Source organism: Thunnus albacares, chromosome 3 (assembly GCF_914725855.1).
Source record: "Thunnus albacares chromosome 3, fThuAlb1.1, whole genome shotgun sequence".
Taxonomy (NCBI): Eukaryota; Metazoa; Chordata; class Actinopteri; order Scombriformes; family Scombridae; genus Thunnus; species Thunnus albacares.
The window spans coordinates 10,747,252-10,891,430 of record NC_058108.1 but is presented as its reverse complement, the minus strand read 5'-3'; the positions used below and the strand labels follow the sequence as shown (position 1 = coordinate 10,891,430).

At 39.2% G+C, this 144,179-nt stretch overlaps 1 long non-coding RNA gene across 1 annotated transcript; it reads left to right on the top strand.

Moving 5' to 3' along the window:
* The first annotated feature begins 10,055 nt into the window (after nt 1-10,055).
* LOC122979190 lies at nt 10,056-11,894 on the top strand. Its single transcript, XR_006402810.1, has 3 exons — nt 10,056-10,234; nt 10,345-11,035; nt 11,184-11,894. It is a non-coding gene; the product is annotated as an uncharacterized LOC122979190 (long non-coding RNA).
* Nucleotides 11,895-144,179: the final 132,285 nt, after the last annotated feature.

Sequence of the window (144,179 nt, the reverse complement as noted above, 5' to 3'; positions counted from 1 at the left end):
TCATTATGAAACTGTGGCGGGACAAATTAGGTAGGTACTAAACTAGTGAGAGAGAATGAAAAACTAATGAGAAACACTGCACAGTGAACAGAAAGTAGTCGGCTGGAAATGTTTTAATGTCAGGCCATCTGGCTGACAGCCGGCTCTTATGGGAAAGTCTGTAACTGTCCAAATACTTACTGTCTGGACTGTAGTTATTGTAGCCCAAACAAGATACTTTCCCTAATTCTACTAAGTCTTTTTGTGCTGAAACATAACTAAATATTTTATTTTTGCATCAGTGACTTTTTTTGTAAGGTACTGATGATGATGTCCTGCCAATAGGGGCATCATATCAAATCAGTTCTGGAGGATGATCATAGGATGTATTTTGCAGTTTAATGTGAAGGTCTTTTTGTCATTTCATATTTATACAGAATATATCCATTAAGTGTAGGGCCACAGCTAATAGTTATTTTAATAATCAAATAATCTGTCAAGTAATTGTAGCACTGAAAATATTGAAAATTGTCAGTAATCGGCAACAATAAATGATCAAATTTGTAAGTGATTCATCAGGTAAAAATGTCAAATATTCTCAAGGTAAACCTTCTCAGATGTGATCATTTGCTGCTTTTCTGTTTTCATATCACTGTAAATTGAATGTCTTCTGACTGTTTGAATATGTTCTGTGTGTTTGACTGGAAATAATCATTAGTTGCAACTTAATTAATGAAAAAAAAAGAGTGGCCTAAAGCGATTAGTCGATTGTTGTTTGCAAATATTTTGATTATTGATTTATTGTTTAAGTCATTGTTAAAGTAGATGTGCCAAAAACTTGATAGTTTTATAGTAGGTTCTCACATGTGATAGTTGCTGCTTTTCTTGGTCTTACTTTATAGTAAGCTGAATATTTTTGGGTTTTGTATTGTTGGTTTGACAAAATGAAACTAATCAACATAAAATCCCCTTGGGTTGTAGGGTATTGTGATGGATATTTCTCACTGTTTTCTGATGTTTTATAGACCAATGATTAACTGATTAGTCAAGAGCACTAGTATAATTGGCAGATTAATTGATGGCAAAAATAATCAAAATAATAAGTTGGAGCCCTAAAAGTAAAAAATGTTAACATGTTCCAAGAGCCCAAGTGAAGTCTTCAAATAAATTGACCAACCGTCCAAAATTGAAATACAATGACATTTAAAATTACATAAAACAGAGAAATGCAGCAAATCTTCACATTTGACTTTATACATCATAAATTTGAAGTATCACAACAGTATCAACTTATCACAACTCTTAGCCATTACTTTTCTTTCAACAGATGTTTGTTTCACCATTAACTAATTGCAAATAAGTTATGACACCAGATTGTGTCATTACAGATTGTGTTGTGTATCATCTTTTTGTCCCTTTTCCCACTCTGTTGGTTTTGATTTCACCACACTTTCCCCCTGCTTCACCCTCTGCTCCCCTTTTACCCCTCTACCCCACTTTGCTCCTTCATGCCCTCTCTTTAGCTGATGCGATCCGCAGGGTAATGGTGCTTGTCGTCTGGAGTCTGTTCCATCAGTATGTGGCCCCTCTGTCTGGACCGGGTGGCCTAGGTTTATACTCCCAGCCTACTCACCCGTCCACTCAGCTTCACCCTCTCATCAAAAGTCTTTGTCTTGCCTCCTTTCAGCCAGTTTTAATCATCATCATGCTGGCGTCTTAATCTCATACAAACAATACTGTGCACCAGAGCAAAACTTGGCAGTAAATGTAGCACTAAAACCATGATGCTCCATTTGTGAGCACCTTCCTTATGCCCTTTTCTTTCTAATGGAAATATCAAAATCCCCCAAGATATCACATCAAACAAAGAATCCTGCAGTATGTCTTCAAACTGCAGAACCCACAATGAGACCTTTACTGCCTTGAAGTAATCACCTGCAAGTCACACAGGGACCGGAATAAAGCATGCCAGGCACAAAAGGAGAACTCATAACCATTAAAGTCGGTACAGTAATTGAATGAAAGGTGGGTTGCTGCTTTAGTGGCTTGGGCACAGGTATGTGTCCTAACAACATGGCAGGATGCAGTGCTTTTTGGTTGTTACTGTAGGGGTTGCATCATTAGATTTTAAGGGCTGATTCAGTGTTCGGATTGGGCTTAGTCAGATGTGAAATGGCAAAGGAGAGAATACTGTCATTATGGCAAGTAATTTCACACAATGATGGATTGACATAAAGTTCCTCATCACATCCTCTCAAGTGTGTGGCACCTCGGTGTGTGAATACCTGGCTGTTTGTGTCTTCTGTATTTGACTTTGGGTATGTGTGCACTGATGTGGCTCAGTGTATAGGTGAAGACGCTCCGCCAGGCATTTCTATCAGCTGGTAAATTCTTATCTTCACAGCCCACATAAACACAATCGCACATCAGTATGCAAGAGAGCATCTTTGCGGTGGGAAAGTGGAACAGTTATAAAAAAGGAAAGATTTGTGTGCATGCATGAGCATATGTGTTTGTGTGCATTTCTCAGCAAGGGCCTAGAGAGCAGGTTGTCAGCCATCGTGGCATATGGTGTGCACCCAGGTGATGAGCCAGTCTCCAGTAAGGGCTTTTTTGTGTGTGCATATGTGTGGGTGCATGGGTGTAGGTGTGTGTGTGTGCCTCTCTTTCACCCTGATGACCATCTGTGTCCCGCTCTTCAAAGGAGCCCTTTCTGCCCAGCCCCATAGATAAATGAATTATTAAACTGCTTTTCTAGGTGACACCCTAACCATTTGTTACCTCCTCTCTGCCGGGGCAGACACGGACTTGAGGAACCAATCACTCAGAGTCCTCGCTCACACCCTCCCACCTGATCCCCCATCATCTCTGCTAGCCCCTCTCTGGTCCACTTTCCTGATCCCGTACACTCATCTTTGACATCCTCTTGTAACTGTAGCACTCCTTTACAACCATTGTCCGCTCATTTGATGTCTTTCTGTCCTTATTACCCAATTGCTTTGCCTCTCAAATGACTCCATGCTTAATTTGGTCTCTCCCCTTCTCTCACTCTCTGTCCTCTTCCCCACTCTCTCTCTCTCATTCTCTTTCTGTCCAAAAAAGTCAATCTTTCTCCCAGCTCCAGCCTCAGGGACTGCGACCGCTTGAGGAATCCAATAAGGTTGATTAAGTGATGACAGTATAATTACAGCGATGGCACAGGAACAATCAATCTCTTGCTTCCTGAATAGGATAAATGAGCCGACCTGGGTCATCAGAGTACGGGAGATAACTTCACTCTGCGCACACTCAGATGGAGACTTGGAGACTGAGTGAAATAATCAAATGTGAAGAAGGACACAGTCTTTTTACATGTTCTTAACTATTTTCATTAACTATTCAATTATAACCATTTCAAAAAATAATTTCAAAAAAGTTGATCTGTCAACTGTTGACCTGGATTGATCCCACTGACAAAAGTGAACCAGAAGCTCCATTATTAAAACCAAGAATATCTTAGTACATCAGTTTATAATCCCTACTAGACAGCCATTTTAAAAGGTTGTGAATATGAACACCTGTGTGAAAATAAGCAAGAGCTGACCTGTAAAGCTGTTTTTCTGTGCATGTGTTCTTCAGGAGTGTGATCTCTCTAACCTGCTGTTCACACATGGACTCAAACACTGGAGATGCAGCAGGATGACTCATTGTGATTGAACCTTGAAACCATACCGGTGGTGCTAACCACTACTAATGGGAATGCTGACACATACTTCTCTTTGCCAAACAGACAATTGCCTGTGAAGTTCACTGCTCATGTTATTAATGTGGCCTTCCCGCATTTTGCTTGAGCTTTTTCTGTTTTCTGTCTGTGTGCTCCAAGTTGGAATACACTCTATTGAACTGGTGGATTTTGGATTAACTAAAGTGAAATATCTTCTTTACTGGGATTTACAGATTTTGGATTATTCAACGTAAAGTGCTTCCTGCTTGCTCTACTGAGATCTCTTTTCTCTGGAGGACATTAGTTGTCTCCTCCTCCAACCTGCCGGCTCAGGTGTGCTATAAAGCCCCATCCGACTCCCCTGCACTCTCTATCAGCGTGGAAATCACCCGGAGCTGCACTGTCACTGACAGACTCTAGTGACTGGGGTTTTTCTTCAACTGGAGCTCCCCTCATGTTTGCTATAATGATTTCCACTGTGTGACTATAACTGTGGCTGTTACCAACACTGACATTCTGCCCAAACAATGTAACTGCTTTAATTATGATGTCCTACACAGCCACACAGCTACAGAGTTTACACAGCTTCCTAATTGCACCTGACGAGGGTTTTTTAACCTGCTGCCAAGAGATTGGGATTTTAAGGAACACACCTCATTGCATACATGGAGCATGCAAATACTTTTTCAGAACTGGAAAAACATTGACCCAGCCATCATGACTGTGGACCTTAAGCGGATTAACCTGCCCAGTTTCTGCATCAGTGGATGAACTAGTGGCACTTTACAATACATCTCTGAGCAGTGTCTTTGATCTTCATGCCCCTTTCAAGATGCGTGATGCTCTCAAGGTTGCACTCATCTGCCCCTCCTCAAGAAGCCTACCCTGGACCCAGAGGTTCTTGCCAGCTACAGACCTATCTCCAACCTCCCTTTCCTTTTCAAGATGTTGGAGAAGGTGGTTGTTTCAGAGCTTCAGGACCACTTCAAACACAACAACCCATATGAAAAAAATCAGTAAGGTTTTTGTTCAGCACACAGCACTGAAACAGCTCTGCTCAAGGCTGTGAATGACCTGCTGATGGCAGCTGATGCAGGGTCCCCTTCTGTCCTGATTCTCCTTGAGCTGAGTACCGCATTTGGCACTGTGGATTACACTATCCTCTTTGAGCACCTCCTCACTACCACTGGACTGTCAGACTCTGCACTTAAGTGGTTTCAGTCCTTTCCAGTGATACTGAGTATGTCTCAAGGGGATGAAGCTGATCTAAATCACTCCCTGTCACCTGTGGTGTTCCACAAGGATCGGTTCTCAGCCCCATCCTGTTTACCCTCTACATGCTCACCCTTGGATATGTCATCAGCAGACATGGGATGTCTTTTCATTACTATGCTGATGATACCCAGCTGTACATCAAAACTGCCCCAAGCCCTTCTGCAGCCATGTCACACCTCAGCCCCTGTCTTGAGGAGATAAAGTCCTAGATGAGCACAAATTTCCTCCTGGTAAACAGCAGCAAAACTGAGGCTCTTCAAATTGGCATTCCACACCAGATTCAGCTATGCCTCATCTCACCTTTGATGGCCAGGACATCCCCCTTTCCTCCTCAGTCACTAATATGGGTGTTAGGTTTGACCCTCAGCTGACTTTTGATGACCATACAAGACATCTTTGCAAAACCTCTTTCTACCATCTCAAAAACATCTCTAAACTCTGCCACTCTCTAACTCTGTCAGATGCCAGGACTCCGATGAGAATGCAAAAACACAGACATATAACACCAACTCTGTTTTCATTGCACTGGCTCCCTGTCTCCTTCAAGATTGACTACAAAGTCCTGCTACTCACATACACATCCATCAACAGACATGCGCCTCCCTACCTACAGTAACTGATCATTCCACAAGCCTCCGCCAGCACCCTCAGATCTGCCTGCAGCTTGCTCATTTGGGACCCCAGTACTAAGCTCTGGACCATAGGGGATTGAGCCTACTGCTCTGCTGCACCACGCTTGGGGAACAACCTTTCTAACCATCTGAGGGCAGCACAGACCTTAGTCTCTTTTTAAAAAAGGCCTAAAAACCTTTCTATTCAGGAAGGCTTTTTCATCTTAACTCTTATTACTATTTTCGTCATGTTGTGTGTTCTATGTTATTAATATTGTAGCACTTTGAGTTTCATTATGAATAAAAAGTATGGTACATATTAAATGTATCATTATCATTATTATTATTACTATTATTGTTATTATTATTGTTACTCAAAGACGTCCAGCAATGTAATGTGGGGTGCTGAGTTTGTGGCAGGAATTCCCACAGAAATTTTAGATGTACGGTGTTTGCACTTACCTGTCTTTTGTATCTGAAGTGACTTTCATCAATAACTACAGACTCCCTCTGCCCCCCCAGCCTCTGTCCTCTCCTTCTTTTCCTTCTCTCCATTGCCTCAGCACAGACATCTTGCAGCTTTTAATTTGGCCATCTTTGACAGTGTAGTTGTGCTCACAGCAAAGTCATTTGTCATCATGTCGATTTGTGTAAATCGTAGTCCTTGTGCAAACCTGAAAATACATAACATTAATAGTGAAAATGTTGTGGCCTTATGCAGAAAATTACCCTTGGGCAGCATTAAATGGGCATGACAGTGATTCAAGGTACAGCCCAGCACTGTTGGTATCATAAATGTGCCTGCCCACATTAAGACAAAGTTTCATGATGATGGAACAAACTGTCATGGAGTTATGAACAATTTTACCCCCCTCAGTAAAACAAATAAAATATTAATAAATTTAATGATAATGGGTTTTACCTAGTCATTGTATGGATTTAGCAGTCTTAAATGTTATTTGGGTGCAAGGGAAAAAAAAGCAGAGGACCAGATACGGCTGATTTGAGAGATTAAAATGTTGAAAGAATTTTGACAAGCAGAGTGCAACAAATCTTGGGCATCCAGAGTGCTCAAAAAATTGGAATTATATCCAGATAACTACTATTTCTGTATTGTATGTGCTTCACTTTGTAAATGGGTGGGGGTTTACCTGCAGCAAAGACTAATGGAGTTATTATTATGACAAAGGTTCAGGAAAAGACCCTCTCTTTCACTGAATTCAATCACCTGTGCCTCACTAATTCAATCATCAGTGCATACCTATATAAGCGTGTCTAACCCCTTTCTCTCCCGTATGTCTCAGTTCTCACGTGACCTACGACATATTTGTATCGCAAACACTTACCTCCCGCCCGTGCTCCGTGATCCACGTTCCTCGGCAACATACCGCCCATGACTAGATCCAGCAGTACCAACGTGATATCTCCTTCACCACCACATCCACATGGAACCCTTCTCCTCCAGACACTGCGTTTCTGATCAGCTGGGATCCAGACGCTCCACATGGATCCACACAATGGCCCACTCGGACACAGCTCTTTTCCAAGCGATTAACATCTTCTATCGGATGTTTGCTCACCTCCGGCGAGTTCTCGAGGAGACAGTCGTCCCACTCCTACAAAACGATAATAAAGACAAACTTTCCAACTCTATGCAGACTCTACTTCCATCAACTCTTTCGCCGGCAGCTCAAATCCTCCCGTTCTTCTGTGTTAATTGTCCGCCGCCGGGCCGACGCACACCGATGTCGTCACATCGCCGACTACTACATCAGAGCCCAGATGTCTTCAGCCCTGGCTGAGGGCCAGGCCGAACTCCAGATAGAAATCCCGTTTCGCTGAACCAACAACAAAGCTAGGTTCTTCCTGCTCCTCTCTGCTTCCACCTCCACCACCACTCATGACGGCCGTTCACTTCCAGATACCCCGCCCAGCACCACCCGTACGCCACACGTCGATGACGTCACGACGCAGCCAACCGCTTCAGCCCTCTCGCAGGGCCAGGTCATATCTTCCCCTGTGTTTGCTCCCTCCCTGTCTGATCTGTCTCGTATTTTTCGTCTTTTCTCTCATCCCCGTGTCCGCAGGCTGCACAATCAACCCCAGGACATGCATCCCCTCATCCTTTCTTTTTCCCTTCCTTCAGCTGCAGCTGCCTCTACGCTTTCGGCTCCACCCGATCCAGCAGCTCGTTTCTTCCCTCAGCCACCTCCAGTCCAGCCGGTACCACAGCAACAGTTGCACTGAGCCACGATGCTCCCTCTGATGGACCACCTCAATTTCCTACTATTCTATCCCTGTTCCCCTCCCTTCCCCAACACCCATTTTTTTCTGTGTCTACAGCAACCCCCCATCGCCGATCCCCTCGCTCCAGCTGTCATTAACACTGTGCCCACAAGCACTTTCACTCTCACCTCCGCCACTCTGCCCCTTCATGGCCTACAAAGCCAGGCTTTCCAGTTCTGCACAGCCTCCCAATCTTCCCAAGATTCCATACCTACCTCAGCGACATTCAAAGAGCCCGTTCTCACTTAGTCCAATGAAGTTAATTTTGGGGGATGACGAAGCAGAAAGCTCATCGAGACACGTCTTCCACCCTCCATTTGGTCCCCTGTCGTCCCAATGCCATCGACCCCCTTCATCCCTCTCTTCAACCCCATCATCCCACCGTACACGACGCGGACCAACCTTCAGCTCCCATTCATCGTCCGGCAATCGACCCCTTCATCCCTCTCCTCGATCCGCATCCAGCCCACCATACACTATCGTCATCAATCAGGTGAACAGACATGTAGCCTACTGACACAAGACTGAGAGGATGATGTTATAACCAAATGAGAGGCTGGAGGCCACAGTCACTTCACCTGCAAGGAACTGTTTCACCAGGGGTGGCTCCTGGCTTTAAAACAGCAGAAGCCTGTGGTAATGACCAGCGTTAATGGCTGCCACAAACATTCTAAGTGTGGTGGCAGCGTGACCAGCCTCATGAAGCTCTATGAGGAAGGCCAACACCATGTCCAAGGAATACAACCTGGGTAAAGCCCTGTTGGACCTGCACACCTCCTCCCACTTGCATCAGCACTGATGACTGGTCCAGAATCAGCCTCAGTCCACAGAGATAAAAGCCTTCTTAAAAAAAGAATGTTTTAAGAAGGGATTTAAAAGCAGTGACGGACTTAGCAAACCTAATTTTAATAGGTTAGTTATTCCAGAGTGTGGGGGTCCAGACTACAAAAGCCCAATAACCCTTAGTCAACAGCCAGGCTCTGGGAAGGACCAGAGGGCCACTATCCACAGATCTAACTCCCAGGCTCACAGGGGATTTGCAGAAAGGACAGAGGGAGAGGATGGGCTGGAAATAGTGGCCCACTGAACTAAAATGGCTTTATCGCTTTACCCACCTAGGCTAGGAAGAGAAGAAATGTGAGAGGTGGTGAGATCTGGTTCTGAGCATTCCATCATGAGGAGGGAATGGTACTGTGAGATGGCACAGAGTGATAGAGATTTCTTCAGCAGGGTCCAGTGTATCTCTGAGGCAAACAGAGCCAATGGAGGGCGCTCATTATTATTATGCAGCTAACAGAGGTGAACAGTGTAAAACGTGTGATAAAGAGTTTTGAGTTATTGTACTAGACTCTAAATATAATATTGTGCTGTTACTGTCAGTTTACTTGCATACATATAGTATGTTTGCACATGTATTGCAACATTAAAAGAGCTATGTTGCTGCACTGGAGTTTCACCAAGATGGTTAGCTAATGTCATCATGAAGAGCCAGGACCAGCAGAAGGGCACACTGCAAAGATGAGCCTCCAGTACTGGAAGCAGTGGGTAAAAGGGAATATTAGGTCTGGATACAGAGAGCTCAAGGGAGTAAAAAGTGCACATAACATTTAGTGCTTTACTGTTCCCCTCTCACTCATTTGTACAGTAAAGTGGTGCATTGTGTTAGTGTGAATGAGCGTTCCAGTCTGTACGGCAGGAGCACCACAAAGAGGCCATGTATATATATATATATATATATATATATATATATATATATATAATTTTTTATTTTTTTTTCAACTTCCCTTATCTTCCAGAGTTGAAACTGATTAAAATGCATGTTTTGTTGAATGTTCAGCTGGTTTGATGTCACACTTAAGCTATATGACAGTTCAATGTGATAAACCCAAATTTGACTTTTAAAATGTAGTATTTTTTTCTTATGTAAGAAGATATTGTATTTAGAATCATTATTATGATAAACCGCCATGGGTATCATAGTAGAATATTTTCTATATCACTCTACTGACAAAATCATACATCATAATTTTTTTGAGTTAATATCACAACAATGATGTGACTGTATGTTGGGGATGACTATTTGTGCTTTCAAGGGTAATTCACAAATCAGAAAATATCAAAGTCAAATTAGATTTTCAGAACAGGTCATAAAATATCTTAAAAAGTGTTATTTTTATTTATGATAGGTCTTAAATTTTGAGGTGATGCCTAGTTGCATGAGAAATATCTCTTCACAGGATTCACTAACCCTACTGGACTAACTGTGGCTGTGTCACACACAGGGAGAGTTTGGAAAGATGGCCCCAGTGGTGAGTGCAGACCTCCTGGACCCATGTGACCCCCTGGACTGGCTGGAGCCCCTTGAGAGGCTATATGTGAGGTATGAAGACACAATTGTACCTGTACACCATCTATCTCCCTCTTCAATACTGGTGAACACTGCAGGTGTTTGTTAATCAGTTAACCTGCTATATTTTTGTGTTTCCCCAGTAATGAGGGAGCAGCTGGTCACGATGGAGCTGCTGGACCCAAGGTGACTCCAGATGACATCATTGCTAACTGACCAGCACCAGACAGCTAGCTTGGTCATGGTGTGGAGTTTGCTCAGTTGCTTCCAAATGGAGGTTACAGTGAACTTTGTCTTTAGCTCCAACCTCTACTCCAAAACTGAGTTTGAGAGGAGTCAACTGTACCAACCAATAGCTAAATAAGCAACTAGCAAGATCACTTAGAAAGCAACATTCTAACACTTCAGTAGTTTCTGCTAAATACAGTGATGTTTGGCAGAGAATCTCCTGTAATTATCTAGCTGCAATTATCACACAAAATCAGTCATGATAAAAGTCCCCAGTCAGGCATGGAACCTTGTCTGTTAAATTTGGTGAAATGGACAGAAACACCATCATTAGCTGTTGTAAGAGCTGATGATCTCCAATACAGCCACCAGAATGTGTAAGTATTGTTTTGTTTCTATAAACAAGAAAATGAGATCCTGAAGGACACATATTTGGTAATATGTGAGCATTTTTATTCGATGAAGAATGAACACTACAGCTGGTGAAATAAAATGATTTTGCGGTTGCAATTAAGGGAGATCATGGAGAATCTGGCCCCTCTGGAGCCCCTGGTGCCCCCAGAACCACTGGTGCCCCCTGACCTGTCGGACCCACTGGAAAGAATGGTGACAATGGAGAGACTGTGCATCGCCTAAAACAGAAATAAACATACCCCTGTTTATGCTGTGTGCTACTTTTGACTAGTTGTCAAATGACTTACCAGTTCATCTTTATTTAACTTTTCTCTTACTGTTGCAACCTGTGGTCCCATAGAGATCATCACCGTGTGCACATGCTGGTGTGACAGAGCTGACAGTGAGGTCTGAAGCGTTCCCACATAAGTTCAAAGAACTACTGGCAGGATACCATAAGAGAGGTAAGACAGCTGATGTTCTCAACAGATGTGAAGACATCATTCAAAACAATGCACAAGTCAGGGCCAATATAGCTAAAGCGGTGGGTAAGCTCATACCATACAACAAGAGGGAGTAATTAGCTGGGCAGCCAACTGGCATGATGTTGAAGTTGTATTGTAATGCAAAAAGGACTGTGCAATGTATAGGGGTGAATTATATGACCATTAGGGATGGGATGAGCCAATATATGCTATCAATACAGTAGTATAGTATTGTGATATTTTTTTCAGTATTGTCATTTTTCAGTATTGTTCCCACACATTCATTTATTGTTCATGCTCGGCCATTTTTCTTTTAAATTTTAGACTGACCATACAGTGAAACTGGAGGTGCACCAATGCCACTTTTTCCAAGTACAAGCATGAGTTCTTCTGATAGAACTTTACTTGATATTGAAAATGTTTAACAGTTTCATAATTCTGTGTGAAATTGTAGGGGGGATATTTTTAACTCATTAAGATACTTAACCCCAAATCACTCTGGTTAACATTTTTAAGTTTTAATCAAACAAAATACCAACCTCCAGTTTTAGGTTCTAATTTAATTAATACATAATCCTTTCATTATTATTAGATCACATTATGCTACTTCTCAGTTCTTGGTATCTGTGATATTTATCAATCGCTTTGTATGCTTTGTTTTGCTTTGTTTTGCTTTTTTTTTTCTTTTAATCAAGATAGTCCTATTTTTTGCTGGTGCATGTACTCGGTGCACCTTTTTGTTAAATAATGTTCTTTGAAATTATGTTATTGTAGGTTTGTAATAAAGGTTTCATTAATAATCTGTTGTGTTGTTTTTTTTATCCTTTCTTTCTCATATCCCATCCTGTTTATTTGTGGTTCAGTGCTGCAAGTCAACATTGAGGTTCAAGGTTTGTTCATAAATGTGTTTGAACTTTATTATAAAAATCAACAGCAATTCTGTTATTGGTGCACACATAATAATTAATGGGGGGCAAAAAAAGTGTATTAATGCTTTGCAAAGCACTTAAAAAACAATAACTAACTCTACTCAACTCAACCGTAAACATCAGTTGCAACTTTATAACAGTCACTCAAATAATGTTTATATATGCTTTAAAAACCATTTACAAAGTATTATAAATATCAGTTGCAACTTTAAAATAACCATCCAGATAATATTTATAGATGGTTTACAAACCAGTCATTAACCACTGACTAAGTATTAACTATCTTTCTAAATAATGTTTGTAGATGCTTTACAAAGTATTTATTAACTATATAAAAAGGTATTTTAATCATCAGTTGCAACTTTATAACAGCCATCCAAATACTGTTTACAGGCAGTTTATAAACCAATTATTAACCAGTAACAAACAGTTAAATAGCTATTAGCTAAAGCTTAATTAACTATCAATTTACTATTTATTAATTATTTTATTAAGGATGATTATTATGAAGTGTTTCCAAAAAAATTGTGGTGAAAATGGTGTGTGTGGCAGGCAGAGTTAAATATGAATAAAAACATACAGAAGAGCAACTTTTGTTAAATCCTATATTATTGAGGCCAATTAAAACACTTACTGTGAAAGCAAAATGTAATCATTTCTAAAGCCATCCAATCTGAAATATTTAAGGCAGTGCATACCTTTATTAGCCTAGTTAGCAGATATATATACAAAATCAGCCTATGGATGCCTTCACCATCAAAGGTTTGGACACACCTTCGCTGGAATGACAAAGTGTGTCCAAACTTTTGACTAGTACTGTATATCCATCATGGGACCCTCGCCATACATATCGTAGTGGTCCCTCGAGAGTACTCTGCATTGCTTCCTTTGACCTGGAACGTGCCATGTTTGTTGACAACTCTGACAATTCTGTTTCACTGATTTGCATGTTAAAGTCCCATCACAATACAGGAAGAATGGAGATGACAGGAACGCCTATTAATACCAGGTATGAATGCAAAAGCCTATGATCAGATGTCTTTATCCAGATAACAGATCACATGTCATTACCAGGTGTAAATGGGGTCATGGTCACATATACAGAGATGATGAAAAGATCATTCATGTCACTGACATCTGGAGTCATTTGCTAGTCCTGCTTGATGAAGGCTCCCCATCACCTAAAACAGGCGGGGGTCGTCTTAATTAATGGTTGCAGTGCTACAGCAAGTTCTCCTGAAATAAAATGCAAGCGGTTAGAAAAGAGAGAATTTTCTAAAACAGTTTGATTCTTGGTGAATGTGCTGTAGCCTTTTGATCTAAATTCAACAAGACCAGACTGAGGAATCCTTTCCCTCCTGTTTATTGCTGCTGCAGCGTGCACCATCTTGTTTTCTTGCTGAACTCTCGTAGCAGGTGGCTTAGCATCTGGTCAACATGCTCATAACCCCTAACAAAGCTCATCTCATCACTTCATCTTTCCAGCCCTATGATCATCATTAGCAAGTGTTTGCAGATATGGTAATTTTGCTTGTGAAATTCAAAATAACCCATCATGAAATTTCTTTATGATTCCTACAGGTGGGAAATCAGGAGCTCTGAATCAAACCTCTAATACATACCTGAAAGAGCACGCTAAATGTAGCCAAAATTATTTGAGGATTTAAAACAAAAAACATGAAATCAGCTGTGTTTCAAAACATTTCTGCGATGATCAAATGAATTTGTGTGGCTTTGCTTTGGTTTTACATTTGAATATCTTCAAAACCTGATCATTGGCAAGAACAATTTAATTTAATATTAAAAACCCTTTTCTGCACTTTAAAAGGGTCAGGTGTGCTGGGTGTTTGACATGGGAGCAGAGGGTGCCTTTCATCTTAAAAGACTTAGGAAAAGAGCCATATTCATGGTCATAACTCATTGAGACTCACCCTCTCCTTTGAAGGGAAATTAACCAGAGTTAAAAGGCCTTTGTCAAGCCAGACAATCAAAGAATTAATGGCAGCTTGATGAATATTTTAATATCTACAAGGAAACTGGATCTGCCATCTGTTTCACTTTACAAGATAGCCAATAATGGCCGTGAAAAATCCATATTTCAACAAGATGATTTTGGTTCCAACGGATGATTTTCACAGCAGATAATATGACCGATTGTGTCAAAAGATTTACAAAAGTAACTTGAAAAAGATTCGGGAAAATAACACAAAAAAAGAAAAAAAATAAGACACATCTTGTGATGTTGGGCTGATATCAAAGCGGCGCCAGACATGAAACATATCACACGATTTGCTCCTCATCCCTCCACAGTTCAACACACACACACACACACATGCTGAAATACACATTTACTCGCTCATCAGATTTCATGTTTGCCCCACTCCTCATTCATTCACTGTCTCTTGCTCAGCCTCCTCTGTGTGTGTGTATGTCTCTCTCTCTCTCTCTCTCTCTCTCACCGCTACACCACGCCTTTGAAACGTCTGTCAATATTGACTTTATTTATTTAATTGACATCGCTCGTGCTGACACTGGGACCTTGCATAAACAATGACGCAACGGTTTGGAAACTCCTTGTGATGAACGGAAGAGGGGAGGGGAATAAAAGAGAGGAGCACTCATTCCTCGCTCCTACCCTCCTCCTTGTCAGTCCATTGGGAGGAGAAGCTTAAGTACTTTGGAGCTGGAGTGTCTGTCTTTCACACATCAAACGATTTGTTTTATCCGGTTCATATTCTCCCCTTCAGACCCTGCGCAGCCTGATAGGGCTTTGATGATGAAACGTAGAGGACATCCGTGCATTATATCTGAATTGGCATGCACGAAGGTGTGTGTGTGTGTGTTTGTTTTTCACTGCTACAACAATGTAATTTTAGGCGAGCTCCTGCTCAGACAGCGACGCCAACAGCCGACCTCATTCTCACCACCTGTGCCGCCTCGAGAACTGGTGTCATCCTTCACTTCTCTCTTTTTCTCAGTCGCCCTTTATTTCCCACACCCCTTCTGTCTATCTGTCCTTCTCTCAATGTTGTTAGAATAAACGCGATGAAATGAAAAGGGTAATTAACACACCTATAACAAGCTGTTACAGAACACAAAGTACCGAAAGGAAGCCAGAGATGATTCGGTGGGAGGACAAGAGGTCTTTCTCTGTGAAGTTTGCTGCCACAAATGCCTACAATACTGAATGCTGCTTACATGGGACGCAGTATTAGTTGAAATAGTTTGCATTAGTCCGTTCAAGGTAACACCATTCATAAAATACAATGAAGCCCATCAAACTTACAGGGAAGCTATTTTCAGAATGTAAAAGGATAGAACATGGTTGAATTCTTGAAAATATGACGCTAACAAACTGTCAGGTATTTTGTGTTTATATTTCTATCTATTGGATTGGTTTGCAAATGGGCTGATTTTGTTCTATTGCATGACGCCAAGACTAAATTATTGCCCTGTTGTAGAAGTAAGAGTTTAAGAGTAAAGCATGTTGGTTGGGTTAACAGATTAAATCTCAACCTTTTTTTCATCTCTGTTACTTCTAAGAAACTTTGATGTATAGCCTTTGGTCAGTGCTTAAAACACTGGACTTCTGTGTATGTGTGTTTTTAAAAAAGTTGTTATTAATGGTGCACTCCGGTGATGTAGCACTGCATTTTCCTTAAATTCTGGAACTTGTGAGAGACAGATTAAAAAAAGAACAGTCAAAATCGAGACAGCAGCAGAGGCCGAGATATCCTGATTCAGCCCGTATTATGAGTCAAGCTCCAAAAATACTAATCCACTTCCCAAAATGCAACTTGATAGCATTGCACTACACTCTCTCTGCCTCATAAAAGCCATAGTCTTGCAAACTTCATGGCCACTTCATTTTGTAACGCAGTCTCTGAGCCTGATGACTTCATCGGGGTTATTTTTTGAGATCTGAAAAAGCTCTTGCAGAGCCGCAGAAGACCTTTTCACTGATATTGGTATGGATGTAAAGTATGAAGAATGCATGCTCTGTAAATCTGACATTTAACCATCCATAACAGAGGAAGATGCCTTTTGTGTATAAGCAATGCTTGACTCTGCTTTCCAACCTCACTCTAATATTGAAGGTGTTATGGAATCCACTCACCTATCACACTCTCATTAAATGTAGCTATCTTAATGTGTAGTCTCTGAATGACAGGTGACCTACAAGAAGCACCTAGTTAGTGGTTTTTCTAAAGGCAATTATGGCTTAAATGTTTGTTTGCAGTTAGTTGGTTCTGTGTGGTTCATGTTTGCCTTGCACGCAATCAGTAGGCTAAGAGAGCTGTGATTTGATGAGCTAATGTCCAAACGTCTATGTCATTAAGAGTGTGTGAGTCATACCACCTTACGTCTGTGTGGTTCATGTTTGCCTTGCATGCAACCAATAGGCTAAGAGATCTGTGACTTGAAGAGCTAATGTCCAAACATCTACATCATTAAGAGTGTGTTAGTCATACCACCTTATGTAAAAAAATACAGTTTAATTAGGACTCGATAAACCTTTTTCACATGACATGCTTGATAGAAAAGTTATTAAGTATGTGTGGCAGCTTTTAGATTGATAATAAATAGCAATGCAAAAGGAAAATGGATGGATTTGATCTGTGTTAATTGATTGTAGCTTTGAATTTACTCTTCAGTTTTATGGTATTGGTTGTAATGTACCATGGTTAAGCAGTTTACATGACAAAACATTGCCTTACACTGATTAAAATTACTACAGTGTATGTCAGTGCATGGTTTTAAATGAGGCACTCCAGCGACTTAAAACTGCATTTTCATTAACTTAGAGGACTAACAAAAGAATGAAAGGTCAAAATCGAGCATTATTAGCAGCAGAGGCTGGCATATTCTCCTAAAAACTCCTAACACACTGGATCCCTCAATTACCATAATACAACTCAGTAGCATATTTTATTAAACCCCTGATGGTAAAAGCCCATATCTCTCAATTTGACACCTAACAGCCAAAATACACTGGGCAGAGACATGGCATGACACATCTGTCGCAGCATGGCCACAGCAGAGCACATCCATTGTAATCAACTGAAGCTGCTACACTACCCACAAGCGGGCGTCATGTGGCTCATCTCTATTTTTGCGCGACTGGTCCATTTTTTTTTCTCCATGTGCGGCTATGCAACCCTCCAACAGGTAAAAACTACATAGAGTTCTGTAAAAAAAACAAGTACAAACTGTTTAAAAATTATTAAAATAAATACCTCATTGTACCAGATGCAATGTAACCCAGCAGTGCAAACTTGTGGGGTTTTTTTTGCATTGCACATTAAAATAAATCAATCAAATTGATTGATCAATCCATGATCCTGTAGTTAAAACGATCTAGTTAATCAATTCATTACTAGTTAATATAGCCTATGCTTCCAAACCCTGCATAACCAACTGCATTATCACTTGGCAAAACTCAATATGCATGCAGTGATGGAGACGGAGTCTGTGTAGCAGGTAGAAAACCCCACTCTGCCCTTCCTACATGATGCACTTGCATGGTGTGTCTAACCCTGGCTCTCTGACATCACCATCAGGGTTTTTTTCTCAAACTCTAACTCTCCCTCCAGAGCGATAGAAGACATTATACAAATGTTTCCACAGGCTGAGCAGTATTCTTTTTGACAAATAAATTTATCCTTGATTGTAAAATGGGTGGAGTGCCTCTATGTACAGTATTTAAAAATGTATAAAAAATTGTCAAAAAACTTCTTTGGTCAAAGACAATATTAACTCAACACACTCAAAGTTGGCTTCATTTACAGTACCAGTCAAAAGTTTGGAGACACTTTCTCATTCAAGTGAATGGGAAGGTGTGTCCAAACATTTAACTGGTACTGTACACGTTTGAACAACTGATATTTAGGTCATTTATATAGCTCTATCTTACTGTTGTTATGATGTGATTTGGTTGTGTGACCCTGACTGTTTATTGAAAAGCAACTCAGGCCAGAGCTTCCTCAATGAATCTAATGAGAGCACTTCATTTTTATGTTCTCCTACTCGGAGTCTTTGTCACACTACATGTTAGGAATTGGTGTGACAGCATCAGTTTAGAACTGCTCCTAAACCTAAGAACATAATCAATCCCAGAGTTCTCCTTTGGGAATGGTTTTTAATCCAGTTGAGGAAATGGCGGCCCGTGTCTGGCACTGGAAATACCAGCTCATATGTCTCAAAGCTATCACTGTATGAGACACTACATCATGACCATGAGTCAGACTCTAACTAAACCTGCATGGCCCGAAGCCACTACATGTGTCACCGTAGCAGGCTGGAAATATCACAGCGCTATACCCTTGCCACCGCTGTACTTTGGCATGACAAAGAGCCAGTGTTCTGGACGTGCACAAAATCACAAAACGTCTGTGGCTAGTCACATCATAGTATTACACTTCCTCACCTCCGCATCCCCTCCCTCAACCACATTCTTCCATCCCTGTTTCTGTCAAAAGCCTGTGATCAAATGCACTCGCTTAGATTTATATAGTTCCATTGTGCCTCGGCGACGTTTCCATTTCACCCCTCCTCCGCCATCCCTCCTCTCGCGCTCTCTATCCCTTCCTCCATTTCTTTGTCATCATGCATCTCTCTCTCACTACGGGTCGTCAGGTGAACATATGCATTTCTCTGCAAGACGCAGTGATATTCAGAGTTCTCAGCTGTTTGAAAATGGCATTTGGCAGGAGAGTACGGCCACGTAGCAAGCACACTGCTTCTCTCGCAATCATCTTTTTGACTGATTTACGCTGTGTGTCAGAGATTGTGTGATAGATGGTCAAGCTGAACAGCCTCAGCATCTCCCCTGTCACTTTAACAGCATAAAAAATAATTTCATTTGTCAGGCTCGGCTCTGAAAAAAATCTCCAATTTGTCAATGGGCTGCACATGAGCAAAATCTTAAGTTTTATTAAGATTTCTGATAGTGAAAATCATTTTTAGAGAACTGATACAAAATGTTTTTCTTCTTCTTGTTTAGGAGGATTGTTATGCAGACAACATTAGCATGAAAAATGAAAATTAGATGAAGGGAGTTCATGTTCAGTGGAGGGTGTTCTCAATCTGCACTACAGTCTGCATTCTGTAAGTGCAAGCCTGTTTTCAAAAAAGTCACTCTGATCAGAGCGATACTAAAAGGCATATACTTCACTTAAATTTAAATTTGCTGTGGTTAAGAGAAGCATTTGTCTCTTGTTTTTTTTTTCTTTTTGATTCCTCTAATTTTCCTCTTACTTTGAAATCCCAAGTGAATCTGTTGTAATGTGAATTTACAACATGTGCTTCTCAAAACGTCCAATTTGCTTTCAACTTGTCTGCCGAACAACATCAAAAAACACCCTGAAAACATTTGATCCTTATCAAAGAAGCGAGTTAAGACACCGCACATTGCCCACATATTTATGCAGTTTGTGTGTAAGTCCAGTTAGGAAAGACTACAGTTCACATCTACCAGTAGACACATCTGAGACACATCATAATGCATCTCAAATGTGTCCCAATTAAGGTTGGAGTTCAAAATGTATTGCATTTGATTGTAGTATCAAATCTGCTTACTGAATCTGAATCCTTCCTGATGCAGAAGTTGGTGAACTCAATATAAAGTATTTTCTATGATGAGCATAAAAATTGAAGCAACCTTTCTAAAGAAGAGTCACCATTTTTTCTTTTAATTACACATTCACTTACATAGGTTTTAGAGAGGTGTTACAGAGTGACTTTCATTTTTCATCACAAACTATCCTTGGCTGAAAACAGACACTGGCTTGCAGAAAGGACTTTAACATTATTTCCCTAAGTTTTGGCTGTTCCCTGGTTAATTAGCTACAGCTCATAGAATCTGCCGCTGGAGATGTTTGTCATTTTTACCAGCAGTAGCCAATGTTTAGAGCCAGTTCTAATGTTTTCTACATTTCTCTTTGCTGGTAAAAAATGTTGCCAATTAAAGTGCCAGAACTAAAATGGAACTAACTATTGGAACAAAATTAGAGCCTCAAGTGACCATTGTTGATTAGGGAGGGGCAGCTTTTGAAGCGTCCATACCCAGAGGCCTTATCTTATGATCAGTCCATGAGTTTGAGGTTTAAATCTTGATATGTTTGACATGAAGTCTGGGAACTGAGAGATGCACTTGCTTGAACAGGGCTTAACACTGTCAGTCTCTCACATATACACACATACACACACTCTCACACACTATCAAAAGCTACCTGAACAGCTGCTAATAAATTGTGGTTGGACGCATTAATCAACCTTTTGATTCTCAGGGGCTCGCCCCAGAAGACTTGGTGAAAGCAGATGCAAATTGCCTCCATTACACAATGACGGCGAGAGCTAGCTTTGTGCTCCCAGACACAGATTTCAGTCGAGTAATTATCAGTGCAATTTACACATGAATATGGAACAAAATAATGATTTGTACCCAAATCCTTTAAAAAAAAAAAAAGAATTTGAAATAAGAATTTGAAATGTGGAAAGACGTTCAAGGAGTTAGCTGGATTTCCTTTTTTGTCTTTGAGTGTCTTCTGAACAAAAAGGCCAGCATCAAAGTAAAGCTGTGATTGAGGGCAAAATGACAACACACTCTGTGACTTCAAGTGCAATAGCGTTTAAGTGATTCTACTTGAGTGGAGAGATCTCATGCTTTGGCTGATGCAATTTCTTTCATTTACAGAGGGCTTTTGAACAGAATGCCCAGAAGCAATGAAATACTGTCACTGAAAAACAAAATTGAAATAACATTTTAGTGACTCCATGCCAAATGAAAGATCTCAAAACTTGGCCACATGAAATCTAAACACTCGTGATTTTTCTCTCCTTTCTGCAGTTTAAAAAAGCTGTGTGAGACCAATCACTGATTCAAGCCTAATATGCGAAGAAGGAGGAAGCTGTCTGAATGTTGATCAAACACAACTGTACTGTATGACTTGTGAGGCTGAAAAGAAATATATTTCCACCAGCCTCAATCGGTGCCAAGAAAGGGGCTCTTCTCATTACTGCTCCCTGTGATGGGTGTGAGCTTCCCCTCCATGGCAGTGAGCTGCCATCTTAAGCTGTCATAGCCCAAAAGATATAGGACAAAACTTACCCTTTAATCAGGAACCATCACATACCCTTTAATCAACTCAACTGTCCACGCCATGTCGCTCTCTTTGCTGTCTGTACACCATGTACACATGAGGATTACCTCTTCCGCACTGTATGTATCAAACTCCTCCTCATTAAAAATAGCATCCTGGATTCTGAACACAGTTGGGTTTTAAAAAACAGACAGATTTCAAGAGGTTTTGGAGCATGATAAGTTCATTAAAGTTTGGACAAAATACACAATGCCAATGCTGGACTAAGTAAAATTACAACATTGTCTTCTAAATGTCGTGATGCAATAGCACAGAAGTACAAAAAATTTTTACCACCACTTTGATTGTAAACTAATCAAATTTGAAAGAAAGAGCTTCAGGAAAAAAAAAGACAAATTACTCACTATGAATAGCCTCTGAAGTACATTTTGTCCCTTCAAAATGTCATTGAAAATCTTGTTCACCATGGCAACACCCTGCAGTGCATTAGGATGTGTTTGTCGGGGTGTGTTCGAGAGGCTTCCTACACAGAGATCTTTGTTTTTTGTGAGGGCTTCTATTAATCACCTATATCAAAAAGTGTAATTTTCCATTGTTCTAATTGCTCTTATTTTAGAGTCTTTGTATGATGAGCAAAGGGTTGACTTTTTCTACTTTCCCTATTTTTCAGTTGTATTTGATGTCTACTTTTTTAAATTTTTTGTGTGCAGGGGGAAGCTACATGGTCACAATAAATAATTATTACAGTGATGTTCTGCTTGACCACCATTTCATGCTGCTCTCCATGGCCATGTGTGTAGCGACAGGTAGACAAAGAGGGTAACTCATGGTAAAATCAGCTATTTGTGGAGACCCAGCAGCTGCTGCAGATGATTAAATCTCACCAGTTGCTGACCTCTTGCCAAAGATCAGGCTAAATCTCCATAACCACAGCAAGACCCTAATCTGCACTCCCACCTTCAAAAAGACCCTCTCCATTCCTACAAGCATTTAAATGATAATTAATACTTAAGCCGCCAATTGTAACGGTAACCCACAAAGAGGAGAACCTGCTCTGTGCCTGATGATTTTACTCCAAAGACGAAATAACCGTCCACCCTAAGGCTGACAGACAGGCTACTTTCAGGCCCCATGAATAACAACTAGCCATGGAAAACGCTGTGGCCCCACTCAAGTAGGTGTCAGGAAGTCAAGTGGGTTTTGTGTTATCTCTTCGTACTTTCAGCTGCCTATTAGCATAGCTATTCAGACGGCACGGCCCATGGCCCACAATGGGAATAGAAAGGGGAAGCCAATCTCTCTCTCTTACTTCCCTCTTTATGTCTTTCACTCTTCAGTCTTTCTCTCTTCTCACTCCCTCACTCCCAACTAATCCGCTAAGTCCCATGGGGGGCTAGAAGTCGTTGAGTTCTGAAGTGGCTTTTTGTCTTATAGTTTTGTGTTGGGAAGTGGGAAGTCCACCTGCTCCGAAGAATTTCAAAAAGGTAGTGCGAGTGGACTGTGTGTGTGTGTGTGTGTGCGTGTGGTTGAATGGGCGAGTGTACATGCCTGCATCTCAGGGATCGCTGCGAAATTTGAGTCGCTGAAATATTTGGTGAAGTGGCAAACTTATTTTCAAGGGTAACATGTTATTTCTTCTACATGTCCTTAAATCCAATATACAATGTTTATACTAGCCCTGAACTTTTGCAAGGTCTTCATCTTACATGGAGAATACTTATTTGCCATTCATGATGTGTCAAATGAAGACAGAATTTTTTTTTCTCTATTCAATTTTATGTATACAGCACCAAATCACAACAGAAGTTATTTTAGGGCACTTTTCACATACATCAGGTGTAGACTGTACTCTTTCATTTTCAGAGACCCAGCATTCCCCCATTAGCAAGCACTTGGCAACAGCAGCAAGGAAAAACTCCTCTTTAATGGGAAGAAACCTCAAGCATCTGCCTTGACCAGTTGGGTCAAGGCAGATGCTTCGGGAAATGGATGGAGGAAATTAATTATTTCTTTAGGACCTTTGAATAAGTTTTTTCTTTGTGCAGACAGATTAAGTTATTGTCGAAGGACGTGTTCTTTAATTTAAAATAACACATCTGTAAATTTAGTTTTATTCCAGGTATGAATAGGAAATTATACTCATCTTTATAAAGCAGGTGTCCTTTTCAGTAATATAATATTAACAGCAATGTATTTCAGGCACCTACTCCAACTCATTGAAATGCAAACAAGCACTTTATGTTTAGCCTTTTGTCAATTATTATGTTGTTTTTGATCACAGAAAAATTAAGGCGACACACCCTTCATAGCTTTTTATTATTATAACAGAGGAGGCCAAACATATGGAGTTTGAAGGTTATAAATATAAAGAGCATTTATATTTAGGAGAAATAAATAGTTGTACTAACTTTATCAAACTAAGGAATTTTTCAACATTTCAATTCCACCAGTTAAGTGATTTACATGTGAAGAAGATCATTTACAGTCAGCTAATGACTTTTCTTTAATGTTGTTGGATGGCATGTGAAGGAGCTTTGAATGTGCGTATCTGACGCTGATCCCCATCGTTTGACCGGGGCACTCCTTTTTTATTCTAAACCATTTAAGTTTGACTTTGTTTTGTCAAAACACACAGAGTTAACATTAGTGAGTTTATTCCAGAGTCTGGATCATCTCTCTTCAGTTACACAATCTCTACAACAGCCTGCATAAAGCCAGCTTTGCAATGAACTCCAGACAATGTCCAGAGAATTATGTCCAGATATCGTCCTGAGTAGCCCCACACATGTAGCACACAATAGGAGATTGTCCGTGTCAGAGTCATCCTCCCCTGCAGGAAATATTACTTTTAGTTTAGGCTAGGGGTGGCACCTGGGTAGAGCATGCAGGAGGCAGGACATGACGCAGGTCCATAATTTGGTCATAAACAACTAAGTCTCTTGATGTTCCTTGAATTTGTGTGATGATTTCGGCGGCGTCCTTTACCAACAGAAGTTCCCGAATCTCACTGTGTCTCCAGTTAGCCTTTTCATTGGTATCTTCCTGTAAAGGACCCTTCTTTGCACCAGTTGCATGAAACATCATCAACATTCCCATTTACTCGCTGTGAATTCTCTGGAAAATGACCTGCTGTATTCACACATGGGCTCATTCAGACATTACACGGATTTTGCACTAGGGAGCTGGCAGGGTAAAGACTGTTTAATGTCCAATCTGACTGATTCGGACATTTGCGTTCTCACATACAGCTCCTCCGGGTAATGTCCGGATAACTTCAGGGTTGCAGTGCATGTGTGACATTGGCTTCAACATTGTTTTTTTTTGTTTTTTTAATATTAAAGGTACACATATTGAGAATATAGCTGCTTAAAAAATAGCTAATGATATAGCTAATTTTCTCTACTTTTATTTCCTAAAATTTTGTATATATACAGTATATGAATATGTTGATGTCAAATACATGCAGATTAGCAACACTGATTGAGCCTGTTAGCTAGTTCTGTTGAAGCTGGTAGTTTGCAGTGGTGGAGGAAGTACTTAGATCCTTTACTTAATTAAAAGTATCAATGCCACAATGTATAAGTACTTCATTACAAGTAAAACTCCTGCATTTAAAATCCTGCTCAAGTAAAAGTACTTGTTTTGCAGAAAATCAGGGTGTGATTGATATATTATATAAATTTATCAAAGTACATTGTTATTACTGATCAATCCATGCACAAGCATCATTTTATTGTTGTAACTGATTGAGGTGGAGCTAGTTTGAACTGTTTTGTAAGGGTCACAGGATAAATCTGAGGAGTTTTGAGATGATAGATTGGTTAAGAAAGAAGAAAAAGTTATGCCACATAAATTTTGGTTAATTTTTCATAACATTTCTTTAATCTTTGCATTTCTGTGAAATATTCGAAAGTTTTACCTCTCTGAGCCTCAAACAGTTTATTTGAAGTTTATTTGGTTTATTTATTTGAAACCATGCAAGGGGAAATATCTCTCTGGTGGACGTGCAAACAACTTATAGACATCTGAAACAAAGAGACTCAAATACACAATGATTTTTGTAAGGGCCCACAAACTAAAACATTTGAGAACCACTGGTTTAATTTTTTTAATAACGCAGTGTAATTTATAAGCTTATCTTCGTTATCTTATTTTATGTAAAATTTTAATCTGAAAAATAACAAGTAACTAAAGCTTTCAAGTAAATTAGTGGAGTAAAAAGTACAATATTTCCCTCTGAAATGTAGTAGAGTATGAGTATCAAGTAGCATAAAATTAAAATACTCAAGTAAAGTACTAGTACTTTAAAATTGCTAAAGTACAGTACTTGAGTAAATGTACTTAGATACATTCCACTACTGGTAGTTTGACATTAGCGTGAGCGTCTTCTTAGCTCACTAAACCAGACAGCCACCAGACAACAACTGGTTGGAGCTGTTAGTGTTACTTTATCTAGAAAGAGTCTTTTACCAACTGGTTACTCAGTCTGGAGAGTTAGCTAGCTCTCAGAACTGCCACACTGAGGCATGATTACTCATTTTTTATCTATAGAGGGTAGTGGAAGAGGGTTGCTTGTTTATTCCATGTGTGTGGATGTTCATTAAACTGACAGAGGCTCCACCTGTGGTACAATCTGGTACTACACTAAAACCAAAGTAAATTTTCATACAGTTTACATTGCACATCCCTCTTCCTCTACATTGTCAATGAATATATTTTCAGTTGATTAAATGATTAGCGCTGATTAACCAATTAGAAAGTAGTCATTAGTTTCCTTAAAAAAAACAAACTCACTATACCTTCACATCATTGCCAAAGGTACATAACTGCTAAGGCAGGCAAGCAATCAAACTACACACACTCAGACATTTTACTTTGGAGGTGATATTGACTGAACCTGTTGCCATAGTAAATACCCATCTCATCATTAGCTATACTACTGTTCCTCTCCAGCTCCGGCCATCTCACTGACCTACCCAACAGCCCTCTGCCATCTTCCCATACAATGTGTGTTTCACTGTTGCTATTTCATATTGATCCTCTCCCCTCAGTTTCCTCTCTGCCTCTGATGGCTTCTCAATAAGTGCATAGATCTATGATTGATTTTACCATTGGATGTCTCCTTACAGTCATTATGAGAGAATTTGCAGGGGCCATAATAGGATCTGATGGCTGTGAGTGTTCACAAATCACTTTCCCATTGAACCGAAGCTTGATTCAGGAGACTTCAGCTGAGATCTTGTACCAAAGAGTACCACTCAGTAACACATTCTGTTATCTTTTGCACTATTATACTCAGATTTTCTACAGTCATAATGTGCAATTTTAGAATCTGTAACTTTACACAGGAAAATACAGTACATGGCTAATATAAAGTAAATTGACTCAAGCTATACCCATTCCCCCTCCCTTTCTATCTATCCTCGTGGCCTCCTACTCTTACCTCTAAATCCTCTATTCCACACCATTCCTTCTCCCTCCCTCTGTCCCTTGCTAGCCGATGCCATGACCTTTTTAGCGGCTGCTTAAACAGATTAGCTGTTATTAAGAGCTATGCACTGCTGATGACTCTTTCATGAGGTAGGGCCCCAGTCCCACGGGGGAAAGAGATTGGCGGGAAAAGAGGGGAGGGGTTGGATGTAGAGAGGAGGGGAAGAAAAGGGGAGGCTACGGGCAAACAGGTAGGCATATCAGAGGAGAGCGAGAGATTGTGAGGAAGGAGTAGTAGAAGGAGTGGAGAAAGGGCAATTATTAAGAGAGAGAACTCAAAACCCAAGATAAGTGTCAGACAGAGAAATGGAAAGAAACTGAGAAATAGAGGTCAAACAAAATAGATAAGTAGATGAGAAGGGTCATGTGTTAGTGTAACTGATATTGGAGATATTATGTAACAGACAGTAAAAGAGTAAAGGAGAATGGAAAGGAAAAGAAGACAAATAGGAATACTGATACAGAATGTGAAAAAAATAACTGTACGCAGAAAATGAAACTGGAAGGCCTTTAACAAGAATCTTACCTTCTGAGATTGTTTCATTTAAATGGTTTTACAAGACCCAAAGGTGTAAAACTATCCAATGTATCACATTTCAAAAAAAAAGCAAATATGGGAGAAAGGTAAAAACAAGTATGTCACAACCCCTCAGATCCATTTTGGGCCCCTTGGGGTCTTGTCCTTCTAGGTTGGGAACTGCTGATGTGAAGGACCCCTAGTAGGGTTTGACAGTTATGATGAAAGGTACCACAAAACAACAGAGGTTTGCCAACCAGCAGACTTTTTGCTGTAACATTTCTGTCAATGCAACAATGCCTTCAGGATCTCTGTTTGTACTATTGCCAGTATGAACAATATTGAAAATCAATCAGTGGGACTGATTTATGTAATATTTTATATTGTAATAGGATTTTTGCATCAATGTGATGATGCACCTTGATTTGTCAAGCATTTCAAGTGGACATTTTATGCATATTTACAGGTCTATACTTTTAATCTGGGGTTTACTGGAATATCTTTGCATGATTTACAGTTCAAAAAACTTCTCACTTATCTTGTACTAGCCCTTTACATAGCCCCTCAGTTAAGGCTCTATCTGAAACAGGCCATTTTAGCTCCTGTCTCTTTAAGGCCCCCCTCCCAATGAGCCCACTTTACTCTGATTGGTTAGCCCCGGGTTGGCCGACGTCCAGCGGCTGCATAAACAAACAGTAGTAGTAGGATTTCACTTCTTTTTCTCATTCTTTACTTGAAATGTCAGCTTCTCAAATACATCAGTGCGTGTTCAAGCCAAAATCCAATCTGAATATGAGAGTGGACAATGCAAACAACACATGGAAAGACCTTAGCAACAGCCATAGCAACAAACGCTACAGAATGGACATCCCTTTTATGGGCATGCTCATCTGCAAGATAGAAAAAAGTTGCAAATGAAGTTTAGAGCAGGTTGAAGTCCTGGCTTTTGATTTGCAGAGAGCATTTCTTCATATGTTAACCTCAGGTTTTGGAACTTGGAAACATGTTTAGCATAGATATCCAACATCATAGCAGTATATACAGAAAATCACAAAAGCATAATATGTTCCCCTTAATTCACTGGAATTGCCAAAAACAGGCCTGGTTTTATCCATATCACCCACCCTACCTCTGGGGTACAGCTGTTCTGGCAGTCTGATCTGATAACATGTCAACGTTTTCAACATTACTTCTTCATCACAGTTAAACTGTGCACACAATTACAGCATTATTACGTAAGATGGTTTTACACCAAGTGTGTGAACCAATCACAAGAGCCTTGACCACAGAGATCATTTTGAAAATTCAGATGTGACTGATCGGAGCCTTTGTGAGCTAGATGGACTACTTTTGGTAAGCAGGGAACTTCTCTCCATGGTAAGGACAGGATAACAACTTAGTGTTATGTTCTAGTAAACAGTTATGTACAGTGGTATATTATACCTAACTGCCTTGCCAGATGCCAAATGTCACTGTGAGAATTGCTGCTCAATCCAAAATGATTCTGTCGTGTTTGAATAAAATCTTCAGGGACCGTGTGAAAGCCAGAAAGTCAGCATACATTCAGGTAGATAAATGCATAGCCTGCATTCATTTACTAAGCACATATTTGATCCTTTGGGTTAATGAAGTACAAGCGAAAATATTGCTCATATAATGAAAAAGAAACTTCTGAAGGTAAAATGTCCATGAGAGGATCAGCAAGTAATTAACTCCAATTTTTTTCTCCCTTTTTTTCCCCAAACTCTCATTTCAGTGAAATGTCCCATGATAGGTCAATTGCTGTGTACATGGCCAAATGATCAAACACATTCTAATTCCTCAACTCAACTGAACTGCTCCCACCATCACTGTTACACACACATACACACTTTTCTCCCAATAAATTGCGCTAAAAGAACAGTTCCATTCAATTTGCAGGTTTTATCGATCCTGAAAAGTAATTAGAAAGAGTTATTATAAACAGAGATTGATCTGTGCTAGTTGGATGTTTCTCAGTATTATCCAGTGACTCATGCACACAGTGTTGCATTTAAAACTCATTTTTTATTCCTCACTCCCAACACCTGATTGTAATAACCATAAAAACTGTTCCTCATGCTTTCTCGATTTGCTTTCTCCCCTTTCCTCTTTTTCTCCTGACCCAGCACCATTCATTATTCTGATGCAACAAAAATGGAAAAGAGAAGAACTCAAGGTCACATTTCATCAATTGCTGTGCCAAAGCATATTTCTTCCTTAAAACACCTTGACATTTTTGTTATAGAGCATTTTTCCCTCTCCTGGTGCAACATGCTAGTCAATCCGCCTGTGCCTGCGTGTCTGTGTGTGACTGAGAGAGATATAAGGTGTGTGTTTGCCCCCTTGCACCTGTCTGATACCTTTTGTGCGTGAGTGTGATGTACAATCTAGTAAATTGAAGCAGCGTAGAGATTGGGCTATCGATGGATCAATAAATTGATATACAGTGTTGGTTATGAGCTCTGTCAGGGAGTGTATGTCATTGTTTTATGGACTGCATTTATAGTATTTTTGTCCTCATCCAATATATCTCTTCCCACTGGATGCAATTAACATTTACTGACATTCTAATGAACACTTTTCTATAATCCTCTGTGATTTCATAATCAGTGAGGCTTACCCCAAACAACAATAAGATTTACCAACTGTTAAAAGAGTCCCTTAACTAACTAAAGCCCTGAAATGTCAGGTATATGATTTCACAATTTATAGGTAAACACTGTAATTATCTCTGAAGATTTTCTCCTGTCACAAACATCATCATGTCACATTTTGAGGATGGTGCTGTGATACCTGCCAAAATACTTTTTAAGAAAAACAACAACTTTGTACTTTATAAAGCAATAGCTCTAACTTTTAAAAGTGGTGTTTTTAATTATCTCGGAGCAGAGGGCTTGGGTACAGATTAGAATCAGTCTGTAACCATGGGCGACAGCAAATCAGAAAGAAGCACTGGTCATTGATGTGACAGGCCTCCTGCCAGAAGGGGCAATGCGGCCAGATTTACCCCCTCACTCTGACAACTGTAAAAGGTATCACACATATTGTTATAATGAGGACCAGACTGGCAGTCCTCTGTGCCCTTCACTCTGCACTGGGAGAGGAGAGAGGAACAAATGCACATAGGGGGTAAAGAGAGGGGTTGTGTAGGTACTGTCGGCAAAACAGAGGGGATAACTAGAGGCTTAGTGGGGTATATGATCATTGAAAGATGTAAGAAGGAAGAGTTCAATTGTTTGTGAAATTGAATATTAACTGATGGAACTGTATTAAGTAGGGGTGTGCCCGAATACAAATGCATTATTCGGCAAAGCACAAACAGTGGGTTTTTTACAAATATTTATTTCATACAAATATTTTTAAAATTATTTGTTTTCAAGAGGGAAAAAAAAACATTGGTTACATTTCTATCTCAGTCTCTCTCCTCTGCTCCACTGTTACGGCTATCAGCAGGTCTCAATGAGGGGAGTCACATCAACCTGCTACATGACGCACATTTCCTTATTTGGACATCACTCTCAGAGTTGGGGGTGTTCCCCAGAGATAAAGCTGAGTTACTGATACATGCATAGTGCTCCCAAAGGGACTCTCCAAAGTTAGGTTGTAAAATAAGGCTGTAAATGAGAAGTGCATACCATTCCATCAGTTAAAGGAATAGTTTGACATTTTGGGAAATAACACTAATTCGCTTTCATTCCAAAATCTAGATAAGAAGAAACAGGGGAAGATAGCTGGCCTGGCTAGTTTTTATACCTCAGTATACTTCAGTTTTTGTATGGATTAAGCAAATTAGGCATAATGTCAGAATAAGTGCGTTTTAGAGGTGCTGGTAGTCTGATTGTGGTTCTTTTGGACAAAACTAGGCTAGCTGTTTCCCCCTGTTTCCAATGTTTATGCCAAGCTAAGCTAACCCACTGCTGACTGTAACTTCATTTATACTGTACAGGCATATGACCTATTGATCTTCTCATCTAACTCAGCTAAAAAGTAAATACGAATATTTCCCAAAATGTCGAACTATATCTTTAACTAAGTTAATCCTGAGCATTTCAGTCCAAAGCACACACTTGATATGAGGATTTGGTGGAGTTGCACACATAGACACAAACAGGTGAGTGTTGACATGTTCTACTGTTAAGTTCTAATGTAAAACACTGCTTTGAATATCAACAGGTAATTTAGTATGCATTTGTGTCTCTGCAGCCTAAATTGGCACAAGAATGGATTCAACACGAACACTAATCTAAAACAAAACATCAACAAATGAGGCTGACAGCTAAGACCCTGTAAAACTAATGAATGCGTTTGGAAATGCATGGCCAGTGCTGCACAAGCCATAGACTGCTCAGCTAACAGTCACTGCAAACATTTTAGTCAAGGTAGAATTCACAAGTGACACATTGTAGCTCCCAAATTGCACAATATGTACAGCCAAACAGCTTACAGCCAGTTTTAGATATCATTAATGTCAATAGCTGGCAATCTCAGGGGCGTGATAATGAGCCATGAACAAAAAGGTGGTCTCACTTAAGTAATGCCAGAGGAGTACCATGCAGGCAGTGCATAAATATTGTAAACACACTACTTAAATAAGAATAAACAAACAAAAACATTCATTTCTGGCTGATTTCCAATTTGTCTCAGCACCTGTTGCTGAAATGCAATCTTGTTCTTTTCTTTCCCTTTGTCTTGATTTCTCTGCTCATCACTCTTATTTTCACATTGGATAATCTGCTCAGTTCACTCTCAAATGCTTCCCCATTTTTAGCTGAAATAAAATGTACTAGTCTAACAGTGCTCTGTATTAACTCCAACCCAATTTATTCTGAGAGGGTTCAAAGCCATCGGCTTCCCATCAAACACCAGGATGGGTTGCACCAATAGGTCTTTATTAAGCCTGGTTCTAACTGCTATGTCATTATTTGTTAAGAGCAGTCTTTTGAATGGACTCAATGTCAGTTGCACCAACCAAACTTAAGGCTAGTCTTAACTACACCTTAACTACGTCTTAGCTATGCATGTCCATGTAAATACCCACGCGATTTTGGCTATTGCCTAGCAGCGTGTGTTGCTAGGATACATTGTTAACGATCTCCCACTGTCTTGATAATTTGTAGCTAATCATTTCTAATTTACAGCAACGTTATGGAGGATCAAAGAAAAAGAAAAGGCAATTTCACAGGCATTGAGATAAGAAAATTAATAGAGCTGTACAGCCAGCACAAGAAAACGCTGACTGCCAAGAAGTCCAACGTAATAACAAATAAGAAGAAGCAGTTGACTTGGAGAGAAATAACTGAGGCCATAAATGATTGTTCAGACTCCGGCAGCCTTTGTTCAGAAAGCGATATACGTAAAAAGTGGAAAGACCTCCTGAGCAAGGCAAAGATTCTGACTTTACGTCTGCTCCTGACTAGGCGTAATATTTAGGCTCAATGTTAACGAAAAGAAGGCTTAAGCATAGATGGTGTAATCGGAGTAACTATCTAACATCTAGACTGTTTTTAAATTAAAACAGCTGACAATACTAACAGCATTTTAAAAATCTTTTTTTTTTTTTATTTTAAATTTTGTATCCTTAACAGGCTTATTCAAAACTGAAAACCATAAACAGAGTCCGTCCTAGAGTGGAACCTCCAGTTTAATACACTATTGATTATTTAATTTTAATTTATCCCAATGCTTTGTTTGACAAAGAATGTACACAAGATCAGGAGATTAATTCTTGTAATTCTGTCTCATGTTTTGAAAACTCCTCCTTAGTGGTGGGTCCAAGGAAGCTCTGATAACAAAACAGTTGGGATTGGTGCCAAAAAACAGTGCATAAGTAGTATGACAAACAATAACCAAACCTTGATGTCATGAAAAGAATACATCGTTTTGATTTTTGTTGTTGTTGTTGTTGTTGTTGTTTCTTGCATTAACTAGACTAAGATTTATTTGCTAAATGCTAATCTCAGCATGCTTAAAAGGCTCACTACAGCAACATGCTGGAGTTAAGCAAGTAATGTTTATGTTCAACATTGCCAATTAGCACTACACACAAAGAACAGCTGACGTTGATGGGAATCACAATGTTTTGTTTATTTTTTATTTCTATGTATTTCAAGATGAGCCAAAATATTGGACAAATTGAAATTTTGATCTGATGACAGTACTAGATGAAAAGTCAGAAGTTGTTACATTTCATGCTCTGGGGAACAATACCAGATTTGATGTTATTGGTATTTTATTTTGAGAAAATTCATTAGATAATTCTTTGGATAATTAAAAACTTTGATCTGCTGTGGGCACTAGATGGAAAGTCAGAGAATCGCTGAAATTATTAGCCGTTAATCTTCTGTGGATATATAATTTCATAGAAATTCTTGTAATAATAGTTGAGATATTTCAGTCTGCACCAAAGTGGTAGAATGACTGACCAACTGAAAATTCCATCCTTAAAGCCATGCTGCTAGCATGGCTAAAAACCGAGACTGCAGCAGTCGACACTCAAGTCTCAAATGATGGAATCTCCCAAAATGGACCGATGACAAAGAATTTACCTTTTGACAATCTCAACTCTTCAGTGCGTAATCACACATGCGTCAAGACAAGTTCGTTGTGAAGGTTTTTTTTCAGTCAACTTAAAAAAACATGTCTTAAATCAAAATATTTGTGAAATCAACATGATGAACGTCAACCTTTAGCAATGGCTACTATTAGGACAGAGGTTAAAAGTGTCAGTGGAATTATTTATTTTCCTTTTCAAAGCCATCTTGTTTTATCAATATCAGTGGTAGTCAATAACCTATTGCTTTATGTTTGAGTAGCCTAATAATGGCACCATTTGTTAAATGTTGCACAAGAGGGCAGTACTGAGCTGAGGAGTTCACATAAATTAAATTGGCTCACACTTCCAGATCATCCAGGCAGGGAAAAAATGCTGACTTTGATTGAATTATATTTAAGCTGGAAAAGGTAGTCCTGTTTGAGACAAAGTAGATATTACTGCAGGGAAGGAAAAAAACTAAAACTGCAATTGGGTATGCATCAATGTGCAGATGACCTCCGAGACGCTATTGGTATGTGAACAGTTTCCCTTGTTTGAGTGTATTTCTTTATTTGTTTTCCTCTGTTGATTTGTAAACCACCTGTGATAGAAACGCTAATTATGGAATGTTTAAGTATTATAGTGGTGTGCAGTTCACCGATGTTCATTTGTGCCCTTTGATGATGATGGCACGTTCGTTGTTTCATTGTATAGTCTAAGAATGTTTATTCAGCGGTTGATCTGACAATGTGGATACGTTTGCCTAACAGGGGCATCATTATGGTAGTTCACACTGTTTGTTATTTACATTATTATGGTGTTTAATGGGTGATATTTGCATATGTAAACAGAGTTAAGTAGTTGGTAAAATTATGTTTCATGATGTTTATGTAGGCCTATGATCAGTATAATTTAGAGGTATGCATTTAAGAATTATTTCTTAGATGTACTGATGATTTATCTGATTTATTTGGATGTGATTAATAACTATTATAATTTTGGCCTAATACTGTATGTTTATTTTCTCTTTCTCTTTTTATGGTTTTTAATTAAAGGTTATCAACCTGACAAACTCCTTAAAAATCCAGCTAAATTAACTGTCTTGTATGGAAAACCAACTGCTGTGGGCTGTGAAATACTCCAATAATACAAAGAAAGAAGATTTAGGCAGACACTGAGGCAGAAAAGCCCAAATAATTTGATAAAATCACTTCTGTGTAGACTCATAGTGACATCGACATGGACATACGTCAGTCACCACTGATTAGTTGGGCAAAATAAAAACAAAAAACAGCTAACATGAACACAGTGTCAGACTGAGTAACAAAGAAAAAAATGAAATGGCAAATCCAGTCAAATTATCAGGCTAAAGCAAGTATGTGTCACACATTTGATTTCCAAACCATATAGCAAAGAAATGAAAGGAAATCAGTCTAAAAGCTGATGATATGCTTTTCAAAGAGGTGAAATGTGAAGTACACAGAAATGTGTTTAAATAGAGAAAAACACCACTGTGGTCCTTGACATCTGTTCTTGTTATATCTAGTTTTTTTTTTTTGTTATTATCTTATCTATTGTCATGTGTACTTCTGAGGCAGAAAACAGGTCAATTGGAGTGCTCTACTCTAAAATGTAATTTGGATGTTTCATGCCACGCAATAAACCATCTGAGAAGTGAGATCACAAACTCTCAAACATCTCTAGGCAGATAATCAAACAACAAGGTCAGCAAGACACCATACGAATTTGTCAATGAACCTTCATTTGTACACAGATGAAAACAGAGAGGAGGTTTGCTGTTAACTGCTGCTTTTCAGGTCGTGCAGTTCTTTGAATAGGTTATGCTAACACTTCTGCCTGCTCTCTTGCCTCATTATTGCCTCATATTTCCTTGACATTCTGTTTCTGTTTTATGTTTAAAACATCACCCTTTTCCTTGTCTCCCGCTCTCATTCTCATCTCTCTCTTGGTTTTCGCAGAGGGCTCGTTTTGCTCTCGCAGTGGCGGGTAGACTTTGATGTGGGCTGACAATGTGACTTGTGCCTCTGCTAAATTTAATCATATTAGCTAGTTAACCATGCCACCACCGTGTGACCCACTGACAAAAACCCTGCGTCTTCTGCCCTCTCTCTCCCGCTCTCTCTCACTCTCTTTTTTGTCTATGATAATCTAGCCTTGGGACTGAGGGGGAGCAGAGAGCAGAGTGCTCTTGGGAGATACAGTCTGTGTGTTTTTGTGTGTGTGTGTGTGTGTGTATGTGCGAGTGTGCGTGCATCAAATCTTGTATCATGGCAATATAAGTCTAAGGAGCCCATCCTCCCAAGAGAAACGACACAATAGGTCGTAATGTTAGTCGCCAAAAACGACCTATAGTTACATTTGAGTGACAGCCGCCATCTAGTGGCTGTAGTAATTATGACTCAGAGAAGTGGCGCAGTTCAGATGTCAATATAAGGTTCCATATTCAGAGGTGGTGGGATGGGTGGCTGGTTAGATCCTAACTTCACACATTTGTGTCACATTTCCAACCACATGACCGTACAGTTTCTTAAAAACTGTAACTACGATTGTCATGGTGTTTACTGTTGCCATGACAACGAAGGTTGCCTAACTTGGAAGGATGACCTATGTGTTTGTAAGAGACAGGAAAGAGAAAGAATAATTAAAAGTGATATCGCAATTGCACCATTTCAGTTCTAAATTCATACCTGCCATTTATCAATTAGTATTGCAGTCACAAGGATGATAAACTTTTCTTTAAATGTTTCAACTTAAAACTTAAATGTTCAGTCTTCTGAACATGATATTCCTTCCAGTAACTTCTCTTATAGATGACAGGTGGTAAAAATACAATATTTTTCTAGTAGAATTGATTCTATATGCATATTGGTGGGCGGTACATGTTGTGGCCTGGATAGCTACAAATGCCGCCAAACACTCTGGCACAGACTGCCTGCTCCTCAAGGGAGAAAAGGACCTGCATGAAAAGTTGACACTGGTGTGTGCGTATGTGTGCGTGTATATGTCAAAGTAAATGTAGGAGAAAGGACAAGATAGCTCCTGATTACAGCTGATAGGTTTATTTGAGGAAGGTCAGGAAGATTTGAGAGAGGAGCAAGACACGAGTAGCTGATGGGGATGATAGGAGAGTGATGGTGCAGTTCACAGAAGAGAAACACATTTCTGCACACACACACACACACACACACACACAGAAATGGAGACCAAGACAAAGACAGATGGTTGCAAGCATGAAAAATCAGAATTATATGAAGCACAGCAGTGAATTGCAACAAAACAAAAATGAAGAGTGAGCATTTCAGCCCTTTCTTCTGTATTGGTGTTGTCCTTCTATGGCTCTTAGAGATTGGACATGCCCACTAGTGCTGAGTTGTCAGAAAGAGTCTGTCTGACAGCAGAGACTGCCCCCCACGGCTCACCAGAAGTGTCAATCTGGAGATGCTGTATGTCAGAGGGAACGAATGATAGATTTGAAGGTCAAAAAATAGGCAAATGAATGACGGTTTGGTGAACAGATGGAACGTATAACAAGATTATTACTGAGCATCAGGCAACTTTTGCAACAAGTGAGAGATTTTTTTTTAAAAATGTAATTGGCAGATGTCTCATTATTTGACTTTTTTTTTTTTTTATGGAAAGAGAGATCTGGCTGATATTTTCTCCGATTTCACAATCAGAAGGTAACCAGGAGCAACCCTTGAGGCATGGTTGACTCCAGTCTGCTCTGCAACACCTCCTGAATGGTGGAACCTCTTCATCGTCATCATATCAGTACCCCGTCGGCTCAACAGTGAACAAGCTCGGATGGCAGTATGCGTTTGATTATTGGTGTTGTTGCCCCCCAGGCATTCCATATTTGATTATTCCTGCCTTGGAGTTTGATCTTTGTCTGATTACTCTTGCGGTTTGGTTTTCCTGTAATCACAGCCTCGCAAAAAGACCATTTTTTTTTGTTTTTGGCATGGGTTTGCCATGGAGCCTTATCTATGTGTAAACATCTCTGTTTGGAGGTTTGTCGGGAGTGTGATTATTGATAGCTCCGAGGCTTGTCCGGGTGTGATTGCTTTTGCCTGGCAGGCTGGCGTTTAGAATAATTTGTGCCCCCCAGAACCTGTGTTTATTTTTGTCAACATTCCAATTACATCAGACCAATCAGTGTGGTCACAGCCCAGTCGTCTCATCTCCACATATCAGCTGTGTCAACATCCGCTATCATCTCTGGCTGTCACACTGATTGTAACTCTATCACTCAATCTTTTAATTACATTTAGATCATACTGTGAGAAAATAATAATAAGCCCAACTCTTGTCCACACTTCATTTTTCCATTAAAGCATCCCTGCGCTGTATTGTTTAAATCCTATAATCCATGTCGAAAATTGGGAAGGAAGTCCATCAACCATACATTTCCAGTGAGCCCGGCACTATTGCAGCTGAATCATGACAAATTTAGAACAGCCCTTTCATGCCAAATCTTTTTTTTTTTTTTTTTTTTTTTTCAGATTACTTTTAGCATGAGTTCTTTCTAACAGTAATGACCCAATTTTCTCTGACCATTCCTTTGGTGTGCCAGGTTGATAGGTAGTCGTTTTTGATTGACTCAATTAGTTCCAGTGGGCTCGGTGAATTCAGCTTATTATATTGCTTCTGTCAGACAAACCCTAACATATTCTTCCATGTTGTTCAGAAAGCAAATGGGGAAAAAATATTCAGATTGACAACCATGCGTTTTCTCAATTATCACGGGTCTCATTGGTTCGCTGGTCTGTTTTATTGTGGGTTATAAAACTTGCTAGACTTCAAATAACTGCCCAACTAAAAGCATGAAAATCATTAGAACCACTTTTTACTCTAAATGTATTTCTTCATAAATGACAGCACTACTTGGAGAAGCAGCATTAGTGTGGAATTTCAGGATTATAGGCAGGATTGAAATAATCCTGCCAGAAGAGGAGAAAGACCAAAACACAGGTTAAAAAATATAGGAGTGGGATAAGGAGACCAGAGAAAAGCTCCACATAGAGGGAGAGCAAAGAAAAAAAACATTATCTGTTAATGTAACGAGCGAGGTTGGGATAAAAATGGGTTGGTGTAGAAGGACAGAGAAAAACAGTAGGTATTGTTTTAATCCTGTCAGTGGGAACCTTCTAATCCCTTGTTGTGAACATCACAGAAACACGTTGGTGTTTTTGTCTTTTGTTCCTGGGGCTAATCCCTGGCTTGCTGGCCCTTAGGTCTGGGGTGGTACGTCAATGATATGGTTATACAGCCTATATATTACACAAACCACTGGACACATACACAAATACCTGACCTGACATGCTAAACAGGTAACCCAAAACCAAGGTTGTGGATAATAGTTTCCCTCAAAATATACATACAATCCATACAGCTCAATATACTGTATGTTTGGATCTAGTTTATTTGGTAACAGGGATAATGAACTGCTTTTACATTTGAATACATCAAGAAACATCATTTTATGTTTAATGTGAAACAGAAGACATTTTAGGACAAATTTAACACACTCTCTAACTCTCTTACTCTCTAACTTACTCTTTCTAGTTGCAAGACAGGAGTCAGTTGGATGCTCACTGAGACTTTTCATCCATATTATTTTATTTTATTGTTCTGATTAGCTGACAGGTGTATTGCACTAATGCACTAATGCACCTCATGCACTTTTTAGTGTGAAGGTATCCTTATATAGAAAATAACAAAGTTGATATTGTGGCACCCTTCACATGGTCAGTTACTTTTGCACATTAGGACACCTCCCCCTGTATTATCTGTTAACCTAACATTTTTATAGATGATTTTATACAGAAAAGTGCTCTCAGTATGAAATATGAAGTAAGGGGGGAAGGGGAGAGATCCCATTTCATTTTCCAGATTCCGCTAACATTCAAAGAATGTTACAGTCTCTATAGGAGTGGTTTAAACCACAAAAAACAAGCCTTGTCGCCACTTGAACCCAGTTGTCTGTGCTCACAGCAGATGTATAAGTTGTTGTGTTTTCTTCACCCTTGTGTCAGCAGCAACACGTGTAGCTACAGGTACCAAGTCATCACCATTAATGAAGTGTTGCTTGCTGTAGTGTCAATGTTCACTGTACTAATGAGGGGTTGAATAGTTCTGTGTTAAGGGGTCACAGAGTAGCTGTGGAGTCGACGCATATAGCGGCTGTACATCATTGCAATGCTGTAAATTTCCCTCTGAATCCACTCTAAATGCACAGTAGGTTGTTGCTTTGGCCACAGTTTTAAGTTGACCAGCTGTTTGATGTTTTATCATTCGCTCTGCAGAGAGCATCGTACGACAGTTTAGTATTCTGTTGTCACAACAAAGTTTCTTCTTGCCCAGTCAGACCTGTTAAGAGACATGTGTTAGAACAGCAGCATCAACACAATGCTACTCCCACTGCTCGTATCAGAACAATGGTAAAGCTTACAGTGATCAACAGCGCTTAGAGATTCTCCTGCTTTTATCCACTGATAAACACCTTATGAGAGCAAACACTAAATCTAAATCTCATCTCGGTTGCTTGTCAGGGAAAAGAAAAAGAAAAATACAATCATAATATGTCATTGTAACACCTCAGTGTCAAGTGATGATGGCTTTACACAACTGGCACAAACACACAGACAAATTCAAAGAGACCTGCATCCATTTCACCTCCCCTGGAGGATAGTCTAACATCGCCTTGCCTGGCAGCTTAACGTTATGATGTCAGTGGGTCATAGTGGTTTATGGGATTAAGCCCCTGGAGGAAGTCAGAGGCTTTTAAAGCCAGGACAAAACGGCCTCTAAATTTAATTGAGGTTGCAAGTGGGCGCAATAACAATGATCGCCTTTATTGTAAAAGGCAAGGAGGCATTATGTGCTTTTGTGTTGTTAATATTAACAATAACAGCCAGAATAGTTACGTTTGGTTCCAACTGAGCTGTGAAGAGAAGAAAGATAGGGGAGTGATACTGTGCAATAGAGAGTAGCATAGTTATGACAAGTGACAGAGCAATTGTGTGGAAAAAGATACATGAAGTGATATTTAAAACACCTGTTGTCATTTGGAAAATCCGTTGTGCTCTCCTGACAGCTGCGTGTGGCTTCTCCTCAATGCTTCAGTGTAAGAGAAGAGCAGATGTAGCACAAAGTGCAAGTTTTCCAACATGGCATCAGTCTATATTGTGACATGGACGCCTACACACTTTACAGATCTGTCTGAAATCTCTCTGAGCAGCCCAAATCAATTGAAGCTTAGAGAGGAGTGGTACTGTGAATATTTCTGCCTTGACAGAAAACAGCTTCAAAGCTTCTCTAACAGAACTTTGTGACTTTACAGAAGATGATCCTATCTCCAAAATCCATAATCAGGAGTTGGTACTGTCTCCTACTCAACTCTTAAGTTCATCCTTTTGTGTGTATTGGCCCTTTGAGATGCTATTATTCCAATTTAAGCAATAAAAAAAAAACAGCAAAAAAAAAAAACACCTACTCTACATTAGAATCTCTCTCTTGCCGTCTCTTATTTCGACTCCTCTAAAAAAAGATAAAGAAATGCATGTTTTTTTTTTCTGTTTTTTTTTTTTTTTTTTGGATCAAGCCTCTCTCTGTTCTCAGAGAGAGATTAGCATAATTTTACAGCAGGATTTCCACTGGCTAAGACTTCAAATCTGTCCTCAAATCCCAACTGAAGTGGAGCCTTTCTCTTTCCTATCTGTTTGTTTTTCAGTATTGTTAAGTTTTTAGTTTTTTTTCCCCCCCTGAAATGCAATAAATTAATATAGTGAGATTATAAATTAAGCAGACAAAAGCCATCATTCATGAGTGTATATTAGAGTACAGGGGTGGATAGCATGGATTTAGGTTATGGCTGACTGTTCCTTTTCCATTCGCACATTTTTGTGCAGCACATTTGCCCTGTAAAATGCATAGGTGAATTATAGTATCCACTGTTCCGTTGAAACACAGTCCCATGAGCCCTGCATCAGAGAGAAATGTAGTCTGAAGTCAAGCAGGGCACAAGGATGGTGCACAGAAAATCCACATCCCAGGTAGTAGAAAATGTAGCAAAAGCGGGTATAAGGAAGTGCAGTGGCTAAGTCAACACATGAATTAAATATTTTGTCCAGAAACTCAGTGAGCTGACTTGGCACTCTGGTGTTAACAGGTGTCTTTTAGGTCAACTTAGGCTCCCTCACTCCAGCCATGCATCAAAGCACTAGCTTACCTGTTTTCTTTCAGTCACATAACACAAGTACCTGAGCATTTTTACACCAGCATATCACAGCTTTGATGGGATTTAATATTTCACAGGATACAAAAGGCTAAAATAGCTTTCTCCCATTGTTCTCTCATTGAAAGGGCACAATGGATCATGCCGAATGCTCGTCTGTCATATGTGACATCTCAGGAGATATCTTAGTCTGGTCTAATTTTGATGGAACTTGGACGAGTGATGCATCTTTGTACTCTGATCTGACGTTTGAAAAATGATATCGAATGGCCTAATGGGAGCACAGTATTTAAAGGTCACATTTTCAAACTTTCCAGTTGCTACTAAAGCACAAGTCCCTTTAAACAAAGCTTAGAGAGTGAGGTTGGTAAAAGGTATGGTAAAGATGAAACCCTACCTTTACCAGACCATTTAAACACTCAACAGTGACACAACAGATATCACAAGGGCAGTTGTGACTGCAAAATTGTGCTAGAACGTTTGTACAATTAAAGTCACTCTATGTAGGATATTTGATGCAATTGTAATGTATTTCAAATTATTCTGATTGCATGTTTTTGTTTGCAGAAAAACGAGACTATCCTACTAATAATGTTGTCGTCTGTGTTGAAAATTAATTCATTTATTCCGTGGAGGCAGATGACAAGGGAGGAATCAATAAATTAGAGCACAACAAGAATATTTTGCAGGTGGAGAAAAGAGATAGACTTTTGATATATCCATCCAATATCCAATAGACAGGTCGCCAGTCAATCACAGGGCTGGCACATAGAGACAGACAACCACTCACACTCACATTCACACCTATGGGCAATTTTTTTGGTGTGTGGGAGGAAGCCGGAAAACACAGAGAACACACGCAGGCATTGGGAGAACATGCAACTTCTTACAGAAAGGCCCTGGCAGATTCAAACTCGGATTCTTCTTTGATATATAAATACTTACAATTATCTTTTAACATATATTTGACATGTGAAGAGATAACAGAACGGGTAACACAGGGACACATGATTAGAACTCCAGAAATATACTTTTTATTTCAATGTCTTTACAATGTGACATTTGACAAACTTGAAAATATATTGGAATCTGATTTAGATGAAACTTTTCACACTAATCCATAGCCTTGCATGTACCATTTTAAGTATATTAATGAAATAGTAATGCCATAACTAAATCAGACTTTGAAAGACCTTGCTTAACATCCATTCCATTTTTGATTAAATAGGGATGAATGATGCAATTGTTACTGATTGGCTCAGAAAGTGCCATCATTAGCATCAGCATCATTGTACCCTGTATACTGATAATACTAGTAATACTGGTATACATTTCCACATTGTCATTCTCATTACACTCACAAGTTGGGACCAATTAAATAACTGTACACAATTATGTATAATTAGCTGGTACGGCTAATGTTCTACTGTAGCTGCTTCAATCAGGGATCAAGACTTCCTGTGTTAATGTTCAAGTCAGACATTTCATGCACAGTTGACGAGAATTTCATTTAGCTTTTCACTTATTCTCCAAATGGACTGTTCGCCTGCACACTTCGACCTTACTCAACAAAAAACAGCAGTTTGCTTTTGAAAGAACGTCGACATAAAGATTGCACATCTTGCCCAGCATGCTATTACAGTCACAGCAGTTTGAGTCAGTTTTCAATCAGCGCTCTACTTCTATGCAGACCTACTACACATTTTATGTTTCAAATATCCAGCTGTCACTTTTCCATAGAAAACGTTAATCAGAGAAACTGTTTCACTATCTTACTCAAGGCTGCTTTGACAGGTGACATGATTGACAGCTCCTGCCCTTTTGAGATGAAAAAAACCTCTTATACTACTGGTGTATAATGCACAATGGTTTTCATCCAGGTCATAGTGTTATACAGTGGTCTGTCAACACTCAATTTTTTTAAGAGCACCCTCCAGCCCCCCCTCCCCGGCCCACCCTCCTGACATCCACACAATCTGTGATGTGCTCATATACTCACGCTCATACTATTCCTTGACAGAATAAACCACTATACTCATATAGAATTTATCCCACTCATTCATTATAAACTGGCATTGTTTGCACAGTCTGCAAAACACGTGTTTGAACAGTACACCACCTTCACCTTAGGGATTTGGTCCTTGCTCCTTAATGGTCATGATTTATTTTTCCATCTGATCCTACTCAGTATAACTACTTCATGTTGGAATGCTCCAATGAATTCCTGCACACTCACCATCTGCCCCTGCAGCTACAACAATACTGCATTACATACTGCTTGGATGACTATAATGACCAATGCTTAATATTCTGTACTGTGCAGCACTGTCCTCTGGTTCACTCACTGTTAAATTGTAGATATAATTTACTTCTCTTCCACCGTCTCTTTGCATCATCTGTGAGGCTCAAGTTTACCTGCAACATCTTACCTCAATAAAGTTCATCAGTGAGCACTGAGCATACAGGTGGATACATTTTTCAATACCATAGCATTATGATACTAGAGTTTCAGACTTTCAAATTAGTTTGAGGACTTTACACATTGTTTCTACCACTTCTAACTAGGTTTTCATTCAAGAAACTTCTTAACACAGTGTGTTTAATGTTGCCTTTATTTTTACACATGTACTTTAGTTTACTTGTCTAAAGGAGCACTACTCATCCTGTGAAGACAGTTCTTCTGTAACTCTGGAAGGAGCTTTCCAAATGATGAACCCTGATGATGTCATGAAGGGTTATCTCAGCTTGGACTTAAGTCTTAAAATTTATAACAGAAAGTTTGTGTTATAACCTGGAGGGTGAATTGGAAAGAAGTGGACATTTTGGAAGCAGGGAGCACTGAAGTTAAGTGAAGCTGCATTATGGGAAACATAGGATCAAGTGTATTTGGAGCTTGATATACAGTGCTGCTCAAAAGTTTGTGAACCCTTTAGAATTTGCTCTATTTCTGCATAAATATGATCTAAAACATAATCAGATTTCCATGCAAGTCCTAAAACTAGATAAAGAGACATCAGTTAAACAAATGAGACAAAAACCTTACATTTGTTCATTTATTTATTGAGGAAAATTATCCGATGTTACATATTTGTGTGTGGCAAAAGTATGTGAACCTCTAGGATTATCAATTCATTTGAAAGGGAAATTAGAATTGTGTGTTTCAGTCAATGGGATGACAATCAAGTGTGAGTCTGAGAGGCCCTGCCTTATTTAAAGAAGAGAAATCTGAGTCTTCACTATCAAAGTCTGACCTTCACAACACAGGTTTGTGGAAGTGTGTCATAGCTCGAACAAAGGAGATTTCTAAGGACCTTAGATGAAGAGTTGCTTGCACTCACCAGGCTGGAAAGGGTTACAAAACCATTTCTAAAGAGTTTGGACTCTACCAGTTGACTGTCAGGCAGATTGTGTAAAAATGAAAGACATCCAACACCATTGTTACCCTCCCTAGGAGTGGTCGAACAACAAAAATCACACCAAGAGCAGGCATGTAATAGTCCAGGAGGTCACAAGGGACCTCAGGGTAATGTCTAGGAAACTAAAGGCCTCTCTTGCAGTAGCTACAGTCAATGTTCATGAGTCCACCATTGGGAGAACATTGAACATCAATGGTGTGCAGGACAGACTTGCAAGGAGAAGAGCCACTTCCCTCCAAAATGAACATTGCTGCTGTCTACGGTTTGCTCAAGACCACATGGATAATCCTGAGGGTGATTGGAACAATATTCTGTGGATGGATGAGATCAAAATCGAACTTTTTGGCTTGAATGAGAAGCATGATGTTTGGTGATGAGAAACACTGCATTCCAGCATAAGAACCTTATCCCACCTGTGAAACATGGTGGTGGTAGTACCATGGTTTGGGCCTGCTTTGCTGCCTCTGAACCAGGACAGCTTGCAATCATTGATGGAGCTATGAGTTCTGAGTTGTACCAGCAAATTCTACAGGAAAATGTCAAGGTATCTGTCTCTGAAATGAAGCTCAATAGAAAGTGAGTCATGCAGTAAGACAACAACCCTAAACACACAAGTCGCTCTACTAAAGAATGGTTAGAGCAGAAGAATGATAATGTCTTGAAATGGCCGAGTTTTGACCTTAATCTTGAAGAAATGCTGTGGAAGGACCTGAGGCAGGCAGTTCATGCAACATCCCCGAGTTGAGACTGTTCTTTAAGGAAGAATGGGCTAAAATCACAATGTGCAGAGCTAATAAACAGTCACTGGAAATGTTTAGGAGAAGTTATTGCTGCAAAAGGGAGTCACACCAGGTACCGAAAGCAAGGGATCACATACTTTTGCCTCACACAAATATGTAAGATAAGATAATTTTCCTCAATAAATAAATTAATAAGTTTGATGTTTGCTCATTTGTTTAATTGGGTTCCCTTTATCTAGTTTTAGGACTAGTGTAAAAATCTGATCACATTTTAGGTCATATTTATGCAGAAATAGAGAAAATTCTAAAGGGTTCACAAACTTTCAAGCAGCACTATATATTAAGCACTAAAAATCAGGATTTCTCAGCTTATACTGCTTAGATCTTAAGGGGGGGTATCATGCACATTTCCAGATCTATATTTATATTCTGGGACTCTATTTGAATATCTTTGCATGATTTACAGTTTTAAAAAAACTCCATATTTATATTATATTGACCCTTTATGCAGCTCCTCAGTTCAGCTTCTGTCTGAAACAGGCCATTTTAGCTCTTGTCTCTTTAAGGCCCCCCTCCCGATGACCCCACTTTGTTCTGATTGGTAAGCTTCAAGAAGCTGCCCCTCGGCAAACTTTTTGGCTCCAGAGGCTATGTAAACAAACAGTCATAGTAGGATTTGACTTCTTTTTCTCATTTTTACTTGAAATGGAAACTCCTCAAATTCATCCATACATGTTCAAGTCTGAGTCCGATCTAAAATACATGATTGGACAACGTGAAGAACCCATGGAACAACCTTAGCAACAAAGGCTATGGAACGGACAGCCATTTGTGGGCATGCACGAACAATCTGATGTCACCACAGGGAGGAAGTAGTGATTTGACTGTTATCAGCCTATTGAATAGGCATTATCATCAAACATCTGTCCCAAATATATGGGCTAGTAGGGGCCAACTAAACCTACTAGTAGGTTCATGAGGCTGTTATCATCCATTTATTTCAGTGAGCCAATGCTGGTGGAGCCCAGTAGGTGCAGAAGGCCTGTCATCAGGCATTTGCTGTTATGTGACTGTCAAATTTCTTTATGTGAAAACAACAAAAAAGAAAAAACATTCCTTTTATTCTCAGTGGAAAATGCAATATTTTAAGATAGTTTTGGCATAAATATTCGTTTTGATAACATTTCTAGCGAATAATGTGCATTTTATTTTCATAATCTTTGTCAGTGAATGTATATGATGTTTAGTTTGTCAGTTATTACGAAGACTTATTCAGGCTTTCTATCATTGCTATGGTGGTTGCTATGCTCGCTGCTGTCGCTAAAACCACATAGTTACATGTTGTTTGCATCATTGTCTTTGCATTGTTTAGTTATCTGAGCTGTTATGTTATTTTATGTAACTATAGATTTTAAAGCGCTGCAGGGATGAATTGAATTTTAAATCCAGAATTTGAAGCTTTGTGATTGGCTGACCCGCCTGGAAGTATTTTACTCACTGTCACCATGTTAAGGTTTTATTTTAATGATATCTTTAACATAGTTAAGTTATAGTTTTATACGGACACCTACTCTCCTCTAGTGACACGAAGACCAGTTTCTTTGTTTTGACATTTTGTGATCACTTGTAATAATTACAAAAACAACATTAAAATATGTCATTTGAAAATCTAATGAGTTGTTTCTGTTCAAAGCCTCATTGCACTGTGTGTAATGCAAATCTGTATATTTCAAACAGGGATATAGAGGCTGTTCATGTGTGTAAATGTGCATGAGTCACATCAGACTGTCGCCCGTTTGATCAGAGACGCCCTCAGATGTCACACAATTTTAAATGTGTTTTTCAGAAGAAGAGTCTATTTGTAGAGGTTGAGGTTTGTGTCTCTTTGTGCGTGTGTGTGTGTGTGTGTGTGTGTTCGTCAGAAGCCCACTCAGAGTTCCCACTGTAGACGCTGAAGGTCTCTCTTGTTCTCCCCAGTGGCATTGATTGGGAAACAGCTCCAGGCAACCCCTAGGCTCTCGCCTCTCATTCCTTTATCTTGTATTTGTGTTTTTGTGTGTGAGCATGCGCATGTGTGTGTGTGCAGGTGTGTGTGTACGTGTGCCCTGGTCTCCTGCTCAAACTGCTTCATTTTGATTAGCAGCTGCTATCTTTAGATGAAAAAATCAGCAGAAGGAATTTAAAAAGGAGGGTGGAAAAGAGGGTTGCACTTCTGGGATTTCAACTGAATTCAGAAGTTGATTTAACAATATTGGGTTTCCTAAAAGGGAGAAAGAAGTGAAGGAAAAAGGGAGAGCTGAAGTTAAAAAACAAAACAAATGGATAATAGACAAAGAAAACCTATTGAGCAGGTGAACAAAGAAAATAGAAAGAACAATGATTCAAAAAGGTAACCAAAATGAGGGAGGGACAATAAAAAGTTAACATGGAATGAAAGAAGGAAAGAAGACACAAGGGAGGAAAGGGGGGATGAGACCAAGAGGGGGGGAATATGGAGGAGGAATAAATCAGAATGTAAGAATCACTGCCAGGTGTTTGAACTTTGAGAAAGGCAGTATTTGAGGATAAAGCATGAAGGATAAAGGTTTGCTGGAGCCGAGGGGGATGCACTCTCTGTCTCTATCTCTCTTGCTTTCTGTCTCTTTCTCTTACTCAGACAGGCTGATTGAGCTCTTACCTGGGACTACAGTCACACACACATATGCACACACAGGGTTCAAGGCAGGATGAGATAGCTTTATTATAGGTCAGCAGATTGATTTGAAAGTGTCCACCAAGGTTGCCTGCAGTAGAAGACTGTTTGAACTCTGAAATAATAATAACAATAATAACAATAATGATAGTAATAATAATAATACATTTAATTTGTACCACACTCTTAATAGTGAAACACAAAGTGCTACAGTATTAATAACATAGAACACACAACAACCACGCTTGTGGAACAGCAGAGCAGAAGGCTCGATCCCCCATGGTGTGGAGCTTAGTACTGGGGGCCCAGAGTAGCAAGCTGCTGGCAGATCTGAGAGTGCAGTTGGAGGTTTGTGGTATGATCAGTTCATGTAGAATAATAAAATAATGGCAGCAGAATAAATGATACATCTAAGTAAAAATGTCAGGCTTCATTGAGCATCAATCAAAATGAACTATTTCTCCTTTATTATTTGTCACCAAATTCAAACTTTACTAAAGTGCCCAAATAAGGTTGCCAGGAACTTCTGTCATCCAGCTTATTATAAAGCAGGCTAATGGCCTCTGGAGAGAAATATTCATTTTAAAAATGCAAAATAAGAATATACTCAGAGGATTTATGTTGCTATAATCGATTCCAAAACACGTTATGAGAAAATGACGCATCAGAAGTATAAAAAAGATCCCTGCTAGCAACATTAGACGTCTTATTTATTGCCTCCAGCTTCAGTATAACTTCATGTACTAGTTTCATACTTTGTTTGACGCTGATGAAATTGTAAAGATGAGAAATAACATAATATTGGATCGATTTGAAAATGATTTATCATTCCTCCACCCCGTGTTTACCTTTGATCACATCACACGTCACAGCTTCTCTGTGCGCAGGCTTCAATTAGGTTGAAAGAGCAGTGGGAGTTTCAGCAAGTGTGAGAAGTCGACGAATGCGGCGCACAACTTAACAAGAGCACGTCTCAAACAATGCTCTTCATCTTTCAGAGAGCTTTCTATACTCTTTGCGCACTTACTAAAAGCACGCACGAGTGTGCACGCACGCACACAGTCACAGATCTCAGGAGGGAAGTAGGAAAAGCATTAGAGAGCCGTCTCCATTCACTTTCATCTCTCATGTCTTTTTAATACCTCCTCCTTTCTGGAGTTTTCTCTTTCCGCTCTCACTCCCTCAGCCGTTATTTTACCAGCTCGCAGTGTGTATGAAATATATTCCCAATCAATCAGTGAGTGGTTTCTGGTAGAGTTTGAAAGACTTAACTACTGTTTGTCTTCAAGACGTGCACAGGTGCTCTATGTGTGTGTGTGTGTGTGTGTGTGTGTGTGTGTGTGTGTGTGTGTACATGTTACATCATGTCAGGCCCGTGCTCTTCCCTTGTCTTCTTCCTCTCCTGCCCTGGCTAACACAGCTGGCTGCCTTATATCCATTAAGAAGTGCTCTGCAGCTCCATTCCTTTGCTGGGTGTCACAGTGCACTGAGCACTGGCCTGCCTGTGTGTGTGTGTGTGTGTGTGTATACATCCAGCTTTGCAAGGGGAGCGAGCGTGTGTGTCTATCTGCTCAGCGTAGGGATGAATGTGTGTCTAAGTGTGTATAAGTGTGGGTGTGTGCCCTTCAGACTGCTCACGCTTCATTTGTCTGCTGAATGAGACCAGAATCTCTCACTATTCATTGGAGAATCCCACTGAATTCTCTCTCCGCCAGGGTCCTGCTTCAGTAAGCACTCTTAATGGTAACCAAGAAATGTGTGTGACATGTGTGTGCATATGCACGTGTGCCAGTGTGCACATACATATCAGAGTATTACAGTAAATTTGTTCTAAAACTACAAGGATGTGTCTATGTGTGTTTCTGTGTACGTATGTGTGTGTATGTATGTGCAGAGACTGTATGAGCTACTTAGGTCAGTAGAAGTACATCAAAGAGTTTAAGGTCAAAAGGGCCCGCGAGAGGGAGATGAGGAGGCCAGTGCTCAGAACTATCGAGCAAAAATACACTAATTTCACCTCTTGCTCTCTTTATATTTCCTTCATGCCCCTCAACTTCACCGCATCTTTCACACTCTCTAATTTTCTTCCTTCATCTCGCCTTTCTCATTACCCTTTTTCATGATTCTCTGAACCTCATTTGCCTCTTTTTGTACATGCACACATACACACACACACACACACACACACACATACACACACACATATCCTTTGTCAAAGTTGCTTAGCAAGATCCCCCATATAAATGCATCAGGACTCTCTCTGGGGCAAACAAAGACAATTTACTCCTCTGATGCTAGTTTTGATTTGCTAAATATCCACTTTTATTGTTCTTCCTTCCTTGCTTGCATGGTCAGAGTAGTCCTTAATTCTTGCTGTGATGTTGTTGTGGTGTTATTATGCCTAAATAGGACCCACGCTGGGAAAATTGGCCCGAGTTCAGCACAAGGATAAATGACCGAAAAGACCTTATAATAAGCACACACCTGTGTGCATACGTTTTTGCCTGTTTGTATTTGCCAGTATGTGTTTGCCTGTGCTTTTTATGTGTGCATTTATCTGTGCGTCTGCGTGAGCTTGATAATGATATCCATGAATTATGCATGCAGTGTGATGCTTTTCATTCAATTTCAGCTCTTATTTTCCCCCAAACAACATTACAGGGGCGGGTCTCTGGGCATTTGGCTGTAAATAAACTCGAACTAATAGACTTCAACTCTGGGCAAAACCCGTCTGCAAAGCACTCACCAGGGAGCGAGCTTAACAAACTGCCTTGAGGCAGAGCTGTTCTCAGGTCAGCTCCTGCGTATTACTATTGACTGTTGGGGGCACCGGCGAGGTTAGGAAGAACTGATCTGAAATCAGCACTCTTAGGGCAACTTTGTTCTTTGTTCCAAAAAATAAATAGATAAATAAAAAAGCAGCATTGTATATGAGGCGATAAGCTAACAAAAGCTAAAATAGCTTGAATGTTTACATGCATAAATTAGCATGTTATATCAACAAAGGTTTTTGTGCCCTGAGCAGAGATATATAAATAAATCCAACTATTTAATTGTGTGTGAGTTGATTGTGTCTTCTGGGTACCCGTTTACACCTTTTGTACACATAGGGCTAACTGATTAGCATACACATGTGCACAGGTGTGCGTCATAGTTCAGGTTATGTGTTCTATTTTCTGGAAAGTGCTGGGGAGTCCGGGTGAGGAGGTATGTTGCCATACATGACTGCCCATATCTCCCTCGTCTATGATCTGTGACCTTGTCCTCTTTCATCACTCGCTGCTTGTGACTGCACCATGGCTCAAAGCGCTGCCTCTCATCCCCCCCCCTCTCTCTCTCTCTCTCTTTCTCTCCCTCTGCCCCTCTCTCTGTCTCTTCCTCTCGCTCTCTTCCCCTCTCTCTCTCTCTCCTCTCGTATCTCTGCCTCTCCTCTCTCTCTGTCCGTTGCGCTCTGTTGCTCATTGAGGGCCCCGAGCTCCCCCTTTTAGTGCCTGGGGCGCCCTGCTCTGCACTTGTGACATTGGTGGTATATATGTGTTTGTGTGTGTGTGTGTGTGTGTGTGTGTGTGTGTGTGTGTGTGGGCATGCGTGTGCATGTACATACAGGCTTATGTAGGGTTGTATTTGAGGCCATGTGAGGACGGTCAGTCATATGATTTAGCAGAAGACAGTCACCTGCAGCTTTGCTTGAAGCGATGCGAATCACATTGACTCCTGCCAAGATGTCACACAATGTGCCGTTTACTCTCAGGAAAAGAATGTGTTTATATGGGTGTGTGTGACTGTGCGTAATGTGTAGATTGTGAACATATATCTTTAGCAACTGTGTAACTTTTTGCCATTCCACATGCATTTGTTAACTGCCTTCTTTTTCAGACTTTTATTTACCACTTATCACTTGAGTGATATTTTATCACTGTGCAAATGGAAAAAAAATATATCTATATTTTTATTCTTTTTCAGAGCAACACTTTGACCAAATTAAATGAAAATTACTAATAAAAATGGGCATCATGGGATCCATGAGATCTCAGTTTATAAAAGTTTTAACCACTAGGACATCTGACCTTCTTTTGTCACTTTTTTCAGCAGCACCGAGCACAAACAAAAAGCAGATGCTCATTAATGCCTAAATCCGACCGCCATATGCACAATATCTTCATAACAGCATAATTACAGTGTGTGCTGTCCGCAGTGACCATTTTTGAGCCTACTGAACAAATACAAGAAAGGCTCTGGTTTCTATAACTAAGGCGTATAGCACATGGAAAGAATGAAATTTTCATGAATCATTTATCAGAACACACTGCTGCGAGAATATTCAGGCACAGAAAGCAGTTGTAGCTGTAGCTGTGTACTTGTTTTATGTAGAGGACTTCACTTTGCCACTGGCAGTAGTGTCTCTATTGTGTCTCTAAGTGTGTTTTTTCCTTTGTTGTATTTAATCACAGATCATAACACAATGCCATATTTATGTCTTTTGGAGACAACATTATGCTTCTGTGTTTGCGTGTGTGGAGGAACAGTACTGCCAGGCAATGTGTCTCTTTTCATATTGTAAATGAGTGTATCTGTGTGTGTGTGTGTGTGTGTTTCCCTGACTTTAAGCAACATGACTGTGGTGAGCTCCTTGCTGACTCAGTTGCATTGCAGCAGTACTTTGGCCATTTAATACACTTATTGCAACACCCTGTTGACATGTCAATAAGAGGAAACAAAGAAATTGTTGGATCGGCTGTCGAAGTATGAGTTCATGTTGAGGTGAAACTTTTTTCTATTAATGAGAATCCAGTTAATTTTAGGTTTGAAGGCAGAGGTTAATAAAGCTGTAAAACAAAGTTGGTTGCTGTAAAACAGTGCTAATCAGTTACTTTGGCCAATTGGGGATAAAACTCCAAAACCGGCTCAACATCACAAACATATCTGATATTTTGTTGCATTCTGAAGTTGGTATAGCTAATCTGTTAGCAAATGATTGCCTATTCACACATTGAGCTGACATGGAGCAACATTAGCACTCATTTGGAGTTGTGTTTCCAGACAGTCGACAAATGTAAGTTGAATATTCATTCTCCGTCTAGCTCTGTTTTGATATTCCAACAATTCAGATGTTTCTGTTCAATTCTAAATGTTGACTGCTAAATTCTCCACTATATTCACCAGCTATGTTCATTTTGTCTGTCTGAGATTTAATGCTGGTCAGGTAGAGTACAGTGGGTTTATCAGTGTTTTAGCTGAAAACAGCTACCTTGAAAATTGTGTTTACTCCTAAATCAAAATAGGCCCAATCAATGAATCAGCCATCAGTTTTTAGCTTTTTGCAGATATATTGGTATCAGCATGCATATCAACTACGTACCAAGAAATTTTGGTATATGGTTGAGATAATTTAGAAACAGTATCTTAATTTCTTATAGTTTGTCCACCAAAGAGCAAAGTTTATTTTTCACCTGCAAAATGTTCCGTTCAATACATATCTTGTTCACAAATTTTAAATAACCAGATCGAAGCATCCTCATCAAAAATATTTCTTTATATTTCTTTTTTTTCTCATTCTTTTTTTATTTGACAGGTACACTCATTAATCAAGAGAAAAAAAAATTGTAAAAGAGCCAGAGTTAGCCTAAAAGTCTAATTTGTCTCTGGCCAAATGTTAAAAAGTCGACCAAAAATTAGAACAAAATGAGTTATGTTATGAAATTCATGATATACAACATAATTAACATGCATAGAATAACACAGTACACATTCAGCAATCAAACAATATCACAACACGATACAGAGTAGTTGAATGATCGATTGACCGATAGAGTTACATCAGATTTTTTAAACCCTCAAATTTTGATATTGATATTGGCCTACAAAATCCAATATTTGTCTAGTTATAAACAACAGTAAAGTTGCTGGCCATAAAATCAAAACAGTGAGCTGAAAGACAATAAAAAGCTGTAGAGTATTCATATTTTGATTTGTATATAAGATTGTTCAGTTTAAAGCTGTAAAAATGAATATGGTGGAGTTGGCTCTAACTAACCAACATGAATTAGATTAGGTCAAATTTCATGTTATAGTTAGGTAAGGTGATCATAATCCAATTCCACCATTGACACATATGGCGGTAGGAATTCCCTGCACTTTACCTGACTCAAAAAAAGAAAGTGTCTTTGGTAATTGAATGGGTAAGTCCATTTTTCCTCAGGAAGGAGAAATGGTAATGTTTCCAGCTGAAGTATGAATTATCATCTGTGCTTCAAATCATCCCCTGCGCACTTTTCTCCTGAATTTGTACCAGCTAATTGAACAGCTGGAGAAAAAAAAATATGGCAAATGAGAAATAATTTTGTGTAGGGTGCTCTTCCTGACATCCTTTTTCTTTTTCAGGTGTCCGGAATATCCTGTAGATGATATGTAATTCAGGAAGTGTTATGACTCACTGTCAGCCCTAAGGGTTATGCTATTATGGTTCCCAAGTGAAAAACTACTCTGACTCTATTATTCTGAACCCCTGAACAATAAGCATAATACCCACAGTAAGCTATTTCATTAATTCTGAATTGTTTTTGGAATAGAACGGTATTGCTTAGAGAGCCTTACAAAAGCAAATAGGGCATATTGTTATTAAATTCTTTGCATATAAAGCATTACCACAGGTAAAACTGTTTTATGAAAGTAAACCGCTGCATGTTCAAGAAGACAAAGTTGACAAATTCAATCATAATTGTGATTGCTTTTTTGTCAATTTGCAACCCTGTGCCTGTTTCAGTGACAGTATGGCCACATACAACAATACCCTCACCCAAACACAAATCATTCCTCTTATCTCTCAACACAACGTACCTAAACTCTGTCTGCATACGTCTGATATTCCACTCACACCTCTCCAACTGGGAGATTAAAGACCCAATATATCAACATTGCAATATTGATCCTATCGATCATGCCTTGGAGAACAACACAGCCAATAAAAAAGAGGGAAAGTATTCCAGAAAGCCTCCTCACTAACTCGCAGGGAAGGAAACTATTCTGGTCCATTTGTCAGGATCAAGTTGAAAGACAAGAGAAAGCACCAGGGAGATCTATAAAGGGACTTAAACTTTCCTTTGAGGTTTTTATAAACCATAAAGCATGTAGCTGAATCCTCTTATGTCTGCAGTGAGTGGCAGGGACTTGCAGCATCAATCAAAATAATGAATCTGTATTAAATCCAGACGTCCCGCTTGCTGACATCCATTTTTGAAAATACATATTCCTTGGTCACAGGATCAGATGAAGAGGGAGAGAAGGAGGAGGAAAAGGGAGAGAAAGTGTGAGGGAAATGCATGAAGAGGCAATAAAAATGAGAGACGTGTGTGAGGGTTAATGTGATGCTGGTCAGTTGATCATTGTCAGATTTTTACAGCGGAAATAGTACATGTGCTGTTTAGGCATATATATATTAATTCTCTTCCAGGAGCATTAAACAATGTCAGATAGGAATTCAATGACAGAGTTACCTCACTCACATCATGGGATGATTCATCTACTTTTATTAATTTGTCTCTCTGTCTGTATTTTTAGGGCTTTGGGACTTGACTGTACTACTGTCTGTTGCCTTTTTCAGTACTTATGATAAAGTGCTTATTTGACTTTTTTATTATTTGGCCAAATTTTTAACTTTATGTGGATTTCTACATTCTAAATGGACTAAGGGGAGCTTTACAGGCTTAGTCACTCAGATTCAGATACCCACATACTTAACATTCTCATTTATATTTTCAGCCAATCAGGATGAACCTCAAATGCTTTGGAAGCAGCTGCTATTAGAGAGTAACAGCCTAACACTCCTCATGTAAGACTTCAGTGACAAGATGTCCCTCAGTGGATTCTGTGATTTTAGAACAGGAGTTACAATATATAACTCTAACCTTAACACCCCAATAACAATGTATGATTCTCCATATAATACATATGTCACCCACAGTTTACATCTAAGTGTTGACAAATGAACATGGTCCAGAGAGGAAAAGTCCAAAGTCTAGAGAGGAAATATAATCAGCCAAAATATATGGCATCAGCTGTGTGGGTTTACCATGGTGTGAAGGTCCTTTTAAAACTGTCAACCTCCTTTATTACTGATGTGAATAAAAACCCAACAGGCCTACTTAATAAATATATTATTGGCTGCTACAATCATTTCGCACTTGACTCACCTGTCTAAATATTAGGGAAAATACATATTCAAGGACACCAAGGGAAGTAGTAAGCTAAAATTACTTCTTTACATTAAATGGTTTCATGCTGACACTGAACTGTTTTCATTGTCTTGACTATAACTAAAGATGAGTCACAGCTACAGAAGTCTCTCTCTCTGTGCCTGTGTGAGATAAAATAATGCTGCAAGTCTTATACCTGCTTTTCACAGATTTTAATTTCCTCTGGCCTTGTGGTCATTGGGCTCTGATAGATCAGGCTCAGCAGCTATTCCTTTACATTTCAATTCCCACCTCTCATATTTTGTGTCCCAAAATACTGTTATTGCATTGAGCCAAAAATGCAATTTTAAGCAGTGTTGTGTTTCTATCATATTACGGCACAAAACGCCTCATGTCCTCACAAGAAAAACAACAGTATAGGTCCAAAATGCAGCAAAAACAACCTATAGTTTAATTTACATTTAGCAGTTGTAGTAATTATGACCCGGGGAAGTGACGTAGTTTAGATGACATCAATATAAGGTGACAATTTGCCTTATTAGGAGGCGGGTTGGGTGGATGCTAGATGCTAGATGTTAGATGACAAAAAGTGGACTTAGCTGCAGGAGACCACTGTTCGCTTTGCGTGTACAACCGCAAGGCAGGACATTTTTTTTTAAAACGTAACAGCATGATGTTTACTCTTGCCATGACAACAAACTTCCTTAAGTAAAGTTACTTTAAGGAAGTAACTTTAACCCACACAACTTATCAAGAGAATTTTAATTCAAACCATGATATTTCCTCAACCCTAACCAAGTGGTTTTTGTGCCTAAACCTAACTAGCACTTAGAATTTCAAATATAAGCTTAGGACATGTCTGATGAACCAAACTTAACCATTCAAACTGATCATATCTGATTTATAATTGCCCTTTCTCTCTCTCTCCCTGTCGTAAGGAGTTAGCTTAACACAAATGTGTTTCAGTGTGCACACACTCGCATGCACGCACTCACACTCACGTACACACACACACACTCACACATTACACCAAAACACACACACCCTCATTACATTATTTTTTATCTATTTTGTGTCTTCACTTGGTTTGTGCTGCCTATGTTATGTTTGCTTTTGATTCTGTGGTTGCTTGTTTGTTTATTTTTGTGGATCACATGACTTTTGTATTTGCTTATAATGCGTAATGAGGTGAGATTACAACCATAAACCTCTAGGGGGTTTTCTAAATCTCACCTGCACAATTTGTTTCTTCTTTTTTGTTGTTGTGTTTATGCTGCTTTGTTTTTACTGTGTAAATAAAATAAAATAAAAATAAATTAAATAAACCACAGCGTTGTCACACCATGAAACATTATTTTTAAAAAGTGATTTATAACTGTTTTTGTATATTACACTCCAATGAGTCATTCTGAAAACGCTCCTATGGATCGTTCTGGAGTGCAGGTACAATCGACCTATGAGGTCATTCAATCATGAGGATGTGTGTAGTAGTTTGTAGTGTGCCCCCATACTTGATTATGAACAAATGGAATTTGATTGGTTGGTGGTGAAAAGAGGAGGCAGCAAATCCCTAGTCCTCCTCAGTGCTTGGCTGAGAGATGTACTAGTGATAAGCAAGTAATTGGAGAAAGACCTAGCATGTCCAGAATATTGTTGTGAATCCTGGCACAAGCATAAATGTATGATCAAGCTCCAGGCGGAGGTGCACATGGGTGAGACCAAAATATATTTTTCCATTTTGGTGAACAGGGACATGACCAATCACAGTGCAGGACAGCACAGTCTGAAAAGGGGCTTGGAACACGATGAATATATTGCTCTTGAATGGGATGTGAGGGATCCCAAAGTGCAAATGTCAAGTACCCTGAATAGGCTAAAATTAGAAGAAAGTGTCCTTTTTTTATGGTGAATGCAGTTTTCAGAAGATATTGTTATACCTATCACCATGTTTTCTGTGTGTATGCACAGTGAGTTATATTAAAGTCCATGTAAAGCAATAATAATGTAATATGTGTTCTGAGTTTGTCACACTACAGAAAATCATGTTATCAACCACCCAGCCAAATTTGAATGATTAAAAAAATTTCAAAATATACAAAGTTAGGTTTCAAAATCATGAAAAAACAAGCAGTATTCTGAGCTCTGAAACACTAGGGGTGTGTCCACTGAAGGCACTGAAACCACACCACAAATGAACAACCTCTGAACCTCTGAACTTAACAACACTCATGTAAAACGGCCTTATAAAAATAGACAATATAAAATAGGCCTTGTTGGTGGGTTTGAGATAAGCAACATGGATGACATTTTAAAAATAAAGTAATATTAAGAGCCATTGTTTAATTTGGCACATAGTTTGTAGGTAAATGTGGACTTCTTTCAGTAAAAATGTAACTTAAATGACTAGTTAACAAGTGATCCATCACCAATCATCATTATGTTAAATTATTGTTTTTTTCAATGGAGTTCAATGTTAACGTTATTTACTTCTCTGCTGAAAAGTCGGAAGTTACTTATCAGATAGTTTTACAAACTTTCATTGGAGACAACTGGAATTCATGGATAATCCACTGTTACTGGTGAATGGAGCCATTTTCGGTCAGTAGTAGTGCTCAAGGAGTTATTTCAAACCCAGCTGAAGTGTCCATTAACAACGGGTAGAGACAGTGTTAAAGCGGCGCCAGCTGCCACCTCCGCCTTCAGCTAAGCACCAGCTGTTCAGATGGGAGGTCCACAGGCAGAGGGAGAGCATTTGCTGGGCAGCACTTCACCAAAAAGCATGGCTTGAGAAGTTTTTTCTCCAAGGGTGACGGCCATCATGAAGCCACCCTGGACTCCTCAGCAGGGAAGTGAGTAACATCAACACCAAACTCCATTAAAAAAAAATGAAAATTTAACATTGGTGATTGGTGATGGATCGCTTGTTAACTAGTCATTTAAGTTACATTTTTACTAAAACAAGTCCACATTTACCCACAAAATATGTGCCGAATTAAACAGTGGCCTCTAATGTTATTTTACTTTTTACAATATCATACATGTTGCTTGTCCTACACCTACAAACAAGGCCTATTTTAAATTCCATATATTTATAAGGGAGTTCGGCATGAGCGTTGTAACCACTGATGCTAATGCACTAGGGCTATCTTTAATATAGTGTCAGGGGAGGGGTCATGCTAAGTATGGCTCCAGTGCATCAGCGAGCCACCATTTCAGGCCCGCCCAACAGATCCTGAACACAAAAATGGTGAAAAATAGTTTAATGGTCTGACTCCACAATTCAGTGCTACATAGTTCACAGTCTCAGCAGTTATTTTCTAATATGTATAATGTGTTTAAAAAGAAATCTCTGATTTTCCTTTACTTACTTTCCTTTACTTTTCTTTTAAAAGACAATGAGGTCTGCACAGGGGGAAATTGTCTTGTTGTCTTGTTTTTATTAACTAAAGTAATTGAAAAAGGATGCATTCATATAGTCTAAAATTGGGAATGTACCATATGCACATAATGAAGTAATAGCCTGTTTAAGTCCATAATTAGCAACTGACAACTCACCATAAACATCCAGTGTACATGACATAAGGAATTTGATTATCCTTAATTATCCATAGAAAATGGCAGAATTTGAAGGAAACACAGCATGAAGTTATTGCCGTCCCGGCTCTCTTGCCTTTTTGAGCGAGAATACAGAGTGGGAACTGGTGGTAATAGGCAAACCTAATGGAGTTTCATGATGCACCTTGGAGAGAGAAATTGAAAATTTCCTTGTAGCATTCACCAATGCATCCTCAGGATATTATCTATCTGTTATGTTGTCCTCCTGATTGTTTGTAACATATAAACTCAGAAAGAATGGAATAGCCCACTACTTTGGTGTCCGAAAAAGAACATAAAATTGTGGAGGTATTATACAGGAAGCAGGTGCTGGTTGGATAAGATTTGATCAATTTACAGAATATCAGCTATTTTAATGAATATTGTGAATGTAGTAATTGTCCACAACTCACTTTAACTATATGAATATGTCCTATGATAAATCCTGACAGTTGTTGGAGTTCCTATAAACTAAACATACATTAGTTGTAAGCATTTGGTTTAAATTTATAATATTTAAGGATGGAATATGTAATGTAGCCAATACAATCCTACAATCCAGGTGTATCCATCGTCACACTGTTTTAATCACAACCCCAAGCTTGTTGCCACTTGTGAAGGTTGGATGTCAACTGAATGCAGATTGCTAAATCAAAAACTATGTCTTCAGCTTAGAACTCTCTTCAGTACAACACATGGTATAACATCTGCTCCATCTTACCATCAATTGCAAACAAGGATCCCAGGATACTCTAATTTTTTGAGCTTAGAGTATATGATAACTCACTCCCAACCTGGAGGGTGCAAACTATTTACAGTGTATGGTCATGGCCATGGTAAGTATGCACATACTGTATGTCCACTGTATATATCCTTCTAGGTGGTGGACATCTCAAGCTGTCACAAAGCCCTATGGTTTTTTTTAATTCTTTACCAACTGGATCAGTAGGAGGCTGTTAAGTTATTTGTGTTCTTGTCCTTGACATGTTGGACGGTAGGTCCTCTGCTTGCTGGTGGTGTGTTCAGACAGAACATGAAGCAAATTTTTGCCTTACGTCTTTACATTGACTTTATCTGCGATTGCGCCAACTCTAAAGTTTGCATCGCATTCTGTGTGAACACACAGTAAGTATCTAACAAAGCTTGGGACTAAGTGAGCAGGGAGCATGTTAATCCTGCCCAGTGTAGTGTGTTCCTCCATGCTAGTCAAGTTCAAAAAAGTCAGTTTTGGGTGCCTTGAAGATACCGTGTGGACCTTTTGACCACTAGTAGCCCTATGAAACAATATTTTAAAGTGTTTTGTTTGTTCCTGTGCACACACATGAGAATGCACATGTGCACATATGAGCATGTGAGTGACACAATACACATATACCTACAGTAGTAGAGGTCTCAGCTACTACATCATCTCATAAGTGGGATTTTTTTTCTCTCGTTTTGTGAGTTTATACTAAGGCGCTATATCACACAAAAGAGCCATTATAGTTGCTGTTGTAAACAGTACAGCCACCTGGAGGTTATTATTTTACTTCTATCTTTACGTTTGACATATGACACCTATTTTCATCCTCTCACCTTCTGTGAACCTCTTCTCACCTCTCATAGCTTACACTCCGTGTCATCGCCTTAACAACCCCCACCCGACCACAACAGCCACAGATGCTCATCTCTGCTCTCACTTTCTTACATGCGACACTGCAGAGCTACTTCTCTCAAACCAGCATTTCTTAACAAGGATGATTCTTATCCTGCATCTCAACAGTGACAGCTCCACCCCTGCGCCAACAGCGTATGGATAAATCATCCCCTAGAGCACCCTATCATTTACTTTAGGCTTCACAGAATCCTCCTCTCTGTAAATTAAACAACTGTCATCACAGATAGATCCCTACCATAACCATAACCACTCCATTTGGTGCATAAGTCATTCAGCATGCGAGAATTCACACTGCGTTAAGATTGGAGTGGGTAAGGCTGATTTGATAATGTAGAGCTGGGCTATTTTTTGAATCAATGTATTAACCAAAGTCACTATATGCACTAAGTCTAATACAAATCTAATGATAATTCCATTTTAATCAAGTCTAATCATTATAATATTAAGCATTATGAGCATAAAGAGGGATATCAAATAAGAAATGATTGGACAGAGGTGCAGATGGTGGGAAGAGACAGAGTACACAGGTGTATTCACATTTGATCAAAGGGTTTGACATCTGTATTTCTAAGCTGATAATAATGGAAACATTAGTGAAACATCACAGATGTAAACTGACTTTAGTTAGTGTGGCCAGAACTCTGATTCATGAGGCAAAACCAACTACATAAAAGTAGGCTTTACTTGACAGACAGGCAGTCTTACCATTGCTAACAGGCAGTCAGACAAGCAAATCAAAGACAGATGGATGTTCATAACAAGGAAAGGCAGGCAGGAACAAAGGCTTCAACACTAAGGCAACATGGACGAAGACTGGCGCTGAGCTCCCCTTTATATACTATATACTGCAGCTAATGAGGGAGCAACTATGCATGCACTTGAAAGGGATGATATATTGGTAAAATTGCTGATTGTTTTTACCTCACAGGGTCTTTATCAGGGCAGAAACAGTACAAATGGATTAATTACACCTGGTAGATAGATAACATAAACAACGATCACAATGATATCAAAGTTCCGATATAAAGATTAAAAAAAGAAATAATGATCTCATAAATCATATCTCACAGTATGACACAGTTCCATCACTCAGACCCAGATATGGGGGACAGCTGAAGACATACATTATACTAATACAGTTAATACAGTATCTCTCATACATTCACAGTATTAAAGCCCCAGGGAACTTGGCTTCAAATCTGTTGTATTTCTCTGTTGCTTAAATTAGTCATTGTGCAACTTTACTATTTTTAATCCATTTAAAGATTTGTAGAATACACCCAAACCTAAATGTTTGATCAGAATGTACCTTTTTCAGCAGCAGTAAACTGCATTTCTACCAGCAATAACTACTCTGAGGACAACGTTTTTTCCTGCCAGCTTGAAAAGAGACACTTTAAGTCTAGTACTGGGAAGTGTTTATGTTTTCTCAGTAAATCCGGGTCTGGACTTCTAAATGTATTGAGTATTTCAATTTATCCAGTACTGGGTGTTTCAGGCCACTAGAGCACAGGACACACTAACAGGATGTGCAGGTACTGAGTGGATGAAGAGCAATTATGCTTCATTATCTTCCAAAATAAGCTGTAGGCTACATAAAGCTGATAACTTATAAAATCAATAAGTATTTTACTGTACTTACTGTGATGTATTGTTTCTAAGAGTGAGTGATTTTTACAATAAATAAAGAAAAGTCTACCAGCTTATGTATGTTATATCATGACAGCAGCAGAAATAAGAAATGACCCAGAGACAATAAAGACAGTTGTCAATAAAGTCAATAAAAAGTCTGCAGGTAGAAGGAACAGCATCCACAAGCTAACAGGCTAACATGCACATAGTCTACTGTCTGAGCTGAGACCAGGTCTGAGACCAGAAGCCCCTGGGCGATCTCTTTGCCATTCTTTGGCATACAGGCAACAATTCTGCATGAACGAGAAGTGTTGAGATATCAGCAGCGAGAGCATACACCTACGGTAAGCCCCGAGGGGAAAACATGTATCAGTCAGTCACCACCTGTACTGCTTGAAGCAAGTGCAAATGTCATCACACAGTACTCAAATTACTGTAGTTTTTAAATACACTTCATGTATTTTATTTATTTGACAGGGACAATGCTCATTAATCAACAAATTAATCTTTTTAATCTGGGGCTCTACTGGAGTATCTTTGCATAATTTACAGTTTAAAAAACTCTTTATTTAACTCATTCTGGCTCTTTATGCTTTAAACAAACTCATTGCAATCCTATCTGAAATATGAGAGTGAACAAAACAAAACACCATATGGAAAAACCTTAGCAGCAAAGGCTACTGAATGGACGGCCGTTCATGGGCATGCACAACAAGCTGACATCAGCTCATTGGCAAGGTAGTAAAAACTTGCAAACAGAGCGTTCAGGGAAGGTCGAAGCCTCTTTTGACTTACAGGGGGCATTTTTACAAATGTTAACCTCAAGTTTTGGAACTTTGACCAAGTTTAACATCCAACATCATAACAGTATAACAGAAAATCACAAAAAGCATAATATGTTCCCTTTAAGATTTGTTTGTTCATTTTTTGCCAGCACATTTTAGTTCTATCTCCAGCTATGGAATTAGATAAGATGTTGATGTGAATCATTTAAATTAGAAACTGAAGCAGTATTTAGTCATTTTGTCAGTCAACTGATTCGGCCAAATTATTAAATGCTACTTTCTAGTTTTTGTTTTTTTTCTAGTTTCTTGCAGTTTTGTTATTGCCTAAGTCCATGCTGTCTTTTGGGTTTAGAGGCAAATAAAGTTAAGAAAAGCAGTTTTATTTCCCACACCACACTCATACCCTAAAGCTCACACACAAACATAAAGAAAAACATAAACAAAATATTCACTCGCTCCAGCTTCCCATCCTCATCTCTGAAAATGAAATATATTAAGTTGGTGGTACAGACAAGTCCCACTTGATAAGCGTCTCAGTCATGCAGAAAAACATCTTCCACACTCTCATAATGTAGACAAAATGCCATTTACATGATCCATCGCCTCGAGATAATGTCTCCCTTTGTGGGTTTTGGAGGTGCCTGTGTGTGTGTATGTGTGTGTGTGTTCCTCTGTGTGTGACACTCTGACAGGAAAGGACTCCTCTTCTGTCTTCATGTCCTCTCTGTTTGCAACTGTTATGGGTGTAAAGTTTCTATGGGTGAGAGGGTTAGGGGAAAAAAAAACCTGTCATGAAATGTACATTGCTGAAAATATCACACCAATGTAAGAAACTGTGAAAATAACAACACCAACATCTTTAGCATCACAGGAACACATTTTTGCTAGTGTTTTTTTTTCTTGATTAAGATTTACAACTGGCACATGGGCACTTTTTAGTCAGCAGATTTTTTTTTTATTATTACAGGCTGTAATGATTATTAGTTGATGCAAAGACTGTACAAAAGCTCCGAATGCAGCAGGATATTTATTTGTCCTTTCCTCTTTCAGTAGTAATGTGCCTCAGCAATTTCTAATGTATTAATTTTTCATTACACCACTCTTTTCACTTCATGAACAATTTGTCTCTGACCCTGACGCTGGTTTTACAACAGCAGAACAAGCCTGCCTGGTGTAACAGGGCCCAGTTCCTGTGACACCTGATAAATTGCTGATTTAAGATGAGTTTGAATGCCGACTTCTCCTCTGCATCATACTCAGGGGCTTAATTTATTGGGGAGGGACACAGGGGACATGTCCCCTGCACATTTTTAGAGGTCTGAATTGGACCCCTCCACTTTTTACAGTCCAAAAATTAACTAACTTGAAAATGAGACCACCTTAAACCTATGCCTATGTGCCTATGAAAGACAGTGAGGGTGAGGCAGGGAGAAGCAGTACTGAGTTGCAGGTAGGTTATATGTTACCATAGTCCCTAAATATATGTATAAATGCAGGAAATGGGATTCAAAACACAATTTTTTCTGGGGGAGGACCCCAAGACCCCCTGTTTTATTGTGTCCCCCCGACTTCTGAAACCAAAGTTACACCCTTGACCATACTACTCAACATCTTCACAAAAAAAACAGCTAAAAGCAATGTCCTTCACTGTTGTTAGAGGGTTGCTCTCTACTCAGCCATGACTAAGAGGGTGATGGAAACTTTCACACATGTCAGCGAGCTAAATTTAGTACCAGAAAAAGAAGGTCTTTGGGGTTGACCTCCGATCCTGAACCAGGCAGGTGTGAGAACACCTCTCAGGCAGATCACACATGTCTGCCTGCGCTGTGCCACAGTGAGGAAATGGCTGACAGTTGAAGATGACTACTGCAAATGCAGCTGCAATGTGCAAAGCAGGACTAAAAATGTGAATTTAAAACAATGCGGTGTGGTTTGACAGGCAAGTCGAAGATTGTCTCTGTAATTAGAGCAGGCTCTCACTGAATTTTAGTATTTAAACTATGCATTGTTTTCTCTATCTGTTTAACTATTTTTGTCTCTGAGTCTATCACTCTCTCTCCTTCTCATTCCCATTCTGTTGCACAAAAGATAGAGAATGTAAAGTTTATGTAACAACCATTTTGAGAGGGCACACTGGGAACAAAAGAAATGACAATCATCAGATAGTGATTATCTGTGCAGCAACTCATTCATGGGATAAAGCTAATACATAATGCAAACCTCTCATCTAGCCGACAGTCAGTGGCCCCTCATCCATTATAAGCTCAGCCCAATATGTATTTCTCAACTAAAGGGTGATCGAAGGCGTGATGGGGCTGAAGCAGCCTTGAAATGAATGCAACTTTGACCCACATCTCCAACCACCCCCCTAAATTAGAAATCCATACTTCATTTCTCGGGCAAGGACCCTTGTTTCTGCAAAGCCGACGGCTGATGTGGGCAGCAGTGATAGGCACTCAGTCAGTGTTCAGTCTGGCTCGTACTCTTTATGCCTCCATACTAACTGGTGGAAAACTCGGGATAATGGAGGGAGGGATGAAGAGAGGGAAGGCTGACCTTTAGATAATCATCTCAGGGTCGGGTTTAGGACATACACTTTTTTTTTTTTTTTTTGAGAAGAAGAATTAAGTTTGACTTTCTTATCTAAGAGGATTAGAGTTCAGACCAAGGTAAAGGTCCACGAGCTAGTTTACTGTATGTTGACAGAAAGGGAGAATCTGTCTTTGTTTGCATGCTGGACTTGGTAGTTCGAGATTGATCAATCTTGATTAATGAAATTGATGCTATTGCAGAGGACTCTCTACCATCTTAAAGATTCTGCAGACAAAGTATGAAATATCACTATCTTAAATATTTTAGCCTATAACAGTCATATTAGATGTATTCTTACTAGTCATCAGCCACTAGATAAAGTCCTAAAGTTCCTACAGTTTATACAGCACTCAATTTTTACAGGATACAACCCTAAACCATGCTGCAATACATCTAGACCGACTGACAACAGTACAAAAAATTGGACACACAAAAGGCAACAACAATTACAGGATCTTAACCAATCACAAATATGACATTGTTATGTACGTCATGTGTTCTATATACCCAACATAACTATTTTTACAACATTAACACTTACTACCATTACGTCCTTGCCCCAAAACAATGTAATCATCCAGAATAACGTCTTGCCAAGAATCTATACACACATCCACACATCAAATTGATACAATACAAATATCAAAGTTTATATGACAATTATGAACTACATCATTACAATATTAAGGCTGGGTGTCATTTGAAAAAAACAGGAGGGCTGCAAAACTGAGAAGGTGAAAACAGAGAATGTTTGTCATTTTTGTGTGAAAATTACTGTTGGGCCTCATATATGAGGTATATGAGATAAAGGCAAGCCTGACTGAAACCTGTAGGAACCTTTACAACATCATAACAAAGAAACGGCGTCAAGTCGAAGTGAAGGACTTCAAAACAGACTTCAGCTCCCACCATGCTTTGCTAAACTCACACCCAGGTGCGAAATCCGGCAAAATCAAACTATTGGCTCCCGTTGGACGAGACTCACCAGAACCCACGAGGGGTCTAGCTCCCCGACATTGACATCACTGAGGGTATATACACCTGAGACGAGCCCAAAACTAGGCTTCCAGTTGTAGCTACTGCTACCGTAGGAAGTACTCCTGTACGTACATTAACTCTTAACTAGCCCGCACTATCTCAACTTCACTGGACGCGTAGAGATTTTCTCTGTGTTCAACCGAGCACATTTTCTGGATCCAAAGAAGAAGACTGTTCTGCAACCCAGCGCCCTTTCCTGTAGAAGTGAAGAAGAAGGATAACCCCGCTTTCTTCAACGGAGTCGACTCCGCTGTCCTTCGCAACCCAGACGAGGATCAGCTGCTGTAAAAACCCGCTGACAGAGTGAGAAGATGGCCTCGTCATCATCCGAGCCCTGAGGAACCGAGCCCGATCTGAAAGACAGACTGAAACACTTTACTCGCTTCCTTAAGTGATACAAGTAAGAGGCTTAAGTCTGGGCAGAGATAGGTTACTAAAGTGTGTGTTATTTTCAGCTTTACTGCTGTTGCTGTTAAGCTAACGGACCGTGAGTCTTGTTAATGTTGCCGATAATACTGTGGAAGTATTACTGTTGTTTGCTGCTTGTTTTTGGTTGTGTTTATAACAGTAAGCTGATTTGTGTTTTTTCCAACTTTATTGGGCTGCTTTGTGTTACTTTGCCACCGTGTGCAAGCCAGCAAATTGCGTTTTATCTGGCCAGCGACCGCAGCAGACGGCTCACAGTCCATTCACCATGTATCTGAGTGATAAAAAGCAATTATTGCGCCTTCCCACAACTGCTAGGATCTCTCTATGCTTTTGGTGCCTTCACCTCTTTCTCCTCTTACTAACCACGCACATACATGTTCCTACACACACCCACACACGCAATCGATGAGCTGATAACTCGGTAGCAGAGCTTAGCACTGTCCCCAAACTATCTCATTGTCAGAGACACAGGCCAGCAGCAGCACACACACATACACACACACACACACAGACACACACACATGCACACACACATACACACACATCTGCATGTGCCATATGCTTGCTTGTTGTTTATAGTTTCTTGTGTTCGATAATTTGTAGTTGGATGATAGATGTTTATTGATTGAAGTGCTATTGATAGTGAATTGATATTGCTAACATTAATAAACTTTGTTATACTTTAAAGAGAAGTTGTTTTAGTATTAGACTTATTAAAAGATCTGAGGCACCCTAGAGGGCCTCTAATGGCTTCGTGGCTACTTAGTCATAGTTAAAAATATGCCTACGTGTTTCAGCCAATAAGGCCTTCATCAGGGCAAGTACAAAATGGTCACCTTTAGGCTAATTATATGTTGGTAAGTAGTCACATGATCAGTATTGACAAGTAGTAGTCACATGATTAATGTGGACAGGTAAAGTCACATGATAGACACAGTTCAGACAGAGACAACCACACATCTAAACATTAACATAATACCAAGGCAAAAAACAGCAATTAACTAACAAAAGAATATATATTTAAAAAAATCTAAAAATTCTTATGTTTTCAGTGCACACAAACAAGACGGCACATGATGCTGTTTAAAGAATAAATCAAAGACAAATACAGAAAAGGAAAGAAATCAAGTTCCCCATTCAAAATGGGATATTGCATAGCTTTCAATGTATCCCAAACCATTCCCTTTGTAAGAGCCTTTTTAATTTGTCTCCACCTCTCCAGGAAAAAAAAAGCAATTTGAATCTCATTTCCTGCATTTCTATATATTTAAGGACTGTGGTAACATATTACCTACCCACAACTCAGTGCTGCTTCTCCCTTCCATGCCCTCCCTGTCTTTCATAGGCACCTCCACTTCATCTGATCTCATCTGATCTCCACCCAGTAAGGGGTGTTTTACATAAAAACCTTTTGTTCTATGAATGTTTTTTAACAAACACACCGACAAATTCTGCCCAAGTTATCCAGTATGAGGTGATGTGAGATCTGTTCCGATCAAACTGCAGAACAATTAAACATAATGTGCAATCAGATGCAACACATATTCCCAAAAGTCACATGCAGGTGAGCCTAGATCATCACAGGAGGTCCTCCTGTATTATTAGCCACGAGTAGCTGAGGATTTTGTCAAGAAAATGGAAGAAAACGCCTCCCTATCTGATGTATGAGCAGACACCATTCAAACCCAACTTGATGACACACACAGAAATAAATAATACTATACGTTGTTCACCATTTTACCTACGTTAATCAAAACAGGCACTAACCTTGTCTCCTGGCAACAATGGTAAACAGCTCCACTTGGAGGATTATACAAACATACCATAAATCAGAACAACAGTAAAGAAGTGTGAAAGCAGAGCAGCATGGGTAGAGAGGAGGCGGACGTTCAAACTCCGGTCCAGACTTGAAATAACAAACCCAATTTGCAAACAGCCTCAGAAGAATGCACGGTATATAGACATTACCTTCCAAAGATTTAATGAATAGCAGTTTTGCTATTATTTTCTAGCCACGGAGCATCAAAGCATATCAAACAGCAAACTTTGTGAGTGGATATGTGTTTATTCTTCGTTTAGAAGGAATCTTCCATAGCTGATGACTGATTTTAATCTTCTGGTTGATCTGCCCTGGAACTGAATCTCTGACCTTCTGATTGCCACGATGACATTTACCTGCTTATCCACACATAATGTACATATTAAACAAGGGTCAGAGGTTTGTGTCAGACTGTAGGCTAATGGTGAACCATGTGTCATATGTCAGCTCATATGCCTTTTGCACTTCACTGGTATGACCATTTTAACAAACCATCATTTAATTAGGCAAGTTGACTAAAACGTCTATGTATGTATTTATTTATTTATTCATTTATTTTACAACAGTGACCTAGGGGGCAAATTGCAGGGGGAGGTTGGGTTACACACACTGACATGCTAGAGATGTCTGTAGAACAGGTCTTTTTAATAACTAACTGATCATTTTTGAGGTTGGTTTGATATACTGAATCGCCTGGTTCACTCCTTTATGCCCATTCTTGATCCTTACTAGGTTAGTGGCATTGAACGGTGTATAACATGATGCTGACTAGGAGGATACAGCCGGGCCACACCGCCTACTTGAGCAGCGCATGTGCAGGTGGAACCTTTTCATTTTGGCACCCATGTTAACAGGTTAGAGCAGCCGCACAGTCCACTTGAGCAGCGCAGCTCAAACCTTGTTTATACTAGTGTTAGACACCGTGGCACGGACCGCTGCAGATGGTGCGCAAGCTAAGAGCCTGCACAGAGGCGTTTATCTTCAACATGTTGTTCGTTGCAGTATTCTCTGAAACACCAGGGGGCGTACAAACAAAATATTCTGTGAATAAGCAAGAAGTCAACGAGTCCACATTCAAATGGTCATGAATATTTAGAGAACTTTGATTTAGAGATTTTGACAAGAAAAAAAGTCAGATAGCACTTCATGATTTGACATGGTAGTAGCCCCGTGGGAGTGACACTGGAGTGAATTTTCATTCATATGCCATTTTAACTTGCTACCGAGCAAATGTGCTGATAAAATAATTTTGTTTAATGATTATTCATTTTGATGGACACAGTCATTAGGAGAGGTACATTTTTGTATTGTTTGCACAGATGTTTTGGAAAATCACTGTTTTATACCTTTGGGAAGTCCCTCTCTGCAGCGCTAGCAGCATGCGCCTAGTTACAAAAATTCAGAGATACACAATCAAGTGCCGCAACAACTTGTGGGGCTTTCACACTAGATGCAAAAGAAGCGATGATGTCATTTCTGGCACACACACACAATCGTGCCGGGGACCCTGCATCAAGCATAAACCTAGCTTCATTTGCTGCAGCGGCGCGTCATCTAGAGTTTCAGCATTGAGCCTATTTTCTCTGCGAGAGGCTTGCGGTTCTCAGCAAAAATACACAGTGAAAATGATCTGTTGATAGTCATATTGACATCAAACCAGCAACATTACACATTTCACTATAGTTTCAATGTCTATATCTGTAGAATATGTCACAGGCATGAAAAAAGATATAGATATTTCACAATTCAGCATGCACTTCTTAACCTAAATATAATGAAATTTATAAATATAGCCGCAAGCAGCAACAATTGGGGTCCAAACAGATTACAAAAAAACTGCAAAATTTGACATTTGTAGAGCAGAAGACTAGATGCAGGTGACGAGAGATTAAAATGATGAAAGAATTTTGACTCCATTCTAAGCCGTTTTCAAGATAATTATGAAAATGTAAACTTGATTATTACAGCATCACCTTGAGGTTAATGAGTGCCATTATATGTGCTTGAGTAGTGGGTGGAATTTGCAACTCACCTGCTAATTTTGGTGATTTTTGGTCATATGGTTTTGCTGCACAAACCCTTTAAGTAGAGAAAAATAAGAAAGAAAAAAAGGAAAGAAACAAAGAAAGAAAAAGAAAGAAAAATGAGAACAAGAGGGCTCAAGCAGCGAGCTTTGCTGCTTGGACCCCCAATGAAATGAAACGAAACATTCTATTATTGATGGCCATTATCAAAGGCAAACTAAGTGTAGTTAGGGCTTACAGTAGCAGCACCACAGCAGCAATGCCGTCTGTGTGGACACCACAGGCATGCAAGCCGCAGCAGTTCAGCGAGGTAGTCTTCATGCACAGGTAAAGGTAGGCAGTGTGGCTCGGGCGTAATGGTATTGCACTGAATAGCAGATCTGCTGGGACTCCTCCGCACCCCGGCTTGCTCATTTGCAATTAGGAAACATTGTTGGCAGACACAGTGTGCTGCCTTCTTTATTGGACTCAAGTAATCACATTTTAAATGCACATTGAACTATCTGTTTTCTTACAAAAAAAATACACTTCCCAAGCCCAACAGTGTACAAACATTTTTAATTCATAATGTTGATTTTTTTTTAATGAATAATTTCTTGATGTTGCTGGTTTTTACAATATAGCACAAAAGTATCAAAGAACTACCATCCTATTAGGAGAGTAGAAAGAGAGAGAGAGAGAGAGAGAGCGCGCATGAGGCCTCTCCACTATCAGCGGGAATACTTCTAAAAAGTTTTAAAATTTGATTCATTTAGATGTCCTGACTGAAGTGTACTGATACAACAAAAAAGCTCACAGTGGCATGGTTCCTTCAGTGTATGAAAAAAGTTCAAGTGTTCTTTTTTCAGACCTGAACCTTTTGACTTTGCAATTAAAATGTTTTTCCACAACTACAACTTGCTGTCTGCTTCCACTTCTCTGTGTCCTTAAGTCTTGGTTCATTTTGGTTCATTTCAGTCAAACAGCAATTACTGTTATCTCATTTTTGACAAGGAAGAAGTTAGAAGTAATCACACTTTCCACCAACCCTATTTCAAGAATAATACTTTCTCTTTCCAATATAATCTGTCTCTCTGCCCTCCTGCCTTTTAGTCTTTGCACTGGAGGAAGAGGTTAGGAGAACTGTACTACCGTCGAACACCCAATGGGATGCATTTGTTACTGTCAGGAACAATTTGGCGCTGGTGCAGGGTGTGCCAGGAGCATGTCAGCCTGATTTAGGTTCCCTCTGTTGGGGTACCGGCATCAGGGAGAGTCCCTCTCAACTGACCATGACTGGAGCTGGCTGGCGAATGCACAGGGATTACCATCACACCGCTATTGGTCACCCACACACACACACACACACACACACACACATACGCATATATAAGGTCACACAGAGTGAACATGAAAGTGTATCTACATATAAACAGACTCATTCCCAGCATGAGATACGTGAACATAATCTGATAAATACGCACACATGCGTATTCCATGACCACACACACCCACGCATGTGTGCACATACAAGCACATATGTGCCAACACGCTGTCTCATTCAATCACCACGCAGGCCTACAGGGCCTTAGTGAGACCGGAGAAGAAAAGTGCAGAGGGAGAGAGGTGTCCTAACATTTCACAACATTACAGTGAATGCTCTGCTCTGTAGAGAAGCCTGCGATTCATGAAATAATTCAGCGCATCACAGTATAAGGTAGCCAAGCGAGGGCTCATCTCGGGAAGAGAGAGAGGGAGAGACACCACTGTGGACTCATTCAATTAAATTTTATTACATTTGTATGAATATATGTGATTTAATGTGGATTATGCCTGAGTGCCTTGTAAAGGATTTGAATTCTTGATACTTTCTTTGCATGTACATGTGAACATGCACACCAACACACACACACACACAGAGCTCTCGCTTCTGCCTCTGTTGCTGTAGTTACCTCAAGAGCCCTTGACTTCATACAGTACGTGTTTCTCTCCTATTAGCAGTATGTCATCAGAAGTGTTTCCCTTGTGGTGGTGGTGTTTAGGTGAGTATGCAGCCTACCATCTGTAACCTAAACATGGCAAAATCTTGTATGTAATCTATTTACACCTAAGGAGCTACTATTGCATTTCCATATTTAATAATAGACACTGCAGGTAAACAATGCAACACATCCCTGCTTTCATGCAGTGATGAATGACACGGCGGCACCTCCATTATTACTTCCTAATCAACCCCTTTGGGTCCATATGTACATGTGGTGCGTGCACATGTGTTTGTGTGTGAGTGTGAAAGAGGGCGAGTCTGCCTTGAGGTGGGAATCGCGGCAGGCATTATTTCATGAATTTCATTAGTGAGGTGAAAATAATTTCCTTGCCAGCAAGTATTGTAATTCAACTATTGTTGTTAATCCAAATTTAATATGTTGAAAATGATTACAGGGATGGTGCAAGAACGGGGTGGCGGAGGTGCTGGTGCATTTCCGCAATGAGTCAAAGTATCACCCTATTTCCTTCGATTGTCTTTCTTTTCTCTCCTCTGTTTTGTACTTTCTTATTTTCTCTCCAAGAAAAACTTGTTTATCCCCTCCTCTTTTCTACTCCATCGTATCCCTCCCTTTTCTCCTCTCTATCACATATGAACATAAGCCACTTTCATCTTCCGCTGGCTTTGTAAACAGTGATCATAGTGAGTAGTTCAATAATGTTGATATTCTTGCTTTGAAGAATGGGACTAGAGTGTATATTCATGCATATGAGATCACTGTTTGATGTAGCTATTCACGTTTTCTAACGGCTGTGGATCACAGACATGGGTGCTGATTGTGATATATGATGAATCACTTGACACATTGTTCCAACCTACACATGAATTAATCAGTAGATTTTTTTTTTCTTACCTGATGTGTTGTAATTCATTTTTAAGGTGCAACAATAAGCTAGATAGTCACAGTGATTCAGACTAGATGAGAGGAGTGAGTGACCATTTAAAGGAAAAAGGTGTGAATACAGTATTTTAAAACACAATCCTGCCAAGGAAAGGAAGAAATATTGTTTGAGGAGAATTTCTAGTTTTATACCCCTAAAAGCAAACTTCAGAGCCTGTGTCCATTGAAATCTGTAACACTTCTCCACAAACTCAAAGGTTCAGCTGAGGTTGCAGTCACACTTTATTTTCCCCTCACAGGAGGGTGGACACTCATGATGTGTATTTTCCAACCCAGTTTCACTTCAAAATGTGTAATACCTACATTGGTCCACAGCACAAAATGTATTAGTTTCACAATAATGGCTCTAAAATTGTGAGATGCCTATGGTTTTTTTTTGGACTATTCATTTCTATTGGCCTGCATTCACATCATGTGTCAAGTTTCTGTCTGCTCAAAAAAAAAAAAAAAAAAAGACTGACATTGTTTTTATTCTCAGTTTTTTCTCTCGTTTTGGTATTAAAATGTCTTTTGATAACACTTCTAGCAATAAATGTACATTTTATTTTCATAATTATTGTTCAGTGAATGTATATGATGTTTAGTTTGTCAGTTATTATGAAGATTTTTTCAGGCTTTCCATCATTGGTGGTTGCTATGGACACTGCTATCACTGAAACCACATAGTTGCATGTTGTTTGAATCATTGTCTTTGCATTGTGTAGTTATCTGAGCTGTTATGTTATTTGTGTTATTTTATGTAGCAGTTTGATGATGTTCTTTCAATAAAAAAATAAAAATAAAAAAATTAATTAAATTTTAAAATTTAAATTTTAGAGCACTGCAGGAATGAATTGAATTTGAAATCCAGAAGGTAAAGCTTTGTGATTGGTTGAACGGAGGACCCACATGGAAGTATTTTCCTCACTGTCACCATGTTATAGTTTTCTTTTAATGATATCTTTAACATTTCTCAACACAAAAACACAGGTGTCCTTGATAACTCAATAACACAATAAGTTAATGTCAAGGCCATCAGTGAGTAGTTATTAACTGTATGTCAGACATTTCTTTTTGTATGTGGGCATGTTGGCTAAAGTCATACAGTGTTGCTGCTTGTGTCGCAAACAGCCCACTGTTAGTGACTCCATCTATGTTCAGGTACAAGGTATAAAAGGAGACCGTGTTTAGAGGATTGCGGAAAAATAAAAATGAGGCCCCACACATTATCGATAATTAATGTGTTTTTATCAAAAGCTAGGTTTCTGGCATGTAAATAAATGCAAGTAACATAAACACCATTAAGCTATTCCCGTTACACCAGTAAAGCTCAAGCTCAAACATTGTAGTAAAGAGCCAGCAATGTTTTCTCGCCAACAGTACCAGCCAGTTGGACAAGCAGGGGTTGTAGGATTGTCTGCCAGCTCCTCATAACTCGTAGTAATGTATGTTTACCAGTTATTACAGCGTTTAAAGATTATGTACTGAATAACATTTACAACGTTATTAAATCGTTGCATTTGCTGACCTATGTCCTTATTAGTAACAAAACATTCAAATAAACTACATCTGCAATGTTGTCACTTTTTTTTTATCTCTTTCCTGGCACAGGTGTATTTGTGGGAATTGTTCAACAGTGCCTACAGAGCCCCAGGATGCCTGCTGCAGGGAGATACCACGGGTAGTATGAATGCTTGATGAATGAAATTGTAATAATGCAGTCATTATCTTTTCTACATTCCATGTCACTTACCCTTTCAAATTTACTAGGTAACAAGAAGACTACAGCAGCTTCACAACCAGCTATCATGCATGATGAATCATCCTGGCTTCAAACCTGTATGTTTGAATGTGTGCTCACTACAGCATGCATTCAACATTTATAGAGCACACTATGGGTCTTTACATCTGAAGGGGAATAGAGCAGTAAGTATTTTTTTATGCATATAAATTGTCAATTATTATTGTAATACAAATAGGACTAGGGAAGAAAATACAATTACTGTTTCCTCTATATTACCTGCTTACTGTTTCATAGTCATTACTTATGTTATATAAACACAAAACAGTTTATATAGATTGAACAACTTTTATTGTCATGAAGATTGTTATAGCAAATACCACACAACTTTTGAAACTATGGATACGGACAGAAGTCCCTGACACTCAAGGAAGGTATGTGCATTTCAGACCTGTCTTTGATTGAACCTCGACATGTAGCTGACTATCACTTCCTGCTTCTCTGGTCTTTTAAACTGGGCAGATGTGGGATCTTCAGCACATCATCCATGTCTGGGGCAGGGTCATGGTCCTCTCACAGATGAGGACCAGCAGTTCATCCATGGATACTTTGTCAAATTGTCCAATAACCCAACAGCCCTGTTGCAGTGTGATTTTTAGCATTTATATTGTTTTCATTATAAGGTTTATTTATTATGAAAGACAACAATCACTGTATGTTATTTATCAATTACTCTATATGTTATTTATTTTTCACTTGTTGTATAATGGCTACTTGCACATTTTGTGATTTGTGACTTTAAATAGCAGCTCACCAACTGATGTTGTTGCTGGGGACACCCAGCGTTTTCACTGAAGTGCAGGGCTGCCAGGTAGTCTTGGGAGGAAAGATAATACTTAGATGGTGGAGAGCACATGTAAATATCCACCGTACACATTCCCTTAAGTATTAAGGATTGACATATTGTCGTAAAGCACATTTTTCCCTAGCTAAACATGCAAACATCACTAACCCTTAGCTGTCTGAGTGGAACACAACTGTAACTTAACTTGTAGATTGACTACATGCGGGATGGGGATGATATGACCTCTGTGATTCAAGTAATAAACTTTTTGTGAATCTCTATAAAATCAACAGCAAGAAACACTGGGGGCATCACCACTAATTCTCGTATTTTGCTCTCCTGTTATTTAAGAGTGTTGATAAGATGGAGTTCATCTTACAAACATTCAACTAACAAACTAATACCAATAACGTTATTGTGGATCCTGTGGCAAGTAATGCCAGTAACTTTCTAGAAAATTACATCTAAAAAATTACCTCAGCTGTTAGCATTAGCTAGGGCTAAACAACGAAAGAAACACACAGTTCAATTATTTTTAAAGGCATACTATGCAGGATTTTCCTAAAAACTGTGTATAGACTAATAAAAAAAGAATCCCTCTCAATCATCACCTATGACTCACTAGAAATGTGTGGTGGTGCATTTATCTGCAGAGACCTTGCTCTCTGCCTGTATTTTCTTATTCTCTTATTATTTTGCTGTCTTCTGGAGGCTTCTGCGTCAACCTTTGGGCAGTGGGTGTGAGCTAATAACAGAGCATGGGTTGTGAGGTTGGGACTCTATAATACGTAGCGACCAAGTTACATCACTGTCTGCGTCTCTCTCCTCTGCTCTCTGTCTGTGTGTCTGTTTGACAGAGGGCAGGGCTGAGCCACACACATACACACACACATACACACATACACACATACACAGCAGAGAGGCCACAGTGGACAGGATGAAGCGTGTGCTTCGGCTTCATTCACACAATATACAGCTGCAGGGTTGTGCAGAGGTGTAGATGTGTTTATTTGTGCTTTAGAAGGAACCAGTGTGAGATGATCAGAAAATAATGTTTTATTTATCTGATTCATTGCTTTGTTCTCACTAGCAATGCTCCATCTCTTCATTCACTCTCTAGCTTGCTCAACCACTACTGCTCTCTCTCTCACGTTCTGGTGTTGTTTAGCTGGGGAGGAGGGGCTAACTTTGAATGTTGTGATTACAAACACCAACCAACAAATCCTGCATAGTATACCTTTATATAAGAGTGACTTACATTTCCCTCATCTGCAGTTTTGTCACAGACAATTGGTATTTATCCCTCTTTCAGAAAAGTTTCATAGCCAGTCCTGTGTTGTACTGACCCAGGTTGTTAAAGCAATCAGACACAAAGTGGTTAGCACACACATACAGGTTTTTGCCAACTGTAGCTGGGAAGTTGCCATCTGAAATAAGTAATAAGAAAGTTGCTAGCAGCTAGCTAGAGAGTGAATCAAGATCCAACTTGGGCTAGCACAACAAAGTATGTGTGTTAGGTTCTTGATATTTTGGTAAATTGGAACTTCTTCTGGACCATCCTCCTGTGATTACATTCTTGCTCCTGCCCCAGACACAACTAGCCAATAAGCAGACTGAACATTCTCAAATAATGCAATCTGGTTCACTTGTTTTTTTTTTCTGTGTGAACAGAAAATTCCTGAATTCCCAGTGATCCCATACGGTCCTGTCTCATATAACATTAGTATCCAACTCAGCTCCTACTCTTTCTCTCCAGTCTGAATCGTGATTAATGACCCACTAATGTTCACTGTGCATGTTGCATCTGCGTCAGTTGTCAGCTACATTGTACGTCAGTGACAGTGTAACATAAAACCTTGAGTATATCCAGCCATTATCATCATGGCTAAAACAATATCATCACCCAATACTACTATATATGGAAAACTGATCATCAGATGACTCATCATGAGCATTTAACAGTTTGATGGCATGAAAGATAAAATCATTTTCCACTCTGGTGGACCTTGCCTTTGAATACTTGAATCACCATCCAGAGGAGAGAAACTCAAACTCTCCATACAGAGGATGAAGAGGACATTCATTCACAGACTTGAGCCTTTGAAATAGCTCTCTTCGAAAAGATGTGAGCAGGGCTGCTCACATTACATTCAAGTCACTAATGCTCTCCTATAGACTAGCCACTAGCATGGCGCCCACCTTCTTGAACTCCCTCATTCAGTATATTCACCTTCTTGTTGCAGATCGATCTGCTTCATAAGGTCAGTATGAGGGACGATACCAATCCATCAGATTGGATTGTTGCATCCCTACTAGAAACTGATCTCTTGACTGATCAGAGGTTACTTTTTTAACTTATTTTCAGTTTTGGATAGATTAATTTACTTGGCAAATGACTTTGAAAATTCTACCTTCTCATTCAGAGAATGACTTAAGTATGAAAGCCATTTCTGTCTGTCTAAATATTGGCCTACATCACTTGAGAGTTGCCAAACAAGTTCAATTCAATCAGAAGTAGAGTGAAAAATATGGCCTTGGGCATAATTAAAAAACACCATCTCTATGAATCAATTCAGTTGGGCGTCCAGGAATTATAATCATAGTGACAGAGATATACAGCTTGTTGACAAATACCTGTGTGAGGTCTCACCTCAGGCATGGTAAGTACTACAAAGTGTGTGTGTACAGTATGTGTGTTTTGGCCTAACACTCCAGCTTTTCTACAGCCTGTAGAGCACATCCATTGCTAATAAACAGCACTCCCTTATTTCCTACTCTATTAATCATCTGCATCCAAGTTTAGGTTTTTATGTCACAATCTTTTAAAAAAGGGATTAATCCGCTTTTACACTCTCATCACAGCAAGACACTCCACCTTATTAAGTCCCCATAGGGACCCAAACTCTTCAAGCAGGTTTAAATTAGTGCTTTCTTTCTCTGTATGATTTACATCCAGTGATTAAATGGGGGGAAAGCGAGAGATGAAAAATAGCTTACATCAGCAGCTAAGGAGATCTTTGAATGCAGAACTGTTATTTCACCACAGACTAAATCATTCAGATACTTCTCTGTCTCCGCCAGACTATTTCTATGACACCAAACTACTTGGGCTTACTTCTGACATGCATCAAAGGTAAGCTAACGTAAAGGCAGTACATTTAAACAATTTAGCCAGTTAGGTAGTTCTGTTTTACCACTACTAGACTGAGTGAGACAACTTTTGAGGCATAGTGTCTAGAATTAGGGAAATCCAAAGGTGTGATCTCTGCAATAGCAGTATACTGTCTTGACTTGTCCTGTTTGGGGTACTCTGGCAATTCAGTTTTGAAATTCTCACAAACGACAGGTTTAAAAAAAGAATGGTCAAAACAGAAGCAGCAAGGGCCAGAATCTTGTATGGGTCAAGCTCCAAAAATTCTGAATCCTACAATTCCTATGATATAACTTGATACTTTCTTTCACTAGACCCTCCCTGTCTGGTAAAAGCCAACATCTCTTAACCTTTTTCCACTCCCACCATCCTACCATAGACCCATTTTGGGGGAAGGCAGGTGATGTTTAGGGGGAGATAGCAGGTCAACAGTATATGCCACATAGAAGTGGTATACTTCATCTGAAAGCTGGGAGTCAAGGATTAATTTGAGATGAGGCTCAGCACTATGTGTCAAGTTTTTCTAGTAATAAATCTGTAATGATCATTGAGTTTTGGTTAGGCAGTTGAGAGTGTATAAGGGCTTAGAACATTATGATGGAAGTAATAGCCATTCCCATGCTCAATTATGTCTCATAAGTTGTTGCGTTTAAACCATTTGTTACACAGATTTGGTGCAACATTTAACCATTTTTGACCACTTGAGAATTGATAAAAATGGTCAAATATCCCTCCAAAATACAACATTAAGACACCAAGACCTTGAGGAACATGCCAGCAAAATTCATGCTGTGATTTGGTATCAAAAAACTTTGGCATCTGTTCTGGAAAATGCTCTGAAACCCCCTTATTGTCAATATACCTAGGAAAGCGATACATCCTCTGAATGCCTGAGGTCTCTAGTTTGTGCTTGTAAACCACATGAGGCTGTGATTATCCTAGAGGTCACAATAGGTCATTTTAAACAGTGAGGTCAAGTTTCAAAAAATGGTCTGACTACAATGAAATGGCTACTATGCAGACTAACATCATCACACATGAATACAATTGGGCTCATTGAATCCACAAGAGTCTCAGCTTTCCAGTCATACCAAATTAATGCAATTCCTAGACTGTTTAGGGACCCCAGTATGCAGAAATATTCAATTACACCATTTTTAGAACAGGCGAAAATAACACATTTATACTGCATGGAAAAAACTTAATGGATTTTGCCCACTGCATGGTATTAGCATAAAGAGGGTATGTCTGTAAAGGGGCAACTCGTAGATAACCATAGAATCCATTTTCATTCAGATATCTTAAGGTGAGAGACCCCTTTGAAAATGGCCATGCCAGTATTTCCCTCGCCAAAATTTAGCCTAAATCTTGTTTCATATTATACCAGTATCTTCACGGTAGCTTTAAAACTGAGCCCGCTACAGCCTCTGAAGGACACTAATGTCACCCGCGGACTCCGGCATCCTCAGGGAGTGGAAGAGGTTAAAGTCTGTACCTCCAGTTTTTAACTCAACTGCTACTATACAACTGTATAAATAACCCTTATGTGTAAAATTGGTGGAAATCCCATTTCAACCATTCTGGGAATAAATCATCATCTAAATATGCAGGATACAACTGTGAGGAAACCTAACCAGTGGCTAGAAAGGTGATAGGAGGCAGATTCAGACTTGTTTAATGACTAAAATAAGGTGTTTTATTTTCCTCATGCAAAATAAAAAAAATAAAAACATAACTCCAAAACAATTGAAAAAACTCACTTTAACTGGCTTAGGAGAACTCAAACTTGAGGCATGCACACGGCTACACGCACATCTTTGTATCTGCCTTCCACAAACAACAAATCTGCACAAATAAATCCTGCTGTAAGTGGTTTGGTGTCTCCCCCTTTTGTTTCCTGGAAAGCATGGTGACTATGGTAAGTAGACATCCCCGAGGTTAATGTGAGCACTGTCAAACAGAGGAATCAGTGGAGCTTGTAATTTATATCACTGCCAAAAAATACTCTTGAGAACAAGAAACATTAAAGAGGGAAATCGGTGTATTTGAGAGAAGCTGGGCTGATCAAAAGAATCTAGTGTTCAGTGAAATCTAGAATTTAATTTAATTTAATTTAATTTAATTTAATTTAATTTAGTTTAGTTTAGTTTTGTTTTGTTTTGTTTTGTTTTGTTTTGTTTTGTTTTTTTTTATTTTATTTATTTATTATTTCTTTCTTGTTTTGTTTGTAATGGGGCAGATAACCCTGGTCCATACTCCAGCATAGTAGGCAGCAGTAATGCACCTTAACGTTGGTTGCCACCCACCTTAAAACAAAAAAAACAAAAAAGGAAGTAGAAGAAGACTATGGTAAGTAACAAAGCAAACTAATATATGACTCAAGAAACTCAAGTCTACATCAATGAACATTAACTGATCTTAAACATTAGGGGAGAACGTGAGCCACTACATTTGATGATTTTACTGCAAAAGTGTATTTGTTTCAAATAATAGTTCATATATATATACCTCAGGTTGTTGTGTACCCATGGAAATTAAAACAAGTTATCTAATTATTATGGTTTTAGAACAATTACCCATCAAAAAAAGTTAGTCCTATGGCACAACTTACCCCAAGGTAGGGGTAAATTGAGGGCTCTAGGGGTAATTAGTGCTACCATTAAATACTGATATAAAAATGACAAGAATCAAACAATTTTGAGATGATTTTGAACTTTATTAATGCCATCAATTTAACAACGGCAAAAACTCATACTTTTAAATAAAATTATATGTTTGTGTCCTGTTGTTCAACATGTTACCTAAACATTTTCAGTAAAGATTAAAATGTGATCTTTGAGTGTGAGCTACAGAAATAATGTGTGTGTAAATGTGCTTTTGTGTATACAGAAAACTGGTACAGGTCTGAATGCTTGACCCTCACAGTGAGGGAATCTGGTGGCTCTGTTATGCTGTGGGGGGCATTTTGCTGGCATGGTTTGGGTCCACTTGTCCCATTAAAGGGAAGGGTCCCTGCAAATCAATACAAAGTTGTTTTGAGTGATCACCTTTATCCTATGATGAAACATTTCTATCCTCATGCTTTAATTTGTCACCCGTCTATATGTGCAGCATGTTTGTGTGTGGATTGCAACTTGAGATAATTTCCTCTCATGTTTGTTTTTACATGTTTAACTAATCAAAAGAAAAACCATACTTGCAACCCATGCATGGGCATGCTAGCTCTATTTGCGATCTGCGTTTAAGTAGTGCTCGCAAACCTCTTTCATGAAATGGGCCCCTGTTTTACTTTAACCAGAAAATGATGATGGTAAGTGTAACGATGTTAAACACAAACAAACCCAGGGCAGTATGTGAAAGTATGTGAAAGATAGTATGTGTAGTATGTGAAAGCAATTCAAATAAATAACAATCATCGTAAGAAATACAGCAAAGTGTAACACAACAAATGGTGTGGTCTCACCACTTTGTCACAATCTGTGTATATACAGTATATAATCAGCATTATTATTGGACTGCAAAAAGCATCTTTAGTAAGAATGTTTTTCAAATTCTTGCTTCCTACAATATCTTCACATGACAATTGTTTAGGGAAAGATCATAAAACACTTGGTTAAGGTTAGGGAAAGATTGAAGTTATGGTTAATAAAGAGTCAGACATAAATTGCAGGTCTGGGTGGGACACAAACTCCACATGAAAGTCTGACTGACTACATGTCCACATCCACCACCCCACCTTCCACTCCCTTATTTTTTTGCCTTGCTACATAAAGTGAACACTATATCCTGCATTGTCACTGAACATTGGCAATGGATGTAAATTGTGAGATGCTGAATTACTCATTGATGTAATTACTCCGCCAGGTTTTCCTCAAACAAACTTGAATCCAATAAATAGACACATCATATCAAAGCACATGCTGTACAGTTCATCAGTAATAAAGAGCCCCATGTGAATGTGTGATCACAACAGTAATCAGTTCAGTTTACCATCGTAGGTTTAAATAGCTCCAAGAAAGTCTTCAAAACTGTTCATTTCCTCTGCAAACACACTAAAACGAAATATAAAAATTGAAAGAAAGAAACCAAGGAGATAAAAATTGAGAGAAATAAACCAGGGAGGTCGTGCCAAGTCTGACAGGCAGGGAAGTCAAGCTAATTATCCCATGGTGCTTGGAAACTAAAGTGCTCATTGACAATCACAGGACTACTCTCAGGGTGTATATAGCTATTAGGCTGAGAGACAACAGTTGGCCAAAAGCACTGATCACTGTGCTCATGCCAGCCAAGCCATGATCAACCACTAGCCTCCAGCTGTTTGACAAGTAGCATTACAGGACACATTTCTGCATAATGCATTTGACTCTTCAAGTATTGATGATCTTGGTATTAACTGGAATACAAAGGGATTAGTGCGCAAGAAACAATGAGATGCTGAAAAAAAACAGCGACTGCAACAAATATAGAAGTTAATGAAATGTCTCCAATCTGCTTGCACTTATTCCAACAAAAATGCAGCTGTAAATGTACCCAAGATATACAGAGAACCTATTAAATGATTTGATTTGTTGAAACAAACTAAGGAAGTGGTTTTCAAACAAAGAAATCACTACAAGTTGATCCATGCCACAAGCATTATCTTACAAACCCATTGAGAGTTGGAAGGAAACACTATCCAGCAAAGTAAGAATATAAAACCAGATATTTACAATCATTGTCAATGGACTGTACTGCCAGCCCATATTGGCATATTGTGAGGGAGAAGAGTTCAGATTTCTATCATTTTCTATAATTTTTGACAATAAATACCAATATGATGTACAAATGATGTGTATAACAAAACGTTACACGAATCCAAAGCATGATAACATCATTGTCAGTGTCAACCCTTACCATAAATAGTGGGAGGAGAAAAAGAAGAAAAGAAGAAACAGGAAAGAACAACCCTAGAATGGACTCCTACTGTGTGCACATGTGAGTGTGTGTGTGTGTGTGTGTGTGTGTGTGTGTGTGTGTGTGTGTGTGTTTGCCTAGCTTACAGAACTTATTTATTTAGGCCAGTCAGATGAGTCTGATTCATTGTTCAGAACTCTATATTAAGCACAGAGGTTTGATCAGGCTCATTTTTATCTTCGTGGCGAGGGCCATACACAGCATGTTGAGACAAACTCATCAGTCTTGGACTATTCATCCATGCGAGTGTAATTGAACTGCTGAGGTACTGCTAACAGCAGCAACTCTCCACCCCCTCCGAGCACATGGACAGGAATGGACTTTGAAAAATAAAAGTAGCTGAAATTTGAATCATGCATCCAATCTTGTACACTAACGACGGATTTATGCAATTACCACCATCACATATCTCTCCCAGACTGGGGTGAAGGTGGAGGGAGATATAGGTAATACCTACAAGGTCCCCATCTGGATGTAAATACGCCTGTTCTTTTAAATGAATGGCTTTACAAGCACAAAAAAGCCATCAGAATCCTCACACCTCTGCTACCCTCTGGCAATGTAATCACTTTGTGCATTGGATATTGCATTTATTTTTTAATATTTCACTCTCCCCGTCTGTTCGTCTCTTTTGCTACCTCAGCTTGCTCCCCTGTATGCATTCCATTTTCATTCTCACTCTAAATGGCATTTCTTTCCTAGAAATTAGATATCAGCCTGGCTGTCCCTTATTATTTCAACCCAGAAGTGAGGACTCCAGTTACGACCTAGATACAGCTCCCTCCTCTTCCTCTTATTCTCCTTCCCTTCTCCCTCTCTAAACCTGTCTCTTTATCCCCTTTATCTCTATTCTTACCTCTCCCCCCCTTCTCATCCTCAACTCAGAGGCCTCACCTCCTCTGCTGCCTCACCTATTGCTTGCATTAAATCAAATGGAACACATTAAAAGTGGCATGCGCAGCAGACAATGGCTTTTATGATTGCCTGCCGTGTTCGGCCTGGTTGTGCTGCACAGCCCCATAAAATGGGGAAAGAAGAGGCCAAAGAGATAGAATGTAGCGTCAGGGAAAAACGAGAACAGAGATAGAGGAAAAACTGAATCAAATCAGATGAAATAGCCGAAGAAAAAAAAAAAAAAAAACATCTGCAAGAGCGACAGAGCCAGACTGAGGGGGCAAGACAAGACAGGTGAGAAATGATGGTAAAAAAAAAAAAAACGGAGGGAGGGTGTCGAAAAAAACTGGCAGAGAATGAGAGGAAGGGACAAATGAATGAATAGGAACAGTGAGATGGGTGGAATGGAGAGAAATAGGTGTGAGTAGAGAAAAAGGCCAAGAGAAGAAAAGAGGAGGTGAAAAAGGGGTGAGAAAATGATATTGGTGAGAGGGCAATAGACAGCGAGAACAAGCAAGAGAGAGAGAGCTGCATAGTGACTGAGATTACCTCGCAAAGCCCTGACACTATTCAAATAAGAACAAGCTGCCAGGACAACTACGAGGATTTAGAGCAATAAGAAATAGAGCAATCGAGGAAGAGAGAGAGGGATGATGAGGGCACATTTCTCGCTTTCCCTCCTCACCTCCCTCCCTCCCTCTCCATTAGTACAGTGAGCATATTGGGCTTATTAAATTCTAATTGTCTGTAATGGCCGCCCAGGCTCTCTGAGGCACTATGTGACAGGGTGAGAGTGAGCGGAGGTATTTGTTTTGCTAATTGGAAACCGTTCAGCTCCCTTAAGTGTTCTGCTGTTCACTGCTGTTTGGAGAGCGACTGATAAAAACCAGCGGAACGATGGAGAGATAGATAGATAGCGCAGGTACCGTGGAGGAAGGGAGACGGGGTGGAGCAGTGAGCGGGAGGGCAGAGTGTAAGAGGAGCACCTTGGGGGTATTTACCGGTGAAAAGGAATATGAAAAATCAATGAGGACATAATGAGCTTCATTTAGAAAGTTGTCAGACACTAGCAGAGGGCTGTTTAGCATGCTGGATCCACTGTGTGAAACAAAAGCTGTTTACAAACACACTACATACTGTATGTGTTACTGAGGTTTCAGGAAAACATTAGCAAACGCTGACAGGGTTGGCGCCATGTGGTAGCTTGGAGTTGCTATAGCAATGCCAAGATTTGGCCTAGCAACTGCAAAGCAACCCCAGAGCTTTCATTCTGAAAACTAAAAAATATATATTAAAATGTATATATGATTTAAAAATTGTTTTGATACTTTTAATGATAGATTTTTACATTTGTACTTACTAACAATCAATAAAAATAGAGATATATTTAAAACTAAGTGGCGACTGGCGAGAGCTAGTCAGGGGCCATGAACTTGGTTAACATAGCTGTAGCGTGAAAAAGGAGAAGTTTCTTGTTTCGAAGCATTAACGCTCACAAACTCCAACAGAGATGGATAAATCTGCTGCTCCCAGTGATGTGGTGGACAACATAGAGGAGCAGAGCAACAGTGAGAATGATGAGTAAGTTCACCCTTGTGACAACTGGGAGGACTGAGACGATGAAGAGCCAGTGCCCATGCCTTGAACAGCAGCAGCAGCTAGCCTCTGCCCCGAGCTGCAGCACAACTAACACTCCCCCCTACAGCACTAGTGTAGGTGACATCAGCCAGTCAGCTAATGAAGGACCAAGGCACCCTATGCTACAAAAATACCCCGCAAAGAAGTGCAGGCTTCACATGAGATCTTTCAATTGCCGGTGGTATGAACAATATACACAGCTTGAGTATTCAACTGAAAAAGTTGTCATAAACTAGATGGGCTTGTCAGTATTCAGCACTGTGGGCTATTCAGAAAACCCTGCCAGCAATCTGTGCAACACTTGATGAACTAATCAAGCAATCAAACGCTCAGAGGAAGACAGAAGCTAGGGCAGTAAAGGGACTGATAGACAGTTCTCTGTGTAACTCACTTTATTTGAAGGTCTGTTTCGCACCACCAAATTCTTGTCTGACCATTTACAGTTCCCAGATATGCAGTTAGCATCTGCTACAGATCTTGTTGAGTCACATCCCTCTCCAAAAAGCAAAACGAAAAGTCATGAAATAACATTTGTGACAAATCAAAGGTCCTATCCCCCAAGACTGGCATCCTCGACCAGCTGAAACAAGAGAAACGACAAGCTCAGCATCCACGCCACCTAGAGGGATTTGTAGTTGACGCTCAGACAGGAGAACATCCACCACTCTACTCCACCAATTACATGTGAAAGCACTGCTACTACCCTGTCACTGATAGACATATCATTGAAATGAAAAGGTGGTTTTCACCAGAATCTTGTGGTGTTTTACAGGGCATGTCTGCCTTAAACCCAAAACACAAGTCATTTCTTGAGATGGAACATTTGTCACCCATGGCCCAGCATTATGAGGCAACAGCTGACATCCTGTCTGCAGAATTGCACCAAGTTCGATGGCTACTTGATCAAAAAAAGCAGCAGGGACAAATTGTGAACACCACACAAGACTTTCTCTCCCTTCTCCGGCCATACAAGGACGCATTTATTGATTTGCACAGACTTTTGTGTATATAAGTCACACTGCCTGTCACGGCTGCCACCTGCGAACATATCTTTTCTTGTATAACACGTGTCAAAAATTACATGAGGAGCAACAGTGGGGACTCTAGGAATAGCAATTCATCTTTGCAATTCATCAACTCAGAATGAGCAAGAGCCCTTGATGAGCAGGATATCATAGATGCTTTTGCTATGAACCACAACAACAGGTGCCTTGTTCTGCTCTGACAGCCTGACAGTAGGCTAAAGTGAATTCATATGATTGGGTCGAATAGTTTAAATCTCTGTATATGTGTACTGGTAGGCTATAGTAACGCTATCTCTGCTGTTGATATATGCACATGCTGCTTGTGGCTAGGCCCACTCATACCTGTGCATTCTAGCCTAGGCCACGTCTGTTTATTTATTTTGAAAATTGACAAGCAACTCCATGCAATCATATAGCAACTACTAAGCTAAGTAAAAAATTCCTGGCGCTGCCCATGAAGGCTGAGATTGCATTCCAGCAGCATTTGCAGGTATTCTACAACAACAGGTTTGTGCACTCTAAAACTATGTATAATTTATTATTTATTCATGAATAATATTACATGGCTGCACGTATATCCTACATGAGCCTTTGTATTGGTTTTACAATACAATACAATACAAAACCCTGAATATCAAGGTTTGTTTATTTGCCTTTGTGCTCAGGAATTCCTTGACCCCCTCCCAACCCTCCACCTCTCCCTCACCCATCGCACCATATCTCGTACGTCCTTGCAGCGTCCTTACACACAGCATGTCTCAGAAAGCTATTTAGAGTTCTTTACTTGTTCTCTATACCTCCTCTCCACTCTTGTTCCTTCCCTTCCTCCCTACGGCAACATAAGCAGTGGAAAGACCAGAAGGTGCAAAGAGGTGCAAAAAGCTTCTACCGTGTTTCCATATGGTCTTGCTTCCGCTGAGCACTGCACACATACAACAACACATGCTGCAAACTGACATGCAGGTAAACACGCTCACATTGTATTTCTGGTCAGACAACCTCCCTCAACACACAGCATCTGATGAAACCTTTGTGTTCTCAAATGTACAAATGTATTAAATGCAACTTCCCCACTTTTAAAGTCTTTCCCCATCCACTGATTTGTGTCCTATGTATCTATCTTGCCAGGCTTCATTTTTTTTATTTGAAGGGTAATTTGGCTTCAGCAGTAAGATTTTTTTTTTTTTGGTTGTTGTTCTTGGCAGCCAATGAGTCAATCATGGCAGTCAATTGAAATGTTTTCTCCCCGTGGATTTGTGACAAATATCCCCTTTCCTGGCTTATGTGGGTGTCCCATTAGAAATAAACAGAAGTGCTTTTGGCTGCCTTGTCTCCTTTCCCCCAGTGCCTTTTTAAGTGCTGCCGTGTTATTTTTACATCACTGTGTGTCAAGGCTTAGACGGATAGGTACTGTATGACTGGCTGTTTGGAGACATGGAGGGAGGTCCCACAGCGATTTGTCTCACCGATTGTTGGGGAAGTGTGGATGGGGACAGCAGGTGTGAAGATCAAAGTGTGTGTGGGGGCGTGTATGCATTTCAGTTCCGGATATGTATGTGCCATGGTCATGCTTTTTGCATGTGCCAGTACATGGACAGGTGCGTGTGTGTGCCTGAGCACAAGCATGTATAGTATGTTCAGGAAATGATTTTACCTACCTAAATATTCTCCATAGAAACAGCAGATGTAGAGCAATACTGACTCTGAGGCAAAAAAAAAAAAAAAAAAAAAAAAAACTCGTTTGGAATGCATAGGGAATATATTTTAGCAGCAGTGGAGAATATATTTGTTTGTATCAAAGAAACTGGAATACCATGGCGACATATGGCAAAATGCACAATGAACAAATAAATGGATGTCTCATGAGATAATCAAGTACATTTGCTAAAGAGGTAGCATATGCCAATTGGTTGATAGAAGAATAGAGAAAAATAAGGCAAACAAACACATGCATGATGAAGTCAACTTGAACACACATACCATTTGCACACACAGCCTGCTATCTCTGAGACATCAGTCCTTACAAAACCATAATAGAACTTCCACAGTCATTCCAAGTAGGACTGCAACTAAAAATTATTTTTATTAATCCATTCATTACTTTTTTCAGTTAACTGCCTAGTCTATAAAATCATTATCACAATATTTATATGGATATTTTCCAATATGGATATAGGACTGCAATGATTATTTTCACTGTCAAATATTTTCTCAATTAATTAATTATTTGCTTGGTCTATAAAATGTCAGAAAAGGGTGAAAAATGTCCATCACTGTTTCCCAAAGCCCAAGGTGACATTCACAAATGTCTTCTTTTCTCCTGACTATCATAGAAGACTAAATAAACCAGAAAATATTCACATTTGAGGATCAGAGAATTTGAACATTTTCCCTTAAAAAATGACTTAAAACAATTAATCGATTATCAAAATAGTTGTCAATTAATTTTCTGTTGAATAACTAATCAACAAATCGCTGCAACTCTGTATTGATACAGTACAGTACTATATGCTTATTAGGGATGTGCAGAGGATCCAGTATTTGTATTTGTATCTGTATTTGTTTAGGCAGCAAAATTATTTGTATTTGTATTTGTATTTGAATAAAAGTGGAACGAGGCTTAAAAATCCTGTTTTTGTTTTGATTAATTTTAGAAAATTAAAGTGTTACAATAAGTGTTCATGAATAAACTATCTTATGAAGGAGGTCCCCACATCGGGTCTCAAACTAGAGTCTCCCAGATCATAGATGACTGTGCTGACTACTGAGCTAAAACTTTACTCATCACCTCATTGCAGACAGACCTCCACCTATTTATACACTGATAACACAGAGACAGTACATCCTGTAATGTGTAAGGAAGAACTTCAAAGGCGAATATTGCTTTGCACTTTTCATTTATTGCCTATTTTTTACAACCTAACTTCGTGGAAAGGAGAAGGGGAACAACAGGTTATGGAGAGTCCCTTGGGAGCACTTTGCTTGTGTCAGTAGCTCAGCTTTATCTCTGGGGAACACCCCCAATTCTGGGAGTGATGTCCAAATTAGGAAATGTGCGTCATGAAGCAGGTGGATGTGACTCCCCTCGTTGAGACCTGCTGATAGACGTAACAGCGGAGCAGAGGAGAGACACTGAGATAGCGATGTAACTGACCTGCACACTGGTATTTGACATTGTTTTTTTTTCCCCCTGAAAACAAATAATTTTTAAAATATTTGTATGAAACAAATTTTCGTAAAAAACCCACTATTTGTGCTTTGACAAATAACTAATTTATATTCAGGCACACTCCTAATACACATATCACAATATAGCAGGTATATACAATGTCACATATGATATATTCAAACTCAGGAGCCTGATAGCAGAGATGTGTTTAAAAAGTAAAGATCATATTGTCATGATTTTGTTGTTATTCAAAAAAATTGCATTCATCAAAATGATACTGAATTATTGCCGAGCCCTACAAAAAATAGTGCAAAATACCCATCACAATTTCCCAGAGACCAAAATGAACCCTTCAAACTGGTTTTGCTGTTTTGTTTTTTTTTTGTTATTTATTTATTTGCACAGTAAAACAAAGCAGCAGAAACACGACAACAAAAGATAAGAAACAAATTGTGCAGGTGAGATTTAGAAACCCCCCTAGAGGTTTATGGAAGGAATCTCACCTCATTAAGCATTATAAGCAAATACAAAAGTCATGTAATCCACAAAAATAAACAAACAAGCAACCATAGAATCGAAAAGCAAACATAAAATAGGTAGCATAAATAGAGCAAAGACATAAAATAAAATAATGTAATGAGAGTGTGTGTGTTTTGGTGTATGTGTGAGTGTGTGTGTATATGTGAGTGTGTGAGCATGCGTGCACGCGCTCACCAAAGCACACTTGTGGTAAGTCAACTCTTTACAACAGAGAGAGAGAGAGAGAGAGAGAGAGAGAGAGAGAGAGAGAGAGAGAGAGAGAGAGAGAGAGAGAGAGGCCAATTATAATCAGATATGATCAGTTTGAATAGTTAGGTTTGGTTAATCAGACGGGTATTAAGTTTATATTTGAAATTCTTGAGAGAAGTAGACTGAAATGCAGTTTGAATATAACTGTTCCACAGCTGAGCCCCCACTATATCTAAAAGAGAATTGACAGAGCCCAGTATGGAACATTGGGAGGTGTAAACATTTGGCATGTCTCATATTATAGTTGTGTGCATCACCATTAGGCTGGAAAAATGCTTTACAAGGCAAGGGAAGGGAAGCAGGCTGATGCCATTTTATTTTTTAAAAAAATCACAGGTTTGGTATTTGTTTATGTTAAAGATTGTTAGGATATTGAGCTGACTGAAGAGAGGGGCTGAGTGGTCAGCCCTTCTGCTAAATATAGCAATTCTGCAAAACTTTTTTTGCAAAATATATAGCTTATGAAGGTGGATGGGATAAGTAGATCCCCAAATGATATTGCAATATATGAGGAATGGATAAATTCAGCTATAATAAAGAGTTAATACATACTTCTGATGAACCAAACTTTGAAATTGTGAATTGCTGTTGTCCACCAACAGTCCAAAATGCAAATATATTTTACTTATAACGATATAAAGCAGCAGAAAGCAGCAAATTCTCACATTTGTGAAGTTGGAACTAATGAAGGTTTGACATGTTTGCTTCATAAACAGATCAAATGATTAATTGATTCTCAGAATTGTTGTCAATTAACTTTATTCTGATGTACTAATTACTTAATTGTCTAATTGTTTCGGGAGTAGTTCAAAGACTGACATCCACTGTACTCTCATTGTAAGTGTTGAGCAAGTTCTACCACCCAAGACCTCATATATGTGCACTATACTTCTTCCTTGTTCCTCTGCTCCTGTGCATCTGTCCCCTGTCAACAGCAGAGACAAAATACTTTTCATCAGTACACACTGACTTGGTAATCCCCAATTAGACACAATAATAGTATTTATTGAACAGCTGTCCCCACAGACACCTGACACACACATAAACACACAGACATGTACACACATCCAAGCACATACACACACACACACACACACACACACACACACACTACCAAGCACACACAACAGTACACACACACACACATACTGTACACACATAGGCGCACATATGGCCTTAGCCTGCATGGTCTGCTAGAGCGTGTTAGCTCCCTCACCAGATGCCTGCTGGATAATCTAGGTGCCATAATGTGATGTACTGCCAGCCAGTGTGTGTGTGTGCATTTATGCGTGTGTGTGTGTGTGTTTATGCATGTGCATGTGTGTGTGTGTGTGTGTGTACTCCTGCCTTCAAAGATGTGGGCTAAAAACTTTGGCAGTTAGCTTAACTACGATTTAAGTACCATTTGGGTGAAGTTATCCTTCTTGTCCAGCATCTTTTCACTTCGTCTCCCCCTCTGTCATCCTCAAACTCGCCTTACCTTTTTTTTAGCCATCTGTCATTCTCTCTTCACCCATCTTTCATTCACACTGTTCTCCCATCCTTTCTCTATGTGGAAGTCACCCCAACACCAGTGCCTTCCCTACCCAGCCCCCTCTCCATGCCTCCTAGCAGCACATGCACTGCCTAATGCGCTGTCCAGAAAATCCTTGATGATTATTGTCCCTAATTCGTTATATCAAACCCAGTGTCTATTTAGATTGCTTTCAATTGTGCTGATGGCACACACTTGATTTAGAGTGGCATAAGCAAAGCACAAAAACAAGATAACTGCATTAAAAAAAACTACGGCTAAGTGTTTATTGTAGGATGAAGCTATTGTCTAAATTGGAACAAACCAACACACCCAGCTTGTAAAATTTCTGAGTGTTAAATTTCTGCTTTAAGTGATTTCCATTATGGCTACTACATATGCATCACACACACACACACACTCAAACACACCCACACCTCTGCATAATTTCTGTAACAAGTAGCCACTTATTTACATCAAATCTGCATTTGCCACTTAATTCGCTTGCTCTGGCGGTCCACCGCAGTGACACAGTCGTGATGCACATCCATCTAAGAAATCCTCAAGCCACCCTCTCCATTTTTTTTCTCCTCTCTTGAATTGTGGCTCTCTCTTTCTCATTATGGAAAACCCCCAATTCCTCTCTATGTTCTTCAAGTGACTGAGTGAGTAATCACACAGTCACTAATTCATTCCTAAAGGGGATCAGATGTCGTTCATATAGTCTTTGACCATGTTCTGTGATGAATTGCTCTTCAGAAAGAGAGTTCCTAAAGATGCTAACATGTGTAGCCAGAGGATAACAGAAAATGCATTTGAGGGTGTGTGGGTGTGGGTGTCTATATGTTATCAGCATATATTAAAAAACTGGAGTCCTGAACCTGCTTGGCTAAATATAACGAAAGTAGTAGTAGTTATGAACCAGACTTGGCCACAAAGAAAGTTCTGTAAATATGATGGTTGGCGGTGGTAAAACTGTTCTGTGTGTGCACTTGTTCTTAAAAAGACAATGAGCATCAGTATAAATGATGATTGAATGTTTATATGCCACCTGGTAACATTTTCATGCAAGGCTTTTCATAACATGAACCATGGCTTTCAAAAGACACAGTTAGGGCTGCAATTAACAACAATTTTCACTACCCATTATTTCGCTGACTATTTGCACTGTTAATCGATTGTTTGTTCCATGAAATGTCAAAAAAAATAGCAGAAAAACTTCCCAGAGCCCAATTTGTTGCCTTCAAATGTCTTGTTTTGCAGCAGATCTTCATATTCTAAAAGCCGGAACCAGAGAATTTTTGGCATTTTTGCTTGAAAAATAAATTTAAAAAATAATCTTTTGTCACACTTCTTGTCAATAAATTTTCTGTTGATCGATTCATGGACTAGCTGCATTATCAGGGTGTTGATGCAATATTCAAGTCAAGATCTCTACTTTATGGTTGCACAACAGTGAAATTCCATCAAATATCAGTAATGCAACTCTGTAGATATCCTTTAAACCCCACAGGCTGCAATACACAGCTATATAATGCTTAGCATGAACATGGGTTATTATGTAAATATTCAAAACAAATCACAACACTTGATATTCTGATGCCTAAATTGTATTACATTTAAGCAATAATTTTGTTTGGAGTGTGGCAACATTGCTATAAAGAAGTCAGACAAGGCAAGAAACACAAGGCTCTATTTAGACACAGCGGTTGAGTGAAATGCAAATGACACCATGCTAACATGTTAACAATAATTTAATTTAATTTCAGTACTTCCTAGGATCCCCATGAGCTTCATCAGAATGGAGGCTACCACATAAACATGGAATTACATTTCAACACATCATCAACTCAAAATATACAAAACCAGATTAACTGAAAGACAAAATAATAATAAATAAACAAATAACACCACACAAACACCTCCATAAATTAGATACTTTACACAATATAAGATTGCTTATTACCTATATAAATAAACCCAACATTCATATATGTGGTCATAAAAATATTAAAAATATTGGACAATTGTATTTTTTTGACCTGATTACATGATGGCCATGCCAGTAGCATGGCTAAATATTGGGAAGAAAACAAAGCTTAAAATAATGACACAAACTGTCATTGTAAATATCTGTCACAGTTTACACTCCTTATACTCACAGTTTTCCTGTGAAATTAGGGATTAAAGACATTTTAGATCTCTTCTGGTTTTACTTCCCAATGAAGTGGTTTAGATAACTTGGCTTTTGACTTGTTTGCAAGCTGTATGATCTGTTTTAGATTATGATAGATTTTCTCAGCAATGACTTTAAGTACAATGCAGGTGCAAAGCCAGTAAGGGGCCTGGGCGGCACTGGTCCACCCATCCAAGTTTGATCAAAATACATTTTGTAACAATAAATATAAAAAATATATATAAGGAAAAAATCAATATAAACTTGATGTATTGCTGACTTGGTGTGTGTGTTGAATTTGTCTTCTGATTAAAACAGAACTGTTGAAATAAGTTGTAAGAAGTCTCTGGAATGTAATTGGTTCTGACACGCAGACGTTCCTGAGCGGCCTTCAGCCAACTATCTGGCTTTTCAGGCGATGTAACATTAATGGGACAACAATGGCTGAACAAAGTTTTTTAATGTATTATTTTCAAAAAGCAAGAGTTGAGGAAGAAGACACCTCACTGCCTCCATTGACTGAGTCCACCAGACTCATCAGCCCACACCGAGGTTAGCCCAGCTACTCGCTCCCTGGTGGTATAGTGCTTTCTCCCAGTCAGCCTGACGTGGGTTCACCCGCCGATTTATGTGGAAAATCAAGGTGCTTCTCATCAAAGTGGTATGGACAGTTTTCTCGGTTGGAATAGAGTGTGAGGACAGAGTTTTCTGTAAAATGTGCAGACTTGGTTATTCATGAGCTGACCGGTACTGAAGCAACAATGGCTGTAGGCTATAGTGAATGCATGAGTGATATGTTACATGTGTGATTTCTGTCAAAGTGAATACCTTGTCTGCTGTCTGGGTTTATGTTTAGTTGCCACTTCCTGAAATAAAATACTTATCAACAGTGCCATTGGTTGTAGAGCCAACGCACAGCTGGTCTTGCGAGTGCATGTACTGTATTTTAGGCTGGATAGGTTATAAAGGACCACTTTTTGTCTATACTGTTGTGTACAGCCTTTATGGACTGATGCTCCATTGGCTGAGCATGTTGAATAAGCTTTGCTTTGAGATGATGCAAAATAATCTGGTCACTGTTTCAGTTTGTCTTTGTTTGTCCTTTTTTCTTCTTCTAACTTTTCAGTCAGTCGGTTCTTCTGGGAAAAGATGCCCCACCCCACAATACAAGATGTATTGGCCTTCCAAAGATAAAATTTCTGCCTACACCACTGGTACAAAGTTGTCATACCTGATGTCTAAAACTATGAAAATAAAACCTGAGTTGTAATAAACAGAAATAATCCTTTAAGATTACATAGGAGAATGACTCAGTTAGTCCATAAGTGGGTCCTGTGATATTCCCTAAATGCAGAACTTGATTAAATTTATAGGCTTGATGTAATGCCTGTTGTCATTTGAAACGTACGAATTGGAATTACATCTCTTTATTTATTTAAGTCAGAAAAAAGGACATTATTTCCATTTGTTTATACCCTTTCAGACTGTTTGAAGTGCTTCACAATTACAGGCCAGACAGAGCAGACAAATGATGTTTGACGGGGAGGCAGGCCATGGAAGACAGAAAGGAATTGTACTTGCTACAGTTAAAATGGAAAATATCAAGCTGTATTCAACCGATGACTGTAATTTAGCCAAACCTTTTCAGGGGCACTTGACAAGGCATATTAAATAGTGCATCTGCTTTTCGGTAAAGCAAAACAATGACAACATCCTTTTGGCTGCAGTACTTCATCTCAGTCAGTACGGAAAAGGATTTCAGTGATTGAGAATTGAGCGTATCTCAGCCTTAATGCTTTTAACTTAAAAGAGATGTCAAAGAGACAATACGTGCAAGTCTTGAGAGAGGTGGACGCAGCTCAGAGTAAATATTGAGAAAGGAGAAAAATATGGAATCCCTGCAGCTGGAGTTAGTGTTATATGCAGCTCTTTGGGCTGAAACAGCTGCATGTAACACTTTTTTAAACAAAGCACCACTAATGTGCCATGAATCACACACCCTAAACCAGCTCAAGAAAAATTTACTAAGTGGCCAAAAATGCCAATACAGAGAGAAAGCACATATCTTCACTCACAGCTTCCCACAGACAGAAAAGAAAAGTTACTTTGTCAGCCAGCTTCGCCTGCATACAAAAGGGGTAAAAAAAAAAAAAAAAGGCAGAGCAGCTCTTCACACACACACACACACACATACGTATATAACATACAGACAGGCAGGCTGACAGACAAGGTTGGAGAGAATAGATGTGGGCAGGTTCAGTGATTCCGATGTCAGAAGCAGTCTGAACGCTCTCTGTGTCTATCCTCTCTCCACTAGACCTTACATGGCAGTTCTCCTCTCCGGGGTGTTCTGAGAAGACAGGAGGGGCAGCGGAAAGAGAGGGGGAGCACGATGGCAGGTACTAGGGGATTGTTCCAATGCCCTTGACATGAGGGAAACGCCGGCATAAGAGAGAACAAGAGCCAACCAAGAAGGGAGAATCAGAGAAAAGAAAGCCTGAGGAGAAGGGTGTGTATGCATGTGTATTTGAATATAAGTGTGTCAGTTCATACAAGGGTTTGTTCATGTTTTACGTATGTGTGTGTTCGTAGCCTGGCAGGAACATCAAGAACGAGCTTTGTTTATTTTAAGTGACTAAGTTTCTGACAGTGTGTGTAACTCTAGTATATATTTTTTCTGAAAGCAGTTCAATGTATGTGAGTATGACTGGCGCCATCAGTGTTTGTGTGTGTGTGTGCATATGTGTGTGTGTGTGTGTGTGCTCACTGTCCAAACCCAGTATGAGTCCCAGACCAGGGCTTTTCTTTGGGCTAGCAGATGTTTTGCTCTCACCTTGCCATACCTCATAAAGCGTGATGGCTCAGGACCCTGGGGCCAGTCTGGCACACACACGCATACAAACACAAATGCGCACACACACACAAGTATGCATGCCCCCAGTGCCCCCACCCCACTGCCACCACCACCACCGCCACCAAAAAAACATGCATACGCACACATGCACACATAGAAATAGGCAAAGGAGGTCTTCCGGCCTGTCTTTACACACTGACGTACAGAGAGAGAGACAGTGTCAAGGGCAGGACAATGTGAAAGTTTGAATGGTACAAAATCTACAGCCACAGGAAAGGCAGGCAGGCAACCAACACACAGCGCTCACTCACACAGAGAAGAAGGAAAAGTGGAGAGAGACAGCTAGGGTACTCTTGAAGTAGCGACTAGAATAGCATGATGGTGAATGGTGAAATAATAATACTATTATAACAATGTGACCCATGCCTGTCATATAATACTGAATTCAGAAGTCATATGACAAGAACCATATATATTCATAAAAATCAATCTAAATTAGTTTAGCTGGGGTCATATTTAAGGTGTAATAACATATTATCAGGATAGGTATTTGTATGCAACAGACATCATGTAATGAAAACTATAAATCATGTATTTTCTTATTATTTGTATTTGTTTTTCAGCACATTGTCGCTTTTTTTTTCTTTTCAGCCAGCATGAGTGAAATGCACTCAGCAACCACCTGAATTTAGACAATGCAGCACAAAGCTTTGGATGAATTAATATACAAAAAAAATGACAGACCAGTCATCACCAGTTCAAAATACACAAAATAAACCACAAACTGAAAAAAAAAATATTCATATTACATGTGTTTGTAGTTTTATATCTTAAGTTTTATGTCAGCTTTACTTGCTCAACAAAATCTTAATTTATTTTATTTTTCACCTTCACCCCTTACCTTTATTCCAATTCATAACAGTAAGTTTATGACAGGAAGAAAGAAACAGAGAGAGGGCAGGAAGAGATTAGAGAAGGTGAATAAAGTACCAGAGAGAACAGAGAAAATAGAAACAGAGCAGACTAGAGAGAAATGCACATCAACACACACACACACACACACACACACAGATTGACTTGACACACATGCAAAGCACCAGGTTTGACAAAGAGACCAGAGGGCAGCCGACACTACAAACACTGCTGAGATTCTCATTAAAACCGCGGAGAGAAAATCCTTTTTAATCGTGGGAGCATTACTCAGTGGTAATCCACTGTGGATTATACTGAGCTGTAATACCGGAGGCAACCGCAAGGTGGCAGAAAGCCTGGCAATACCCCTGCACACACCACCAGAGAGGTTACACAAGCACTTGATTTTGTCTTTGTAACACTCAGGTGCCAGGGTCAAATCTGACTTTGTCAATCCATGCCACTGTTGGGCTGTCTCTGAGAAGCATAAATGACACAAATATCCACATATGTTACTTAAATGAAGGAAATTGTTTTGATGTTTTATTTTGTGAGGACAACAAAACCCCCTGTGTTCTGTTAACATTGGCTCTACTTCCTCATTGTTTAGGGTATCTCAAACTCCAATCCATGTAAAAAAAAGAATATAATTGCAAAATTATACTTTTCTTTCATGTAATTTTTTCTTCTTTTGCTCTGACCTTACTGAATCCTAATATGTGACAAAGTATCAAACTGGTGACTTTTATCTTTGCCACAAACTTTCACATTTGATGAAGGTTACAAAATGTAGAAATGGCCATAAAGCATTGTTATTGCATCAACTTAAGATATATTTCATGTTTTTTTTATGTTATACGGCCTACACATGAACAAATATATACTATTTTTGACAAAAAGTCTTTCACAGACAGAGAAACAAACATGATGTTATCCTACTTATGTTTGGGGTCAATTAAGACCTCAAAGACTCAAGACTTCTTCTGAACAAACTGTTACATGTATAACTCTAATAACACGAATCCAAATAGTTTTTCTGCAGAGGACTTCTGAAACATGTCATTGTTGTGGACATTTTTGAGCGATGGTCAGCACCTCAGTGGAGAAAAGCACACATGAGCCTTTGATGTCTTAACGCTGAAAATGTTTATTGAAGTACTTGGCCAAGGAGAACTGAAATAGCGAGCATCGAAGTCATCTGCAACTCGGATGCTGTCTCTTTCCGTTCTGTCCTCTGAAGGTCTGAGTCCTAGTCTTTATCAGCCTACAATATGAAAAATTAGTCTAATTGGTTCACCAGTTTCTAAACAAGGAACTGCATTTTACCCATGTTTAGGTCACGTTGCATGGAACTTCAGCAGTTTTGGTTTGAATGTCTGACTGCGTCAATAGAGTCTACGCATCCACCTATCTGTGTTGTCTAGGAAAGCCTCCTCTGACCTTGGTGACCATGGCAATGCTGATTTACCCTCTATCAGAGAGGTTTCTGCTTTCCCAAAAACATCACAGACAGCTGGAGTCTCAAGGAGAGGAGAATATGTCTCCTTCGTGCTTAAGAATTACAGTGTGACCACGAGGCCCAGGCTTGAACCAGTGTAACCCAATTTGTAGCCCCTAAAGATGGAAAATTCCATAATTCCATAACAGTCATGAATTCAAAATTATGTTTATAAGCAATTCTTATAAAATTTGGAAAAGTCACACTTTATTAAGGTTAAAGGATAGGTTCACATTAATTCAAGTCTGCCTTAAAACAATTCCCACGTGTTATAAAATGTGACACACAGAGGATCAAGTGAAGGAACCTCCACACCACACACTGGGTTTGGTTTTATTTTCTCTATATTTGAAAATGCATAGATGTTTTGCTTTGTTTTGTTTTGTTTTGTTTTTTATTTTTTTGCTTCTTGATTAGCAGACCAGGGGCCTGTACTATGAAGCAACATACCCAGTATATCTTTTCATTACCTGGCTTCACTGAGCCTAACATTGGCTGTCCAGATAACCAGTACTATGAAGCTGGCTATCAATCAACTCAGTCAACTCCAGGTTTTCCTATCTAGCTAAGAGCGCGTTCATGTGAAAGAGGCGGGGTTGTTAATTACGAGCAACATCATCAGAACCATTAAAGGAGTACTTCATATGATATGAGATAAAACGGTGATACTAAGTACCTGCGGAAAAAGGACAGCAAAAAGTCATATCCAACGAAGTGAAATGTAAACAATAGCCTGTAATTATACAACAGAACAAGAAGATGTAGAAAAACTAGAAATCATTTCTAAATATTTAAAAGTAGGCTAAGGCTTAAAATACATGTAGGAATTATTATATAAAACCAACACTGTCGGGGGAAGTCCACCTGTGTCAGGTCAGGAGGTGGTGAAACTGTCTGGATTAACCATCAGCTGGAGAGAAAGGACACCAGAATTTGAAGTCCCAGAAACTAGAGTGGAAGTGCTTCCCCCATAACCCAAGGCCCATCTAGGTGGGTGGAATTTTTTTTTAGAAATATGGACCATGACTGGACAAAAATGTACCTTTGGCCTGTTCCTTTGCTTAACCCATCTCTCTTTGTCTAGAGACAGTCTTGTCGAGCCTGCAGTGCCCTGGAGAGCAAGCCTGAACTTCAACCCTCTTTCTCTGACGATAATTGTGTCCCCAAAAGAAATAAACTGTTTTTCAGACCTGCCTTCAGAGTTGGTGTGGTGGTACCTGCTCACTCTTAAGACTTTAATATGAGGCATCAGCAGTCTGATATATTCTGAGGAATATATCAAAATGTTAAAAAAATAACTTACTGAACATGTATAAAATGTATCATCAGAATGCTACATCAGCATTAGCATGATAGGGATAATGAACACTTTTATTCGGTGTTACCTGATGTCAGACAGGATATGCATTGTGAAAAGGATCGGCACAATTGCGCTATATCACACCTGAAGTTGTGCTGTTGTGTCACGACCAAATCACAGTCGTGCAGATATTCAGTACAACAGCACAACCTCGGGTGTGATATTGCTTTTATACAACAGTTCTACAAGCACCATTTATTAGTTAACAGTAATAAGTGACAACAGATTATGATTTGTTTGTTTATTTAATCATTTATATGGCTCCGCCAACACAAATAGTTCCGCAACTAGACTGTTACCAGGCAACACGTACATTTTCCTGCACACTAGCTTTACTAACTGCAGGCCAGCTACTTTGTATCATGTACATTTGTCTGTATGTTTCCATTTATTGTGCAACCAGTGAAAAAAGAGTCTGTTGACGGTCATTTTGGTGGCATGTGTGATTCGGATGATTTAACAGCTTGATCAGACAGTATGTTGCTCCATCGTTTCCTGCTCTCCAAGGGTGGTCTCCAGTAACTTTTTTGCAAGCTTTCAGAGGTTTTTTTGTTAACTGGTATAATTTTTATGTCCCGCGACTCATAATATATCACAATTCACATCGCAGTCTCTGCATGTTTATATAAAGCATCTCACCTATCCTCACTCACTGCCATGATCTCCCTCACCTTGAGTCCCTTGCTTCAGACAGTTTCTGTATGGCAGTGGCTCTCAGGCTGTGGTTGGTGTAAGACTTGTGTGTCCCTGCCTCTTTGCACATCCTGGGTAACATCTGTGACAGCTGGTTTACTCCCAGGGGAAGGGCGGCATACCAGAAGCTGTCTGTCAGAACTGTTACCCTCCTGGGCTGCAGATAGAGGGCTATTGCACCAGGCGGAACTTTGCTCAGGAATTTTTCGAGAGATGCTACTGGGCAGAGGGGGTTTTCCTTGCTCCTCAAGCGTAGTGCCCCTCTAATTTTCTCTGTCTCTCTCCAGAGGGTCTTTGATTTTTTTGTTTCTTCGTTGAATGTGATAGTGAACTACTTTGCTCCATTCTTGTCACATTTTAGGATGAATGAATCAGGTTTGAGATCCGGATTCCCCTCTTTGCCCCCGTGTTCAAAGTGCAACTGGATATCGTACCAGACTTTGTTCAGCAAAGCTTTTGGATTGGCTGGACTTAGTGTTGCAGAGTATTTTAAGATGTGCTGGTCTTCAGGTGAGATCAGGAGGTTGTGTGTTGTTTTGTCTTTCCCTGTGCTTCTAATCTCTTTTACAACACCTTTGAAAACACCATTAGCTGATATGAATTCTGGGTCCTGCATTAAATTCCATGAACAGCTAACGGGAGGCTCATTGATATAATGATTTAAATCAGCCTGAAGACCAAGGTAGCTGCTGATGCTGTAGCGCTCCCCTTTAGTTGTCCAGATGGATCCATTAAGCTGCCTCAAGATTGTATTCAGCTCAGTCTTCTTAACGAACTGAATGTCAATGTTTATATTTCTGAGACTTAGCCAAGTCTGAAACCAGTTCAAAGCCCATATTGTTTGTCTTACAGTGTTAGCTTCATTTTTGCTCTTCTCTAACTTCTCTAGGTCAGCTGATCTCATATGAGCACATCTGGAGGTTTGCATTGAAGTATCCAGGCTTCATTCCTTCCCTTAGCCCTCTTCTGACAACCATTCATAATTTAACTCAAATGTTATTTGTGGAAATATGTTTATTTTTGCTGTGCAAAGTTTGTTACAATCTCAGCTAGATAACAACTGTAAATGCAATTAACAGTTGTTAGAACATCTGTAAAGTGGAGTGATACATGTATAGTTAAAAGTCCCAGTGCTGTTGTACTCTGTATCAGCATTCATGGAATGCGTCTTGTCCAATCAAATTACTTGGTCGCAGCTAACTGTTGTATAATAAGCTGTAACTTCAGCCTACACCTTTTTCAGACTGCAGAAATCATTCTGTTGTGTTACTGTGTGGTATTGTTTCCAACTGTGTTATGAGTGACTGCTTCTTTTTGTTTGCAGTAGTTGTCTCTGTAATTAATTGTAGACTGAAATAAATGTCAAAATTTCAAAGAAAGAATTGGTTTTTTGGTACAAAAATTCACTCTTTGTGCTCTCACAGAGAGTGCTCCCTTGCTGAGCTGCAGTGGAGGGATAGTAACACAAAGAGGCAATTTCATACTAAAAAAGTGTGCCCTGGCAGCCTAGGGGTTAAAGCGCCGGGTACCTTTGTTGCATTTCATTACCCCTGTCTCTCATTTCAACTTTAAAATAAGAAAAACAACTGTCAAAGATGCCTACTACTTTTGACTAAGTCAGACTTCTGAAGCCTTATATTAGCCTCTGCTGAACTTTAGAATACATTTTTGCATTGAACAAGGACAGAAATTGCACTGATTTATCCCCTATTACTAACATTGAAATTGCGTTACTATGGACAATAGGAACAATTACAGTATCCAATAACTTTTTCAATGCATATTGTTTTAAGACAGACTTGACAAAATGTGAACCTGTCCTTTGAATGAGGCGGTAGAGAATTGTGTGTGATTTTAGCAGATCGACAGTAATTGCTACAAAAACTGTTATTATATATAGCAAATAAACAATAAAATAACATTTATGTTTGCAGACATAATTTTGTTTTTATTTTATTAACCACACCGAGTAGCTCTTGGTGAGTTTCTTGCAGATTAAAGGAATGGTAAAGGCTCTCATTGTGTGTCTGTATTTGTGTGTGCAGCCTGACATGGACTCGCAATGTACAACCTTTCATCTGTATTTATGTTTTCTAAAAGAACATGCACACACAGACATGCACAGCGACAATCTCTCTGTTTTTTTTTTGTTTTTTTTTCCAGGCACCGAAGTGCTTTCATCTTCCTATGTGTCAATCAACTTTGGCTTATGCTTTTTTATCTTTTTGGGTGGACATGCATACACACAAATACATGCAGAGGAAAAGCTTTCATGTCTGCGCGCCTAACCTAATATTCAAACCCAGAAACTTTCCAAATGTTTCTTCCTCTGACTAGTATAAATAGAGCAACTTGAGAGGTGCAGGTTTAATCTTTAGGCCCATCAGAGATGACAGTGCAGTGAAATAATCAAAAACTTCTACAGCCGTTCTCCTGGCAGATTCCATTGGTTATGAAGGAGGCCAAAGATAAAAGGATGCCTTTGAAAAGACATTCTATGCAGAGCCACATATGTCTCTCCCAATTTAGCCTTAACTGGTTCACTACCCCCTGACGAAACCCTGCACACACACAAGCAGACACACACTGCCGGCATATGCATACGTGCGCCTACTGTATTGGACAGACACGCAAGGACATGGCCATGCATGAATGTACAGAAATATACGGACATATATGATCAGAAAGAAATATATGTGCAAAGAAGTACATGTGTGCACATGTACACGCACACACCGCAGTCACACACACACACGTACACACACACACACACACACAGGCAAGGCACTTGTCATTACTCGCTCCGTCAAAGTAGATCATACAGGCATTAATTGAGAGTGCAATCATGCTCTGAGCCCACGGTTCAAAGGAGCTGATAATAAGCTGTGATAGGTCCAGCTGATGGAAAAAGTCAGGCAGGCTGCCGGCATTCGCAGACACATGCTGGGTTTGTGTGTGTGTGTGTATTTGTCTGTGCTCTTGTATTTCTATCGTGAAAAGGTCAGGGACATTTTTAGTGCGAGTGCTGTCCTGTGTTGAGTTGGAGCATCAGAATTAGTCTCTGATTTAAGGTTTCATTTTTAGGACAGTTAGAAAAGATTTTATTATTCAATTTTCAGTCCTCACAGTTTCAAATCCAGTGGTTCAATTTTGATTCCATTTCTCCTGACTTTTTTTTTTTTCAAGGTTCAGATTCTTTGTACGGTGAGGAAACCTCATCTTTGTGCCAGGGTTTAGACTCAGTGCACCACAGAACCCTAAACCAATGCCACCTAAGCCACAGATTTGGCTTTGTAGCTGTTACCATAGCTCTATATATGTATACGTGTATGCATGTATGTGTGTGTGTGTGTGTGTGTGTATCCACTTGCATCTGTGTGTGCAAGCAGCCACTCTAGCCGCTAACTTGTCTTGTAGCCGGCTCTGTATTCCTGGCATTGCTGTGGTCGATAAGACAGTGGCATGCAATATTAATGCAGCCTTCTACTGTGGTTGGTAAGAGCCTCTGACAGCCTCCGCTACTGTTTCAGAGACAACTGAGAACAAACAGGGAGACTGAAACACAGAGGTGAGGGGAGGGAGGACAAAGCGGGGGAGGAGGGAATAAACAAAGAGGGGAAAGTAAAAGAGAGAGAGGGACAGGAGTCTAAAAGAAGGAAAAGGTGAGAGAGACAGGGGATAGAGGACAAGATAAAGACGGTTGGAAAAGTAGAGCAATAAAGGGGAAGCGAAAGTAGCTGAAACACAGGAGAAACAGAGGGCAGACACAGGTCAGAGAAGCAAAAGGCAGGAAAGAACAGCGGGTGGAAAAGCGCGATAGGTAAAGTAAAAATGGAGACATGAAAGCAGGGTGAGGAAAATGAAGGATGGGGATGAAAGACTGATTTAAAGGATGAGTGGGTGAAAGTGGAGGCGGAGAGTGGAATGAGAGAAAAGCTAACAGCAAGATGAGATGGGGGAGAAAAAAAAAGAGGGTAGCTTAAACGGAGAGAAGGTGAGAATGTGCTGGGGAGAAGAGCTTAGAAAAGTGAGAGATTGTAAAAGCAGTTAAAGGGGGAAGAATGATGAGAGAAGCGGTGCAATGTGGCGTGATCGCTCCGCTCAGTATAATGAGCGGTATTGAGGAGCTGAGCAGGCAGATGGAGAACATAATTACACACTGTAAGTTCATCTAATATCAATACAGTAATAAATACTGTTCAAACCGTGCGTGTTTGCGTGCGCATGAAACGGCAAGGTCTGTTTTCCACTTACAGTGTGTGTCACTCCCAAATATGAGTGCACATACTAGTACTCACCAAGGCATAGCCTCTTCAGCCGTTGCCTGGCAACTTTGAAGCAATTAAAAGCAAGGGACGCCTGTAACCTGACAGAATATATGAGTTTGGGGAAAATACTCACAGTTTACATGACTCTTAATTGACAGCATGGAGAACCCTGACCCAAATTTGCACAGATTTTATATTGCGTTTGACTTTTTTAATGTAGGATTCTCGGGAGAAAGTTTTCAGAAGTCAGTTCTTCTTAAGTGGACTAGATTTCTCAAGGGGATGTCTCAACTCCTTTGGATGTCTCTCATTTGCTATATTACTTACTGTATATTCCTCTCTCTCTCTCTCTCTCTCCCCCTCTCTCTCTGGCTCCCTTCCCCTGCTCCGTCTCTCTCTCTCTCTCTCCTGATTCATTCAGCAGAGGAACGCCAAGATGATTTAAGTGTCAGCGGGTGGTAATTTATTCATGTTCTCTTGGTATGTTAATGATTGTACACCAAGAGCGGAGAAAGAAAAGAGGCAACCTCAAGCTCAAGTTCAGTGACATTTCCAAGAAACGGCAGTTAAATTATGGCCTTTCAACATGTAAATTCCCCTGGCTGTGAAGTTCACTGATTTGTCAGCAGTGCTTTTGATGGAAGCTCGCGTGTTGCATTTCAGACGGCGCCTGGCGGAACCGGGGTGGCACTGTTATTTTGCAAATAGAAGAGGAGGGAAACCAGCCATGAATCTGCATTTGAGTAATTCGGTTTCCGGTTAGGATTTTTCATTATTGTCTGCCAAAGTTGTTTTCAGGGAGGGAGAGCTATGTGTGGAAAAATGCGTAACTCAAACCCATTACAGCTTGCTTTTAGCATCAAGTAACACTGAGTGAAGTACACTGGTGCTGCACTTGATGATGCATTATCAACTCTCAAGTGGGTGAATTGTGGCTTTGGCTGTGTTCATAGCCGTTTTCAAAGTCAGTGTAGTTGTTAATTCGTGAGAGAAAAAAATATAAAATATGATAGAGACATGTTCACTTTTAAACTCTCGAATTTGCCTCCTCAGATTGTAGAAGCCTTTCCAATATTTCACTATTATATGCTGTGGAAACCTGCTATTTGTAGAAATTGGTTCAATTCAGCTTTGTGTTCAGTAACGAAGAGAGAAAATTGAATAGATTACTGACTGTACAGGGATTTCCAGCGCAACACAGTCCTTTTCGTTTCCACATTGGTGAAACTTTCCTTGTCAGTGGCTTTCATATTAAAGACTCAAAAATTACAAAAAAAAGAAAAAACAAAAAAACACACAGATCTTGCTATGAACTAGCACAACTAGTACATGGTCTGATTAAATAGACATCAAAAGAAAAACTGGATCACCTACTTCACTGTAATGATTCACTCACAACCTCTTCATTCAATAGCTTCTCATTTTCCAACTGCGCCACACACACATACCAACACACATACTGTACATGGTCAACCTTTATCTGTCGCTCTCATATCTTCCCCTTAAGCCCACAAGTGTTTGGTGTTCTGTTTTCCAACTGAGTCCTCATATTCCTAAAGGCCAATTCATACTTTCCACATCCGCATGTCCGCCAGGTCCGCGGATGTTCACGTGCAGCCCAAAATTTGTGACCGTGTGGACAGTATGCATAGCAAGCACATCAACTGCTCATGTGCAGGAAAAGCAAACAGGAATGCCTGTCTCATCTACTGTATGTACAGTGCTAAGCATAAATGAGTACACCCCCTTTGAAAAGTAAGATTTTTATCAATATCTCAATGAACACAAGAACAATTTCCAAAATTTTCACATGGCTGAGTTTTATTGAACATGTAACTCTGTAACATGAAATTAACAGGACAGGACAGGACAGGACAGGAGGCAGAAATGGCTATTTGCAACATTAAATGACCACACGAGACAAGAAGCTGCAAACTGGTACCTTGTATTTTTTTTTTTAAATAAACAAAATAAATAAAATAACTTTAAGTTCAGTTAATAGTTCAATTCCACAAAGTCAGTTTCTCAGTTTCAATTTAGCAACAAATTATTTCTTTTGTCACTTTTTCTTTTGGTTTTGAACCACTGAATTCTTTTCAACTACATTTCTGTTTTGACTGGGTGCACCCTTCTATAGGTAAACTAAATTCTCAATATCTGGATCCAAGGTTAGTTACGTAAGAATATCAGAACCATATCCTGTTCAATATTATCACTTCACAACACTCTTCAACCTTGCAACAGTTCACCATTCACTGCTCTAGCAATAACAAAATCACTTTAACCAAGGCACAATAATACACCATATCAATAGTATGAATACTCAGTCCACTCATTTAAACCAGTGCTGGTTATGGCTCGGTCCTTCCACAGGCACAGGAAATGCGTTTGAAGACGAATGAGGAAGGTAAGTGTCTTTTCCAAATCACAGTTCAGCAACTTTACCAGCCACAGAAAACATTGAGCAATTAAATATTCCACATGTCACATCTTTATATTTGTTCTAGTTGAGTTGTCAAACAGTTTTAGTTTATTTAAGCTCTACAACAGTCAGCTAATTGCACTGTTCAGCACTAAATGCTAATTTTTGATAGCTCTAAGCTCATTCACTTGAGCTAGCCAGCTTAGCCTAGTATCGTGTGGCGCAGCATTTAATTGTTTACTTTTACTACGACTCACCAATTCGGGAGTTCCTCTGTGTCACTCGGCAGGTTTCAGTGAGCAGCCTCTCACACACACACCTCTACGAGCTTACAACAAAGTACAGGCTGTATTGTCCTGTTTTAACAACATTATATAGTGTTTTTTACTGTTTTATCTGAGTTATATTTTTACTGTTCAGCTGTAGGTCCTCTCTCAACAGTGTCACCCAGCATCTGACTAGCGAACCACTGTGTAGCTCACCTGCGTGCTGTGGACCTGTACTCTGATTGGCTGAGGCACCTCTGTGTTGTTAACCCTTTGTGACCCAGGTTACATTAGTCTCATCACTCCAGGGTATAGAGTCTCAGTAGTTTCATCTTTTTCAGCATGGGCAAATTCTAGGCGTGCTTTTTTGTGCTTGGGCTTTAGGAGAAGCTTCCTTCATGGACGATACCCATGCATGTCATTCCTCTGCAGTGTGCGCCGTATGGTGTCACATGAAACAGTCACTCCAGTTTGGCTTTCTACTTCTTTAGCTAACTGCAGTGAAGTTGCATGGCGATTTTCTTCAACCCTTCTCATCAGAAGATGCTCCTGTCGAGATGTTAACTTCCGTGGATGGCCTGGACGTCTCTGCGAGATGGTTGCACTTCCATCTTTCTTAAATTTTTGGATCACTTTTGCTACAGTATTCTGACTGATATGTAAAGCTTTGCTGATCTTCTTGTAGCCCTCACCTTTTTTGTGCAAAGAAATGATTTCCTTTCTCGGGTTTGGTGACATTTCTCTTCCATGTGGTTCCATTGCTGACAGCATGACATGGGAAGGGGATTTCTTTGTTAAGTAATGCCCTTTTATAGTCACCTGTCTGCTGGACACTTCTTAAATGAATAATTGGACTCACCTGTGGTTGAATTCTTGTTAAGTAGAATTTTGGGGTCTTAAGTTTGGCTTTCCTCCTAAGACTTTAATTGGGGTGTATTCATTTTTGCAACATGGGCTTGACTGAATTTGTTAGGAAAAACACTTGTTTGTGCAAATTTGTGCAAATTAACAAATCTTGTTTTCAATCAATGGCCCACATTTGTGGGGGTATTTTGTAGTCTAGTAAGCCATAGAAAATGTTGATTCTGAAAGGAAACTAAAGGTTTTCTGACAAATGTAGTGTGGTGTACTCATTTGTGCTGAGCACTGTATGTACTGCATTCCTATTCTCATTAGGCTGTAGCTTTTCTTTTTTCAACTTGTTCTTGTTGTTCAGCAACATGCAAGAACTCTTCAGCTGCATTCACACTGAAAACAGTCCTGTGTAAAATAATAAATGGGGCTGTGTTGGTGTGGGCATATTTAAATTGCCAGTGAGACAATAAAATACAATCCAGCAAGTCCAGTTGGAGTAACAGATTATTGCATTTGAAGGCTGATCAGAAAAACAATATACAGCAGTTTGTAATACTCATAGAGTGGCTTTTACAACTCTGGAAAGTTATCACGCTGCAACCCTGTTTACTAGCGGGCACATGTGGAACATGTCTGAGTCTGGGGACCTATAACAAAAGTATGAATGGAACCGCGTGCGTGTCCGCAAGACATTGGCCTTAATACTGTATCTGTCTACTCACATTGACACTTCAAAGCACCAGGGTCAATAACCATGTGGCACTGCTTTGTACAGCAATAACGTGTCCCTCTCCTTCTTCCTCTCTCATTCATTTCCTTTCAATTCAGCATCAATTCCTCTGCACACACAGAGACACTACCGCAGGATCCACAGATCAACTGGCCAATGCTGTTTCTGACTGATCCTTCCATCATATAGAGTGTTCCCTGGCAAGGAAACTTGGCAAGGAAATTTGCCATTTGGATGATGAGTGGGATTGCATGGGTGAATGTATGGGGTAGCCTAAGAGTAATAGATTATTTATGAAAGTGTAACACTGATTGATTATTCTACTGATTATTTTGCAAAATTTAAAAGAAATCTACATTGATGTTACATGGTTCTTTAGATTCAGGTCCTGGCTTTTCAGTAATTTATTTTCAGTCATGGCCCACTGAATGAGCACACTGAAAAACTATTAAAAACCTTAGGGTCTGTTGTTTTTTTATTGTCAACCACAAGTAATTATGTTTATTTGCTGAGGCTTTAAAAGACTGTTCTGTTCTGTTCTGTTCAAGATAACTGTTCCTAAATGGCAGATTAGAAATATGTCCAACTGGAGCAATATCATGTGAAAATATAATGTAAAAATTAGATTGAAAAAAAGATTTATATTATTTTACATACAGATGGGTCATAAAAATGAATACATGAGTGGGAAAGATAATGTATGCAGATGCTTTCCCACATGAAACAAGGGTCACTGAAGGATTTAATGAGTATGGAAATTATGTGAATCATGCATTACAGCGTTCACATTCACCAGATCTCAACCCAGTTAAACACCTATTGGACTCAACATGTTTGCTCCATCACCTTCATCAAAACACCAAATGAAGGAATATCTCTTGGAGGAATGCTGTACTTTCGGCTGTCCAGCAGAGTTCCACAGATTTGTGAGTTGATGTCAAGGAGCTCTGAACCTGTTCTGGAAGCCTGCGGTGGAAGAACGTTCCTTTGTAAGACATTTAATGGTGGTTTTTCATTTAATTTGTCATCCATCTTTAGTTATCATTGCCACGTCTTAGTGAATATTCATGAAAGGTTGTGCTGTTTGTTCTGTGCCCTAATGCCTTTATGTTGTCTTGGCTCAATTCTGTTAAAGGCAAATAAAGCCTGATTTGAAAGGAAAAAGGACAGTATTAAATGTATTGTATTTACTCTGCAAAACATTTGAGCAAAATCATCCTTTAAAAATAATTTTTCTGATGTCTGATGTAAGGTTTTCTAAAGGTCCAGTCATACCAGCATTGAAAATGTGAGTATTTTGAAATCTTTTTGAAATTTTAAAATCGAATAATTCCTACTGAATTACTGCAATCAGTGGATTAACTCGGGGGGGCTAAGTAAATATGTATGAATATTTAACAGTTTCAACTTTGGTGAACACTGGCATGTAATTTTATACTCTACTTTTTCAAGTATAAAATGCTCCACAAAAGACCCGTGGTTTTAGACAGCTTTGAGACAAAACTGGAGGCTGCAAAATATTTGATCTCTTGAATAAACTGTGTCAACTGTGTTGCCCCGTTAGCAACTGAGCTACAGAGTTTGCTAGCTGACAGTTAACCTCTGTGGACTTGAGAGGTGGTTGTAAAATGCAATTTCCCTCTTCATGGGAAAAGTAGTTATGGTCAGTGAGAGTAAATTACTGTGCATACCTGCTGTATGCAGTATGTTCAGACTAATCCTTCTCCAAAATACGGCTAAATATGCACTTTTGTCAAAACTTTGGATGTTCAAGGAGGGTGACATGGAGGCAATGTGTTTGATTTGTGGAAATGATGACAGGGACATACCAAGCTTACAGATGGAGAGCATGAAATGAATTATGCTTTAACAGTGGTTTTAAGAGTCTCTTTTATTTTGATAATTTTTATTCTTTGAACTTTTCACTATTTGAATCCATTGTACATGAACATGAATTCAAGGTGACCACAGGCATTTGTGGTGGAAATTACAAAGTTTTTATAACCATTTTTCAAGGCTCAACGATGAACATTTGATTATGAAAATACAGAATTTGGGTGTATCACTGCTCCACTTCAAATTATTGCCAACAGACATGCCTCCAGTCTGGCACTGAGCAAAATACTTCCCCCCTCAACACTTCAGCACTCTTGGCAAGTTGCCATTCTGTCAAATCTAGCTAGTTAATGAATGAACATGTCAATCATGCATTAAAGGGTATGCCCAGGGAGTAGCAGAAATACATATGTGGATACTCTACTGCATTGTGACATAGCATTGACAGACTGCTCACAATCGCCCCTCAGCTCTAAGAACAAAAGATTTTTTAATAAAACAAGGGAACAGCATGGAAGTTGTTGAGGATATTTCTGGGAGTTGATGACAAGACAACCAACACAGTGAATACCTGCATGACTGCAGAATCAAGATGTTGCACAAAGCAACAGGAGACAGGAGACATTTCCAACAAAATCTCCTGACAGCCAATCTAATGAAGTACCTGTAGCCAACATGTAAAGGTCACATGTTATCTGGAATATCAACAAGCCCTCCAAATTGAACGACCACATAGGTCATTTGATCATGCACTCCAGAATGACCCATAGGAGCATTTTCTAATCAGGCGCCTCTATCAGCAGGGACAACATCATTTGTCAAATCACTGTTGAAAATAATGATGTTTTATGATGTGACAATGCTGTGGTTAAGGTCTGGTTAGGTTTAGGCACAAAAACCACTTGGTTAGGGTTAGGGAAAGATCATGGTTTGGGTTAAAATGATCCCTTGAAATGCAGTGTGGGTTAAGGTTACTACTTTCTTAAAGTTAGGCAATCTTCGTCTTCATGATAACAGTAAAAACATCACAACAATCATTGTTATGGTTTTTAAAAAACTGTCCCGACTCACAGTTGGAAATGGGAAGCAAACAACAGTCTGCAGCAACATGTTCTAAGTCCTCTTTTTTTTTCAAGTTAGGATCTAATTAGAGGATGAATTCTAATTGCTCTGGTAATTCCCTGAACTGTCATCTAGCACCACCATGATGTTGACATTTTTGGTTTTGAGTGAAATATCTTGACAACTATTAGATGGATCACTATGACACTAATTAGTACTAATTAGCACTAAACTAAGATGGTGAACATGGTAAACATTATACCTTCTTAACATCAGCATGTCAGCATTGTCATTGTGAGCATGCTAACAGGCTAACGTGAACATATACTGTAGCTCAAAGCACCATTGTGCCTGTGCACAGCCTCACAGAGCCACTACCACAGCTGTAGAACCTTAGTCTTTCACAATCCACATCTGTACCCTTTTTTATTGCGTTGCATGTTGTTAACTTCACATATTAATAGCAATGGTAGCTAGCTTACCATGTTGTATGAGTAAAAGACTATAATCAAGGTCATAATCTGCCTGTTTTAGTGTGAAGGTGGACACACTTTGTGTTCATCATTTCAAGTGCTAAGCCTCAAACTCCATAGGGTTGAAGGCACACTGGGGTACGCAAATAAAAGTGAGTTAAGCCCCATTGGTCGGTGGAAGTGAAGGTCTAAATCAGATCCTGTGGTACTGACATTGGGTAATCAATATGCAGCATATGATTTTTGCATTTCCCTCCTAAATGTATGAGTATGTGTGTGTATGTGTTTATATCTGCCAGATTATTTGCCTATGGAGAGATCCTCAAGGTTTTTCTTCTACCCGTCCTCCCCTCCTCATTCTTTTTCATGCACCATGCAAGCATACACACAGAGCCTGATTTGTTTTCTTTTACTTTAAACAAATCTGTAACAAAGTAAAGAGAGCTGTTTGAATATTGCACTTGCTGTATTGCTCCACTGAGCTGTCAGCTTTAGGGGAGACATTTGTACCAACTTTTAATGAATTCTTCCAAGTGCAATGTATCAACAATTCAAAATGTGTTGTGTCTCATCTTTTCAGTGTTTCAGTGTTTATATGATGTAATACATCAATTTAAGACATTAAGACATTGTATCAATTTTTTGACGCTTTTGTTTTGCCTTTAATAAACTTAAGCAGGTACCAAACTTTTCATTTTGTTCTGTTTCTTAATCAAACAGTATTGAGTCCTCTGCTCCTCTCTGTCTCTTGTGTTCATTCTGATCTTCTTCATATCCATTACTCATTTTTCTCATAGCTCTGATGCCCTCTGCCCTAAGCTTTGTCAGCCCAGGGAAACCTCTGGACCCTTGAGCATCAATTTCTAATAACACCATCCTCCCTACTGACCCTGTGCCTATCTAGCTCTAATATAGGAGACAAATACTAGCATGGACAGAAGTTCCCATTCACCCACTGCATAAATTGACTGGTTAAGTCAGAGAGACCCCATCATAGTGCCTGGAGATAACCACTGCCACCAGCGCTCCAGTCTGCAATTAATCTAAAATGGCCAGCCTTAATCAACGCTCCGGTCGCCCCTGGTTACCGGGCTGACCTGCTTCAGAACAGATTGCCTCCTGCTTTTGGATGATGTCATCATTGTGAGACCTCAGCACAGTTAATAATAAAGTGTGAGTGAGAGGGTCAAGCTTGTAGCAGTTAGTGAGGAAAAGACTAATAAGATTAAACAGAGTAATACGCTGGGAGTAATTACATAAGAGCCATAAATGAGAAGACAGCTGTTAATCAGGAAGGGTCAGATAGCATCTTTATGGTTTGGGTTATCCTACTTGGATGAAAATTTGTGTGGTTGCCACATACTGTTACTGACTGCTGCTATGCATCTATCCAGTATCTATCTTATATGCATCATCGATATTTATAATTTGATACAAAGAAAAGCAGATAGTTACAAAGATATGTACAGAAAAAGTAATGGATAATATTTTTTCATGTGTTATGCCCAGGTCTAGGGGAATGAGGGTGCAATATAAGGACAAAGAAGAGAGTGATGAATGCAAAAAAAACACCATGTGAGCAGTATGACAACAGTGACAGATGACTGGGTTTCTCGTTAAATTGATTAAATTTTCAATTAATGAAGATGGCCTTCAGGGTGAATCGAAGCCAAAACAATAAACAAAACCAACTATCTTACCAAAACAATTTCTAACTATTCCCTAAACAAACAAAAGAATAAACAAAAGACATTTTCTAACCCTAATTACCTACACTAAAAAAACAGGAAAAAACTGTGCACAAAAGGAAATAGCAATTGGAGAAAAGTTCAGTGGTCTTAACTATTTACAAAGTTTGAACTATTTACAGAGTGCATGATTTACAAGGTCTGAGCTATAACGTTACACAAGGCAGCGTTAACAAAGTGCTAGGCTAACACAGGCTAATGAGTAGGCTACACATGCTGACGATGACCCCAAAACTAAAGCAAAACGAGAAATCAGACTGGGCCTATGATCACATTCCTATCAACATTCAACACACAACGCTTTACAAAGGTGGGAGGATGAGGCTCCGCTGCTAACACCGACCCTCGGTGTCACCTAGAAACCCCGGACGTTATGTAGACCGGCAGAACCAGCCAATCCACTGCAGCTGTGGCACCCGGGGACAGCCAATCCTAGAACCAGCTAGAACCAGCACCTGTCAATAAACACAGATCCTCACAGAAAAGAGAGAGCTTCCACTCTATTATGAAAAACGTTGCACAGTTCAATAGTACACACACAAAAATTATACGGCTGAGGGCCGTGACACATTATATTATATTATGATTAAATTATACTGCATTTGCACTATGTAATTCGTAATTCAATACAGGTATATTGCTTAGAACTACAAGCTAATGTAAAAACCTTAAAGGGTTTTTTATTTGACATATTACCTCCCTATCTATTGCTCTGACTTGCATACACACATACAGTATAAACACGTGATTCACGCACTTACGTGCACGTACATATGCACATACCCATAGAAAAAAAAACACAAAGAAATATTATGACAATATCTAATATACATATTTTTTCACAAAGAAAACTGAAAAATATATGTGAATTTCTCAAGTTTAAAACTACAATGCATTTAAATTGCAGTTAAACTATCAAAGTATACCTAACCTGAAAAGCTTTCAAATGTGAAGTTGCAATTTAAAATAACAACACTTGACCAGAGGATCAGCAAAGCTACTGATGCGCTGGAGAATAGTCTGACATATAATGAATGTTCATAGAAGGAACACATTGTCTGTAGTTGGAATTAAGTTGAGTTTAAATGATGGCCAATTAAATCAGCTCCTTGTATATGTTTTAAAACAGTACACCATCTCCCTACAATTCCTGACATGACACTTTCCTTATGGACCACAAAGACAGTCCTCACCATAGTAAATCTTTTTGATGTGTGTGTTGTGAGAGTTTGGAAATGTTATTATGATAAATGAAGAGCCATAGGGAACACAGTCAGGAATCCACAGAAACGCATACAAACGATTATGGATATGTACTGCAATTATCAGAATGTCAATCGACATGTGAAATTCTTTATTTTATCAAAAATATAACCTTAGAACAAGTTCATTTTAATACATCTATCTTTTTTCTTTTTTATATCATCTGAATCATATGATTTCCTTTCAAAATATTTTCAAATAATATTGATTTGATTATTAATTTCTTTGTGGACATACACAAATCTTTCTCCATCAAACAGTATTTGACCTCTACAACCATTAAACTTGAAAGCTCACTTACTGTTACAAAAATAAAGCGTATATGTTATTATGAAACTGCCAATTTCACTGCTCCATGAGGTTTGACACATATTTTTATCATCTTGCAAGACAACCTAAAAACATTAGCTCCACTAACGTAAATATCCATTGAAAGATAGTGCAGCTGCTGAGCCTCCTTGTCTAGTTCGACAGCTCTGGCAGTAAGACAAATTCCTATCATCCATTGTTGAGTTCTTCCTTTTACTCTGAATGGCTGTTAGGCCTTTTAACCAGCGGGTGCAATTAACATGTCATTTCTTGGCTGTCAAATGCTGTATGTGTGTGTGTGTGTGTCTCTGTGTGTGTTTGTGCGTGTGTGTGCGCGCGTGCACATACTGGTGTAATAGCTAAATCATAATTTAGACCACATATGCAGCATTCACTGACATGAATGAGAAGCGTATCGTTTGGCGTATCCCAAGTTCTTCTCCTCATCAGTCCTTACCTTCTGTTCATTTTGACAGCATGCCAGGAAAAAACTTGTATCTTAATTCAATCCTTGCCTCTCTCACATACAATGTGGTAATTATTAATGAAGACAAGCTGCGCACAGCGAAGTCTGTTTTGTGTAGTGTCACATGTATTGCTGTTTTTGTGTCATGCCAGTGGCATATTGCAAAGCGTCAGAAGGTGTGAGGTATGTGGCTGCACCTGAGCCTGTGAATTTTGCTCAGGTGCAACATCTATACCTGTTTACAGTTCATTGCAAACCATGTAATTTAAATATTGCCTAAATGTCCATTGTTTAAATGGTTTGTGGTTGGTCAGAATTAGTGTACTTTAGCATAGGTGACAAGAATTATCAATGATTTACTGTACAGGGTCAATTAACCATTAATAAACAGATACACTTACTATATTTACTCAGATGTTTACAAATTATTTTGCCACCCCAATTCAATGGAGGTGAACAGATTTTTTTTTTGTTTCTTATATTATAAAATGTATATTATATAGCAACAATGTCTCATTTACTGCATAATCCAAATCAGGTGATAATAATGCATAATATTATATATATTCCTCTGTGCTATAGAGCTGTATTATTGTCAAACTATTAAAAACACATCAATGAACCACATTGTTGCCAAGGTTTGTTTTTGAAACAGATGGGAGTCTGTCACTAATTGCAAAAGCAAACAAACTGATCAAACTTGTCACTTGATCCATAGTGATGAAAAAAAAAAAGTCAGAAAATCCATCAGCAGTTGCTAATTTGTATTGCTGACTCCCCTACTGAAATACATTTGCTTACAGGTTGCTGGCAAGCAACAAAAAATGTGAGACAACCCAAAAGATGTAATTACATCAGGTGTGTATACAAGTGACAGCATCATGTCAGTTACGCAGATGGCCTTATTATCACATTGCCCACATTTTTTTAAACACTTGTAGTGCGGAGGAAGTTCTTGGTTCCATGGAGGTATTTGGTTACACTACAGATAAAAAAGTAACACTGTCAGGCATGCATTTCACAGTTTAAGTAAGGTACTACAGAATGTCAGTGCATCATGACTTATCTTCTGTAGTATTAATAATTTTGTGTTGTATTATTTATTTATTTTTTACATTCACTACACCTATAAATACACACAAACATATTCATAAAAACTTTTTCTTTAAAAAAATATTCCTACAACATCCATGTATGGCAACTACAATTTAGTTAAAGTATGATTAAGTTAAGGAAGGTAAAACACTGAAGGTCAGGCACCGAATAAAGCCAATATTCATCACAGAGAGAGGATGTGAACCCTGGCAACCACTATCCACGCTGAACATGTTTCACTACCCGACCTCCACATATGTGAATGTCACACTGCTTCCTGCATTGGCAGTGAACATTGGCATTGAAAATTGTGAACTGAGAATCAGCCCACATGAATGTTATTCTTAGGGAGACTGGGCTGCTTTGTAAAAATGGCAACACTTTGGCAACCCCACGCCTACATGACAAAAAATAGTTTAATTACAAAAGAAGGTAAATAAAATAAAACTAATTAACTGAAAAAAGTTTTTTAAAATGTGTAGAATGTGAACAGATGCACTTAAAGCAATAACCGTTGGAGTAGGAAATATCAGAAAACTTTAAATGAAGGTTGCAGAACAGTCCTTTTTGATCCCATAACTTGTCACAGGATGTCTTTTCAAACAGAGAGTAGGCTATTGGCATTTCTCTACTGGTGAGATGCCTGCATTGAGCCATGACTTGATCAACAGAGATCAGAGCTTGTGATGTGAGTATAGTGAGTGATTTTCTATAAAATTGACAGAACAGTAAATGAGTACTTGCCTTGATGCTGTGTGGGAAGTTTGCTTGTTTGCACAAACTGCAGTAAGCACCTGTCGCTTTTCATCCATGCTAGTGGCAGTGTTGGACAGTCTGTCAGTTGGTCCACCATATTTGTCCAGACTGAAACTTTTCAACAGTTTGATGGATTGCCAAGAAATACTATACAGACATGCATGGTCCCCAGAGGATGAATCATGGTGATTTTGGTGATTCCCTGACTTTTCCTCTAGTTCCACCATTAGGTTTGCATTTTTGTTTGAAATGTTTTGACAACTGTTGGACAGATTGCCATAAAATTTAGTACAGACATTCATGGTCGCCTTCAGGAGGAATTTTGATATATAGTGATTAGGGATGTGCAGAGGGCCCAATATTTGTATTTGTATCTGTATTTGTTGAGGCAGCAAAATTATTTGTATATGTATATGTCTTTGAATAAAAGTGGAAAGAGGTTTAAAAATCCTGTTTTTGTTTTTATTATGCTTTTAATTTTAGAAAATTAAAGTGTTACAATAAGTGTTCATGAAGTGTTCCCTTGGGAGCACTTCACTTGTGTCAGTAGCTTAGTTTTATCTCTGGGGAACACCTCCAACTCTGGGAGTGATGTCCAAATTAGGAAATGTGCGTCATGTAGCAGGTGGATGTGACTCCCCTCGTTGAGACCTGCTGATGGACGTAACAGCGGAGCAGAGGAGAGAGACTGAGATAGCAAAGTAACCAACCTGCGTGCTGGTATTTAACCTGTTTTTTTTTTTTTTTTGTTTGGTTTTTTCCCGAAAACAAGTAATTTAAAAAATATTTGTATGAAACAAATATTCATAAAAAAAAAAACAAAAAAAACAACACTATTTGTGCTTTGGCGAATAACGTATTTGTACTTGGGCACACCCCTAATGGTGATCCCTTCATTTTCTTTTCTTTTCTTTTTGACTGTTTAATTTTTCTTGTTGTTGTCGAGATTAAACAATAACGTGTGTTATAAGGGTAGGCATTATAAGCTCCACCTGTTTTTTGGACTGCAGGAAAAAAAACACCATTGTGCTGTTTTGAGCTGCTCTATTTAAGTATCTGTCTTTTTTGTGTTTATGTCTGTATAATAAAATGAATTTGTAAATGCAGACCAGCAAAAAATAAATTCTAATTCTAATCATCAGGTCAAAAAGTTTACTTTGTCCAATACCTTGGTTTAGGACCAAATACCTGCAAAACTAATGACATTCTCATCAGCCTCCGCTGTTATTTTTGTTTGGTGCTAATCAGCAAATGTTAGCGTAGCTGAATGTGGTTAATGTAAACCTGCGAACAATCAACATATTAGCACTGTCATTGCGAGCATGTTAGGATGTGTTAGAACTTGTTCACTTGACTGTTTCAATAAGGAGAGACAAGTGTATGAAGCAAAAAGAATTGTTTATTATACAGATCATACTAAAGATTAAGTGTTAACCAAAGTCTTTGGTGCTTAGACTCTACAGGGAGATTTTGAATCGAAGGACATCAGTCCTGAGCAGCAGCAAGATAGATCCCCCCATGAAGTCCAGACACCGGTAGGGGTGGCTGATGACTTCTGCTGAGGCTGATGATGTTGATGAAGTGATGCACTGATGAATCCGCAAAGACTGGGCGGTGATGGGGAGGTGGTCGGGCCTCATTTTAAGCCTCATTATGATAGGCTGACAAATGAAGGTGTGTCACTGTGCTATTGGTTAGATGTGATCAGCTGATGTCTTAATTGACAACCAATGGAATGACAGCAAGGTAATTATTATTAGCATGCCTTAAGGATGGGAATGACAGATGGTTTGAGAAATAATACTAACAACCTGAACATGCAAAAGATAGCCTTCCTGACTGAACTTTCGCTAAGCTTCATTTGCACTGTAGCTGTCCCAAATGGCCACATTCAAAGGCAGGGTGAAAAGCTAGCTGTCAAAGAGAGGGGAGAGATGTTACAATTATTTAAATATGTTGATAACAGCACATATTTTCAGTCTCTCATGAAAGTTATTAATAGTGTTATTGGATTGTACACATGAGAAGTGCCAGAAATAGTTGTTACTTTCTCACCTCCTCACACCCAGTCAATCACTGCGTGAAGTGGGTGTGAATATTGGATTGTATGTTCCGGAAAGTTTGAGATATTGTTGGACACAGAACCTCCAATTATGAAAATCTTTGGGGACAGGGGCTTTCCAAAGCTGTTCCACTGTACAACTCTGATGGAGTATACTGGTGCCTTTACTCTTGCATAAAAGTGGCAAACTACTCAGCTCTGTAACCACTGAATCTAAATTTCATCTCATTGTCTTCTCATATAATCTCAAATAATCTATTTTTTAATAGACAAGCTTACATTATTCATTTCTAGTTGACATTGTGGGTGTATGTGATGTGCTATTGTGTGTAGCTTTGTATTTTGTATAATGTGTCCTGTGTGATTTTTTCTTTGTACTGTTTGTTATTGTGCTGTTATATGTTTTATTTGTAAGGGACTGCAGATGAAAATTAGCTTTAAAGCTAACTCTGGTGCAGAACATCAAATGTTAACATTTATGTGTAAAACTGTACATTGTCCCAATAAATACAATATGATCAATACAATATCTTGTTGTGTATACCATTTTTATTAAACAACAGGAGCTGGTGCTAACTTTACTGAAGAATATAATTATGTTATGTATAGCTACCCTGTGCCCATGTAAAGCCGTAATGGGAAGCAGTAGCAGCATGAGATGTTTGTTAGCTGATGCTGCTATCTGTTGTGAGCAGAATCAAGAATAAAACTCCAAACTACCCCACAAAAACTCTGAAAATGTTGAGACATGATCTATTAAAGTACTGCAAGCCGAATATATATATACTTTTTTTTTTTTTAAACATAAAAAATAGAACCGATAGCAACAGTGTGGCGCAGTTGAGGGCTTTGACCATTACTGTTTGCTCCCAGCCAGTCATAAGATCTCAGGTCAACTGCAGTCAGAGTGTGCTGTACAGGACTTGAGGGAAAAGGCCACATGTGTCAGAATCTATAGACAGATCCGCTGATGGCTACTACTACCATACACGCACACAAGCAGCCTAATGCCTCCAGCGTCACTGGCTTTCTGTTTAATTTTTATTTTTTTGTAACAACATTGCCATTTAGAGTATGATAACTCATTTATTATGATACATATAGAATATCACCCATGAAATTGCATGAAATATCAGTATAAACCTATATCTTACCTGTCAATAACTGAAACTTGTTTTACTTCACCATTTTATCTATCCAAGTTGGTGTCATACCTGAGATAGTTAGCATGTGAATAACGAGGGTGTGGCCCAAAGCTAAACTTACTGTGTGTTTTTTTAAATAAAGTAAAGGCAGATCCACTGTATAATGGGTATCCATTATCAGCTTATGAATGGTGGATTTATGTCAACCATTTCGAGCATTTAATGAGGGGACTGGGAAACAATTGGGCGCAAAGTGAGTGAAGGCAGCTCCCCCAGTGGCCTGCTCAGCCTGGACCATCAGTCGACATCAAGAAAAAGAGTCTCTCATTTGCTTATCTTCCACAGGCAGCAGGCCCACAATTCACTGAACAGTTGCAGTTTCCCGCCCTCATTTAATGACGTTTGTTATTTCAATTCAGTATCCTCTTCAAGTTTAGCAGTGGGAGAGGCGAAGAGAAGGGAACAATCTCTGCCTTTTACATTAGGATATTGACTTTCCGTTTGCTCAGGCTGTGGCAGGAATGCTCTGTTCTGACTCTGTTTCTCAAGATTTTTTTTCTCCTCCCTGCTCTGCTTAACATTAAACAAACTTTACCCTCCCTGCTCTGTTTGGCATTAAACAAACTGGGCTGTCAATAGGTTAAGTTTTTTTTTGTTGTTGTCTAAATGTTCTGTTTCTGCATGGATTGGAGTTTCTTTCACCTCATCACACGGACTTTCACATACATCTTACTGCATTGAATATGATGGTTTAATTATACATACTGTACATTCTTTGGTACTGCGCCAGTAATGTGCTTACATGCTGATATACAATTAAAATATATACTCAGTGCAAAGTAGAAACAGATGCACATAAAGTAGAATTTAGATTATCATTTACATGCAGTGTTAGATACATGCAATTAAGAGACATATTATTAAAACATTAGATTGCTTAAATGTAGTCAAAGTGATTTCAGCTGTATTACAGCTAAAATATCTACATCACGCAATTCCTCACTTTTAATCGTATATAGGTCTCCATGGTGTGCAACTGTGGAATGGGGATACCACCACCAGGATTGCTTACATGTGGGTTTTGGGATAAACTTTGGATTTCTGGATTAGCTTTGACATTAGTGAGTGTTAAACGCTTTGGTTCTGGATTAAATTGTTTCCTCATTCATACATTAATATCAAATGTGTAGCTTTGCCCTGATAGAAGTGGCATTAAAAGCTTAGCAAAATTGCTCAGAAAAGACCAAATTAATGACCATTGCAGAGACTTAGGCTCGCTTTTTTTTTCATTTACAGTACATTAAAGGGATTTAGCTGGAATATGCATATTGATAAATGACAACCAAGCCTTGCTCTTCATCTTAATTGTAGCTTTTCACGCAATTTCAACAATGTCAAGTGTGTACGATACACATAGAGGATTTTTAATATTGCACACCTAATCAGAATCTCTCACTCATGTATTTCTTATCCTCCCCAAAGTGTTCATTTGTTCCATCTCTCAATTATTCCTCCCTACACTTATGTATATAAATGATCAGCTTCTACTATACAAAGTGCTTGTTACAGTTAATGAATGAGGCTGATCTCATTAAAAACACATCACAACAATAAGCAGGGGAAACAACAGACAAATCCTTTTTTAAAGTAGAAGTTGATTCTTAAGTAATTTGAGATCATTTGGATTCATTCTGTAAATAAAAGTTTAATAGTAAGTAATGCCAGCATGTGTTGAATGAATAATCACTGGAATTCACAGAGAATGAAATATTTGGGGTTTTTTTTTCTGATACATTTCTTGTATATTTGATAAATGGGATTATACTTTGTGTTTTTTTATAATTTATCTTCATAACAAGTAGATAGTGATGTGTTCATCTACTTTATACTGTAGCTAGAATGCAGTTCTTTAAAAAACACTGATGTATAATACATTACGCCAATAAAAGAATTCTTTGGATAAAAGAGCAATTTGAAAACCACTACATATTATATATTAAATAAATTGCTTTGCACGTGCTGATTTATAATTTGGCAGGTTTTTGGATCGTGTTCTTTCCACAATCCAATCTTTCTTTGTGGTTTTCCATTTCCAGACATCAAAAAGGCAATGTCACATTAAAATGATGTTGTTTGAAGTTAAAAAAAAAAAAGGAAAGAAACCTAGGCAGTCTGATTTCTCAGTGTTATTATTTTCAATGCCACAGTTACACAATTACACAAATGAACCATAATCAATACGGGCCACCTTTCAAACAAGATCTACAGAGCGCAGCAAATTATTGAAGCCAGTCGGTCAAGTGTGACACACTAACAAGCTGCCAAACAGCACATTATTTGACCAAATCATTTCACGTACTTTTTCTAATGCATATGGAGAGACGGGTGGATACAAGGACAAACCAGTGGATAGCTAAGAGGGGTCTTTGCACCATTTGTCATGGCTGTCACACATGCAGCAGCCAGAAATGAAATAAATCCACTGTTTACATACACATGCAGCACAGAAACTCTGACAGGATTTAATTTTACAACAGAGCATAAGAATCAAATCACAATCTGATGCTCACCGTTAATGTGAAAACTAGAGCGTTCATGTGATTAAATTCCCTTTTTCCTAAAGCAGTCAAGCAATCAGTAGGACTCAATTATAAGTGAGTCTCTCTGGTGACATTTCTTCTTCTTTTGTGCTCACACGTCCGGCTTTATTCACAGACATGCTCAGCACACCTGTAAGGTAGCTCATGCCTTTAACAGAGGGAAAAAGATTCTTTCATGAGCATGTACTGTAAGAGACAGGCTTTCACTGAAGACATACTTTCTGCTAATGATGTTGAAAGATGTATGAAGTCGCTTCACATACTTGCAGCGCAATCAAGTTAAATTGATTGGTTTCAAGAAGGTCAATAAGTCCTTTGCATTCATTATATTTTAAAGTTGATTTAATATATGCATGTGGTTGGAAGAGATGAACGGACACCAAACTATACAAACATGGTGGTATTTTCTCTTCATTCAGACTTAACATATTTTTCTTTCTTCTGGAAATGTGTAGGCCCTTAACAAGCTTCCTTTTGCTGTCAAGCTTTTCCGCTCTGTTTTTCTTGGTCCTTGGCATAACAAGAAAGAGTGATCAATAAGAACTAGGAACATTATAGTTAGTCTTTGTGGTGAATTTTAAGATAGGCGTCGAGTTGAACACTCACTACACCTACACTTTGGCTGTCTGTATTCCTCTATATGCCTCTGTACTCAGGAGATATGTGCCATTTTGCTTCTTTTCCAAAAGGTTTTTGCAAAGGAAGCCAAGCCAAAAGAGCATGCCAAACTGGCATCACACAGTTGTATTAAACGCTCTTTCATGTAAGAACTGCACACAAACAGTGCCTATAACAAGTTAACAGGTTTGTCTTGGTAGAAGAATAAAGAGGGGAGAGAGATTTTGTGAGTGTGTGTATCTACATTGTGGGACTGGACCCCTCCACCATCATATGTGTGTGTGTAAGGAAGACGCATCTAATCTTGCAGCTACTGTCATTGCCTGTGCACACTTGTTATTGGCATCTTATTAAACACACAAAGGTTTGAGTCATGTTTGTGAGCCTTGATTTGCACTCTCTTCATGATGCTGTGACCCAAGTACTCTCTATTTTACAGAAAGAAGCAGCACAGATGGAACCCAGATTATACTCTGATTATCTTTAAATTAATAAATGCATAAGTAGCATGTGAACAAGTAAACAGAAACACAAATAAACATACGGTATAACAAAAATGTAATTTGAAGGGAGCATTGTCAAAAGTACAAGCTATTGCTACAGGGAATGACATTCCAGAGTAGATTTGTTTCCATGGAGACCCTTCTTTGTTAGCCATGTAGTTGTCTAGCAATTTTGCAATAAGTGTTCCATGGCATGTGTGTGTGTGTGTGTGTGTGTGTGTGTGTGTGTGTGTGTGTGTGTGTGTGTGTGCCTGGGTGCACACATGTATGTGTTGAGAGGGTTTTGAAGGTGCATGTGTGGTTGTTACCAATTCACAGCAAGCCCTAGAGACTGCCCTATTCTACATAAAAAGATCACTGTTGCATATTCAGATGATCTGTCCCACGGGGGTCATTAAAAAGCATGTTTCGAAGGAGCTAGCAATCTCACACTGCTGTTAATGAGCTATGGTTATGGCTTTATTAAAACTAACACTTGTTAGACTGTCTTTATGTGGACATCCTTACAGAGGGTAAAAGAAAAGCGAGGGGTTGTTACATTACTCTGCACTCTAGCACTCTGTGTCTAAGTCGGTTAGCCGTGCTGTTACACACAGAGATAAATTTACGGACTTGCACTCAGCTCACTGCCAATCAGTTATGACAGACTTTTGAGTATGCAGTGTGCATTAACTGTTCAGTGTCAGTACCAGCCCTGATATTTTGGGAATGGATATGTGCTGCCAACCTCATAAGTGATATGAGACACTTGACAGCATTGTAATTCAGTGCGATGGGAAGCTAGCCATCCGCCGACCAGTGACAGAGCTCTAATTGTGGTGCAGCAGCTGAAAGCCTGTTGACAACCATTTCCATGCATTAGTGAGAACCACTGTACTTTAGTTCCATTAAAACAATGTCTCTCCAGCCACTCCTGAGCTAACAACAGGGCACCACATTTTCAAACTGATAAAGTGAGATTATAAAACACTGCATCCTGATGCACTAACATGCAGGTACGTGACATGTATATTCAAAGCTTCTGTAAACAAATGAATGGGTGATTTCGCTTTTAAGAATTATACTTAAGTGCTTGTAACACATAACAGATACAGTTTAAGAACATGGATTTGTTTCTGGCTAGCTATGAGTGATGTGAATCATTTTGAATACGAGCACCCAGGTGACTTCTGCAGTACACTGCAACCATATGGTAAACTCATAAGCTTATTTTTCCAGGTACCATGTTGGCAGCGTAAATCTCTGTACCTGCTGTACTCTTCTTTTTGATCTCCTCTCTCTCTTCCTACCTGTGTGTTTGTGTTTCAGTGTACTGACTTTAAGTGTTTCCTCTGTGGGGAAAAAGAACAAGGAAGAAACATCTGGTGGGGTCATCTCAACCTGTTGTGCAGTCTACAAGTATGTTCTCTTGCTGATACATTTTCCCACAAACTACCTTTAAACCAAACTAATAAAGACACATTACAGTGAACTTTTATTTAGCTGAGTCAACATCTTCTGCCAAAAAAGATGTATTCAATTTTTACAATTTATTCATCCCCCTTTGTTAATAATCACTATGTAAGCAAATTACCATCATTCCAATGGAGCCATCTGCCTGAATAAGCAGACTTGCTGGCTGACACACACTGTTTGCCTTGGCTTAATGTATAAGTGGAGGCAGTATAGAGACATTTTGTATAATTAGTATTTGAAATTTATCATTGAAAAAGATTCTGACTTTACTTAGAATAATGTGGTAGTCTTGCAAGTGAGATATTTCCTGCCTGATCATACACGTTATCTGGTAAGTGAGATCAAAAATGGTCTAGAATGTACACCTGGGAGCAGCAAGGAGATGCTGATCTCTTCAGCAGTTGACTTCACTGCTACTAGGAAGTCCTACCTCACCGACAAAGAGAAGTGGACTACTGAGGCAAAAATGTTCTCATCCCATCCCAGTATGTTTTCCTCATTGTCAGAGGCAGCTAGTGGTCGGGTTCAGGGTCAGGTAGAGAAGGCTCGGGAGACAAGCCTGCCATGCTCGTCAAATCTGCAGTTATTCACATCCACTGAAGGACAGTGTTGACAGAGCTCACATTTGTGTTTACACCAAATGGCAGGAATGGCTTGGCAGTCCACACATGCCCGGGAATCTTCTCTGCCAGAGGCAGTGTGCTCCACATGGAGGCAGATCAAACCTGCGTGGTGCAGGGTCGCCACTGTGAACATGCCAGGACAAGGGAGGCAGAGGCAAGTGCAGTCCAATAAAGCCTTTGCTTGGCTCCCACAGTGGGTGCTGAAGAAAAGTGGCTGAGGAGTGGGTAGAATAGACCCCTATAGGCCCAGCTCCATCATGAATGCCTAACTATATAACGTAAATCATAAAAAAAGTGGTTGGGGCCTTTATTTATTTCAAATGCAGAGAACCAGCCTTTATTTGAAACAGACATGCAAACAGGTCCAACTTTTACCTATTTTCATCAGTATATTTTAATATAGTTTAAGACATTTCTCAATTTTCTGATCTGCTCCTGTTCAGTTCACTGTTGATGCAATCTCAACACCTAATGCTTTACGTATAGCACCTTTTTAAAAGTGCTATATGTAAGATTCAGAAATTCCTTCTCATTAATGACACTGGTGGCCTGTGGTGAATTGCAGTCAGCATCCTGTTGCTCACGCTCATACGCATGCTCACTCTCTGCCAGTGTGAATGAACAGCTAAAACCACAATATTGCAATATGTTTCACATGCTTTGCAGTAATATTAGCTTACCTGTCCAATAGGAAGAAAGCCAGCTCAGGTGCTGGTCATTTGTTGACGTAAGCACGTCAGGAGGAGCAGAAGGAGTCCATGACAGTATGTTTGGAGGACTGGACGGAGCTGCTGCTTACGAGTGACAGCTACAGAGCCGAAGCTTCTAAGGGAATAACATCCAGACCGACGGGCTTCACTAGATAAAACTTTTGTTTTTTGAGTTTAGGCGGACTTTGTGTTGGACTCAGTGTTGTGGTGGATGGCAGGTCATTTGTTGATGTTAGCGGACACCGTTTCTAAACTAGTTGCACCCTGTTGGTGCTGGAGAAAGGCAAGGCACTCGGGAATGCGCATAAATGTCACATCCTTTGGATTTTCACAGAAAAACTGACCCGAGTCCAAATAGAAATCAGCCCCTCAGTTATTATAGGCAACCAAGAAAGTTGAGAAAGGTCTCATATTTTAAGTTACATGACAACCCATTCACTTATTAGCAGTAAAAAAAGCAACTAATACATGTAAATTGCTTCACAATTTTTACATATAGCACCTTTAACAGAAATACAGTTCTTATCCACTAATTAATTCTAATTAGCTCTGTTTTATCAAATTTTCTTTAATGTTAAGCTGCTGTCCATTAAACTCAACACTTCAGAAGTTTCTCCCTTCCTTCCTTAGTTGCACCCACTAGTACAGCATGAATGTACTGTTTTCCATAAAGTAGCATTTTCCCATGAAGTTCATTCACAATTCATGTAATCTTTAATGTGAAAGACTCACAGGAAGTGTTGAGTTTTATTGACAACACAGCGAACAAAAGAACAACAAGGTAGAAAGGATATGAGTTTATAAGTGGATGAGAACCATTCTTCCATTGGAAAAAAAAAACTTAGAGCAGTAAAATGGAAACATACATTATGTATAATTTGCAGTGGTGGAATATAACTGAGTACATTTACTCAAGTCCTGTACTTTTTTTGAGTAGCTCTATTTTGTGCTACTTTATAATTTCACTCCACTACATTTCAGAGGAAAATGGTTTGACTCCACTACATTTATGTCACAGCTATAGTTACTAGTTACTTTTCAGTTCTGACATGTAAAACAGATAATATATTTTATATTTTCATCCTATTACCTATTAAAGGGTCTTTTCTGTTGATTAGTGTCAAAAAATCCACATTATATCCTCTCTGAACATTCAAGGCACTGTATATATTTATACAGTATATACAATAAATATAATACTGAGTTGGGAATTTTTCATGATGACTACATTTACTTTTAATAGTTTATGTACATTTTGAAAACTAATACTTTTATACATTTACTTAAGCAATATTTTTAATGCAGTGCTTTTACATGTAATGGAGTATTTCTATGCTGTGGTATTGTTACTTAAGTAAAATATCTCTTCCACCATTAGGAATTTGCCATATTAATTCCAATCCCTTCAACGCTTTTTAAGAGGCCTTTACTAGGGACAGCTCTTTATTTGTTCATACTGGGTACAGAGATTATTTGCTACTTGGCCATTACTGAATTCAGACTTTAATTTAAGAATTTACTGTAGAGCAAATGGGACATGGATTTGCAAAGATGCTTGCATCAGAATGAATCTCTAAATTGTCAACCACAAGGCCCTTAAGAACCTCTTAAAAATGTGTGTTAAAGTATCATTTTTTAGATGATGACATAATGCAAGACCACAATGAATCTTAAGACACACTTATATTTTGTTACAAAACCAGCTGAGTGAAGTTTATGCTTGTTGTGCTTATACTTCTTTACTCCTCACCTACTAATATGTATCCATCTGTGTGTATAAGTTTGATTGTCTTCATATTCATTCTCACACCATATGGATTGGAACACAGGTCTTTTTCTTTTGAAGAAAACCACTTACAGACTGCCACTCTTTATAATTGGATGTGTGAAAAAAGTGCTCAGTGAAATCACAGAGGCGTAATTATTTATCTTTATTATTTATTAATATGCTTTGGTTTACATCTGATTGCTTCTTAATAGAATGGTTCTATTAAGATTGCATTGGATGTGTTTTTTCGTTCCACTGCCTCCGAAATAAATTTCACCCTCGAACATGGCTTAGCATTATGCAAAGCACAAACCGTTATAGAGCTTGCATTACTTTGAATTACTTGTATTATGAAAGGTACATTGATATGTATTCACTTTGCCTGTCTTCCTGCACCCAGGCCTCCATTTGAAGTGAAATTGGACCATCACAGCCCTCATTGCTTGACTCGCCTCTCTTTCTCATGTGGAAAATCAGTGGCTGAGACTCCGCTGTCAATCATATAGGAAGACTGACTTCTGACTGTGATGCTTATCAATAATGAAATGGGCAATTTAACAGCTTCTAGGTCTCTCTCCTCCTCTCGCTAACTCTGAAATGGGACAATTTGCTGTATCACTGACATATAGTGTGTCGGCTGTATCACCAACGACAGACTTTGTTTGATTCCGTCACCAGCCCATGTTTTATCCCCTCATATGTGAACACATGTCATGCATTGCATTCAGGGTGCCCCTGTCTTAGGTTGAACACCTTTCATGCGATTTGAGCATTACCCTTGTCATAATGCAAAATCCTATTTAAGACTGGCAGCTTGCTATGATGGATGCCAGCTCAAGTAGATCAAGCATTTGTGTGCCACAGGAGAAACAAATGGTTCTCCTTCCACTCAGTGAAGACGGATAAGACCATGAACTGTAATAGCATTGAGGATGGTTTCTACTTTTCCCCCCTTCCTTTTTTTTCTGTATGGTGAATTATTGACGTTATAGCAAAATCATTTTTCCTGTTTTAATCAGCCTGTTATTGTGCATTTCCTATTTTCTATTTTTTATTGAATGGTCGCCAGACTTTTTATGATGTACCTGCTTTGTGTCATGATTGCCAATTGTTTGCTATTTTGTATGTTCATAGGAGTACAGTCATTCTTTTGATGGCTTGATGTTGGAGTTTGTAATTTGACCTGTCAACACCTCATGCAAGAAACCCGCGTATAAACAGATTCATTCTTAAAATGCACGTACGAGTGATTTGAGAACATTTGTTGCATTCATCAGTTTTCTCTTAGGTACGAACGAAATTTACAAGTGGTTCAGACCTGTCGTGCGTGTCATGAATAGATCATCTTTGCCTTTCTTCACCGGGGAAAATACTTGTTTGACTTACAATTATAAGGCCCTAATCTGAATCAATTTTAAATTTAAATGTGATACCAAAATTAACAAATACATATATATATATATATATATATATATATATACATATATATAAATAAAACAAAGGGGCATGGATTATACTAATGATCAGATCTCACAAACACACATCTCCTCATGAACAGGTGGCATTCATCAGGCTGAGAGGAGCAACAGGTTCAGGCAGTCAAGAGAATTTCTTGAATCCCACGTAGGATTTGTGCAAGAACAAATATAAGTGAAAAGTAAGAAAACATTCATGCATGAGGCCCATTGATCTTAAGGAAACTTAGTTTAAACAAATGTGAAGATTGAGCTTTCATGGCCATGACATTTTGATATATTCAGTGTTAGGTTAAGACTTACGTGTCAATATTGAAATCACAAAAGGGTATTAGCAATGTTAGCCTAACGGCCTAATGTATAGTCTCACACAGCTGCTGAGTGGCTTGTTCATTTGCAACTTCAGGGGCATATTCGGGACTTGCCAAATGTTGGCAAACTCACTGAGCGGTCTCACTTCCTTTTCACTTAGTGTCTATTAGCTTTTTACAAATGACCTGCATGCTCAACAACGTGAAATGCCTCCTCAGTTTCCTCGGATTGAATATGAAATGACTTCAAGGGCAAATAGAAGATAACAATGAGGACGGGTGAGAGATATTGAGAGGGAGACAGAGGTTTCTTTCATGCTATCCTTCACTCTGGCTTACAGGTCCCTCTGGGTGATTAAGGCGCCTGGCAAGGAAACAGATAATTTCGGTCCTGACTGAATACGTGTGTCAGCAGCCTGAGCTGTACAAACTACTGGGGGCTTATTGGAATGTATGGCTGGGAAGGAGGGTGTTAATGTCTGAGTGTATTGGCCACGGCACAAAATGAGAGCCCATCGTTTTGTGTTATGCATGCCTGGCTTGGCTGGTTAGTGTTTGCTATGCATTAGCCGGCTTCACTCTTTGGAGACTGGCAGCGTCTGCACACAATGTCTCGTTCTGCCGGGTGAGACGGCATGAGGACGTGCGCAGAGCGAGCGATAGGGAAGGAGCAACAGAAGAAGGATAAGGAGCACAAACTGAAGGAGGAAATTACAGGAAACTTGGCTGAAGGAGGAGGGATTGGAGTGAAAAGTTGCTAAGTTAAATACATCGAGAAGGAGTTAACATAGGGAAAGAAGGGAAGATCAAAAGATGCATGGAGTGAGATAAAGAAATGACTAGAGAGAGCGAGACAGAACAGCAAAGAGAGAGAGAGAAAACGAAAGCATCTAAAGTGACTCCCCATGGATCCTGATGTGAGTGTGCAGTTAACTGACAGATAAGAGGAGAGAAAGGTCTCAGATCTGAGTCCAGCCCTTAAGTACATGACTGTAAACCAACTCTGCTTTAACCGTCATACAAGACACACAAGCAGGTGTTTGATAGTCACATTGGCCTTTTCTTGTGTGTGACACTGTAACAGACTCATTGCAACAGCATCACGTACCCGTGTTGCTGGATAGCTTTTTTTTTTTCTTTGTGATTGTCTTTTTATTTGGGTCAAAGGAGTGGAAGCCAAGCCTGTATAAGGAGGGTAAGAAGTGCCACTGGAACTTCAAAGAGGTTCAACATGATGCAATTGGATGCAATGTAATGCCAAACTCCAGCAACTGGGCCTCAAGAAGCAGGTATTTTTACAGAGGCCAACAAATTCTGCTTAACAGTGTGGACAGAAAGCACTGGCTGTCATTATCTCAAACTGATCCTCCTGATATTCAGAATTAGGCTGGAGCGAGGCTTGATTTAAATTCCATTATGCGCACTCCTCCGCAGCTCCTTTGCAAGAGAGTCCGTGTCGTAAGACTAACATTTGAATGAGCTGAAATTGGGGTGCAATTGTGTGACACCAAATAAATTGCCTCTACAGATGAAAAATGGAATAATAACATGAACTTGTGATTAGATCCACGACAATGAGAGCACGTTTAGTTTCAGGACTACAATCCTAAGAATAGAATAATCTGAGTTAAAAGAGAAGACAAAACACTGACACAAAGAAGGGGCAGCATGTTTTTTCATGCCAAAAATACTGATACACAGTTTCAGCACACTTCCTTATTTCCCCATGTGATTGTCCAGGGGTTAGAACTTCATAGGCAAAAGCTTTGAGTCGTTTAGAAATCATCTAAAGCAGTGTTAATTATAAATGAAATCCCCTTTTCTCCAAACTGCCTCTAGTTATTACGTTCAGGAATTAATTTGGAACATGAAAAAGCTGGTATCATTGACGCTGCCTGCAAGAGGTCCGCTTTCCTTAGAGATTAGCCATCTATCAGTAGTTGTCGGAAATTATTAGTTTCTCCATCTGCAACTTATTGATGTTAAAGTAAAGAGAGGAAACAAGGCAGGGGGAAAGAAACACAAAAACAGAACACAGACAAGAGATCAGTGCTATTTGTCAAGCCCACATGCATCACAGCCCTTTGTTGTTTGCCACATTGTAGGCCAACGTTTTGAAGAAAGCTGACCTGCATATGCACAAGGAGAAGCTTTTGTACACTTATTTACCATAATTTGCTGTGAGCTGTTTTCAAAGGCTGGGGGAAGAAACCCAGCCCTTTGAGATAAGCGGCCCTTTGTTTTTAATCAAAGCCCTGGTTTGAATGAGAAAATGTTCCAAATGACTAGAGTCAAATGAAAAGGAGGTTTAGGCAGCCACAGAGCTTTTAGGAATCAAATCAAACCTCAGAGCCGCAACTAGGCAGGCGAAAGCTGTAGAAACACAATGAACTTTTTACTGCTTTGCACAAAGTTTAGCTTTATACCTTTTTCCAATCCTAAAATATGTTTTATTGTTAATATTCCAGTGAACCATCACTCAGAATAGTTGGATGCTAGGCTACTGGTCTGAAATCAAAATTTTCTAGCCTGTCTTTGTCATTTGTGAACTTTACAACACTGATGTGCTTCCAAGTGCAGAAGCTAAAAGTATTACACAAGGTCTGAAGATGTGGTACACTACATCACTCAACAATTGTGTTTGCTTTTGAGATGACTAACATCTTTCACAATCCCAAATGGTTTTCATGAAATCAAATCTCATTTTTGATACTATTTACGGTCAGCATTTATTCTGCAATAATCATTTAATGTAGTTACATTTAGTAATTATCTCTTACTATAGTAGTTTTCAATGTAAGTGGAAGAGTCTGCAGGAAACGATGCATTCGTGTAATACAGTGTAATTTTATCTTCTTGATAACAGCCTCATTGTTCACTCTCTTCATACTGTATGTGTTGCTGCTAATGCAAACATGACATCATTCTTCTGCTGCTTCACAATAAAAGCATTCAACTAGGGAAACATGGGGTGACTTTTACTGTGAAGCACTCGCAGCAAATGCAGTATATTTGTCACAGTGGTGAGCACTAACTGCAATTATTTTCAGCATTTATAACAGCAGATCAGCTTTAAATATGGCAGGGAAACCAAAAATAAGCTAATAGATGAAAAGATGCTCACTGTGCCCTGCTGTTGTGTGGAAAACTACTCCATGATGGAAAAAGGCCTACTATCGACTTCTTTATTGGAACAAAAAATAGATTTGTTTGGCTGCACTGTAAACAGATGCCTCAGTTGTTCTGTTCTATTTCTGTCAAAATAGCTGCTCAAGGTGTATTTGCTGCCCTTCTTGAGTCTGATAGGTGGAGTACTCTTTTAGGGATTATAATTTAAATGTCTAGTAAAGATATTAATATTAGGTTTCACAATTTATTGCATGTTTGAGTTCTGTTATCATCATGCTAATAAGGTCCTATCTTCTCAGAATGAGTCTGCAGCCAGTATTAATCTCAAAACCCCTGTGTCTGTCAGGATGATGTATGGCTATGCTAACAATACTCCTGAATTATAATATTCTTATTGTCCCAATAGAGTTATTCAACTCTTCTTGACTAGACTAGCCTCTAATACTCTAATACTTAAGCTTTCTTGTCAACTCACTCAACCCAAACTACATCCAAGTAATACATCAGGGCACGGACAGCGTAAATCCCTTTGAACTGGCCTTCACTGTCCTGTGGCTCATGTTTAAAAGGTCTACAGCCCACCAGTGAATGCATGCTATCTCTCCCCATATCTCTGAAGGTCTTTTAGAAGTCACCACTAACTAGAAGCTGGGGAATAGACTGTCTGGGTTGACGGAGAAGAGGGGGGGTCCCCCAAGAGGCTCTGTCAGTCCCTGACGCTCACACCTCATACAGATTCCCTTTCATGTGGACTATTAGCATCAGGTAACGCTGCAGCCCACCGCTTTGAAGTCAACGCAGATATCAAAGGATCAGGAAGAGATGGGGAAAGGGGACGTAGACGAAGAGTGTATTTAGATATGTAGTGTATACTGCATGTGAATAAGAGCAGAGTGTCGGGTAAAAACTGCATGAGCACAGCTTTAGTATCACCAGTGACCACAATCACTACTCAGTGTAATCCTCATTAAAACAGTGCAAAATACATGAATAAATCTTTATTCTCATTGGTTGTATGGACCAGAAAAAGTCTTTTTTTTTCATTTGTTACTTCAAAACCTCTCATCTTTCCTACAGACTTACAAAGAGTGGAAGACAAAAGCAGTCATTTAGGTTAATAGTGTAATCAAGTGTGTGATATCAAATTAACCAGCATCTTTAGCACAGAAAACCAAATGGAATATAATAGAAAAAAAACAAACAATAGTAATTATTAAACTGAATTATCCCATTAAAAAAACATTAAAGGCTAAAAGCACAGTGAGAGATGACAGAACTGGCAGCACTGGATGACTATATTTTCAACAGTGTCAAAGGGAAAGTTGTGTGAACATGTCAGACATGCTGCTGTCACTGGAAAAGTTAATCTGGCAACATTACATATTCCCCGTGTTTAAAGAGGCTCATGACCCAGCACTCTAGATGTGTTTCTCACACACCACTTTGTGCTAAGACTCCTCTCTGAGTGGTGAGCTTCGATCCCAAGCAGTCCAAGCAGCAAAAGCGCTGCAGGGGAGGGGAGATTTAGTTGAAGTGCTTCCACCCTGCTATGTTAATCCTGTGGCTGCAAAGAGAGAGACAGAGACCAGGGGCTTGCATGTAACCGGGGATGATTCTGCAGGTTCAGCCAAGTGTGAGCACCAGATATGTAGGGTACTGGAAGGAAGCCTGATACCCACATACAAGCCCTCTGTCACAAACACGGACATAACTGTACAATCAGATATGCACACACACACACATATATGCACACATGCTTGTATAGGAAGCTAAAATGCAGAGCCAATCCAAGTGTTTCTGGTGCCCAAAGCAGAATGTGTCACCCCCATACTAGACCATTATATGATGAGACAACCATTGTAAGGCTCTGAAATCCTTCACTGTTTGCAACCCAGTGCACAGTATTTACCTTCCACCAAACTTTAAGAATGAATGTATGCACAATATTATGTTCTCTAAAAATTCCCACAGTAGAACAAAAAACATGTAACATGCAACTTTTCCAAATATCACATAATCCAATGTTTTAAATACATTTGAATGATGTGTAAATTACACTCATGCTAAACTGTAACCAAACTGTCAAGTGTTTGTTATTGGAGTGGAAACTAACATTTTTGGAAAATGGAAAATATTTTATATATACAGTATATATATTTTACATTAATCTAACATTTTTTTTCCATATTGTTTGGTAAAATGGGAGAAATAATCTATTACTTCAATTTCCTAAATCCCAAAATGACATCTTCAAATGTCTCTGTTTGTTCCACCAACAGTCCAAAACTCAAATATATTTACTTCCTTTTCACATACGACAAAGAAAAATCAGCAAATGTTCACATTTGAGAGACCACAAGTGAATGTTTGTCTTTTTTACTTAGAAAAATAACATAAACAATTAATTAATAGTCAGAATAGTTGCCTATTCATTTTGTTAATTGGCAAATTGATTAGTCGAGTACTTGTACTTTCACTTATGTGTGGAGATAAAACATGGAACAGGGACATGGAAATTACAAACCAGCATTTCAGTCATTTAGAACTGCTAGAACTCTAATTGAATCAAAGCTGTGGGTAACCTTTTCTCCATGACAAGCACATTGTTGCAAGATGTAAATATATAGAATGAAAGTCAGTTAAAAGGAAGAAAATAAATGAACTTTGTGGAGCTAAAATTATATATTTGTGATACAGGGCTGAGTAAAGTCAGATGACTATAAAAAGATTGTCATTTGCTTTCATTCCTGTTTTCATAAACGCATAAGGTGTTTTCAAGTTCAAGTTTTGAGTCAATCTCATTGCATGTTGTGGACACATCCTATAATAACAAACTGATCTGGTAGATTTCATGTGCTGTGTTGTCCGGCCATGATCTGTTTAGAAATTGCAGTACAGCTCTCCCACAGACAGCTACTCCAATTTCCTAATCGCTTCGATTAATAAAGATGATTGGGGTCAGAAGTTCTCTCCAAGGCTGCTGGATGTGAGTGCATACATGTACGTGAGAAAGACAGTGAGTATTATTACGTGGTGCCATCTTTTTTGAGCTGTGTTTATCTGCCGCTTTGAGCAAACACGCAGAGAATAATTCTAATGATTGTGATGTTAACCACAGCTGCATTAAAACAATGAGTCATTCACCAAAAGCTGCAATTATTGGTATTAAAACCCCAGTGCACATAACCCTTTCACAGAGTGGTTCAACAAGTCAACCATTCATCTCAGGAAACAATGTGCGCTCACACGCACATTATGTGTTATTCAAGTGGCCCACTTGTAGCACTCACAAAAAAATAAACAATAGCGTATTAAAAAAACCAACAATACCATGGTATTACTTTTAAAAAAATGCACAAAAAACACGTGTGGTAAAAAGGGACAAATGAAATAGCTTTTCTCGCTTGCTCTGTTTCTCTCTTGCTTTAAAGCCTCCACCCCATCCCGAAAAAATGTTTTAGCTAAAGTGATATTAGGCATGAAAGGGAGTGTGGGCGGTGATTTTTGGTTAAATGTGGGGGTAATCAGCTTAATGCAGAGTTAAAGGGCCGATGGGACGCTGGCCAAATCTCTGGGCTATTAAAGTCGCACCATGTCCCCGACAGTGACCTCATCCTCAGCTTTAATTATGGCAATAGTGTCTATCTCTTTTGGCTCGTCTCATTCACCGTCTCTCTCTCTCTCTCTCTCTTCTTTGTCAGGCTCGCTCATTCTCACTTCATCTCCTGCTGTTTCTCTTCTACTTCCTCTGTAGCCGTCTGCTGTTCAACATCCCTGCTCCTTCCAAACCGTCGTAAACCTCATTTAAACTCCTGCAGCAGCACCCAGTTTCCCGGGTTCACCTGCAGATGCTGTTTCTCCTCCTTTGCTCTCTCGTCTTCCCTCACCACTCGTGATATTTCTGATCCTTCCTTCCCATCATCACCCACCGCTCCCCCTGTTCTCTCCTTCTGTTCTGTTCCAACCTTTCCATCCTTCTCTCAGAGTGAACAGTAGTTCTCCCCCACCTCCTCTTTGCTCTCATTTCTTCCTTTGCCATCATCAAGTCTTCCTCTTTTTTTTTTCTTTTTCTTAGCTTCTCTCCTCCCCACCCTCCTTCTGTGTTTTGCTGTAGCTGTCATTTTTGTCAGCTCATGCTGGAAGTGAATGACAGCATTGAGGTGGAAAGAGTGCTGCTGCCTTGATTATAAGTAGAGAGGCCAGTGGGTGGTCTGGTACTATGATAATTTGTTCCGAGGAAAGGTTTTAATAATTACAAGTTAGCTAGCGTAAATGCTGCCATCAGATTTGCCCAATGGGAAGCAGCGGTTAGTGTTTCTTAGCATCTGAAATTGCATTTACACTCTTTTCTGAATTCTTCTATTTTTTTTTTCCTTTTAATGTCTCTTGGCATTTCTGTGACTCTCTTCCTGTACGCCTGACATGGCTCACTCTTAATCTATCTCTCTCATCCAGATTCAACCTTATCCTTTTTGCTACCCTTTTACTCCTTCAGAAAAAAAAACAATAAAATTATATAACCTGTCTTTCTAATTCTTTCTGCATTATGATTCCACCTCTCTACTCCCTTTTGCCACTTTACTCTCTCCATTTCCATTCTCTTCGATCCCTCTGTCAAAGTCTTTCGCCTCTTTCCAATGCCCCTACCTTCTTTTCTCTCTCCCTAATCACCTTCTCCTTCTCTATCTTTATTTTATTCCCTTCTTTATTTTAATCCACCAAAGGCTCCACTTGCTTCCTGTTACAATGCAGTATCAATATTGCAAAGAGAACCACTGGCGGCTGCTCATGTTCAACCACTCACATAAATTCTAAATTCCTCTAATTCATCTCCATGGGCTGAACACACACACACACACACACACACACACACACGTACTTGCACACTATCTCTCAAAGCCATGGAGAGATGAACACAAAATATACACACACAACACACACAGTGAAGAACAACCAAACACAACTATACACACAAACAAATGCAAGTGTGCATGCAAGCACACATACACACACGCAAGTAAACATACACACAGTGGCACACACACATAACATCACTGCCAAACATCTGTTGGCACATCTATAATTTCAACAGAACCCTGGTATGCCATTGAGATGCACACATTGCCAGCTGGGCTAACACTTCTGCCAGCCTCACAGCTGCACATTGTGTGTGTGTGTGTGTGTGTGTGTGTGTGTGTGTGTGTGTGTGTGTGTGTGTGTTGAGTAAAAAATCATCTATCTGACTACTCTTTTGTATACACTAACTTTCTATTTTTGTGCATGTTACTCTATGTTGGTATATATAATGTTTACTGTACCTATAATGCATCAACTAGACTCCAGAGCTTGATTTG